The 124,574-nt window shown below is 45.3% G+C and overlaps 2 protein-coding genes across 2 annotated transcripts; both read left to right on the forward strand.

The window, feature by feature from the left end:
* The first annotated feature begins 9,864 nt into the window (after nt 1-9,864).
* Nucleotides 9,865-63,518, forward strand: LOC116943591 (transforming growth factor-beta-induced protein ig-h3-like). Its single transcript, XM_032956559.2, has 18 exons — nt 9,865-10,166; nt 14,422-14,520; nt 18,285-18,349; nt 19,098-19,255; nt 21,048-21,212; nt 26,423-26,569; nt 30,069-30,210; nt 31,701-31,913; nt 33,161-33,298; nt 35,624-35,772; nt 41,020-41,156; nt 42,927-43,057; nt 46,083-46,216; nt 47,699-47,801; nt 49,265-49,341; nt 50,634-50,667; nt 57,583-57,660; nt 60,190-63,518. The coding sequence occupies exons 1-18, from the start codon at nt 10,018-10,020 to the stop codon at nt 60,360-60,362; spliced, it is 2,292 nt and encodes a 763-aa protein (XP_032812450.2). The 5' UTR covers nt 9,865-10,017; the 3' UTR covers nt 60,363-63,518.
* A 14,121-nt stretch (nt 63,519-77,639) lies between these two features.
* On the forward strand, nt 77,640-114,952 carry LOC116943592 (transforming growth factor-beta-induced protein ig-h3-like). The gene is made up of 15 exons (XM_032956560.2): nt 77,640-77,896; nt 78,546-78,641; nt 81,401-81,465; nt 81,923-82,080; nt 85,459-85,617; nt 88,857-89,003; nt 91,567-91,708; nt 96,228-96,440; nt 98,426-98,563; nt 100,164-100,312; nt 103,522-103,658; nt 105,224-105,354; nt 107,203-107,333; nt 110,519-110,621; nt 111,030-114,952. Exons 1-15 carry the CDS (start codon nt 77,775-77,777, stop codon nt 111,224-111,226), a joined length of 2,088 nt encoding a protein of 695 aa, XP_032812451.2. The 5' UTR covers nt 77,640-77,774; the 3' UTR covers nt 111,227-114,952.
* The last annotated feature ends 9,622 nt before the right edge of the window (nt 114,953-124,574 follow it).

Here is a 124,574-nt window from a genome sequence, read left to right on the forward strand (position 1 = left end):
TTATAGTGACGACGCGCAACAGAGACATCCTAGATAAACCAGCAAATCGTCCCTTTACTGTCGCTCCATTGTAAGTCTCAACTGTGGGACTTCCTCCCTGTTAGTGTCATGGCCTGCTCCAAGCAAACACTCTTCACAGCAATCGACAGGGATGTCTTTTCCTCGCATTATATTCCCTAATCTATGCGTTCCTCCTTACGTCGCTCGTCCGGGGGGGGGGGGGGGGGAGCTATATTCAGCAGCTAACGCAATTAAAATCCCACGCAAAACTTACAGGAAATGGTCAAATCCAATTAAAGTTAGAGCTGGAAAGGACCGCCGCTTGACGTGCAATTATGACCGTAACCCACGAAGGCAATTTTTACTGCGGAATAATTAATGAATTCCTACACGGGGATCATTAGGGTGTCAAAATGAATTGCACGCTGTTTCAACGGGAAGGCCACATGCATAAGCTGTTATTATTGGATGCCATATTTCTCTCACATTCAGAGTTATTATGTACGTCTAATTATAAGGTCATACGGCTCGATGAACTAATCACAAATGAGCTGAAAGCAGACCAAAATGTCAACCGCAGTCGTTTGATGTTAAAGGACCTCTGAATAATTTTACACTTCTACCAGCTGCCAGCTTCCGAGATAAGTCTGTGCCAGCGTTGAAGAGTAGGCCAAGTTCCCGCCTGGAGGGGCTCTCTAGGCTTGCGACGAGCAGATGGCCTTCCACCAACAGTGGTGTGAGCAAGCAATTGCAGGGCAGCACCTTTATCGACGATTTCACCAGCTCCCATCGCCCACTTTGAAGACACGGAATGTACAGCAGTCGCGAATTCCAACCCACCCCGCACCTCACCCTCCCGTCCCCTCTACAAAAGCGAGTCGTGTTATGCGCATTAATCCCACAACCAAAATTGACTCTGAATGCACCAGATCTGTTCAGATCTCGGAAAGCTGGAGCAGTATTGAGCCTGGCTGTTACCTGGATGCGTCACCACCGGGTGGTGTTTTGCCAGGAGTTGTGGCCTTGGTCTGCGAGGTGGGCAGCAGATGGCGGTGCAAAGTGCGCTGGCTGAAAACATTCTCCTGCGGACACATTGGTATGGGCGGCCCTTCTTATGATCGCGTATCCAAAGTTAACTTCATCCTCTTATTCTCGTTGTTTTCCATCATTTGGATCCTGAATCATCCTCCAATGACTGCCCTAGGTGCACGCATTCTGCTGTGCCCCTTCGAAGGTCATTGTCTTTTCTTCGCTCAAACTTATTGGACCACACTTTTGTTTTGCTTTCGCAGTATTTACCGTGTGGCGATTACCATCATTATTATTATTATCTCAGGGATGTTGCCATGGCGTAATGGTTAACACACTGGAAGTCGCAACCTAGAGGTCACCGGCTCCATCGCCCGGTGTGGGAGATCAATGGCCTGGTGCGTGGTGAACCCTCCCCCGTCCACCTGGCGACACCACACGTGTGCGGCGGAGGGGGAGGGGGGAGTTAAACGTGGATAACTCCCACATCTTCCAAGACGTCTGGCCAGGGTGGAAGAGTCGGGGCTTTCCTGAGCTCTACGTCGAGCGGGAGCGCTCATCTGCCAGCAAGTGGCATGAGCAAAGCAATTGCGCCAAATTATACCTTTTCCCCCTTTTTTTCATAATCTCAGGAAAATGTTGGCTTGAACAACAATAACAACAACAAAACTCCTTCCAAAGAATCCACGTGGTGTCGCTCTCGGTCAACGCGGTATTTGAGATCACCACCACCCACCACCACCCACCAGGCTTTGCACGGGAGGGAAATTCCTTGGGTGACAGATGAAGTCCCCGCCACTGCGTTCTCTCACTTGGGTCCTGACGAGCCATCGCCGAGCACTCCAGGAGGAGAGGGGGGCGGTCGGGGGGGGGGGGCTGAGCGACCGCGGTGCACGCATTCCACACGTCAAGTGAGGCTAACTTTTACCAGCTATTGTCAAGGAGATGGATAGCAGAAACTCCTATGTGTGTGTGTGGAACATTTTGGGTTTATTTTTTTTTATATACGTATAAAATATATCATTATATATACACAACTCATAAATATGCAGACGAGTGTAATTCATTTGCAGGTCCCCGAGTGCTGTTATTCAACTGAAGGAAAAAATGACTTGAGAATTTGTAATTTAGCCCACACTAAAAATCAGTGACACAAGCGTAATTTAATCCACCCATTGTGCCCATAGGCATGTCATTAATAATTAACGGTGTTGATTAAATTGTGCCACACCACGAATTATGTGCAGCCCTTTACCACTGCTGCATGCAATACCGTGCATGCGATGGGTGGGGGGGGGGTTAACCGACCATACTTCACTACACTGGTCAGTGCGTAATAGTGTAGGTGGGATGCACAGACTTTGGAGCATAGGAGTACACCAACAATAAATATTGCTGCGCTGTCCTTAACTGATAACGTAGCCGAGCGGCAGCCTACAACTGCAGTCTTATGCATGGTGGTTACCCATCCAGCCGCAAATCCAGGCTCAACGCTGCTTGGCTTTCGAGATCTGGCAAAACCGGGTGCATTCCGGGTGATGTGGTCGCAAGAGAATGTGGAATTTCCGCCAACGACTCCAGGCTGTGAACAAAAGACGAGTGACGCCCAAGCGCTTGAGGAGGAGACCGCTCGACCTTTGACCTTGAATGATCATTCAAACGGTTTGTCAGTTCAGTTCATTAATTATGTGTAGCCCTGTGAGCCATGCGGCTCTTGAATCGGGTGCAACCGCAACAAACAAAAACACGAACAAGAAAACATCTTAAAGTGACTACGCGCAACAGAAAAATCCAGGTAACAGAAAAATCCAGGTATGTCGTTTCGTTTGTCGTCACGAACAAACTGAGCATATACAAACAACGAGAGAGCCATTAAAAATGGTTGGTTGTCAATTGGGCGCGATGGTGTGTTTGTGACTCGTAAGAAGTTGAATTAGATTTACCATCGCTGGCGACGCACTCTCGCACCGCAACAATAACATAACAGCTGTTGTTATCCTCCGCTGAGCCACATGTGGCTCAGGATATCAAGGCACCCTCATCCCTTTTGGCTGCTAGTCAAACCTCAGCCACTCCTGCGGCCGGCTACTGTGAAGCAGATGCAGCCAGAGCACTGCATAACACTCCTGCACTTGGGCCCAATTCTCCGCACTGCGTGGACAGAGTAAGATCGCGCGCGTACCCGCGTGCACACGGACGCACAATCGCACACACTCCTTCTCTCGTCGCGACAGCACGAGCGAGAGTTTCACTATTTAGTTACATCACCGGTGATTCAACATCACCGCAATCTTGGGGGGGGCGGAGGGGGGCGCATTGGCACAAGGTATGGCAGAGAGATTAAGGAGCTGAGAAATAGGGTGCTTTTGCACTGGGTTAATCGGCACCGTGGGCATATGTGCTTTTGTCGGGTGGAAAATTGACCTTTGATCTGATCATCATCATTCACTCTTCGCTGCTAGATGAAGGTGTTCCTCCGGATTTATTTGACAGCTTTGCCTTTGGTGTTGTGCAGCTGCGACCAATCACGTTTAACACACGGTGAACTTGATTCCGCTGCTTCATCTCCCCTTTGGAGGTTACCACCAAATTACTTTCCTTTTTTGGCCACCAGGCCATCATTGGTTTCCATATAATGAGCATGGTGCATTTGTTATCCCAAGTCCACTTGTATTTGTTTAGGTACTTTTTTTGTTATATATTATCACCAATTATATCCCATACCTCTTTAAATACATCTGGCCAACATGGCCAGATGCTCTCTGTAGAGGCTCTCTCGTGCTCCCTCGAGTTAAAGGCCCTGCCACGAGCAGTGGTGTGAGCAAGTTAACTAAACTGAACAATTTTTTTTTATTTTACCAGGAAACGCCCACTGAGCTACGTAGCTCTTTTTCAGAAGCGACCTGGCCACAAATGACAGCTCAACAAAGTGGCTTATCATCGCATGGACATTTATAGCAGCCAAATACTCTAAACGCTCGTTGATTCTAAACGTGGAGGGAAAAAACCGGAGGACCCATAGATAAAATCCACGTGGAAACTCCAAATATACAAGTGTAAGGGTCGGGATTTAACCCACGATCTCCTGTATACCAGGCGAGGTAGTTAACATCTCGCTACCGTGGCGCCCTGCAATGTCATGGCCGTACCTTTACCTCTGACCTGGCAGGGTGGCGTAGTGTCAGCACTTGTGGCTCACAGCGAGAAGGGCCTGAGGTTGATTCCTGATGCTGGCGCCTTTCTGCCTGGAATTTGTATGTTCTCCTGCTCTACATGGGGGTTTCCTCTGGGTTCTCTGGTTTCCTCCCAGAGCTAAAAAAATAATGTGATCATCCAAATGCTTAAAAATTGCCTGCAAATTACTCAATTGGGATCACACACAGCAGCAACATTGCCCCCCCCCCCCACCCCACCCCCGCTTCAAAAACTTGTCAGGACCCTCATTGAAAAGGAGTCTGAGACTCAGCGAGGCTTTCCTCACTAAAACCAGGTCTGATTATATGTACCGTAATCCTAGTCGCGCTATCGGAGCAAGGCCAAGAGGCAAAGAACCCTGAGAACCCCGCAGTCAGCAAATCATCACGTCATGTCGGAAAATAGCCTTGAGAAGGTGATGTCACGTAAAAGCCGCGGGAGGGCACATCAAAGGGTTCCTCTGAGCCAGTCTCACTCGACGAAGAACAGTTCGCGGCCACGTCAATCATCGGACGCGTTTATGAATCAGTCGAGACCCAGGATGAACCAATTTTTGTTTTTTTTTACGAAATCTTCCGTGACTGGGCCTAGACCAGAAAGCTGTCTACACTTGAGAAATGGGATTAAATTAACATGGTCGCCAGCATTTGAGGACGGAATTTAAGAGCCGTTGGCTCATTTACGATACCGCCGCGCCTCCTCCCCCCACGCCCCTCACTCACGCTCCCAGCCTCGTCCACTCAGCCACAGATTTCATAACGTTGAGCATAAACACGATGAAGGAAGTAAACTCTTTACGCCAAACGAGCGGCGTTGCGTGACAGCTACACGACGTGCCGTTGCATGCGGAGTCTTGTTTAAAATAACTTTCTTAGGCGCGTGCCGACTGCCGCGGGTTTCTTTCCGCTGCGGAAAAAAATGCTGCCAACTCCAACTTTTACCTTGGGATCGCATTCAGTCGCTTTTTACACTCAAGTTGTTAAACTCCAAAGAATGCTCTTTGGGCAGGAGTGTCTACCGTGGGACCTCATATCAACGCGGATTATCTAAAAACACTATCCCCTATCCCCTATGTGCAGCTCAGTTCACAAAGTATAGAAAATCAAGCTATCCAGAGGAAGGGATTATGAATGATTGCGCTGAAATAAAATACACAGCCAATGTTTTATTTTTTTACATTTTATTGCTTTTGATGCCATGTGTAACCGTGCCACAGACAACACATCAGTGTTTCGTTGTGACATCGACAGTAGACATAACAGTCTATGTTTAGTGAATCCCATTTAGTTTATCCAGTACGCTATGGACGGACAACCCGATTTCACGTAGAATGAATATTTAACAATGCCATTTATTTACCCAGGAAAAGCCTGGCTGAATCTCAGGATTCCTTTTGAGGACCCTGCTCTGAGACGTTTAGCCATTCCATGGATAACAGTTTGGCTTTGTGCATCAGAAGAAAACAGGCGTACCCGGAGAAATATCCACCGTGCGTACGTGGGAGTGACACTCGGTAATGCCCTCTGCTAGCCGCCTTGCAGCGCAGTGCCGACAAGAGCAGGCAAGCCATGGCATGGTCACCGACACAACAACTCACCGGGCTGATGTTTGCGAAGATTCCAAAAGCAAATGGCAGCGGACGTATTTAGGTAAATCCGAGCACTTAAGCCGCATCGATGTACAACCCCGCATGCAGTTATTTTGTAGTTCACACAATATGTGATTTTTGATTTAAAGCTTTCGTGACTGCAGTAATTCATATCCTTAGCTCTTTCGGTAAAGTCACGTTGAAGGGAAACCATAAAATAATAAAATATATAAAACAATAAAAATTCTCACGACGTTTCGACCATAACACAAACGGTCGTCATCAGGTGTGTCGGTTTGCATTATTTTAAAATAAATAAATTAATGCAAACCGACACACCTGATGACGACCGTTTGTGTTATGGTCGAAACGTCGTGAGAATTTTTATTGTTTTATATATATAATTATTTTATGGTTTCCCTTCAACGTGACTTTACCGAAAGAGCAAAGAATATGTGATTTGTTTGGATGCATTTATTTGCAGGCAGTGACCGCGTCGGAAATCCTATACCATTGATCGCACGCATCCCCCCCCCCCCCCCCCCGGGGGGAGGGACGTTACTCGCGTCTCAAAGTCTGGTTCGCGTTTAGCCAGGTCTGTTAAGTGCGTTTGCCGTTACTCATCCGGCGGTCAGTAGTTGACCTGTGACCTTCCCAAAAAAATATATATATACTCCTCTCTTCATGCACACCCCTCTACAACTCAAACCAGCGCCCGACACCTCACCCCACAACCCCCCTACCCCCCCCACCCATCCAGCGCCCAGAAACGTTAACTTAATTCACATGGTCAGCATGCGTTAGTGATAGCGTAATGCCTTAGCATAAAATATAGGCGGTCACTTCTGGATGACTGTAAATCGTGTCGTAAGTTGCTTGTGCAATCTTTTCTAGGGGCGCCTCGATGGCGAGATGTTAACGACCCCGCCTGCGGGTTCCATCCTGACCCCGACGCCTGTTTATTTGGAGTTTGCGTGTCTCTCTCTCCGTGGTCAAATTATGTTGTTTTTTTCTCCGGGTCCTCCCGTTTTCCATTTATAAATATTTAGAAATATACGTTTAGAGTAATTGTCTGCTAGAAATTACCACGTGATAAATCACTTCGTTGAGCTATCATTTGTGGCAAGGCTGCTTCTGAAAAAATAGTTTTAGAGCTCAGTGGGCCTTACCTGGTAAAAAAGGAAAAGAATAGTTTATTTTTTATTAAGTCAGGGACTATTCTTCTTTGGTCACGTGGCTCAGCGGTAGAGCGAGCTGCTTGCAATCAGGAGGTTGCGAGTTGGGGGTTGACTCAGCCCATCATCCCCTGGGGTTGATAAAATACGGAATCATTCTGTGAGGAAGCCAACAGTGGTTGTCCTTTGGATGAAATTCCAAGCTGCCATAGGATTGTTGATCTTCCACGGCTGGCTCAAAGAGATTAACAGGTGACCACTGCCTCAACGCTCATTTGAGCATCGGAAATTACTTTGACTTTTGACTGGCCAATAGGCAATCAATAAATACTTATTTTTAGTGGCAATTTCTCCCTCAATCAAGTAGGCATCGGTGCACATGGCATTATCAAATTATGGGTTTTACAAAGCAGGAGGGATGATTTTTTTTTATTCCAAGTACATGATGCAAGAATAATGTCAAAGCCTTTGCACTTAAAAAATAAGGGCTTTTGTATTTTTTTTTTATCTGTTACATACTTACAACAAAAACAACAACAACAAAAACCCTGCTTGTATCTCGAGAAAAACGTGTTTTTCACGCATTGCTTCGTTAGTTATCTCATTCAACAAAAGTTTGTGTCGCCTCTGCACTCAAGTAGGTTGGTAGACATTATCTCTCGAAGCCTTCCTGTCCCCCATCTCGGCGTTAACAGATGAGCACCACCTCAGTGATTATTTGAGAATTTAGGTGGTGTATTTTCTAAAACGCCTAATCGTTTTTTTTTTATAATAAAAAAGGCCTCTTCAAGCTTCCACCAACTTTCGTGGTCCTGCAATGCAATGGTCCATCTAGCTCCTGCACGTGACCCAAGTTCATTGCCCACTCTCCCTGGTGGATAAAACATGTGCGCATTGCGGTGGTGTTCAGAGTATTTGGCTGCTACAATATCAACATGATAAGCTAATCATTTCTGGTAGCCAGGTCGCTTCTGAAAAAGAGCTACATAGCTCAGTGGGCCTTTACCTGGTGAAATATTAAAAAAATATATATACAAATAGTTGAGGTTAAGTTTATTATAGTTGATGCTGGAGAGATAACTGCAAATATGGGCATCTGTAGAATTATTGAGATTTATTTCTTTTTAGCAGGGAAAAACAGGCAGACTGTTTCAGGACAGAGGTTGTTTTGATACAAAAGCAAATGACGACGCAACAGGGAGAGGCAGAACCTCATCAACAGAAAAGAAGAGGCAATTCTTGAGGCATCGTCATCATCAGCTTTGATCTCTCCACTGATGGATTGAACAAGGAGTGTGTGGGCAGCCAGAGGACGGCTCGATTTGCATGGTTGGCTACGTACAATGCGAAAGAAGTTCACCATACATACTGCATATAGACTAACACTACCCAAAGACTCAACACTGCGCCTCCGATTCGCATTGCTGGCTACGCACGGCGCGAAAGAAGCTCATCATACATACATACATACTGCACATAGACTAACACTACCCATAGACTCAACACTGCACCTCCGATTAGCACGGCTGGCTACGTACGGTGCGAAAGAAGTTCAACATATGCACTTGCTCTTCATCACCGTTCTCTTCTGCCCTCTCTTTTTGGCGAGGCCTCCAAGACACTCTTTGTCCAACCCCTGTCCTTGGCATTCTTCCCTCCGTCCCCAACTCAAGAGATGGGCTTGACGATCGCTTCCCTCTGCCTGCTTCACCGTTAACCCTGTCACTTGAGCCTTTCGTGTATCTGACCTGCCGAGCGATGTCTCCTTCTCTCGCTACGTCCCCGATGTGCATATTCCTCTTTGATTCCCATCTCTTTATCATCACCGTGCTCGCGATTAATTGCGTTTCAGCAGCTCTCGGTGTGGCAGTTTTAAAATGTGTGTAAAAAAAAGTGCCCATCTTTGCTCACTTATCTAGTGCGTCTTGATACATCTCCCACGGATTTACGTTTCAATATGAAACGATATCATCATTAGCTATGACCTATCCACTGCTGGACGAAGGTATCTCGACGCTGCCACCATCTGCCGAGGTTCTGCGATGCAATGGTCCATCTAGCTCCTCCGCATGAGCTCATTCTATTGCCCTATCTCCTTGGTGGACGAACGTATGTATCTATATCACTCTTCATGAATATATTTGGGTGTAAGTTTTTCAGAGTTTGCTCATTAATGAAGATGATTAATCAACTTACCATGTTAAACACATTAAATAATTGTTCACCAGTTTAAATGCAATGATTGCTTGCAAATTTCATAACGTGAAATAACAGGTGGCTTCATTTAGTTATTACCAAGAACGTACCATCAATGGGTGGCCTTTTTTTCCAAAATTGCACGCGTGCTGCCCGAAGTAATAACATAAAAATGCATTTCTTTATTTATTCCACCCCTGACCTCCAAAAATGAAAGCGTATCTCTTATCGCCACACATCTGCAATGGAAAACGGCTGCACGCATGGTGTCAGATTTTACAGCCTGTGTAATTGCAGCTATGCAGCGCTGAAATTGCGCTCATTAAAAGGAGGGGTGGGTGGGTGGGTGAGGGTAAAGTTCAAAACATTTCCTGGTGTCCCGAAAGAAACAAAAGTTGCGAGGCCTTTGGGTGGAGCGAAGGGGTCTCTAATAAGATCCCAAATATTTCCCTAAAATTTTACACACACACACCATCCCACCCATGCTCTCTTTCCTACCCTACCCCCCAACTCACAATCTCACCCACTCCCTACTAACACCCTCCCCCTCTCCCGCCTCACCATACATCCCTGGAGAAACTTCAAAACCCCTTCCCCTCCTCTTCCAACGCTGCAAACAACGCCCCCCCCCCCAACCTACTCACACCCCACCAACCCCCCCCCCTAACCAATCCCACCAGCGTTAACGCACACATAAAAGTGGAGGAGCCAGTGAGCCGTGCTGTTAATTTGGGTGAACGGGACCCAGGAGGTTCTTGGTACCACCACTTGGACTGAGGACAAAAAACATTGTTGTTGTTTTTTTTTTCTTCCACTAGCTCAGTAACATTAACGATGGGGTATGCAAGCGCACTTCGGAGTGTGTCTGTGGCCCAGCTTGGCACCTTACTGCTGCATCTCCTGCTGCTGCTGCCCAACGGGGATGCGAGCCCCTACTTCAACCGCCTGCTGCTACACAGCCGCATCCGAGGCAGGAGCGAGGGGTAAGCGTGATGAGCGAGTGAGGCATTGGGCTGCCCCGGGATTCTGGTGTTTGCCACCGTTTTGGCAACGAGGAAAGTGACTGCCATGGGTCTTACCACCTGTTCTCATTTTCCCAGGATCGTCCTCTTTTTGAGGAAGCTGTTTTCTTGGAAAATCTGTCAATCTTCGCAGGACAATAAAGGTCCAGATTTTTCTAAGTTGCATAATAAAAAAATGTTTATTTAAATACACCACTCAAGACAATGCACTTGCGTGTGGTTAGCCGCTATTCTGGTCTTGTAATATGTCCTGTTTTTTTTATACCTCCGAGTGTGGCACGAAAAGAATGACCGTGCACCATGGATATGCAGTGAGTTTCCAGAATGACCGTGCACTATGGATATGCAGTGAGTTTCCAGAATGACCGTGCACCATGGATATGCAATGAGTTTCCAGAATGACCGTGTACAATGGATATGCAGTGAGTTTCCAGAATGACCGTGTACAATGGATATGCAGTGAGTTTCCAGAATGACCGTGTACAATGGATATGCAGTGAGTTTGCATGGCAAATTGGATTAAATTTATTCTATTCACGTATTTTTTTCTTTTAAATTAAGTGTATTTTTAAAAATCCACAGAACAAATGAAAATGTAAAAGTTATTCGATAAATGTGATTCGATTCATGAACAGTATAAATAAATATATCACCTTCACATTTTGTTGAATGCATTTCGGATATTTTAAGTTGAAATGAAGTAAACAAAATTTGATGGATTCCATCCAATTACACACAGATGATTAGGAACACAGACTAAAACAATACATGACTCACTGTACACAATGCCAGTAGTGACCACCCCACGTGCTAGTGTCAGGCTAATGCCAGTTAAGCATAAATCATTTGTTTTTGGAAAATGGAAAGTTCGCAGTGTTTCTCTGTTGTGAAATCATGATTGATTTTCACGTTGTAATTTTCTCTGGATAGCTTGATATCGTGCCAGCCCGTTTCCCCAACAATACCTGGCACTATTCATTTTGTTAATTCTCTTTTCCCTGTTTCCTTCGGTATGGTTCTGGAAAAATGCTTTGGAATTTCTCAGCTTACTTGGAGCCCAGTTGGTAAGCGGGGTTTTGGGAAGTGGTCGATTGTGTTAAAATGGAAAATGTCATATTACTTGGTCACATTATTGGAGTGTATTTTATCTGGGTCACCATTATAAATGAACCGTGCTCTTTGATGGATCTCATTGCCCTGCTGCCTGGAGAGCTTGCCAGCGCTGATGCCATTATTGAATTTCCTTACTGCCTTGATTTTACTTGTTTATTTTGTTGCCATTTCCTCAAGTGTTATTCCAACTGTGCTATCAGGATCATGCTGGGTGACAAACTGGTCACGTCGAAATCCTCACGGAGCATTCCATCACGCCCGTGTGTTAAAGTAAAGGCTCCTTGAAGCAGATGTCACAGAACAGTTTCTCAGATCCCCTCTAGACCCTGTTAAACAAACACTAAAGGGCACATTTTCCCACTTAACCTGCTGCAGAGAAATGTCCATCGCCTGGCAGTCAAAGCAACATTTTTCTTAACTCAAAACAAGTGGGGAAAAAAAACACAAATTATAAAGTGATGGGGGATTTTTTGTTGTTGTGCAGTCATTGGTGACGTGGCTGAGACCATCACCTCGCTAGCCTTGAGAACCCAGTTAAACCAAGTGTAACTGAGACCCGGATTCAAACCCAGGATCTCATCGGTGCCAGCTCAGTGCTCTGACCCCAGGGTCACTCAGCCACCACTTGCTCCCATATCATCTGCATTGCTTTAAATTGGCCCTTTGTATTAGTGTTTTTTTGTCTCTTGTCCCGTTGTGTATATTTCATCATCAGTTATTCATGAATCAAGCCAATCCATTTGTTTTTGAGTGCAGATACAACATCTAACATGCTCGTTTTTTGTTTTCCAACGAGCAGCTCGCACGTCCTTTGGACTTGACTGTCTGTCCGTCCCTTCCTCCAGCCAGCTAGCCAGCCAGCAAAACTTGTTTGATGAGAGGCATTCAATGAAAAAAATATCTTAAAAAATAAACAGAAATATACGTGTTTTTTTATCTAAACTGCATTAACAGTAACTTGCATATACTATGATAAAGGGCTTCAAAATAAGCCATGCTGTAGATGAATGAAACTCTTAATTATTTCAGCTTAAAACTTTTAAACTACTCCTGGCATATATATATACGCAGGACACATATATCATTGCATATTTTATATAGCGTGTGTACATCTTCGTATACAAATACTAAATATGTACATACATTCATACAGATAATCCTTGAAAGGAAACCCCATGAAAACTACATTATGCAATTAATGTTTAACTGGCAACAAACGGTCAAAATCTTACGATGTCTGTAACATTAATCAACTGAAGGGTCACAGTTTTGAGTTCATTAATTATTCGGACGGCTCGTGCTATGTTAGCGAAAACGACGCTTTCAAAATGTTAATTTGAGGTTATTTTTATGGGGAGTGATTTACGAGAGCATCTGGAATTGTTATGGGCCCACAACCAAGGGGGCTTTGAAAATGTCTCCAGCTTCAAGTTCTCCCCTTCATGTGTAATCGCCTTATGCAATCGCACCCACAAGCCAAAGATCCCCCATAGAGCCTTCACAGACTGTCGGAGCAAGTGCTGCTCGCTAGCATACATGAAAGTCCGCACGTCACCCGCGGTGTCCACGTCGCCAGCACCACACCCGGCTGCCTTTGTGTTCCCCAGTGCTGATGGTTACGCACCACGGCCGGGTGCTCATTTAAGGTTGAGTCGGCCTAGGGGAGGCCCAGGACCGGTTCAAAGATTCACCGCCGTTATTGGCCATGAGCGGGAATCAAACTCGTGTTGACGGGTTCGTAGCGCCGCGTGCTAACCACCGCACTAGCGCTCCCCACAATTCCATCAGGACACGTGTACATACGCACCAAGTTTCCATTGTGGGATTTCAGTTTTGGCTCTGAGAAATAAGAGCTCAAATATGAAAACTATTCAAGGGTTCCTCGGTTAGGGTTATTATGGTCACATTCCCTATGGAAAACAAACTTCCAAGGTTCTGACTTTTAAAGTAAAAAAAAATCTTCGAATGACATTTGTGGAAAAGCGTTTTGCATTCCTATCAAACTCTGAAGCAACTTTTTTTTTATTTGGCTGACAAGGTGATGTACAGCTGTGATCCATGCACTCGAATGTAGGGTTCGTGGATCACGCCAAGCTAGAACCATTACAATATAACTCCTCTCATATGCACCTCGCAACTCCTATTGTCCACAATTATCGCCGTTTTCTTTTTGTCCCCATCCTGCATATCCCAAAAAACGGATTCCCATTAACATCACTGACAATTATGATCCGCAGTGTTGGTCCCCCTGCATAACTGAGTTGTTCTGTGCTGTGGGCATTAGAAACCCACCTTCATGGCAACGAGGTGCCGGCACAAGGTAGTACAGCAAGCGGCGTAGAGACAGGCGATCGATTTTAGTCTCCTCTCGTGCGTGGGATTATCTCCAGGGATTCCAGATTATTTCCACGTACAACAAAAACACTCAACTAAAATACAAAAAAAATACTCCTGAAGAATTCTTGATACTCAGTGAGGTGTTTCGAAGACAAAGATCCCCCGCAAAGCCTTTGCAGACTTTTTTGCGGCAAGTGCCGTTAGCGAGCACCTATGAAGGCCCGCACGGCACACGAGGGTGTGGCAAGGCCAACACCACGCCCGGCCGCCTTTGTGTACACAGTGGCGATGTTTACACACCGCACCAGGTACTCATTTGAGGCTGAGTCGACCTAGGGGAGGCCCAGGACCGGTTCAGATAATCGTGACTGGTGTTGGCCGTGAGCGGGAATCGGTAGGTGTCGCTAGGTACAGTGATGTACATACATCACTATTGACTGTTAATAGTGTCTATATTCTGGGGGAGTAGTGGCACAGCCGTTAGCAGTGACGCACGTTTCAATCCCCGGCCACGACTAACGTCAGGGGGCGAGTCACCTCTCTAAACCCGCGCTCTGGGCACTCCTCCGCCTTCATAAAACCACGCTTGCCCAGCGCGGTGAAGTATGGTCAGGCAACCCCCATGACTGACCACGGCGTGGGAAAGAAAGTCCTTCATTCAGCAGTGGATTGACGACGGGGTGTATAAATATAATTTTTGACAGCTTGGAAAGTTCCCGTCCTTGAGGTTGGAGGCCATCCGGCCCATCTGCGTGCGTCCCCACAGGGCCAACACGTGTGCCGTGCAGCAGATTGATGGCACGAGCAAGCGCTACTTCTCTTCGTGCAAGTCCTGGTATCAGAAGAAGATCTGCGGCAAGCCGACGTAAGGAGGGCTGGGGAGGCAGTCGGTTGGGGAGGGAGCAATTCACATGACACGAACAGCTTACGTGTGTGTGCACATTGCACGTAGTTGTATGCTGTTTTTGTTTAATGACTGGTATATTAACAAAAATGAAATTAATGAAGCAAAGAAATGGGCTGCATTGGCAGTCGTACACAAACTTGATTAAAACAAATCACCGTATTCTTCATTAACACTGCCTTATATTTAATCAGTGCTATATGTGCACACATTTGTTGGTAGCATCAATAGCTATTGTCATCTTAATATGTATTGTTGAGTTTATACGGTTTTTTGTTAATCAATGTATATTCACGGAAAATGTGCTTCGATATCGATTAAGCATTCATCACGTCAACTTTATTTTAAATGACCCGACTTTCTAATGGCTCCACGAACGAGCAAAGTGAGATTATCCAATTCTAAATCGATCAATTTATTTACCCGTGTCTCTCCGCTCCGAAGAATGGCTGTTGGCAAAAGAATGCCACCCAACCCATATGATGTTATATAAGAGTTCAAAACAAATGCGTCAGGTTGTTGTTGATTTGAATTTGTTTATATGCAACTCACATGCTAACAAGGTTGTACTGAGCCACTGAGTCACTGGGAATTTGCTCAGCGAGCTAGTTCTGGACTTGGGTCATCCTAAAATTGGCCAAACTTGAATCTCAACCGCCAGTTATTTATATTGGGCTAAGCCTGCTATGGCAAAACTCCAAGTCTGGCTTATGAGGCAAATGCCTGCTTGCCTGATTCCCCAGTCAAAAACCGTGGCCGTTAATTCATGCCACCGGCTTAACCTTTCAAAAGTTATCAGGATTTACACGCTACTGAAGTAAAAGCCAGCAGCAGCATATATATAACTACAGCACTGACCAACAAAGTTAACGTCTTCAACAACAGGAGCACGACTGAATTTCTCCAGAAGTATTTTCTGTGACTCCCCAATTCTCTGCACCCTATCACATCCACCCCGCTGGAGCGGGGGGGTGGGTGAGAGAAAAATGTTTTCCAGAGCTCAGCCCCAGATGAAATTAAAGACAATAATGACACATGCCGCGTGAGCCTCTGCGACAGTGGCTGTGGTGGTGAAGACTGGAAGCTAGCTGCACTCGCCATTTCGAACTAAGACACGTATTTCTGAAACGAGTAATTATTAAAATCAATCATTCCTTGGCATTGTCAGCTCGTGGCTTGACCTGGCTTTCCCTGAAGGATGGAGGTTGCTGAATGTTTTATACACACACATATATCATCAATGTGTTATGGGAGGGGTTGCAATGTGGGTGGAGGTGCAATGGTTAGCGTGCTGCACTGACAACCGAGCAACCAATGTTTGAATCCTGGCCATGGTTAACATCAATGGCAAATGATAGCTGAATCGGGCATGTGCTCCCCACATCACCAGCCTGCACTGAGCAGCGTGGCTCAACTTATGAGGCATGGAGGAGGCATTCAGCTATCAGTGGATGACAAATAATTGTGAATGTTCACTTTCATTATTAATTATGTCAATGTGTACAAGATTGCCTGCATTTTTTTGCCAGCGGACGTAACAAAGACATTTAATTCCACGCGTTACAATGCAGTTCTGTAGTGTCAAATGTTTATTTATTCGCAATACTTTGTTATACAGCGCCCTGGGATGCTCCGCATGAAGAGCGCTATACACACATACACACGCAGAATATATTGCATTGTACACAGGGCCGGATTAAGATTTTGTAGACACACCTGGGCTGCAGGTACCGTGAGGCCCCCAGTCATATTTTCAAAAGGAAAACAAAGTTATAGAAAAAAATATTTTTTACAAGGCTAACAACAAATACAATTCAGCATTCACAAACGAAATAACTTTTCACTTTATCTCTGGAGGCCCTCCAGCTAGCGGAGGCCCCTTGGGCTGCAGTCCCTAAAGCCCCGTGCCTTAATCCGGCCCTGATTGTACACCTGGGTTGCCCTGTACGATTTGGCCATCAACTCGCACCGAGACGAATCCAGCAGGTTGAAAACCCAGCACGTGATGGTCAGGACCCGAATACTGCGACCAGGGACGTGCTAACGGACGGGTTAGCGTCCGTGATAGGCAGTATCGCGTCTCACCATCACGGTTCAGAGGCCTGCCCTGGTTTGTAGCCTCCCCAAACACAGAGCTGAGGAGTCTCGACACGTTCCGCCTGGGGCGCGAGTGGGACTGGGAAGGGCTCTGGAGACAGACATGCAGCAGCAGCAGAGCGGAGAGCAAATAAAATGGTAACATGTGGCCCGCGTCTAGACATCAAAGGCGCGCGCCGCGTTGGGGAGAACCGCCTTTCCGATTTCTTTGCACCCGGGACACAGGGCGGATTGCAATCCACCGTTACCATGCCGACTGCATAAATGTAGGCTATGTAAACCTCGGGGGGTGGGGGGGGGGTATGAATCTTATTATTATAATCGTTAGAGTTCGACATTTTCGTACGAACCGAGCAAGCAAGATGAGCCCGACCCTCGTCCCATCTCTGCGCCCCCCCACGTAGTTCTGGTGGGGGGGGGGGGGGTTCATTCCGTCGGCGTGAGCGGCGGGTGATATTTTATTATATTTTACCGAGTGATATTTTATGATATTTTACCGCGTGGTGCTTTATCGAGTGAAATGGTTTCCCCCCCCCCCTTCGAGATTTCATAGCTTGAAATGGAATTCCACCGATGATGGTGCACATACGGCATGTTATGCTTTTTAATAATTGCGCCGAGCAGTGGCGACACGTTAAACGCACAATGTTAGAATTTTAACGTATAATGAGATGTGTTTTTTGTGCGGTGCTTAATTTTCTGCACGCCGCACACAACATCCAATCTACCCGTCGCTATGACTATGGTTACTAGTCACATGTCTACTCCTTTCTACCAGCGAGCATGGACACTATTCATTGATAAATTAAGCTGGTTTATGATGTTAAATTAGCCTTCTGTGGTCATTTGTAATGTATTGATATTTTTGTAACAAAAAAGTGATGTCTGGCCAGCTACAATTCATCAAAATGTCACAGGGGCGTTATCTGGAGAATTGCGAGCTAAGAGTGATATTTTATTTTTGTTCAGCAGGCTAGCTGCCGATATATGCAACAAATAAATGTGTTAATACAAATGACGAGTTTTCGGTTTGAACACGTATATGGCAAAACGAAATGTTGTACCATAAAAAAAATCTTAAAACCCAGCTGAAGAAATTGCTTCCACCATCAACAAACTTGCTGTAACGAGCAGAATCATTGCGCTGCGCATTCATCCTCACTACAGTCGGCAGGGGGGAGTGTTCCTCCTCTTTACAAGCTGAAGGAATAAACCCTGCTATTTTTTGTACTCAATAAGTGCATTTATCAGTCTTGCCACTGAAAGGAGCTCGAGTATTTCTCACTGCACAGCCTATGATCGAGTAGGGATAGCGTGACTGGCATGGGGCCCCTGGTGCAAGGGATGAAATGGGGGTACGGTGAGCTTGGGCTCGATCCAATTTCCCCTCTCTTCATAGCCCAGCTTCTGGACTCCTCCGTCCCGTGGACCACGGCCGCAGTTGCACCGCCTTCACACTCGTCAGCTAAGCCACTGGCAACATACTCTGCACGGAACTTTATTGTCATCTTTAATTTTACTAACAAATAATGTGACATCCCCTTGGCATTGGTGCACGTTGTATTTTTGTTTTTGTCGTGACATTTATTTATTTTATCAAAGCTGGATTGTCAATGTTTTATTCATAGAACTGTGAGCTATGAATGCTGCCCTGGATTCATTTCGATTGAGGGAGAGAAAGGATGCCCCGCAAGTGAGTTGAACAAGCTGCACCGCCCTTCACGAACATTGGGTTCTAACTGTGCGGGTGCTGTTTCACAAGCTACGTGTGCCTCTTGTATACAGCTGAGAGAACAGCGCGTTTCAAAGGGCCTTGGGAAGAACTTAGAAGCACTTAAGACATAAAAACGCTATACGAGGCTTCAAGTAATTGACGGGGTCTGCTTTGGCAACATTGGACTTTTGTGCCAAATATAAAAAAACACCAACCATGCACACAACTATTTTATTTACTTGAAACCATGGAGCAGTGGATTAGCATAGTTTGGGAATTGGATGCCTGTAATATAGCACGTTTGTGCTAACGATTGTTGGATCTCGTATGTTTCAGACTCTTAATCCCACAGCGCCCCAGGATGACCAAGAAATGGCAGTGCAGCAATTGGTCCATTAATTCCCTCGGCAATGAGCAATGACCTCTTGAGTGCTATTGCCACGTGCCACATGGATTATTTTCCTCCGAGGACTACGGTTTCTTCCCACATGGCAAAGGCGCTCTTTAAAAAAAAAACACACCTAATTATTCAACCAAGACAGCGGCTTTGGGCATGCTGGCTCCGTACGTTGCCATCATGACACAGTACGATGGCATCGTATCGTGCCATGATGGCAACGTACGGTTCCATGCTGGGATCGTACTGCGCCATGCTGACACGCATACAATCGCGGTTGATCTTGACCTGCACTCGTCTGTGTGCGCGTGTGCCTCGCGCGTTGCACAGTCGCGCCGCTGTCCAACGTGTTCAGGACCCTGGAGACCGTGGACGCCACCGCCACGCAGGAATACTCCCAGCGCGCCGAGCTACGCGGCGAGCTGGACGGGCACGCAACCGTCACCTACTTCGCCCCGCAAAACGAGGGGTGGACGGAGCTGCCCACGGTAAGCGAGCCTCACAACAAGCGCCACCACCACCGCCGCCACCACCACACACAAGACAAAGATCCCCCCCCGCCCGGTAGAGCCTTAACAGGCTGTTGGGTCAAGTGCTGTTAGCGAGCACCCTATGAAGGGCGGAACGGAACACGAGGTGGTTGGTGGCCTAGCACGATGTTTTCACACCGCACCAGGTACTCGCTTGAGGCTGAGTCGACCTAGGGGAGGCTCAGGACCGATTCAGATAATCGTCACTGGTGTTGGTGGCCGTGAGTGGGAATCGAACTCGGGTCGCCAGGTTCGTAGCGCAGCGAGCTAAACGCCACGCCACCGCTCCCCACCGCTCCCCACCACACAGCACTTCCCAAGCTGCTACCCCCACCCCATCCTCCCCGATGCTGCTTCTTTCTGGAGCCCAATCCACAGGGCATGGCACTCATGGCCGTGGCATTGCGGCCAGGTTACAAGTGGGAGCTATCAGCTGTAACAAATTTGTCACATACGATGTGGCGATAATAACAATGAGTAATAACAGTAATTACGGGGGTGGAGCGTAATTAGCACACTGGATTTGCAATCCAAAGGTCGCTCCATCGATCTCCCACCGTGGCAGTTGAAGCAATGGGCACGTTTCTTAAATCCTCAAGTCTCTGTCCACCCAGAAATGTAAGTGCGTACGAAGGCATAACGCTCAAAGCCTCACACGGATAGATTAGATTGCTGTCCAGAATATACCCGAGTCAGCTCGAACACTGAGCCTACAACACCCCTGGTATTCCACGGCAGTCTCCCATCCAAGTATTAACGAGACGCAAACTCTGCTCAGCTTCCAAGAGTTGACACGATGGGGCACATTCGAGGTGATTTGGCAGTAGGTGTATAACCCCCTTTGGAGTGCATCGCAACTCGCAATAATGAGATTCCAAGATCAAATCCCAGCCAGGGGTCAACCAACTCGGCCCACCTGCCATGGCATTTCCCCTGTTAATTCATTTCCAATCAGTTCTTAGTATCCTGGGATTTGCATGTCACCGTGCGTGATTAATGGGAAACATTCGTTTTCAATTCTCCGAGAAGGAAACATTGCTCCTTGGTGCGGTTATTGTGAGACGCCAGGCAAACTGCGTGTGCACCGCATGTGGCGTGATCTCTCTCTCTCTCTCTGCGTGTGGGTGCGTGCGTGCGTCCACGTGCAACGGTGTCTCGCTCCCCAACCAACCTCCCGGAGCGTGAGACCTCGTTGAATGTGGAGGCGTGCAACAAGTGACGGGGGTTGTTGGGTGGGTGGGTGGGTGGCACGACACCGCCAAATTTAAACAAACGCTGAACCAGATGAGTGACGGTTTCATCTGCTTTTGGCTACCACGTATTCTGCTCGAGCTCTCATTGCGACGCCCACCACTAAATTATCGTAATTCATGCGTGAATATTTTATTTTTGACTCGACTATAACGTATTTCACGAAGAGGGCTCATCTTTCAGGAGGAGGCGGGGGGGGGGGGGGGTCAGCCCCCTTCAGCCCCTCCCCTCCTTCCTCTCCAATGCTTCTGGGCTGTCAGTTTCTCTCCTGCTCTCTCTCTCACACTCACCTATCCCAAAAGACAAACATCCCCCGTGTAGCACCTTAACAAGACTGTTTGAGCAAGTGCTGTTAACGAGTAGCACCTATGAAGGTCGGCACGGCACGCGAAGAGGGTTGGAGTGACCAGCGCCACGCCCGGCCGCCTTTGTCTCCCTATAATGGCGATATTTTTTTACCTGTCCCCAACAAACGCACGCACGCGCACGATGTCTCCAGGAAGTCTTGGACGCGCTGGTCAGCAACGTGAACCGGGAGTTGCGGAACGCCCTCTACTACCACATGGTAAACCGCAGGCTCCTGGCCAGTGACCTCAAGCACGGCAGCACGCTGACCTCCATGTACGAGAAGCTCGGCGTCATGGTCCACCACTACCCCAACGGGGTGAGTGGCAAAACACCACAGCACACCGTGTCAACCCACACGGTTTACCCACCCGTATTCTTGTACAGGGAAATTGGGTTTCCAGATCCACACGGCGCACAGCCGTTTCAATACGGGCAAAAAATACATACAAGTGTGTGTGTATTTGTTTGTGTTTCTCCCTTGTGATGGAACTTTGTTGGATGAACGTTGATATTTATAAGGGCACGGAATGACCAATGAGGTCTGAATTGGTCTGTAATAAGATGGGGCACTGATAAGGAGTCGACAGCTATGGAACACGTCTCTGAGAGATGCGGTCACATTCCAAATTCGATTTGTAACTGTGATCGTCGCCTGTGTAGGATCGATGATTCGACGTCAATTTGCCATTTCATTGAGCGACTACTACTGTGTGGTGTTATTTTGGTGTCGTCTAGGACCGTTTTGTCGTTGTTTTGCTGCCTTGCATAATCTTGATAAATCTGACTTATGTAATGAATGTATTTACTATTGATGTGTAGAGACTTGATTACCTTTGTATCGATCTTGCACTTCTATCGAGTTCTTTCGATTGTTTGCTGTTGTAACTTGCTGACCCGCCCCTACTGTACATCTGTGAAAAAGAGCTTCATCGTCTAAATTCATTGTCCAAATAACAATTCTGATAGACAGTACTGTATTTGAAAAAAGTGGCGTTTTTTTTTACTTTTGCACCACGGAGAGCGATTTGGCAGTTATTCAGTTGAACGAGTCCATCTATGTTCGGAAAAGAGGAGGGGAGAGACGAAAATAATGGATGCGATCTGAAAGCCACCGTAAGCGTGAACAATCAATTAAGACCCGAAATGGTTTATCAAATCCTTCCAATGATTGCTAAGCCAGAATCTATCTTCTTGGTTGAAATTGTCTCTGTGTTTGTATATGTGGACAGCCTCATGAACGAATCTTTCACGGTAGCCAGATGGCTTGCAAAGAACCTCTGCCTTGGAGAAGTCAATGTCATGTGAGCCTACTGAATTTTAACAGTGATCTGCCACGGCCGAGGTGTTGGTCCTACCGTATTTTAGGTCTGCTTTGTGTTCATGAATGCGGTCCGAGACATGTCATTTGGTTTCTCCAATGTAACTACTACCACAGAGGCAACTTAGTTTGTAGACGCCAGGGTACTGTATGTCCGGAATCACATCTTTTACAGACGGAACCAGATCACGGATTTTATGTAATGTGTTGAATCGGACCTGGATCTTGTGTTTATTCAAGATTTTGGAGATCTTTTTTGTGATCCCCGCAATGTAGGGTAAAATGATGGTTTTGAAAGGCTCCTCAAGAGGGTCCTTCTTCATGGTTGGAGTGATAGCTTTGCGGATTGTGTAGGCGGACTACCCATTAGCCTTAAGAGCTTGGTGTACGTGCTTGAGTTCACTGGCTATGAGTTCCTGGCCGAATATGCATTGGGCTCTATGGTGCAGACTCTTGATGAGGGAATTCTTCTGGGATGGATGGTGGTGGGAATCCGGTTTCAGGTAAGCATTCGTATGGGTAGCTTTTCTGTAGACAGAGTGGCTCATTGAACCATCAGGTCTCTTTTTTATTAGAACATCCTAAAAAGGTAGCTTGCCATCTTTTTTGACTTCCATAATAAAAATATAAAACAATAAAATTCTCACGACGTTTTATTATTTTATTGTTTCCCTTCTACGTGACTTTACCGAAAGAACCAAGAATATGAATCCCTGCAGTCACAAAAGCTTTAAATCAAAATTTAACCACCTCTACGGGGAGGGTTTCCACATAACTTTGAGATCCTTCAACAAACTCCGGGATAAGAAGGCTCAACTGATCGAGTCTCTCACCTTTATGAAGAGATGCCGCAACTCTGGGGTAATACCAATCGCATTTACAATGACCGCTGCTGATGTAACTTCTTCTCATGTGAAACGAATTCTTTCCAGAACTAGCTTAGCTCTTATCTCAGAGAAAATCAGACTTATACGCACCGAACTAAATCAGTTAGACAAGACACTCTACAAATCACACTTATCATTGACGGCAGCAATGTCTACATCGGATTGGGAACATGTAGACAATATTACTGCCTCTTTAGCTACCACTATGTCGACCAAATGTAAGAACAACCTGATTTACAAATTTAACCTCCTCTCCAACAAAAGACCGGACCCACACACCAAAAAGATAGACGTTAACAAAGTCGTAATTAATCGCAGTAACAGTTCTATTTCCGATGGTTTGAAATCCGTTTTAGCTAAAGAGCTAAACTTTGCAGTCACACCTAAACACGTACCAGTTAATGATATCATTGCCCAAGTAGACGTGGTTCTCAAGGGCCTGGGTCACATCGCTGCAGACATAGCAAGATCTGAAATCGCTGCAACCCTCAAAAACGCTAAGATGCCAGCTAACAACCTCAGAAAAGATGAGCGTTTTGAATTATATAAATTAAAAAAGAGGGATGACATTGTCATCCTCTCAGCCGACAAGGGCAATGCCACTGTCATCATGGATAAAATTGAATATAACAACAAAATTCAAGAATTACTCAACGATGACAGCTATACAAAAATAAAAAGAGATCCCACCAACAGCCTCGTCATACAAACTAACAAAATCATTTCTGATTCAACCGCGTTAATTGATCAAACCAAACCGTTCTCATTGAAACCTTCTGCTGCCAGGCCACCAAGATTATACGATTTACCAAAAATACATAAAGTAGATACACCCCTTTGTCCCATCGTCTCTACTATCAATTCCCCCACCTACAAACTGGCTCGTTTTCTGTCTGAAATCCTGCGGCCTTTCACTGGAAAAACCACCTCTGCGGTACAAAATTCTACTCACCTGGTATCGACAATCACGGGTATTTCCCTGTCCCCAGACGACCTGTTTTGATGTAGTTTCCTTACTCACCAAAGTTCCTGTACCTGACACCATCGCAATCATTGAAGACTTGGTTCATCAAGGACTAAACACTGAGGTACCCCCCCTGGTGAGACACTGCTTAACCAATATATACTTCACTTGGAATGGAACTTTCTACAAACAAACTGAGGGCACCCCAATGGGCTCCCCCCTATCTCCGGTTGTAGCCAACATTTTCATGGAGAAATTTGAGACTGAAGCCATCCAGACTGCCACTCTGCGCCCAACCTTATGGAAGAGGTACGTGGATGACACTTTTATCATCTGGCCACATGGCCAGTCTGCTCTAGACCAATTCCTCGACCACATCAATTCCATACACCCAGCCATCAGATTTACCATGGAAGTCGAAAAAGATGGCAAGCTACCTTTTTTGGATGTCCTAATAAAAAAGAGACCTGATGGTTCAATGAGCCACTCTGTTTACAGGAAAGCTACCCATATGGATGCTTACCTGAAACCGGATTCCCACCACCATCCATCCCAGAATAATTCCCTCATAAAGACTCTGCACCATAGAGCCCAATGCATATCCGACCAGGAACACATAGCCAGTGAACTCAAGCACGTACACCAAGCTCTTAAGGCTAATGGTTACTCCACCTACACAATCCGCAAAGCTATCACTCCAACCATGAAGAAGGACCCTCTTGAGGAGCCTTTCAAAACCATCACTTTACCCTATATTGCGGGGATCACAAAAAAGATCTCCAAAATTTTGATTAAACACAAGATCCAGGTCCGATTCAACACATTACATAAAATCCGTGATCTGGTTCCGTCTGTAAAAGATGTGATTCCGGACATACAGTACCCTGGCGTCTACAAACTAAGTTGCCTCTGTGGTAGTAATTACATTGGAGAAACCAAACGACATATCTCGGACCGCATTCATGAACACAAAGCAGACCTAAAACACGGTAGGACCAACACCTCGGCCGTGGCAGATCACTATTATAATTCAGTAGGCTCACATGACATTGACTTCTCCAAGACAGAGGTTCTTTGCAAGCCATCTGGCTACCATGAAAGATTCGTTCATGAGGCTATCCACATATACAAACACAGAGACAATTTCAATCGAGAAGATGGATTCTGGCTTAGCAATCATTGGAAGGATTTGATAAACCATTTCGGGTCTTAATTGATTGTTCACGCTTATGGTGGCTTTCAGACCGCATCCATTATTTTCGTCTCCCCCCCTCTTTTCCGAACATAGATGGACTCGCCCATCTGAATAACTGCCAAATCGTTCTCCATGGTGCTAACGATAAAAAACCGCCACTTTTTTCAAATTGTCTTGCTGTGGTTTTCACACCTGATGATGACTGCTTGTGTTGCAGTCGAAACGTCGTGAGAATCATATTGTTTTATATTTTTATTATATTATTGTTTCCCTTCTACGTGACTTTACCGAAAGAACCAAGAATATGAATCCCTGCAGTCACGAAAGCTTTAAATCAAAATGTAGTACTTTATTTATGAATCTCCTCTTGGCCGCGTTCATATTATCCGCCACATCTGCTCTCTCCAGCCGATAGAGTCAATACAAGAAGCGGTTGATGGTAGCCAGCCCGATACCTTCACCATTACCTCTGGCTTCGCGGCAAGGGGGTCACATGTTTCGTCCGCGACATTATCTCGTACAGCTGTGAAGCACTTGACTCTCTCTGGCCGACAATGCGACCATCCGTTCCTGAACCAAACTGTTGTACGGTTCTAAGGCTGCGTCGTGATCACGGATGTTAACCTTCTGGACACGGGCCACATTGCTCCGAGTGGTTTTCACAAACGCTTGAGGTACAAGGCCAGATTTGGAATAAGGGACGATTTGCAGAATCGTGCAAAAGGGTTTTTTTTGCGTGCCCTCATCACGGCTTCTTAGCCCGCGAATTAATCATAAACATCCCAAGACAAACGTGTGTTGAAAAGTGTACACAGTACGTAGGCTTTCACGACCAATATTATATTTAACAATTGGGAGTTGTTATTTAACGCACGCTGATTCAAGACACCACCAGACCCCGTTGCCTTAAATCCAACGAGAACGCCCGCGCTGTCTCACAACCGCAACTTGCTTTTACTTTTTATATTTTAAACAACTGTAGGTAGTTCGTAAATATATATTTTCGTTATCATTGTTTAGAAGCTTTCTAATGTCGATGTTGCGTTTGAGTGTTGTAATGCGACGACGGCGCCTTTCCAGTGGCGCGTCCGTGCCAGAGAGGTGGCACGGTATGCGAACCAAAAAAAAAATAAGAATTCACTTGACTTGACCCGCGCTGCAGATCATCACGGTGAACTGTGCCCGCCTGCTCAAGCCCAACAACCTGGCCACAAACGGCGTGGTGCACGTGATCGACAGGGTCATCGCGCCGCCCTCCACAAACCTGCGCCAGATCCTCGAGTCGGACGATAACCTGGCCACGCTGCGGGTAAGGGACACCAGGATCCGGCTGGTGGTCACGGGGTTGAAGCGTTTGGAGTTCTAGAATGAAACACTCGAATACATGTCACGGGTGACTCGGGGGATCACGTGCACTGGTACCGCCACCGCTGAGACCCTGGGACCCTGGTCCACAATGCAATAAATATGGGTTTTTATTAAATTTGGAAACATTCTCGCTTTGAGAGCTTATACGCATCAGCTTGACAGCTGTATTATGAACATTCCTTCGCAATAGAGCATGCGGGAAGGGGTGCCCATAGTGTGGATGAAAATAATGTCATTAGCTCCTTCTGCGTCCTGTTCTATACCACAGCGTGATCCACTACTCTGTCAGGGTTCAAAATAGATTCATCTTGCAGCAAAATTGAAGAAAATACTTATTTGAAAATCTTGCAATAGCTCAGCGTGCCCATGAATGGTGCAGCAATGGACACGGTCCGCAGAAGACAAAAATTAAGCAATGTTTGAAGATGTGGAAACTGAATATTAAATGCGTTGCATTATGGGTTGCATGCTTATGGAAAAGGTGTGGCAGCTATACTTCTCGATACAGCCAGGCGCTGTATAACAGCCGAGACTATATACAATTGCAGAGTCTGATCGTTTCACCTCATTCAGGGGTATAAAAGGAAAAATTAAAAAACACAGAATTTTTTCCGGCACCCTAAAGTAGAACTCACCTGAAAACTACCCTTCAGACGCAGTTGGGCTTTCCTGAAGCAACAAAGCAATTGTTTATCGTTTTTATGCCAGTGATAAAACTTACGTGGCCTCAAGCCTGTGCTTCATGTGGCAGCGAGTTTACAAGAAGCAAAGTTCCACGACAAAAAAAATATGCTGCGTTCTGCTGCCAATCCCCTGCGTGTGGCACCCAAGGTCTGCCTCACAGGGCAAACTGACATGGGCCAGCGATTAGAAAGCATTTAAAGTTGTGTACAGATGTAGCCTCTCATAGATCCCACACTAAACCGTGTATACCTCTCCCAATGATACGATACTAAGAACTTCCCCACTCACGTGTATTGTAAGCCATGGTGATGCAAATCTATTACAATCTACCCATACCAGGGGTCGAGAAGTCGTCCATTGGTAAGCACACACTGTGCTCTGAAACGAACTACCTGAGTTCAATTCCCAGCCGTGGCTAGATCCAGTGGTTATTGTTTGGAATGTCTTTCAAACGAATCTTGGGTCAACTTCAACCGTTCAAAATCATTTTATCAACAGTCTTTGTCTACGCTTCTCCGCTTTTTTTAAATCTGATAAGTAAATAGTCTCATCAGGGCGGAGCAGTGGCAAGCTGGCGAGGGCGCTGCGCTATGAACCCGATGACCTGAACTCAAATCTGAGTGACATCTGAAGCAGTTTTGGGCCTCCCTTTATCAACCCACACTGACCCATGCCCGCGACTAACATGACCTTCTGATGCGTTGATTCAGCAACGGATTTATTAATGACTGTACATTGAAAAAAAAATTAACTCCTGAACCATGTTTTAATCATGAGTAAACAGTTTATCTGAACGCGTACTAATGAGAGCTGTTGCATGAGAAAAAAAATATTTAAATGTCAAAAAACGGCATGCCTTAAGAACATCTTGCTTTCCGGTAACTAATCGGGTTATCTGAAGGTCACCATCGGCTTGGAAGTTATTTTACTTCTAAAGCCCCGTCTGTTGTTGTGCCAACATTGCTCAAGTGACACGCGAACGCACGCGCACAAGCACCCACTAAGACGCGCGCACGCACGTACGAGCACTTACCACCTCCTCTGCGGTAATCTCAAATACGTAATGCAACGTAATAATATAATAATACATAATAAGCTGCATATCAATGCACTGCCGTAACAAGGCCTCCCCAAGTCTTTTGGTCACGAGGGGTTGCTTGACCATACCTTACCATGCCTGGCCAGTGTGGGATGGTGAAGCACAAAGAAGAATAGTCAATATAGTAAAATATTTACAAAAATATGTTTCACGCCATGGCCGCTTGTACATTAAAGTCAGGAAGGGTGCACATCACCATTGCCACTATGGGACTGCATCAATGCATGTAGATGTTAACAGCACGTTTTGTAATTATTCTTTAAACCCTAAATTAATAGCAATACACAGAAAAAATGCACGTATAGATTTTAAAACGGTCCCAAAAACACTTTAGCAAAAAAAAGAATAATAATAAGCCGTGATCTGTCCACTGCTGAACGAAGGGCTCGACAAGCCGTCGCCATCTCTCAAAGTTTCGCGACGCTTTCATCGCTCCATGCCCGATGTTTGTCGTTCTCGTGGGCGAGTTCCCTCCTTTGGCTGCCACTCCGTCATTATTCTCGACCACCAAAAATGTCGAAGTGACAAACCTTTGCCGAGCACAGCGATGTAACCACGAGACCACCGGCACTACGTTTAGATCTACACAGGCGCAGTAACACCTTCACTAATTCAATTTCGAACCTCCAGTTGGCACGGTTGGCTCGTACGTTGTGAAAGAAGTTCAACATACATACGGCGCATATCCGACCCGTCAAATATGTGTAATTTCTATTCACGACAGATCTTGCATATCTGACCTCTCCGTGTATCCGCCGATATACCTTAGTCCCCAGCATATCGGATGCGCGACGTGGCACCGCGGTGCAAGTTTATCAACGGCGCGTTCGGTTCTCGAGTGGCCGTCTCTCCCACACTCCCCTGCACACACACACTCCCCCGCACACACACACACTCCCGCACACACACACACACTCCCCCGCACACACACACACTCCCGCACACACACACACACACTCCCCCGCACACACACACACACACACACTCCCGCACACACACACACACACCCGCACACACACACTCCCGCACACACACACACACACACTCCCGCACACACACACACACACTCCCCCGCACACACACACACACACTCCCCCGCGCACACACACACACACCCGCACACACACACTCCCGCACACACCACACACACACACACACACTCCCCCGCACACACACACACACTCCCCCGCACACACACACACACACACCCGCACACACACACACACTCCCGCACACACACACACACACACTCCCCCGCACACACACACACTCCCCCGCACACACACACACTCCCGCACACACACACTCCCGCACACACACACACACACACACTCCCCCGCACACACACACACACTCCCCCGCGCACACACACACACACCCGCACACACACACACACTCCCGCACACACCACACACACACACACACACTCCCCCGCACACACACACACACTCCCCCGCACACACACACACACACACCCGCACACACACACACACACACTCCCGCACACACACACACACTCCCCCGCACACACACACACTCCCCCGCACACACACACACTCCCCCGCACACACACACACACTCCCGCACACACACACGCACTCCCCCGCACACACACACACACTCCCCCGCACACACACACCCGCTGTGCGTTCTCCAGGCTGCAGTGGCAGAGGCTGGCCTCCTGGACGACCTGGAGAAGGACGGCGCCGTCACTTTCTTCGCTCCGACCAACGAGGCCTTCGAGAAGCTCCCCACTGAAGTTCTGCAGAGGATCTTGTCCGATCCCATTGCACTGAAAGGTAGAGGAATCACTCCAGCGATGTCCTACCAGACAGTCTCGTCCCTTCACCTGATGAAGGCCACTTGTGTTGTGGCCGAAACGTCGTGAGAATATCATTGTGTTATTTTATTTTATCAATGTATTATTTTATTCTCATTCTACGTGACTTTACCGAAAGAACCAAAGAAGATAGAGGAATCTTGTTTAAATAAAAAAAGTCGCCGCCATCTACGCTTTCCTAATTAATATTACTTTAAAGGGTTTAGTTTGCAGGCCCTTGTCAATGCACTTCTGGGTGAAAACCTCTCCACACCGTTTTGGCCGTGATGGTTTTTTGACCATACTTCACCACGCTGGTCAGTGCAGGCTGGTGAAGAGGGTGGCCAGCATGGGCGGAGTTTGCGGGGGGGGGGCACGGGAAGTCAAGCCCCCCCCCCCCCCCCAATAAAGAAGTCAAACTCCAACTAAGGTGACCAGGACAGGTTCAGATATCGCTGGCCAACAATGTTAGCCGTGGCTGGGAATCGAACTCATGGCCAGGGTCCCATTGCTCCACTCCGAAGGTGATGGATGCCATTGTTAAAATGCCAAGTACCGCCATTTAGTCTCAGATATCGTCGGTACAAGCGTTGTTAGCGATCACCTGTTCAGGATGGCAACGATAAACGCGCGCCGTCTGTGTCGCGGCGGACGTCAAAAGTTCCCGTGACATTATTCGAAAATCAGAGAGAGCAGTCACTGTCCAAATTTGCCAGATTTTAAAAATGACCAGCAGATCACTTAACCGGCTAACAACCACACAGCAACAATGCCCCCCCTAGCTGTAGACGAAACCCGCCTGTGACAACAACGCATTCGTGATGGCCGTTCGCGATGACAAGGACGCGAATACCAAATGTGCAAAGAATTATTATCGTTAATTATTAAGTCTCACTTCTGGATGACATTTGAAGAGCGCTTGACATTAAGTTGCGACGAATAATCCAATCAACGTGGCATGAGGAGTTAAATACAATCCGAACGGTAACCTCCTGTGTGTAAGTGTGCATTGTCGGGAAGCCACTTGAGTGATGCACTTTTAAATCGAGATCTAAAACTGATTTCTTTAGAACAAAATATTTTGTGTTTAGTTTGTCCCCCCCCCCCCTCCCCACACCTCCAATTAGCACGGTTGGCTATGTACGGTGCGAAAAAAGTTCAAGGATTGGCGGCTGTGCGATGAGCAGATCGCACTTCGCCGCATTCGCAAAAGGGCCGACTCGTTCATTCTCCGTTCGTGAACAGCCGTGCCTGCCGTGTGCGCTGTTCTTCGGACACACAGTGTCTCCTAAATCCTCGAGCAATGTGAGCTTCTCTGGGCACCGCGCACAGCCAAACCGTGCGAATCGATGGACAGCGAGCCAAACGCAACGATCAGTGCAGCGCTCTGCTCAATCGCGCCTCTCGAATAACGCGTTCACGCGTCCGACCGCCCCCCCCACCCCCGACACCCCGCATCCACGCGCGCAGCCCTGCTCAACAACCACATGGTGGACAGCCTGCAGTGCTCCGAGGCCGTGCTGAGCAACTCGAACCTCGAGACTCTGGAGGGGACGCCGCTGACGGTCGGCTGCGACGGCGACAAGCTGACGCTCAACGGCAAGGCCATCGTCACGAAGAAGGACGTGCTCGCGCGCAACGGCGTGGTGCACCTCATTGACGATGTTCTCGTGCCCAACTCAGGTTCGGGGAAATTAAATCCTCCCCTCCCCCCCCACGCCCCCCCCCACCCCCCCGCTTCGAGCGCTCGTCCGTCAAATCGGGTGACTCGTTGCTTCAGAAGTTTTTTTTTGGGGGGGGGGGCGTTAAGTTTTGTTGTTCTTACCCCCCCCCCTCTCCCCCCGGGCGGTGGCTGGCTACGTACGGTGAGAAATAAGTGCAATATACATGTGTAATGGGTCAATAACTAGAGGAGAGTCGCTCTGAGGCAACACGGATTTTTGTTATTAACAAATAATCCCGAACACAAAGGGGCAAAGGCCCCTTACACCCGATACGCCTCTCACTGGCTACTCTAACCCTTCTTGAGTGAAGCTTGGTCTTCACTGGTCTATAAGCTGGAGCCGAACCTTGCCAGGGGTTCGACTCTGCCCGTGGGTTCTTCTCTTCAAGGGGCTCTTGATCTTCGGGTGGATGACGACTGCCTGGACCGTTCAGAGGTCCGGCTTTTATACAAGTCCGTGGCTTATACGGACGTTCCGTCCTTTGGCTACCAACAACAACACCGGTCTTATCCATCGGTCATCATCATCCCCTTTTCGTAATTTGAAGCAATTTTTTTTTGAAATTCGGAAGCCACTGGAGCTATGCACTTTTAAATCTCGATTGAAAACTCATTTCTTTAGAACTGCTTTTTGTCTGTAGTTGGTTGTCCTTCCCCCGCACCTCCTATTAGCACGGTTGGCTAGGTACGGTGCAAAATAAGTCCAACATATATACAGTACATGCATGTGTTTGGACCAAGCTCACTTACATTTCAGTAAGTTAGCCCACTGAAAAAAAACCCATCAATAATAATCAATCAAGCCTCTGACAATGTGCATGTTAATACAATTGTTAACAGTTGTTAGGTAAAATAAGTTCATTCAAACGCTTAACAAAGGCGGCCAAAGTGAAATCATCGACTACAGCACTGTTTCGCGACGAAATCCATCTTACTTAATATCGCGTTGCAACGCCGCACTAAAAGTGCTCCGTAAGAAAATAAATGCACGCGGCATGTTTTGCTTACGGTAGTCCGATTACTTTCGCACTTTGCCCTCGTGCTCAGAGGCAACAAAATATATATGTTTTTTTTTACGACCGCGAGATTAATTGTAATTATTTTTTGAGTTTTGTTCACACATATATATTGCTCACTGCACATGTGCGTGGGTTTGGCACACCTTGCCACCCCCCACCCCCACCTTCTACCGCCGCCATCCCCACAGCCAAGTCCGTGTTTGAGCTGGCCGATTCGGCCGGCGTCACGAGCTTCATCGACATGTTCGCCGAGGCTGGCCTCAAGGGCTCCCTGAAGCCGGGGGAGGCGTACACACTCCTCGCTCCGAAGAACGAGGCCTTCTCCGGTACGCGTGCCCGCGTTTGGCCCCCCTTCCTCCTCCTCCTCCTGCCTGCGCAGGCATTGGCAAGCAGCACAGGCAAAACAAAAGGAAAATCTCAAAACACATTCATCGACGGCACTGCCCTAAGATGAAACGTCTATAATCGATGACCTTTTCGGGAAATTGGCTCGTACGTGCTCATTATTATTTGATGTGCCTTGCGGAAGGGCCATTGCCTGAAACGTCGCCAATGATGTGTTTCCTTTTAAGGACGCGCGCAGTATTTGCGACCAATGTGTTGAGTTTTTTTTATCTGTGCAACACTTTGTTTTCATCACCAACATCACCGCTTTAAGGGATGCTGCTGTGTTGTAATGATTAGAACAGGTGAACTTGCAACACAGATGTCACCAGTTTGATTCCGTCTCCTGGCACGGCATGTGCAACAAGTTTATTCATTCTTCCCCCCCCTCCACCTCTGTCCACCCAGCAGTATGAGTACACCACAGTTACACCACAGTTTTACCACGGTTAGTCATTCGGCAGGGTAAAGTGTGGGTATTCCAACCTCTTCCAAGACGTCTGGCCAGCATTGTCAAGTAGGCCATACAAGTCTCGAAAGGGGATCTCTAAAGATCCATGTAATGGAGGCACTTTGGACAGCAGTGGCATGAGGAATTTGTTATAAAGGCTGTGCCTTTACCTATTATTATTTATATCGTATGTTGAACTTCTTTCGCACCTTACGTAGCCAACCGTGATGATCAGAGGTGCGGGGGGAAGGACAACAAACTAAACACAATATTCAGTTCTAAAGAAATAAGTTTTGGATCTCGATTTAAAAGGGACATTTCGTGATCATAGACAGAGCGAGATTGACATTGCCCTGGTGCAAGGAATCGAATTGGGCCCCATATTGATTTCATCCCTTCTGTAGCCCAGAACCCAGGCCCCTATACCCTAAGAGACTTGGTTGCAGTTGCACCGCTTACACACTCGATAAATACGCCATTAATACTGAGCGGCACACGGTTAAGAACTTGATCTGACAACCAGTTGAGTGAGCGATATAATCACCGATTACTAAACATTTGCATATGGACAAAATAGATCAAGCAATACATAATTGGTTGTAATAATGTAAAATACAAATAACTATAACAAGAACGGTTGCTCTCAAATTCAAGCAGAGCCATCTGCAATGCTGTAGTCTACAGAATCTTGGTGAAAATGTGAAACAAAAAGACTTCAGACTAAACTGATTGACCTTGGACAATGCAATGACCCTGTAAAGCTGTGTTGTTCACATTATACATAGATCGAGGAGACACATTGGCCCTCGTGTATATTTATTCGATGTTTCCATGGGCTACGTTTTGGCTGCTCGTTTTTAATTTGCTGCTGCCCACTGCACGATGCTGAATAACAGTGATGCAGAGATAATAAACACCATCTGGAGGGGCCATAATGAAACGTGTACTGTTGTAAATCCAAATAAATAAATATACATATTATAATGTGAAGCCCTTTTGTAAATGCAACGCTGGATGAAGGACCTCCCATACTGTGTGAGTCATTGGGGTTGTATGACCGGAATCTGAATATTTATTTCTACTGGAAGAATCCAATGAGCTATAAAGCTCTTTTTCACAGATGACCAGTAGGGGCACGGGGTAAGAACGTTACAACAACAAACAATACAATAGTAGTGCAAAGTACAGGAAAAGCAAGCAAATCACCCAAAAATATACAAATGTAAAACGAAACTATCCCCATCCTACCAGGCAAAACCCACTGAGGTATGAACTTATTTTTCGGAAGCAACCTGGCCACAAATAATAGCTCACCGAAGTGGCTTACCATGTGGAAATGTATATGATAAGCGTGGGCTGGTGGAGGTGAGGTGGCCCAGAACTGCTTCCCATGTCACTCACCACGGATGTTCGGCCATGGCTAAGAATGTTATTCACATGCCGGGTTATCCTAAGCACTCTACTCACCAGACAATGCAGAGAAGCATGGATAAAAGTAGTGATCGTAAGCACTCGGCATGGTCGTCATCGTCGTTGTTGTTGTTGTTGAGATAAAATCTAATGTTGCTCTATTGCAATTCGTAAACATCACAACTGATGATAAAATATAAATGTACACAATTCATTTTTGCGGAGGTAATGACACACACACACACACGCTGCATCTCGTTGACAAGATTTGATGTCACAGCCATTGTGGTTTGGCTCTTTATTTCACGTTGAGATCGAGCGTCGCCTTTCCAACGGTCGCCGTTCCTGCCGAGAGGGTGAACTGACGGGTTTGTTCTTTGTTTTTATTTGTGTTGACCGCGTCAAGACACCACGATCTTCGAGCTGTCCGACGACATCGCGGAGCTGCTCAAGAACCACGTGATCAAGGGGCAGGTCTCGCTGTACCAGCTCTACAACGGCCAGGAGCTCGAGACCCTGGGGGGGAAGAAGATCCGCATCTTCATCTACAGAAAGGTTCGGGGATCACACTGCACACCCCCCCCCCGCCAGCTTCATTTCTGCTGGAGTTGTTCGGGGCTGAGTTACAGAAAATATTTTCCTGCCCTCCCCCCTACTGTAAGGGGTGTGTGAGTGGGGATTGAATCCCTGAACAGCATGCTGACCCACAAGAGGCGCGTGAACATTCGACTCCGGACGAAATTGACTTTTAAGCGCTTGCCCATCAATAATATACACGACATTTTTGTTTTTTGTTCCAACAGCGTCGCATCGCAATTGTTTACAATTGCGATAATCTACGTAAACATCGTGAAGATGAGACTAGCTTCGGTAGGCGCTTTATTCTCCATAGAACCACCAATGTAGCTGTCCACGCAGGAAAGTGACCGTCTGCACAGGGGCTAATCCTTGTTCCGCTTTTTGTTCTTGAGTTTAAAGTGGAATTCTGTACAAGCATTAGAACACCTTACAGCGCATCAATCGTGGGTATGGCGATCATGAAAACAGCTACCTTTCAATAAGACAATAGCAGTAGCATTATTATTAAAACACTGTAATTCAGTTCTCCATCAACAGATGTCCCTAGCAACCAATCATAACTCGTCAATCACTCCTTTAAAAACCTTTGCCTGCTCTCCAGGTCAGGCCACTCGCTCTCCAAAACAAACTTCAGAATCAGAATATTTATTTATACTGGAGGAATTCGATGAGCTATGAAGCTCTTTTTCGCCGATGTCCAGTAACTGCATTTGAGAAAGAGGAACTGTGAGTGTGTGTCCAATGCTTATATTTATGTAGTGCCGTGAATTCACTCGGACGACAACCGTCTCTTTTTCCGCCGTCACTTTTATTCCATCGTTCCGTACACACAGTAATTCTCTCCGTGCTCCGCCAACTCGGACACTCCGATTTACTTCAGCATCGCCCGTGCTTCCCCTTCCACACACAGTGTTTCTTCGCCTATCTCTTCACACACAGTGTCTTCCCTTCCACACACAGTGGTCCGTCTTCTATCTCTTCCACACACAGTGATTCGTCTTCTATCTCCTCACACACAGTATCGCCGCTATCTCTTCACACGCAGTGACTTCCATCTATTCACACACAGTGACTCTATCTATCTCCGCTAACGCTGACTCTCCCTATCGCTATTTACTGTCTTTGGGGTCCGGCTCTCTATCTATTCTTCCCTAACATTTCCAGCTGTCCTCTTCGTATCTCTTCACCTCTCGCCAACAACTGCCCAGCAACAACTCTCCAGCAACAACTCTCCAACAGCAACTCTCCAACAGCAACCCCTCTTCGTTCAAACCACCTCGCGTTGTATCCCCTCTCGCATTAGCCTTAATTAATTGCCACGTGGCTCGCTGGCCGTTTCCCGCCAGCCCGCACCTGTCCCCTTCCTCAGACATCCAGACGCCACCAATTAATGCTAACAGCCTCTCGACCAATCACAGCCCTCGTGCCACGACTCCCTTAATTACTTGGGTTTGTTTACGCCACTCGCGACTCGACCACCTGTTCGACCTCGTGTGACCCGTTCTCCTTGTCTGTCCTGTATGTACTATATATGGCCAATTCCTATGCGCATTATCTACTCCACTACATTTCTACTACATTGCTAATATATTTACAGTGAGGGAAAAAGTATTTGATCCCCTGCTGATTTTGTACGTTTGACCACTGACAAAGAAATGATCAGTCCATAATTTTAATGGTAGGTTTATTTGAACAGTGAGAGACAGAATAACAACAAGAAAATCCAGAAAAACGCATGTCATAAATGTTATAAATGTATTTGCATTTTAATGAGGGAAATAAGTATTTGACCCCCTCTCAATCAGAAAGATTTCTGGCTCCAAGGTGTCTTTTATACAGGTAACGAGCTGAGATTAGGAGCAGACTCTTAAAGGGAATGCTCCGAATCTCAGCTTGTTACCTGCATAAAAGACACCTGTCCACAGAAGCAATCAATCAGATTGCAAACTCTCCACCATGGCCAAGACCAAATAGCTCTCCAAGGATGTCAGGGACAAGATTGTAGACCTACACAAGGCTGGAATGGGCTACAAGACCATTGCCAAGCAGCTTGGTGAGAAGGTGACAACAGTTGGTGCGATTATTCGCAAATGGAAGAAACACTAAAGAACTGTCAATCTCCCTCAGCCTGGGGCTCCATGCAAGATCTCACCTCGTGGAGTTGCAATGATCATGAGAACGGCGAGGAATTGGCCCAGAACTACACGGGAGGATCTTGTCAATGATCTCAAGGCAGCTGGGACCATAGTCACCAAGAAAACAATTGGTAACACACTACGCCGTGAAGGACTGAAATCCTGCAGCGCCCGCAAGGTCCCCCTGCTCAAGAAAGCACATATACATGCCCTTCTGAAATTTGCCAATGAACATCTGAATGATTCAGAGGACACCTGGGTGAAAGTGTTGTGGTCAGATGAGACCAAAATGGAGCTCTTTGGCATCAACTCAACTCGCCGTGTTTGGAGGAGGAGGAATGCTGCCTATGACCCCAAGAACACCATCCCCACCGTCAAACATGGAGGTGGAAACATTATGCTTTGGGGGTGTTTTTCTGCTAAGGGGACAGGACAACTTCAGCGCATCAAAGGGACGATGGACGGGGCCATGTACCATCAAATCTTGGGTGAGAACCTCCTTCCCTCAGCCAGGGCATTGAAAATGGGTCGTGGATGGGTATTCCAGCATGACAATGACCCAAAACACATGGCCCAGGCAACAAAGGAGTGGCTCAAGAAGAAGCACATTAAGGTCCTGGAGTGACCTAGCCAGTCTCCAGACCTTAATCCCATAGAAAATCTGTGGAAGGAGCTGAAGGTTCGAGTTGCCAAACGTCAGCCTCGAAACCTTAATGACTTGGAGAAGATCTGCAAAGAGGAGTGGGACAAAATCCCTCCTGACATGTGTGCAAACCTGGTGGCCAACTACAAGAAACGTCTGACCTCTGTGATTGCCAACAAGTGTTTTGCCACCAGGTACTAAGTCATGTTTTGCAGAGGGGTCAAATACTTATTTCCCTCATTAAAATGCAAATCAATTTATAACATTTTTGACATGCGTTTTTCTGGATTTTTTTGTTGTTATTCTGTCTCTCACTGTTCAAATAAACCTACCATTAAAATGATAGACTGATCATTTCTTTGTCAGTGGGCAAACGTACAAAATCAGCAGGAGATCAAATACTTTTTTCCCTCATTGTACTATTATAGAAGTATTGGACAAACTAATTTCCATAAACCAACAGTAGTGTAAGTAATGAAAAGGTGACACAAAAATGTATAATTAAAAAAATATATTAATATGGATATGTTTTGTTTCCCTTTAGAAATTAAAAATAATTAATATGCTGCTGTGCATCAATCCCAATTGTAACTGTGCTGAATGCAATTTTTCCCACCACATTCCTTCAATTCCTTACAGTGTTTTGCAGTTCAAACTATCAAATGTCGCACCCAGAAACATTACTTTTGAGCCATATTAGAATATACATCGCCACTTGGCACATGGTACAGCACTGGCACTTAAAAAAAAACCTTGTATCACAGCATTTGACAAAGTAAAATGTTCCTTTTGCAGTGTTTATTTTTAATGATTACCCTGGTAGGTGTATTCTGCATCCATGGCCCACTGAGAGCCTGTGGAATACAAGACAGAATGCAGAAGCAATGCTGAACATTAACACAAATGGGTATTTCCTGTGTTTCATAAAAGTTCGTCGGGGAAAAAATCCATCGGAATTTACGACGAGGATGAAAATCCACCTCTTTCAAACCTTTGTCAAATAGAGTCGAGGTTTTTTTGGGTTAGATCCTTTAAATATGTAAATGTGTCGTTAAACCCGCCACCACCCGACACAACCAACTAGTAATGTTTGTCACGTGAACAGAACGTACCAATTCGTTACTGGCACACCACGCCGGTGGTGTGTTGGAGAGTAAATCCACAATATTTACCATCTGAACACGACGTTTTGTCAGTAGTTACAACTAGCTTCATCAGGTGACAACCAGATTTGTGGAGAAATCCTCTTGTTGCGTTACTTAAATAGAGGGGTAGATATGATGTCATCACTTGTGAGCACTTCTTGAGCGATGTGGGTGGGTGGGGGATGGATGAATGAATGTGGTGTGCTGTACTAGTAACGAATTGGAACGTTCTGTTTACGTGACGAGTTTAACGACACATTCATATTTGTACGCGATCTAACCCCAAAAAAACTGTATTAAGGATGATATCGTTGTTGAAAGCCTACGTGTTCAACTTTGTCAAATACTTAGTATATGTTAAGCATACTACAGTGTCACAATACACGAGTTGGTCTGCATTGTGAGTTTACTATACCCCCCACTAATTTTGCGAATGGAAAAGTGAAAGTTTCAGTTTTCTTGGATCACCCTCCTCCCAATTCATTGCTTTAAGTGTAACGGCTGACAATCTCATTCGAAGCTGTTCATATTCACAGGTCGCTCGGTATCCTCTCCACGTCTTCTGTGCTTCTATGCCCAGACTATGACTCTATGCCCCGACTATGACTCTATGCCCCGACTATGACTCTATGCCTCCTCGACTATGACTCTATGCCTCGACTATGACTCTATGCCTCGACTATGACTCTATGCCCCGACTATGACTCTATGCCCCGACTATGACTATGCCCCGACTATGACTCTATGCCCCGACTATGACTATGCCCCGACTATGACTCTATGCCCCGACTATGACTATGCCCCGACTATGACTCTATGCCTCGACTATGACTCTATGCTTCAACTCCGTTGAGCGACTAGAAAGTGCTGAGCGATTGTCTTTAAACTCACAGTGCCTCGGTTTAACGGGCAATGGAATAAAACCAGCAGGCGTGACCTTAAAAAACAATAAATCCAGAATTTAGAGTTGCACGCTAGGCCCTGTGGATGCAAAGTTATTGGTTGTATTGGACACTTGTTGCGATCCTAAGCTCACGCATGCTACTGCCTACGTATGAATGTCTACCTCCGTATGTTGAGCTTCTTTGGCACCGTACGTAGCCAGCCGTGCTGATGGCAGGCACGGGGGAAGGACAACGAGCAAAACGCAAAAATCAGCGCAGCGCACTGCTCAGTCGTGCTTCTTAATTCCATCGGCACATCCGGCAAATGTTTGACACTTGTGTGAGGAATGACATGAAGCAGCAAATGTTGATTGATGGCCATTTAACATCGTCACACAAACGGGAATTTCTTGCAGGCAATCTGCATCGAAAACTCTTGCGTCTCCACCATGGGCAAGGAGGGCCGACTGGGAATCTTGCACGTGATCAACAAACTCATCCATGTCCCCGAACGCTCGTTTCTCGAGATTCTGCAGGCAGATCGTCGCTTCAGGTGAGCGTGCGATCGGGCAGCACTTCGTCTTTCCCTCAAAATTATCCCGGGCCGTTGGTTCGACTGGTGTGGTCGCCACGTGCCGAGTAGAAGCCACAGCCGCAAGCGGTGGCGAGATGTTAACTACCTCGCCCGGTGTACAGGAGACGGTCGGTTCGATCCCGACCCTGACGCCTGCTGTAGAATTAGAGTTTGCGTGTTCTCCCCGTGGGCGTGTGGATTTTTCTCCGGGTCCTCCAGATTTTCCCTCCGTGTTTATAATCAACACGCGTTTAGAGTATTTGGCTGCTGTCAATTCCCACATGATAAGCCACTTCGTTGAGCTATCGTTTGTGGCCAGGTCGCTTCTGAAAAAGATCTACATATCTCAGTGGACCTTACCTGGTGAAATATAAAATAGTTTATAGTTTAATAGTACGATGGATGTGGCGTTCTGGTTGTGCAACTATTTTCCGGGTCGCCGATTTGGACAGACCCGGCAGAAATGAAGCATGTGTCTCTCTCCGAGCTTGCATTCATTCACACCTGATGACGGTTGCTTGTGTTGCAATAGAAACGTCGTATTATATTATTTTATTTTATTTCTACGTGTCTTTACCGAAAGAACCAAAGAGTAATTCCTGCAGTCACAAAAGCTTAATATCAAAGTTTGGGACATTGGCACGTTCATCAGACAAAAATGAACACTCGCCAAAGCATGCCATTTCACCCCGTGTCTAACACGAATCATAGAGCAATTCCACACCATGAAGCCATACTCAATTACCACAATCCTTACTTCAACTAGTACAGCTACTAGATTTGATGTTTTTGTGACAGCAGGGATCCATACTCTTTGGTGGTTCTTTCGGTAAAATCACGTAGGTAGGAAATAAAATAAATAAACTCACGACGTTTCAGGCACAACACAAGCGTCTGTCATCAGGTGGGACAACCACAGCCCACTTCAGCAATTGTTTATTGCTGTGGTTATCCCACCTGATGACAGAGGCTTGTGTTGCGCCCAAAACGTCGTGATTAAATTAATTTTATTTTATACTAACGTGACTTTACCGAAAGAACCAAAGAGTATAGTAGAGCACCTCCCAAGCCTTCGAGCTCCACTCTTCAGAAAAACAACGGTAGTGGCAGCGTGATGGTGGTGGTGGGAATGCCATATGCATTTTATCCGAATGTGCTGTCTCTGTTAATATATGCTTTCTTTGTACAGCAGCTTGATACACTTAGGTATTTAGTTGCGAAATGTAATGAAAATGATTATTACTCAAGCTAAACCAATTATATTCTGTTATGCAAAGGGGCTATTTCCTAACACATTAACCTGTTGTATAATTGAATTATAAGGCGGTGTTTGTTATTGACAATGGTGGTACATATTTTTAGCTTCTGCTTATTATAATAAGTAATTGAAATTACACGAACCCTGCGCAACAATAATTACGACCGTCCATACGTTTGCAATAAAACCAAAAAAGGCCCAACCTCAACTTCTTCCTAAAGCGGCACAACCCCTCGACGCTGAGCCCCACAAACAAACGTGAACCTGCAGCCCACAGTCCAGCGCCATCATTAATCCTGACTGATATTCCAATTAAAACCCCAATGGGAGAGCCGGCTGATCTCCAACCTCCCCGAGCTGCACAAAACAATGCAGCTGCTGCACATTAACCCTCCGCTAAGTATTCCCAGCCGGCGAGAGGCACACAAATGGCTTTCACGTGGAGCGTGCGCGGCTCCCTTCGCTTTTATTTGTGGCTTTCACCCCCGCAGCACTCTGGTCGAGCTGATAAGGACCGCGGGGCTCACGGAGAAACTCCGAAGTGCCGGTCGCCTGACTCTCTTCGCTCCAACAAACGAGGCCTTTGCTGCTCTGCCGAAGGCTGAGCTGAACAGGCTAAAGGGTGCGTTTGCCTCGGGTGGGACGTTCGATGGGACGGGCACCTCCTCTTTCATCACGAAGCAACGTCGTTAGGATTTACAACCTCTCTCTCTCTCTTCCTTGCTCAGCTTTAATGACTTCAAGAACCTTACTCTTTGCCACCATGCTCTTGTGTCAGTAATGATAGAAAGACGCTACAAAGACTTCAACTTGTGCAGTAAAAGGCAAAGGTGGAGACCTGCAATTTCTCCACTCGTGCCCTTGCTGGCAGAAGAGTGTCTACTAGAGGCAGCTCTAGATCCCCCCCCCCCACCCAAGTCTAGAGGGTATTTTAGTAGACTCTTGCACGCTGGCCAACACATCTTGGAAGAGGTGAGTGAAAGTACAAACACTTTAACCCATCACACATATCCCGCCGAACGACTGTGGTCTACCCACTTATACTGCTGGGTAGACAGAGGCAGGATTGAGGACATTTGCAGCATGCTTTCAGCTGTCACGCCAGGGGACTGAACCGGCAACCCCTGGATTGCAGGTCCAGTGTGCCACTAACCATTACACCACTGTGGCAGACTTCTCTAAACACGAATCAGTGCTGAGTTTATATAACCCAATTGTTGTTGTTAAAGAACCATCCAGTCTTTGTTAATCACGCGTCTTGATATGAGGTCACATTTAGATACCACACATTGAAAACATTTATTTTGTGTTGTTACGTATTGTATTGTGAGCAAACATCACTTTAGAAATGAAAATAAAGTCTTGCACTCAGCAATGCATGCATTACTTATTGAGTGTATGCCCATTAACCAGCACGGTGAAGTATGGTCAAACAACCCCCCGTGACCCACACCGTGTGGGGAGGCCATCATTCAGCAGTGAACTCACAAAGTTACAGTACGAATACACACGCAACACAAACCAGACATAGTACAAAAATAATCCGCTGTGCGTAACGGTATTTATATTTCCATTGCGTTAAGTAAGGTTAAAGTGTATAACTTTTTGTGACCACAGCAATTTTTGGGGAGGGGGGGGTTTAATTGCTGTGGAGATTATCAGCAAGTGCCTGGACCCCCCGTCAAAGTGCAAGTAATGCCAACAGGGCGAGTTTCATGTTGCCCTGAAATCATATATATGGAGGAGAGACGCTGAGAAGCATTTGTTCCCGCTAAAGTTTTATTTTTGTGAGCAAATAGCGCCCCGTGCCCACGATTTCACAAACACCCTCTGCTTCTGTCTGGCGTGGGCTCGCGAAACTGCCAGAGTTTTACGACCCCCACCAACGTGCTTTGATTGCCAATTCAGACTGGCACTTAACTCGGCTGTGTCGAGTGTGTACCATTGGCATCGGGCCCGTTGCGCTCAGAACAGAATCCTCCCTCCGCCACTTCGTTCCCCCCACCCCCACCACCTTTCCCCTCTCGCCCTTAGGGCCCCAGCGCGGTTAGACCGCCTGCACACTGACTAGCCATGCCACTGGCGTCACCGCACGTGGCAGTCTCTTGCCACACCGATCTCCCGCAGCCAACCGTACTCGCTCTGCGCCAGGGGACCCTTGAAGAAGTAGCTTTGTGCAACACTTTACCACGTAAACCACACTTAAGGACAGTAAAAAAAAAACAACGAATAAAATCCCTCAATTTCCCTTTGCACTTAATAACACGATGAAATAAACAAAAACAATAATTTCCCGATTCCACGAAATCCTGAGTTTTCTTTAAAAGTGTTTTTTTTGTGCGTGGGTAGGGAATCGGAGCACCGGGAGGAAACACAGCATGCACGTGAAGGCAATGACGCTCAAAAGTTCCCCACAGATCGCTTCACACAGCCCACACTTTCTGCACTCCCATCTCCTGGATGAGTGGCAGCCCCAGCGGGTTTGATTCTCACAGATCTGGTCGAAGTCTCAGATTCATACTCTTTGGGTTTTTTTCGGTAAAGTCACGTAGGTTACGTTACTTACGTTACGGAAAAACCAAAGAGTATGAATCCTTGCAGTCACGAAAGCTTCAAATCTAGAATGAAGTCTCAGATCTAGGTTTTTATTTGAAGATAAAAATACTCACCTTGCGTGAAGGTCATTGTGCACGAAGGTAATTTTAGGGCAACCTTCTCCGGCAATGGTTGCCAAATTCTATGCCATTCATGTTCAAAAAACCAAAGAGTATGAATCCTTGCCTTCACGAAAACTTCAAATCTATTATTCATGTTAATGTTCCTAGAGAAAATTCATTGGCAGTAACAATTTCCAACGACACGCTATACAATTGCACGAGTGCATCAAGGCCTTTAGTGAAACTCGTAAGGCGTTCATTGTGACACCCTGAAGTCAAATTCCCTTAATGTGAAACATTTTAGTTCAGTGTTGCGCTTAAGTGAAATATCTAAGGTTTTTATACTGGCACCTTTAAATACATTGCCTAAGGTAAAAGAGTACATTTCCCCGAAGTGCGTTATACTTAAGGGTGACCCTTAAAGTGTTTTATGCAATCCTGTACACATTCCACCAGTCTGAGCAATGCGTTATGCAATCCAGAGTCCCCAGGGAATTAATTGTGCTGGAGTCAGAACTTGGGGTCAGCAGACACAAGTGACCCAGTCTGAGTTTTCCAAATTTGCCACTGCATATGCGGCTAAAGCAGGTAATTGAACAGTTTATTATTATGATTATGAACACTTACCAGCAAATTTCAACCACACTGAATAGCTCCGTGGAGTTTGATTTGCTTCATTCGCAATGCTGCCAAGGGCTCGTCGTAGGAGGGGGAGCATGCGATGATTCACTACTGCATATCCCGGACCGCACAATTTGACGAATTGTCACGGGTCAGCGACATTATTCATGTTTTTTTTTTTAAATAGATATTTGCTTCGTTTATACGATGTTGTTTCATGATGGCTCAAAGCTGAGAGCACTGAGCCAGCATCGCTGACATCCTGAGTTCGAATCTGGACAGCTGCTCATAATTATTAAACGAGCCTCGGCATCGGCCGCGGGTAGGCAAACTCTGAGACCCCGGGCGTCCGCGTGCGCGTCCCCACAGGCAACCCCAAGGAGCTGGAAGCCCTCCTTAACTTCCACCTGGCTAGCGAGGTGCTCGTGAGCGGAGGCATCGTCGGCGGGGCCAAAAACGTGCTGAGGACCCTGCACGGCGGCCTGCTCGAGATCGAAAGCAGCGTGAGTGCACGCGACCACACGGAGCACGTTTTGGAGGTGCACGCAGCAACAGGCGCGGAGAGTCGGAGTGCACCGCCTGCTTGGGGCTTACGCTGACGGGCGGCAAGATGAGCGCGTGAATTAGGGAGCGTCCACGAGTGAAATATATCGTCCGTAAGTAATAGAAGCGGGTTTTTTTTGGAGGGTTAGATCGCGTAAATATACAAATGTGTCGTTATACCAGCCACCACCCGACACAGCCACCAAGTAATGAGTTATCACGTAAACAGGACATGCCAATTCGTCATTAGTACGGCACACCGGTGTGTTGGAGAGCCTACGTGTTAAACTGAAATATATCGTATTGACTGTGAAGAAAAGCAAGAGGGCTTGGCTAGGACACGCCACGGAAAGGGTTGATGACCAGTGGTAAGATGTTAACTACCTTGGCTGGTATGCAGGAGGTTGTGGGTTCGATCCCGACCCTGGTGCCTGTTGTATATTTGAAGTTTGCATGTTCTCCCGGTGGTCGCATGGATTTTTGGCCGGGTCCTCCGGTTTTTCCCTGCGCATTTAGAAACACCCGTTCAGAGTAGTTCGCTGATCTAAATTTCCCCGCGACAAGCCACTTCGTTGAGCTATCATTTGTGATAGCCAGGTCGCTTTTGAACAAGAGCTGCATAGCTCACCTTACCTGGTGAAATAAAAAATTTAGTTTAGTTTTAGAGTGGCAGCTATGAGAGGAAACATGCCTGAGAGAGGACATCGACTGTGGAAGTGGAGTGACGGAATGGTATTGTTTACAAGAGCCAGGCAAATTGTGACATTCCACGTCTGTGAGAGATGGCGGTGGCTTGGGGCAGCCTTCATCCTACAGTGGCTAGATAATAGCTGATGATGACATTGAGGTGGCTGGCTGGCTTGTGAGTCAGAACGATAAGCTGGCAACTACTGAGGCCCTGGGTCAATCTGGGTGTCATCTGTCCACGTTGAAACCACACTCTCAAATGTAGCGAAGTGATGACCTCAGCTCCTGCCAAAGATGACTGCAATAATAGCCCATCAAGTTAAAATTGGCTTATCACTTAATTTGGCAAATTCTATATTTAGAAATAATTATATCAGTTTGACTACCAAAGTGAAATGCTGTACGGTACATTTGTACTCGATAGCAGAGTGTGTGCGGGTAAGTATCCCTAGTGTATGGATTTTTTTTTTAAAGGCCACTTAAATGGATCTCATGAGAAATTATGTGAAATCGACTTATGCGGGCCGCTCTTTAAGATACGCGATTACTCACCTTTGTAAGGGTACCCAATGGATACAACCCATTATGTGGTGCCGATAGCACAGTTGGAATACATTTTGGGGAAAGTTTAAACAAGCTAATAAAAAGCCCGACAACTGAACGCACATCACTATGCACGCCATGAATTACGGATGGAAGCCATTCTGTTTGATTTGTTTGTGAATGGTTAATATATTTTTTTCTTATATTTACAGAAAGATGGCTCGGTTCTGGTCAACGGCAAGAAGGTGGTTGAAAGCGATCTCATGGCGACCAGCGGTGCCATCCACATCATCAGTGGCGTCCTGACACCAACCTGTAAGCATTCTATTGTACTTGTACACATGTTAGTATCAGTGCACTGCTGGATGAGGGCTTCCGCATGCCTTGCAGGTGAATGTAAATAGCATGGCAATCGAGTACTTCGCCGTGCTGGACAGTCGCGGTTGGTGAACGTGCAGAGCGTAGACAGTGCAGCAATGTTTATTTTTTTTCCGCATACCGCCATCTGCTGCCTGCCCACAACATAGCCCCACAGCCTGACAACCGTAACTCATGGTGGTCACCCATGCAAGCACGATTAAGACGCAGCCCTGCTGAGCTACCAATCACAACCCAAGTCAGGTGCCGTCTGAGTGTAAACACTCATTAATCGGCTGATAACATCTCCATACATAGTGGGGCGCAGAGCTTGGGTGATTGCAAGTGCCAGCTCATGGTGTGGCCGCCTTTCAGCTTGTCTGTGGCTCCTTTGCGCCTCGAGTTGTTCTCTATCCCTAATGCTGTACGTGTTACGAGTTGAAATTATTGTCGTTTGGGCATAAGTAATCCGTTGGGTTCGATGTGTTACATTTTAAGCGGTCAGACAATTGGCGAGTAAGCACTTTGCTGAAAGAAGTTGGTTTTCGCGAGGTTGATGGGTCAATTCCCACCACATTGCCACCCAGGAAATTATGAAAGCATGTGATCAGCTGTGCAATGTGCATGAGAGACTCCCTGAGATCGTTCACAAAAGAAGCCCTCCCTCGGAGTCCTAGTGTCATAACTCAATGATTAAATCCCCAAACAAATAATGAAGGTGGTCAGTTGGTGGTGTTTCCGTGATCTCCCCTGCAAGTTAATGATTCAGGTCTATGCAGTTTTGTATAATAAGTCAATAATGCATCATATTTGTTTTGCTGCTTAAGTCACCGTGGCAGATACAGTATGTGCCTGAAATTAATGACCAAGAATATATCAAGTTTGTAATTAATACTGCTATATACACTCAAATGTAGTTTCAATGTAACCCATTTACATCAATCGCCTCAACTGACGCCAATTGTCTTTGGGAAGCCACTCTATGAGGTATAATTATTATCTCCATACGCAACGAGTGAATTGGTGAGACAGTAATTAGTGCAGTGGGAACCGAACCACTGCAGGCCCCCCCCTCCCCCCTGCGCTTCACCAACCCGCGCTAAACAGCGTGGTCAAATATGGTCAAACAACCCCAATAACCGGCACGCAGTGGGGAGTCCTTCATCCCGCGTTGGACTGGCAGGACAGTAAATTATTACTATTATTTCTTGATTAGACAAGGCATGCACAATTATTAACAGATGGCAAGGGCACTATCCGAACACTTGGCCAACGATGCGTTTTGTGATTAGACTTTAAGAGGTAAAGCAAAATATGATTTTTTAGCAATTTCACATGAACGAGAGAAAAAAAGCGAAGCCACAACGTTCAAAAATAAAAACTGAAAAAAAAACCACACTTCGTGTGTTTCTGTTGCTTAGCTGCGACCAGCAACAAGTTTGGACTCTCCAAGAGCTCGATTACCTCGGGGTCAACCCGCGTTGGTGGCAGGACCAAGGTGACGACGAGGACAACGACAAAGGACACCTCCCCGCCTTCACGCTGACACTCGCCGACCCAATCGCATCTCACGGTCCCGGCTAAGGCAACGCACGTCGAGTAAACCATCATTCCACATGGGTTGTTGAATGAATGCACGGTCGTAAGAAACAGCGAAGAAGCCCCCTCTCCCCGAGCTTTTAAAGCGACGCATATTCGTGACGAATGCGTCTGCGTAAGCGCGTCTGTCGAACTTATTTCGCGCCAGTAACTTAGCCAAGCGTGCCAATCGGCGGTGCGAACGAACGATGTCACTGCAGACTTCGCCTGCTGTGACACGGTGACCATGAATGTGGCCAGCGGCATCGACATTTAGAAAAGAAAAAAAAAGGGGGTGGGGTTTGAAAAGTGAATCACGGAGAGCAAGCGTGGGGGGGAAGGGCACGCTTAGAATGTCTCTATGCTGAGAGACGGGAAGAGGAGCACGTGGGCCAGAGGACTTGTTGTCCACAGTCGGGACAAGTAATTGTGCTTCGACAGGATATGTTGATAGACGGGATAACGGCCGGTGGCTCGGATTAACAACGGAGCGGCAGTCGAAGGAAGGAACACGCCCGAGAGGAGACGGCACAATGAGATAAATCATTGCTGATGATAATAATGGTGCTTAGACATTCTAGCACTGGTCACTGATTTAAGCTGAGATAAGCCTAGACCCCGACCCACTAACCGTATAACTAGTTTATGATTTAAGATCACGCCGAGGTGAAACATAGTCTTTTTTTTCCACGTATATACATATGAAGTGAACACAATAGTGTCAATAAGTTATTTTTGCTGGACAAAAAAAACACACGCACAGACGGTACTGCACCAATGCACTATCACGCTGTACACACAATGCTTGCATATGATGCTTGTGCGGCGCATTAGCTGACATTTCAGTTGGGTGAATGCCAGAGTTCGGTTTTCTGTGTTATTTTCTCTTCCTGTGGCCCAGGTGTTAGCCATTATTAATCACAAGTACATTCCTACGGCCTTGCCATTTGCTTTCTTTCCGAACAAAGTTTGTTTTAACATCTGGACCTAAGTTATGTACCACTTACGCACCGCCATATATTATGCGCTGTAACCGCTATATTGTGGTGAAAACATGGCGTAATTTATTTATTTATTGACGACTTTACGCCAAAGGGGTCAATGTCGATGTTTGAAAAACGAATTCAGACTCCTTTGATGTATTGCGCTCGTGTGTTGGAGTATGAAATCAACAAAAAACGGAATTTTCTCATCGCCGATGTTTCGTTTCAGATTATCGATGGAGGAAGCACGCTGTCAAAAACAGGTACCTACGAAATATCAGCAAGCATAATGCCACCACTTTATATTGAGGACAATAAGACTTAAATAGTATAATAATTGCATACTCTGTGCATGGCACGGTTGCACAAAGTGCCATGAAACACAATGATTCAAACTGAATGCCGAAACCGATTCAAAGCCATCTCCATAAAGTAGTGTTTCAAAACGATAGCCATACATATGATGAAAGCGTATACACCATGTGATAAACATTTTCCTGACATAAGATTTTTTTTCATTTGCTTAATGTTTTAAGTTAAATTGTGATTTGTTACAAAGAGGGTCCCGATGAGCCAGTTTCCCGGCTATTTGTGGCACCAAGGTGGCGAGATGCTACAGCGAGGAAAAAAAGTATTTGATCCCCTGCTGATTTTGTACGTTTGCCCACTGACAAAGAAATGATCAGTCTATAATTTTAATGGTTGGTTTATTTGAACAGTGAGAGACTGAACAACAATAACAAAATCCAGAAAAACGCTTGTCAAAAATGTTATAAATTGATTGGCATTTTAATGAGGGAAATAAGTATTTGACCCCTCTGCAAAACATGACTTAGTACTTGGTGGCAAAACACTTGTTGGCAATCACTGAGGTCAGACGTTTCTTGTAGTTGGCCACCAGGTTTGCACACATGTCAGGAAGGATTTTGTCCCACTCCTCTTTGCAGATCTTCTCCAAGTCATTAAGGTTTCGAGGCTGACGTTTAGCAACTCGAACCTTCAGCTCCCTCCACAGATTTTCTATGGGATTAAGGTCTGGAGACTGGCTAGGCCACTCCAGGACCTTAATGTGCTTCTTCTTGAGCCACTCCTTTGTTGCCTCGGCCGTATGTTTTGGGTTATTGTCATGCTGGAATACCCATCCACGACCCATTTTCAATGCCCTGGCTGAGGGAAGGAGGTTCTCACCCAAGATTTGACGGTACACGGCCCCGTCCATCGTCCCTTTGAGGCGGTGAAGTTGTCCTGTTCCCTTAGCAGAAAAACACCCCCAAAGCATAATGTTTCCACCTCCATGTTTGATGGTGGGAATGGTGTTCTTGGGGTCATAGGCAACATTCCTCCTCCAAACACGGCGAGTTGAGTTGATGCCAAAGAGCTCCATTTTGGTCTCATCTGACCACAACACTTTCACCCAGTTGTCCTCTGAATCATTCAGATGTTCATTGGCAAATTTCAGACGGGCATGTATATGTGCTTTCTTGAGCAGGGGGACCTTGCGGGCGCTGCAGGATTTCAGTCCTTCACAGCGTAGTGTGTTACCAATTGTTTTCTTGGTGACTATGGTCCCAGCTGCCTTGATATCATTGACAAGATCCTCCCGTGTAGTTCTGGGCTGATTCCTCACCGTTCTCATGATCATTGCAACTCCACGAGGTGAGATCTTGCATGGAGCCCCAGGCCGAGGGAGATTGACAGTTATTTTGTGTTTCTTCCATTTGCGAATAATCGCACCAACTGTTGTCATCTTCTCACCAAGCTGCTTGGCAATGGTCTTGTAGCCCATTCCAGCCTTGTGTAGGTCTACAATCTTGTCCCTGACATCCTTGGAGAGCTCTTTGGTCTTGGCCATGGTGGAGAGTTTGGAATCTGATTGATTGATTGCTTCTGTGGACAGGTGTCTTTTATACAGGTAACAAGCTGAGATTAGGAGCACTCCTTTTAAGAGTGTGCTCCTAAGCTCAGCTCGTTACCTGTATAAAAGACACCTGGGAGCCATAAATCTTTCTGATTGAGAGGGGGTCAAATACTTATTTCCCTCATTAAAATGCAAATCAATTTATACAATTTTTGACTAGCGTTTTTCTGGATTTGTTGTTGTTATTCTGTCTCTCACTGTTCAAATAAACCTACCATTAAAATTATAGACTGATCATTTCTTTGTCAGTGGGCAAACGTACAAAATCAGCAGGGGATCAAATACTTTTTTCTCTCACTGTATCCCCCTCGCCCGGTATGCAGGAGGTCGTGCGTTTGTTCCCGACCCTGACGCCTGCTGCTGTATATTTGGAGTTTGCATTTCTCTCACCCCGTGGTTGTGTGTTTTTTTTTCTCCGGGTCCTCCGGGTTTTCCCTCCACTTTCAGAATCAACGTGCGTTTAGAATATTTGGCTGCCATAAATGTCCACGTGACAAGCCACTTCGTTGAACTGTCATTTGTGGCCAGGTCGCTTCTAAAAAGAGATACGTAGCTCACTGGGCCTTACTTGGTGAAATAAAAAGTTTCGTTTCGTTTTGGAGGGGCAGCCATGGGAGGAAGCATGCCTAAGAGAGGACATCGACTGTGGAAATGGAGTGACTGAATTGGATTGTTTGCAAGCGCCAGGCAAATTGTTACATTCCAAGTCTCTGAGAGATGGTGGTTGCTTGAGGACACTTTAATCCAGCAGCGGCGAGATAATGGCTGATGACATTGAGGTGGCGCGTGAACACAGCGGCGACAACAATAACAAAACAGCAACAAAATACGTCAATACAGTATTGCAGAGAGTGAGTACAGGGTCATGGCCAGTTAGAGGTAGCGTTGTTGACAGGGGATGTGGTGCAACAAATGAAATGGGACCCCATCGTCCTCTACATCAGCGGTCCCCAACCTTTTTGGCACCAGGGACCGGTTTCGTGGAAGACAATTCTTTCACGGACCGGGAGGGGGGGGGCGGTTCATCATTGGGTCTTTTCTCCTTTTCAAAGAAGCTCTCTAGCGACGTTTGTTTTTTAACTCATGTTGGCTAGGGGGTTGGAGCTTGTGGGCTTTATACCAACACTGTGACTGAGACAAGAGCGCAGTGCGGGAAAGAGGTGCGGATGGAAGCGGTAAATAATAAAATATTGGGCGGGCCACGTGCCGACTCACCGCTCACCTCCTCCTGCTGTGCGGCCCGGTTCCTAACAGGCCACGGACCGATACCGGTCCACGGCCCGGGGGTTGGCGACCCCTGGTCTACATGGCCCAGCGCTTGGGCCCTCTCAAGCCCATAGGCCCTGGTGCCGTTTGCACTACCTGCACCACTGCTCATGGCTGGAGGCTTACCATCGTTTCGAACCATTCATTCACTTCTGTGGGGTTTCCCCCCCCCCCCCCCCCTATAACAAGCCAGATTCAGCACGTTATGACTTAACAACAATGCGTGGGGTTTTTTTCCCCCTCTTCCCCTGGTCGGGGAAAGAAAGCTAACTCTTAAAAACACGAGGATAACAAACAAATGATAAACGAATTTATCTTGGAATGTGTGCATTATGCGGTTAGTAAACCTCGTGGCCTTCCGCGCGTGACGTAGGTTTACTTTGCCGATGTGGTTTATTGTTTGTTCGCCTCTCTTGTGTGTGCGCGCGAACTCCCGCGCGAGGCCGTTCATTGAAACGCGCTAGCCGCGCTGTGGCGGCAGGCCGCTTCGTGAAAGGCAACGAGCGTGGAATTTTGCGGGGCCACTTTGGTGGCGAGCGCCGTCAACTGTCCTACGCTTCTTACGCCGCACGTCAACGTAACGCTCGGAGGAAGAGAACAAATCTACTCTTCTTTGGTTCTTTCGGTAAAGTCACGTAGAATGAGAATAAAATAATAAATTGATAAAATAAAATAACACAATAATATTCTCACGACGTTTCGGCCACAACACAAGCCGCGGCTTGTTGTGTTGTGGCCGAAACGTCGTGAGAATATTATGGTGTTATTTTATTTTATCAATTTATTATTTTATTCTCATTCTACGTGACTTTACCGAAAGAACCAAAGAAGATGAATCCTTGCAGTCACGAAAGCTTTAAATCGAAACAAATCTACTCTTGCACGCAGTGTTGGATTAAGCTAGTGCGGTGCCTGTAGCATATGTTATAAAGGGGCCCTAATTTTTTTTTTTAAACCACGCAAATATTGAAAACACAAATTTTTAACTTGCATAGTAAAGTAATTACATATTTTTATTTGCTATACGGACATAATACGACAAATCGCTAACCTTAAACACCCAGTCGTTCGTAAAAGTTGAAGGCGGTATAGTACTGTAGTAATAGAGCGAGTGCAGAATCAATGAACCAGGATTGATAGCTTGAAAGCATTTAGCGCGGGGCCCTTCAAAGTGCGGGGCCTGTAGCATACGTAGCTACTCTTGCTACTGGGATCATCCGGAACTGCTTAGACGACACAAAAAGACAAGTCAATGCGATCGACGGTGATTCGCCGATGTTGATATACCTGCTCGGGGTTACTCACGCGGGACGTTCGTCCAACTGTGAACGGCATCCTGATTCATCCAACTTGTCTCCTAGCTCTATACATTCTTCAGTAACACTACCCTAACAATAAAAACATTTTTAAAATATATATACAAGGCTACGTTTCAGGCAGTGGCCCCTTCTTCGTAGCAACAGAGATATATCTGCTGCGAAGAAGAACTATTGCCCAAAGTGACATCTGTTGCGTACGGTATTCCCTTGGTATTCACGAACTGGGCTGTCCTCGAATTTGGGCATCCGCTATTCGCATCTGGAAGTCTGCACGACGACTTTATCGAGAACGAGAGAGAGATAGTGATAAAATAAAATTATGAAAGAGAATTTGGTGTGAGATAAAGTGGTGAGAGATAAAGTGGTGAGAGATAATTTGGTGAGATAAAATAAAATAAAGTGAGATCATTTTCACGTATGTAATAGATTTTATTTATTTACGTATTTAAGGCAATTCGTAAAAAAAATAGGTTTCCGTATGCCAATATCATTATCCTGTGGAATTTACAATTCACGAGCATCTCCGGATCGTATCCGTCAAGAAGAACGAGGAAATACTGCATCCGTGTTGTTTTAGGGCAGCTTGACGAATGTGTTGAGTTTTGATTTAAAGCTTTCGTGACTGCAGGGATTCATATTCTTGGTTCTTTCGGTAAAGTCACGTAGAAGGGAAACAATAAAATAATAATTAAACTATATATATAAAACAATAAAATTGTATTGTTTTATATATATTTTAATTATGTTGTTTGACTTGCATCCCACTGGGATTTTTTGCACACAGCGTTGGTGTACGGTGCTTTTTTCAGGAATATTTTGCTGTTTCTTTTTTCATGGATTTTCTGTTTGCACAGTCACATAGTCACTTTAAGATGTTTTTCTTGTTCGTGTTTTTGTTTTTTTTGTTTGTTGTGGTTGCACCCGATTCAAGAACCGACTGGCTCACAGGGCTATACCAAAATAAATAAACTGAAACTGAAAACTTTCCCTGAATCCTTCTAAAACCACCGTGCTCTACTTCCCCGCCTCCCGCCCCCCACTCAGTCTAACTTGGATCCGCCCACTCATCACCGCTGACAAACTTCTTGTGCACTCCCCCTGAGCCTTCACTCGTCTGGATTGTTGCAACTCAGTCTCCCTAATAGAGTGTTTTTTTTTTGGGTTAGATCGCGTAAATATATACGTGTGTCGTTAAACCCGCCACCACCCGACACAGCCAACTAGTAAGGGTTGTCACGTGAACAGAACGTGGCCAATTCGTCACTAGTACAGCACACCGGTGTGTTGGAGAGCAAAGCCACAACATTTATAATCCGAGCACGACGTTTCGCCAGTAATTACAACCAGCTTTATCAGGCAACAGCCAGATTTGCGGTCTCCCTGCCTACGCCCTTGGCCCTCTACAACAAATCCAAAACTCAGCTGCACGCACGCTGCCGTCCTTAACTTCTCCTTCATCTCTCATTGCTCCCCTCTCCTTCAACAACTTCAACAACTTCACCGGCTTGCTATCTAGATATCACCGCTGCCTCTTTAAATTGCTCACCTTCGTTTCCAATGCTTTGCATGGACTGCCCCCCTCCCCTCCTTACCTCTCTTCTCTCGTTTCCTTATATGTCCCATCACGCCCGCTCCGGTCACAAGCTGCCTATCTTCTTGCTGTCCCTCCTCCACCCTGCGCTCAGCCTCACTTTCGCTCCTTCACTCTGCTTGCCCCCTTACACTGGAACTCTCTCTCCACATCGGACTCTCCCCCTCGCCTTCCTCTTCTCGCACTGCCCTCACGCCCTGTCTCTTTTCTCTGCTCCGCCGTTTCCCTTCCTCTTCTGTCACCCCTGCCAGCACCACCTAACGCCCCTAATGCCTCCACCGCCGCAGACTCCACCTCGCGCCCTCCACCCTCGTCACTACGCGATCCCCATCCCTATCTTGCCATTTTGTACCGTAGCCAGGAAGCATTGTCAAGCGCCCTGGTGAAAGAAGCTTTATAAATCCAAAATAGAATAGAATAAAATATTCAAAAAAATTGTCACGGTTCATACAAACAATGCACTGCACTTAATGCCCATTTCCTTAATGTATACACCCTGCAAGCCTTCTAAGTTAAACAGTGAGCAATTTGATGGGTGTAGGATAAACACGTTTTCTTTGCCTCTGATTAAGCAAGCATCAGTTTCCATCTAGAAATACATATTTGTGCTCAGCATAGTCCAAGTTTCATTATCCATTTTTACAGTTCTATTGAAATGTATTCTGTAAACTTGTGAGAGTGAAGAATAAAAGGCCATTCAATTTGGGAAATAATAATCTTTGTAAATGTTCAAAGTGACGATTTTGTAGTCAGCATCATTGACAATTTTGTCTAGAATAAGTCATTATTATTTTCCCCATGCGTGTCCATTCCTTCTTGGGCACAAAAAATAGACAAATGTGGACATTGCTAGGAGGTAAACGTGAAACTTGCAGTTATGATTCCTAAAAAAATGACAATAAACGGGGCTACAAATACCTTCCTACAATCATCACCCCGCCAATATGTTCCTCCCCATACCTCCTGAGTGTCTCGTGACCCCTGTGCCATGTGGCGGTCAACCGACGTTAGTCACATTGAATAGGCGGCGGTGCTCGCGTTAAACCACCCGCTTGCGTGGCTGTGATTGCGCCCCGTACGGCAGGAACGATGGTGAGCCGCACGACCGTGGTCGACGGAGACGGCGGGATCTCGGAGGACACATTCTCACAGCTCCAGTCCGGTGAGCAGTTCCGCACAGCGCGCGTGGCTACATGGGCAGGGCGGTCGGTCGATCGGTCAGTGGGACGGTCGGTGGGTTGAATGGTGGGTCAGTCGGTCAGTCAGTGGGACGGTCGGTGGGTTGAATGGTGGGTCAGTCGGTCAGTCAGTGGGACGGTCAGTCAGTGGCATGGTCGGTCAGTGGGTGGTCGGTCGTTCAGTGGGTCGGTCAATGGGTCGATCAGTCAGTGGGTTCAGAGGGTCGGAATGTTTGATCGGACAGCGAGTTCGGTCGGTCAGTCAGTAGGTCGATGGGTACGTGAGTTGGTCAGTGGATCAGAGGGTTAGTCGAACAATGGGGTCAGCTGGTGGGTCGGCGGGTCGGTCGGTCGGTGGCTTCAAAAGCCAACGTGCCAAGTGAAATCATGCAACGCATTAAACCCACGTTTAAAACGGTTCGAAAGAGGTGCTGGTAAGCACAGGAAAAATATGGCATTTAATAACGTGCACGTTATATACCACAATGTGTGTTCTAGTTCATAGAGAAGTACACTGCACGGATTTTTAACTCGTACAAAATCCGTGTTGTGAGTCGCTCGGACAATGGATTTTTGTAATGCACTACTTTAGTGCATTAAAAAAATACATTGTGTTCTCAAAAAAACAGTATTGTAGATGTTTCCAACATGTACTTCAAACATAGCGCTGACCTCACCTCTATCCGGGAATTATGCCTCAACCTGGCAGGAAGTTACGTGGAGCCCACACACACGCACAACCATGCCATCAACAGACACGTGGCTTCCCACACAGCGTCAGCGATGGTTGGCCAGTGCGCGTCGGGAAAGTGCTTGTACGCCGCACTGTGAACTCGTCGGCCAGAGTTCTATTCCATCATCAGTGTGTTTGATCTTCCACGAAGCTCGTGGTCCGCCCCAAACCGCATCGACTGCCCAAACCGTGGCAGATGCGGATACCTGATTGCTCAAATGGAAACATTTAAAAAACGCTCCGGTGTGCGACTGTGGTCATCCAGAACAGGCCGTAGAACATATAACAACGCAATGCCCGATCCACAAATGATGAAAGGAGACATCACAGCGATACACTACTCCGCCGCTGCTCCTGACGCGGTTATCTGCTGGCTTGACCACCTGAGTGTGAAATTGTAGTCGTTGCTCTGCATCTGCATCAGCTGCCATACGGAAGAGAGAGAGAGAAAGTGGCTTCGTGATATCCGTACTGCTCCTGCCCCCCACCACTACGCCAACTCGCTATGACTCACCTGGTGAAACTTGGTCAAACTACTCCCATGACCGACGCGGCATAGTGAGTCCTTTATCCAGCGATAGATTTGACAAAAAGCCGTAAATTATAACTTATTCGGTCGGCTACGAACGATTAACACGGTTGGCTACGTACGATGCGAAAGAAAAGTTCAACATACATACATGCTCGATGAATACCACAATTCTGAACTTAATGCACTCTTATAGGTGACTGCAAGTCACATTTGAAACCGGTACATCATATGCAATAGGAATTCCTAGAGGACCTTATAACAAACACAGAAATCCGAGATTGTTGGAAACATTGCAAAGTCAGTGTTAGAAACAGGATTTGGAAGGCCCATTCAATAGCAATAAACATTAAATTATATTTTGAATGTGCTTCAGGCAATACGTTTTATGTTAAGATAATGGCATTTTTATGATACAACATTTCTTGCAAGTAAATTATCGGACAGCTTAGCTCGTAAAGGCACGAGCCAAAAGAGCTGCATGACCTTTTACATATTCCAGAAAGTTTCCAATTTACTCAAATAAAACTTCCAATGTTTAAACAAAAGACCCCCATAGTAGTGCTATCAGCGTCATGTCATCAAACGAGAAACCCATTCGGATCTCTTTTTTTAAGAGTGGTGCAACCCTTTGTCCAAGGCAACATCCATGAAAGTTGATATCACAGAGCCACCTCTGAGAGCCCTGCCAAGTGACCGTTGGTGCACGACAATCGAGGGCCACGCCTTACCCATCGCCCGCTCTACACACGAGCGCAATTGTTGGCCACACAACGGCCGAAGCGACATTTTAATTCTCCAGCTGGAAATGTTTCGATTTAAAGCTTTCTTGACTGCAGGGATCCATCTTCATCTTCTCCAACTGGAAGTTGGCCAAATGAAATGTAGAAGACAGTTGTAATGTCATTGGGGTTTCTTTTTTTTCTCATGCAGTCATTGGTGAATGTGGGCTGAGACCTTCCATTGACCTTTGAAAAAAGTCCGTTTGTGGCAGCAAGCCCATTCCTCATCTTTCTATCCCCTGCTTTTCATTACCGGGTTGGCCTGTGTTGACGGTGTGTGTCCGTGCGTCACAACGCGATGTATCTGCCCCGCACATTGCTTCAATAAAAATGAAAACTCTAATTCCTATGTTATCTCTGCCCTATAAGAATGAAACACAGTGCCCACCAGCATGCTTAAATAAAGCAATTAAACTGTGTATTATTATTGTTGTTGTTTTCCTTTCACTTGGGCAATTTGTGCTGTAAGGTGGGACGAGGGTTTCCAAGGTCAACAAGGTGGTCAAGCCGTCCAGCCACAAGAAGACCACGGTGAAGAAGACCATCACGAACGCCGACGGCACCACGAGCACACAGACCTTCACGCTGGAGGGGGACGACATCGAGGGGCAGATCCGCAGGCTCTCACAGCCGAGCAAGTAAACCACGGGGCTCGCACGCGAACCCCGTGGCTCGCACGCGAACCCCGGGGCTCGCACGCGAACCCCGTGGCTCGCACGCGAACCCCGTGGCTCGCACGTGAACCCCGTGGCTCGCACGTGAACCCGTGGCTCGCACGCGAACCCCGTGGCTCGCTACGCGAACCCCGTGGCTCGCACGTGAACCCGTGGCTTGCACGTGAACCCCGTGGCTCGCACGTGAACCCATGGCTCGCACGTGAACCCGTGGCTCGCACGTGAACCCCGTGGCTCGCACGTGAACCCATGGCTCGCTACGTGAACCCCGTGGCTCGCACGTGAACCCGTGGCTCGCACGTGAACCCCGTGGCTCGCACGTGAACCCCGGGGCTCGCACGTGAACCCCGTGGCTCGCACATGAACCCCGTGGCTCGCACGTGAACCCCGTGGCTCGCACATGAACCCCGTGGCTCGCACGTGAACCCATGGCTCGCACGTGAACCCGTGGCTCGCACGTGAACCCCGTGGCTCGCACGTGAACCCCGTGGCTCGCACGTGATGCTGCCTTCCCAGGTGATCGTCTGATGGGAAATATTTGAAGAGCAGTTACTGGACAGCAATTAAACACATCTTTAAGTGTGTAAAAACAATAGTTTCCTCAAACCAGTGCCAACATTTTCAAATACAGTGGAAGCTGGCTATGAGCACACACCTTGAGAGCATGGCTATGTTGCTTATATCCAAAGTAGTTTTCTTGTGTCAGAAGGTGCCCTTTATTTACGTATGTACGTTGAACTTATTTCGCACCGTACGTAGCCAACAGTGCTAACTTACCCCCACCAGTGTAATGTAAGGATGTGTTGCTTATATCAGAACCGTGCTTATGTAAGGTGTGCTTATATGCAGCTTCGACTTTATTATGCCAACGTGCTCACAATTTGGCGTGTCATTGCAACAACCTGCAGCAGCGGGATTAGTTCAGACGAGCCTGGCACATGGTACCATTTTGAAGGCACAGGTCACAACGTAATATTATTCTTTTCTAAGTATTTGTGTTCTATGTTCGCATGTGGGAGTACATCAGCTTGTTTGGGCAGGAGGCTTTTTTATGTTTGGCTTAAAAGCAGCTGGAAAATGTTAATCGCAATGGCCGTGTCTGTGTGTAGAACAAAAAAATACTATGGCATTAAATTCACACTGAAACTCCAAAGCCCAAGTTGATGGGTTTTTTCTGGTCACCATCGTTTTACGTTTGGCCGTCATTAACTGTTGGGAGTTTTTGTTGTTAATGTTCAAAAATGCTTTGATTGGACTTTAATTTGAACTATAAGCAATGCCACATTAGGTATACTTCCCAACAAAGAATGCGGCTCCCCCCCCCCCCCCCACGCTGTAACATGAAATACCTTTGTGTGTGTTTTTTGTCTCGTTAAAAAAATCCTTGACACATTGTGTCTGCAACTTTTCATAAAGCCTTCGCAAAGAATACACTATTTAATAATGCGACGTCACGGCGGGGGATAACCGTGCCCAACGTGTTTGTCAACCTCTGCACTGGAATCTGCTCGTTCAAATTCACTTTTCAAAGGCTCACGATATTCTCGGTGAGCTACGCGATGAGTCTCGAACACACATTTTACAAAGTGAAACATTGTGCTTGGAAAACATCCGTACACATTTTCATCGTTGTGTGAGATTCTACAAAAGGTTATCTGTACTTGCAGAGCGATATTCAAATTGCAAAAGCTTCCCGGAACAAGCCGCTGTTATCGTGTATTACGCATGATGTCTTAACATCTTAGAATGTGAATGATTCACTCAAGACGGTTGTAATTGCTTTCCATTTTAGAATAACAGGTGTAAGCTTCTAACGGCGTGTATTGAAATCAAGTGTTTTTGTTTTTTTCGTCATGGAATGGAGAAAGCATTCAACACCAAACTGAAACATTTAATTTGTACGTACATTGAGCTTCTTTCGCACCGTGCGTGGCCAACCTTGCTCATCGGAGGTGCTGGGGAAGGGCAACAAAGGATGTTGCACATATGGAGATGTTTCAACAAAGGAGATATATCTGGTGGGCTGAACATCAGAATAATCATTTTGCAGTGAAAGTTTCCATTACAGAGTGGGAAACAGATCCTGAGCTCGAGCCAATGCAGACGTGGGCCGACATGCCGTGCTGTCGGACGAGTGTTCCTCCCCCTCCTTGTTAGCGTTAGAAATGTGCTTACCCTCGCTGCCTGCATATTGAAACGTGTGCCACTTGACGATTCAAAACACCTCCCCCACCTCCCCTACGCAAACGTCGCTCACATCTGCCTCCAATTCCACGCCGGCGATGCCTGCGACAAAGCGTGCACAAAGCTCAGCGAAGAAACGCGTTGCCGTGCCGCCGATCGCGACAGCGCCTTGCAACGCGTTGGCCACCCCCATTAAAAAGGTTTGCGAGCTGCACGGTGTAACACGGCGAGCGATAATATGGTAAGACGAAATTTCACGATGCAATTGAATTTGGATTATAGCGTCTGAATGCGACAGTATCTCAGGACACTCGACAAACTGAGTGGGCGTATTTCGCCGAGTCGGACACGTATGAATTAGGAGAGCAGGATTTGTGTTTTTTTTTTTTACCAGTCGCCAAAGTGCATGCATGCTAATCTCTTAAATATATGAGCAAAAAACTCTATTTGGAGAAAAGATATACACCACCGAAAGGATATTTCTTTTTTTTTAGGTAGTTTTCATATGATGGCCATCTCCTGTTTGCAGCCCCGGTGGAAGATCCAAATTCCTACGGTGGGTGAGAGTCTCATCCCTGGACCAAACAGCGAGTTGACTCGACCACAGTTGGTGGTGGATATTAACCAAAGTGTCTTGTCGACACCCCCACCCCCCCGACCCGGGAATTGAACTCACAAACATTATTTGTCGATTACGAGCCGCAAGTGCCCCAATCGCTGTGAGTATTGCGCGGGATACGAACATCCGGGCTTAAACATTTGTTGGGTATTCGTTAACAAAAAAGAGTGGTAGCCGCAGGTCAGCGCGTAGCAAGCAGCACCCCCTCCCCCGCCACCCCCCCTCGTGATCTTTCTGTCTCCGTAGCTAGTCAATGCATTTACCGACTATGTATCTGTTTAAAAAAAATAAAGAATTACAGCACGAACTTTCTTCACGTTACCATTTCGCTTGGTATTTATTTACTTCTTCGACGCGGTGTTTTGTTGCGGGGTTTTGTTTTGGTTTAGAAACGTGCGTCTATAGGGTTTGGCTGCTGCTACAAATTTCCACGCAATAAGCCACTTCCGTTGAGCCCTCATTTGTGGCCAGGTCGTAGGCCTTCATCTTGGTAAAATTAAATAGAAAGTAGTTTCGTTTGTTCCTCAGCTTTAACTGGACAAGGTTGCTCAGTACCTAAGGCTGATCGCATTCTTTTTCTTACAATAAAACCTGTAACATACATGACACACTTGTGTTGTATACGTCATGATGGACATGCGTGTGCATTAACACATCTTTAACTGCATGTTGAAGAGCAATAGTGGAATTCTTCGATTTGCAAATGTAATTAATGTGATACCATAGTCCCAAGCCCAATCGTATTTTTAAATGTAAACTTTCAAATGATATAGTCCTTGATACTGGTATTGCATAGTTGGCGATATCATCACGTTTTGCTCATTCAATTATAGTTCACCACAACGTGCATAAAGCTTGTCTCACGTATATACTGTGACGAGAAGAAGTTACGATGCATTTCGTAAAATGTACATCCTCCTCTCTCCTTGCAGTTTCTGTGGTTTATGTTTTAGTTTTGGCTTTCAAACAAGATACGGTGCCTTTCACAGCAACCCTGTGGGTCTCATCGGAACATCTGGAAATGCTTGGCATTGCTCCAGGCTTTGGGCTTTGCTACAGCTGAGCTGGGTATCCAATGGCCCAACCACTCCACACACGGCGATTACCCCAGACTGGCCCCATCACTAAGGGCAGAGGGACACGTTTGAGAAACTTTTACTTTTAAAAACCGTGCATATTTATTGACCAACTGTTGCTTCTTATTTTTTTTCCAGCCCAACTGCCCTCAGGCATTGCTCAGAATGTTTTCACAACGGAACGATTTTCATTCGCGTGCCGTATTCTCTGGATAATAAGATGCCCCCGGAAAGTAAGGCGCACCCCAAACTTGTGCTCGGTGTCAATATAATTATACAGATCTGCTCACACATGCACAAAGATCCCCCATATAGCCTGTAACAGAGTGTTGGGGCAAGTGCTGTTAGCGAGCACCTATGAAGGCCGGTACGGTACACGAGGGGGTGGGTGGCCAGCACCACGCCCGGCCTCCTTTGTCTCCCAAGTGGCGATGTTTACTACACACCGCACCAGGTACTCATTTCAGTCTGAGTAGACCTATGAGAGGCCCAGGTCCGGTTCAGATAATCGTCACCGGTGTTGGCCGTGAGTGGGAATCGAACTCGGATGGCCGGGTTCGTAGCGCAGCGCGCTTACCGCTACACCGCCGCTCCCCACACACAGACACCACACACACAGACAAACACACAGACACCACACACACAGACACCACACACACACAGCTGCACCGGTGTCTAAGACGCGTCCCCCAACTTTTGCTTCAAAATACAGGGGAGACAGCGTAACTTATGAACCAGAGAATACGGTCACAAATATATTAATATCCAACGAGACAACTTCATGGTGCAGTTTAAAACCGGCGTAACAGAGACGCCGCAATATGGTTTCCCTCCGTCTTCGCGAAAGAGGGAAAGCGCAGTTTGATGCTCGGGAGGAAGCGGAGCAATTTACTGGGGCAAGAGGAAAAAAAAAACCTCTGGGCGATTTGATAAATTGTCGCGATTCAATAGAACAAGGAATCAGTGTGTGTGTGTGTGTCTGTGTGTTTCGTGAGCCTTCGGAATCTATTCGAATCTACGCATTGATGCACTCTCATATATCTAGATATTACCCACTGCATTTGAAATGTCATTTAGGAGTGAGGATTTTAGTTTCGCGTGCTCATTTGGGCACATTTGCCAGAACAACCCCGTCGTAAATCATTTGCACAAAAAAAAGACTGCAAGACAAAATGTTTCTTGCAACCAAAAACTCACAAAAATGTCATTTGAGCTCATTTCAAAATTCTCCATTGCTTAACTTTAAAAAAAGGCACGTTATTAAGAGCAAATGTAACAAAGGCGGTGCAACAACAAGCTTAACAAGGACACTAATGGCGCAGTTGAATCGTACATCACGCGCGTCCTCGAGAAACAACGCACGAACGCCCCCGATGTCCACTCTCGCGTTTTGAGAAACTCCAGGACGGATTAATTTATTTTTGGAGTTCGGTCACTGTTGTGTTTTGTGTGTGTGTGTGAAATCCCGCAGAGCACGTGCGAGCGGTTAACACGGAATCACGTGCGTAATGTAACCCCGGTGGGTTACGTCGTTAAAGCGGTCTATGGCAGAAGACTAACGAACAACAACAACGAACAACAACAACGAACAACAACACAAATCAAATCACTTCGCACGCCGCACGGCGCCACCGTCAGCCTTGGCGCTCGTTTCGCGTTTGGAATCGTGGACGCGGCAGTGACCGGACGGCCGCGAACGATGGTTTCGTTTTTTCCTCGTCATGCTTTGCACCGCAACCCTTGGTCACGGAGAGGGTGGAATTAAAAAAAAAACCTGTTGACCCCCCTCCCCCTTCTTTTAAAAGTCCGGCCATCGTTTTAAGCAGCGCAGCTCGGAACAACAAACACAACAACAACAACAAATGCCCGCGCATTGCGGGTGATTTTACGGCGAGGCCGCGTTTCGCCCCATAAACAAAATCCAGTATAATAATAGGGTTTTTCCCCTTTTTTCTGGCAACAAAACTGAAACCTTTTTTTACAAGGATTCATGTCTGCATTAACCACAATACCTGCAGTCAAAATGCAAACAAAAAACATACTATGATCATATATGTGGCATTGTCCTTGAAACTGATTGGTCCACACCAAGGGACGGCTTTCTTTTGAGCCTCGACCCAATTGGTGCTCGAACAGATGACGCCAGTTTCTTGAATGTATCGAGGCTCTCGTCGTGTTTGGAGCAGCGTGGCCAAATGTACACCCCCCCTCCTCCTCCTCCCCACCTCTCCGCATAGATGTTGTAGAAAACGAACGAACAATGACACTGATTAAGTGGGTTAAGTTTGTTGTTTTCCTCCGGCACATTTTCAAACACGTTCGGTGTACACGATGAGTTCGAGCAACAAAGTTGACTTGCCAGGCTGACCTTAGCTATTTGAACAGAAAAATAATTGCCGTTCCGTGGATTTTAATTACGCAACTGTCAACTGGTCATCTGTTTTAAGTCTTTGTACTTTGCTTGTTCTTTAATCAGTTACAATGAGCAGTCAGCCCCGATGCCCTACAGCAGCTACTTTCTCGCCGTAATTGGGAGACACGCCGAATGGATCCATTCAAGCTGGTGCCTTCTGTCATCCTGCCCAGACATTCGATGCAGCAGCTGGGCCCCTGTATCATCTTGAAACATCGGCGCTTTGCATTCTCCGTAGCTCAGCGTTGAATGTTTCCTCGTTTATCAATTTGACATCAGTGCCGAAAAGCAAATTTACTGCCACTAAATAACGCATCATCTCTGATTACCAGGTAGGCATTCGCGACCAATATTATCCATGTTCTTTTTACGTGACAAACCTTACCAATTGGCCGTGTCGGGTGGTGGCGGGTTGAACGACACATTTGTATTTATGCGATCTAACCCAAAACAGTCCCTCTATTATGCATCAACTCTGTTCGCTTCGGTGAAATTCCCAAGGAGAGAGGCAAGGTATTCGTATTTCAGACGAGCAAAGTGTATTTGTTGAAAGCACGTTTACACTTGTCCAAAAAGTACCACAAATTGTGATGCAGACTGTAGAAGAGTAGGTTGAATACCCTTTAGAGTGGTTCTCTAGAGCAATAAATTGCGTGGATAAACTGCCTACAGAGATATTGCGTGAATAGACTGCCTACAGAAAAAGTGCGTGAATAGACAGCCTACAGAGATAGTGCGTGAATAGACTGCCTACAGAGATATTGCGTGAATAGACTGCCTACAGAAATAGTGCGTGGATAGACTGCCTACAGAGATAGTGCGTGAATAGACTGCCTACAGAGATAGTGCGTGAATAGACTGCCTACAGAGATAGTGCATGAATAGACTACCTACAGAGACAGTGTGTGAACAGACTGCCTACAGAGATAGTGCGTGGATAGACTACCTACAGAGATAGACAAGGGCATGATTACTTGGAGCAATTCAGGGTTGCGTGGACTAAATTGTCTATTTAACAGTGGTGAATGGAGCAGGCCACTTCGTGGCCGTACGAGTCACGTAAACCCATTTACCTTCGACATATATCAGTTGAAAACGCATCGCTTCTTACACTCACGGGTCCCTGCATGCATCGTTGTGTTCAAGAATAGACATTAATCTACGAATTGGTATAACCATGGGTAAAGCTAAAAGTGCAGCCCTGCAATTTCCTGCACATGCATTGCTAGAGACACCCCCCCCCTCCCTCCCAGTGTATTTTCATTACTCTCCCATGCTGGCCATACGTCTTGGTAACGTTCGCATACCCACATTTTACCCCACCAGACGCAACCTGCCGATCGACTCAATAGAAACCCATAGTAAGGCATCGAGTATTAGATAAACACATAGATTGTAAACCCGTACAAAATAGCGCACGTACTATTGTGCAATATTTACTGACGTAAACTTTCAGTTAAAGCTAGGTGCGAGTACACTGGGACAAAAGGGTCCCTTTTATAAGATTTGGACCTCGGAGAATTTTTTAATGGCCGTGTGAAATACTTTTGACATATTCTGACCATAATTTTTTCAAAGGGAAAAAAACCACGACAAAGGAATGCGAACCTTCACAAAGAGCCTCCTCAGACATTTATTGTTCCGCTCGCTCGCCCGAGACTGCAGCAATTACATCTGTAAACCTAGCATCTGTAAACCAATTTGAGATTTTTCTTGCAATCTGCAAAAGGGGAAGAAGGGAGAGAGAATGTAGATTATCCAAAGGGGCAATTATCATCGTGAGACGCTGCTCGGTTGCATACGGAAGATGTTAACCCATTCCGTTGTCGATTCCTGAAACGTTGGTAGAAGTAGATTTTGGGGACATTAATGAATGAATAAACTGCACGGTGTTGTTATTTACATGGTGTGCATGCTTGCACGCAGTCTTTCAATCATCACCGAAACAATTAAAACCTTTAAAAGTCATTTTTTTAAGTGATGATATGCAAACGCGAGCAATGGATATTGTTGATCTCCAGTTTACAGCACTGAGCCAGTGTGTCCACTGGTCAACTCCTGTAGAATTTTCAAAGTTGGTAGAATTTTATCGACTCTGGCAGGATGATGGGCTAAGTCCGTTTGCACCCCCCCTCCCCCAATACATTTAATTTCGCAACCTTCAAATTAAAATCTGTGACCACTGTCACCCAGCCAAATTGGGGGTTTCAAATGGGAATCTATGGACCCACAGTGGATCACAACCATCATTTTGTATCTACAAAGGTCTAAGATGTACCAGTATTAATGATACACTGCTCACCACCATGGGGCTCTATGAGATATTGAGGCAGCTGTGAGAGGTTATCAATCAAAGCAATTAAATAGCACTTATTCTTAGCTCTTTCAGTAAAGTCATGTTGAAGGGAAACAATAAAGTAATAATATATATAAAACAATAAAAATTCTCACGACGTTTCGACCATAACACAAACGGTCGTCATCAGGTGTGTCGGTTTGCATTAATTTATTTATTTTTAACGGTGTATTTATTTATTTTAAAAAAACGTCAGCGCCACGCGCAGCGATTTGGCAGTTTATTTAGAAGGACTAGTCCATCTATGTTCTGAAAAGAGGAGGGGGGAGACGAAAAATTAATGTATGCTGCCTGAAAGCCACTGTAAGCATGAACAATTAAATTAAGACCTGAAATGGTTAATGAAATATTTCCAATGATTGCTAAGCCAGAATCCATCTTCTCGGTTGAAATTGTATCTGTGCTTGTATATGTGGATAGCCTCATGAACGAATCTCTCATGGTAGCCAGATGGCTTACAAAGAACCTCTGTCTTGGAAAAGTCAATGTCATGTGAGCCTACTGAATTATAACAATGATCTGCCACGGCCGAGGTGTTGGTCCTACCGTGTTTAAGGTCTGCTTTGTGTTCACGAATGCGGTCCGAGACATGGCGTTTGGTTTCTCCAATGTAACTACTACCACAGAGGCAACTTAGTTTGTAGACACCAGGGTACTGTATGTCCGGAATCACATCTTTGACAGACGGAACCAGATCACGGATTTTATGTAATGTGTTGAAACGGACCTGGATCTTGTGTTTATTCAAGATTTTGGAGATCTTTTTTGTGATCCCCGCAATGTAGGGTAAAGTGATGGTTTTGAAAGGTTCCTCAAGAGGGTCCTTCTTCATGGTTTGAGTGATAGCTTTGCGGATTGTATAGTCGGAGCTAAGAATATGAATTACTGCAGTAACGAAAGCTATAAATCAAAATTTAAATAGCACTTCTTTCGATAATTCTGATATAATGTACTAATAGTAATGCTATCTATTTAAAACAGCAGAGCCTCATTGAGTCTCAGGACATTGTTTTCAGGAGGATCCTGCATTGAAATGCTTGGTCAAATTCATTATTGAATGTTTGCAATGTGGGAAGAAATTGCATTACCCATTAAAAACAAACTCATGCATACCAGGACATAATACTCAGTCTGCACAGGTATGATTCAAGGATCTGTTGGTGCCTACAACACATCCCAAGCCTGTAACACCTGGTATTCCCAGACAGTCTTCCATACCAGAACAAATCAGGCTCAACCCTGTACCATGTGCCTGGTCTGACAAGATAGGCGAGCATTCGGGGAAGTTTGGTCACCGGCAAAGAAATGCAAGGCGAGACATCTCGGACTTGGAAGATAAACCGACTTTCCCCAGAGGAGGGCAGATAAGTGGGATAATTTCCCCGCAAAGGCACAAACAGCTGTTAGTGCGGACACTTTGGTTTTATCCGCAAGGGACCCCAGGGAGTGCACCGTAGAGACGGAATCGGGAGGATGTTTAGTGCAGCTTTAATGGTGTTATAATTTCGCTGAAATTACATGGTGCACCGCGTTCCTCTTACCACTGACCCGAGTTAAAATGTCGAAGCTGAAGCCAACATTTTCATCATGATCCCCCCCCACCCCGCCTAGATCAGCTCAGCTGTGTGTGAGCACCCAGCTGCCAGGTTTCCAGTGTCCACCAAACCTGCGCTACACACACAGCCCCACTGCTGAATTTCTCACTGGAAAATTGTCCAGGGCCCTAGCATGCCGGGATGTGGCTGTGCTACTAGCAAGCCGCAGCCATAGCGAAATGTATTCTGGATGCGTTGTTTGGCTGTGTGGAAATATTTCCAGTGATGTTCAGCCTCGGACAGCTCCGGCCAAAATGAAGTCCTGAGGCGCGGGCGTGTTTGTCAATCGCTGCTGCATGAAGGCCTCTCCGCACCATGCGCATTGGGGGCGGGGGGTTATTTGACGTACTTCGCCACGCTGGTCAGTGCGAATTATTATTGAAGGTGGGCAACATGGAGGTACAGTGAAGTAGAGTGTGCTGTGCCTCCCCGTCGTGCCTGCCATGTAAGCCCCATGGCGCTTTGGCAACGTGTTTGTATGCGGTAGCCACCCAATAAAGCGCTATCCGGGCTCAATCCGGCTTAGCTTATAAGCTCTGGCGAGATCAGGCGCATTCCGAACGATTTGGTCAGGGAGCAGTGTTCGGTCACACAACATATCTCAGATCGCGGAAGTTACGTGGGATTGAGACCGGTTAGTTCTTCGATGGGTGACCACTCGGGGCTTGCCACTGGCGAGGAGATGACAGTGATGAATGTGATCAACTCGTATGTGCGGTGGGTTTTTTCTCTCCAGGTTCTCTGCTATGAAGTCAAACGTTCATGAATGGAATTAGCACCAAACATCTCAGTGCAGGACTCTCCAAAGAAACGTGTACTGAGACTCAGTGAGGCTTTCATGGGTATATAATTTAAATTTTAATGCATATATATTACTACATTTGGAAAAAAAGAATCTTAATTTTTTGGTCTTTGTTTTGAGAATATAAAAATCTGTTCCAATCGTCAAGTAAGTCGACGGGAATTATGTTTTTCATTTTCATACGCTGTGGGTAACACTGGGATTCGTGCGCAGGCAGTGTGATGTGGCACTAAGAGGCATCTGGTTCGTGTTATTGACGCTGAGCCAATAGCTTGCGATAAGCTGAAGGGGCCTTTTCACATGCCCCCAAAATTGGTGGCGCACTCAGAGACCAACACCCGGAACACTCTTTGGTCTGCAGGCAGGCTACGTTACAAATTACCCACTCGTAAAAAAAACTCTGAAAACGTCTATGGATTCTGAATCAGTATGACAAGCGCAGTTATAGTGATTAGGAAATGCAATCATTGCATTATGATGGTACTAATTAGTAATTAGCCCAACAGATTGTGTTTTAAAATCACATGAATAGGAATTAATTAACAAACGGGAATAACTTCAACGTGTATCGTAGGATGAAAACGTAGATTAAGTTTAAAAAAAGTGGAAACAATACTTTTGTAGATTATTTAAAATATGTATTGAAAAAGTACAAAAATATATAGAATTCCCCTGCGTAATGAACACAACACAATTTGGATTTTAAAAGCATCTGAAGCGCATCTCCAGATGGTCTACACTCGGGGTAAACACATGCTCACCCCCAGAGTCCAAACGAGAGGGGCAATGTAAGTTTTGTGTTTCTATTTTGGCAGGGAAGAGGGCTGAGTGCTATGAGTCAGAAAGGGACTTGAGACCTATGAAGACAATTCATAAGGGAAGGTGGTCTTTTGCAGTCGTGTATACAGAGGCAGCATGAGAAAATGACAGTGCCTACAGAAATTATATAAACAAGTCACACACACCCAAAAATATGTTACTTTACAAACTCACATTTAATGAACTCGGTAACGGATCACCCTGCATGAGTAATACTCTTGGGACATCATTCACATTTGTGAGTGGTCACGCACGGAGGATGAACACCACGCTGGGTGGGGGGAGGTTGATGAGCTTCATGGGCCATGTTGCGTTGAAGCTCCAAGTCTAGCTGCCTCCGGACTCTGTTCCACATTTTCCACCGGGAGATCCCAAGCTGCGCCAACACCGGGCCCCTTACAGCGTGGGATGGATTTCCACCGGATATTTGCCGAGCTGAGCCAGAACCAACCCGTAAAACTCCGGCCTCACAATGTATGTATGTTGAACGTTTTTCGCACCGTAGGTAGCCAACCGTGCTAACGAGACACTTTTAACTGACTCGGGAGCAAGCAGAGCCAGGTGCAGGGATAATAGTCATCATCCACATTTGTTTGTTTAGATTAAGCCCAGAGTGGCCGCACTTCTGTTTACAATCCACAAGTCGTAGCGAGCAATACGCAATGATTGAAAACGTGTCTCTTTGTCCATGTGGGTACGTTGCTTTTCACAGAGTCAGTTTATTTTTCCAAAGAACTCCAACCGTGGTTCTACTGAACTCTATATTTCATAATTGTAATGCTCGTCCGCCTTTAAAAAAAAAAATTAGCACGTATACTTTTTTCTTTTTTAATACAGCCATGGTGAAATGCTCGGCACATTAAACATTCGAATTCAGCTGGAGCAATGGCCAAGTTTATTCAAATTGCCCCACGGTTGTCGACTCAGTGGGATAAATGATCGATCGACAGGTTGTGTGTGGTGGGGTAAAGTCTGGGTACATCCCCATATTCCAATGATGTCTGCTCAATATGGACAAATAGCCAAAAATACTATTTCACTATTTTAATTTACTGTTTTTACCAGGTAAGGCCCACTGAGCCATATAGCTATTTTTTCAGAAGTGACCCGGCCACAAATGGTAGCTCAACGAAGTGACTTTTCGCGTGGAAATTTATAGCAGCCAAATACTCTAAACGCGTGATGTTGATTCTTAACGTGGAGGGGAAAACCGGGGGACCCGGAGAAAAATCCACGCGACCACGGGGAGAGAGGCATGCAAATTCCAAATATACAACAGGCGTCAGGGTCGGGATCGAACCCACAACCTCGTGCATACCAATCGAGGTAGTTAACATCTCGCAATGGTGGCGTCCCCAATTGCAAGCAATTGCAGGGGCTGCCCCTATACATTATTTAGGGGCTCTCCAGAGCTCCGTCGAGCGGAGGCCTTTCCACGGAAATATAGACAAAGACACGATATTTATTCTAGATTTAAAGCTTGCGTGACTGCTAGGATCCATACTCTTTGGTTCTATTGGGTAAAGTCACGTAGGTAAAAAATAAAATAACAAAAAATCACGACGTTTCGGCCACAACACAAGCGGCCTTCATCAGGTGAAGGGACGAGACTGTCTGGAGGACAGCGCTGGAGTGAAAAAAGCCACGCTCAGATCACGACCTTTAAGCTGTGTGAGAAGAAACAAAGCGCCTTGACAAAGGAATTAGCATATAATTTAGCATTGAAATGGCTCATTGAAATAGCTAAGTTAAAGTATACACATCCGCAGAGGCACCCCTTGACAAAGGAATTAGCATAGAATTTAGCATTGAAAGAGCTGAGTGATTAGCTTGTAACTGGTCACAGAAATAGCTATGTTAAAGGCAGAGCATATACATTCACCGAGGCACCTAGTACAAATCAAACAGGATAATTTAGCGAAACACAACCACGCTCAGACCGCGGACCATTAAACTGTGTGCGAGCAAACAAGGTGTCCTGACAAAGAAATTAGCATAAAAAATTAGCATTTGATTGGCCGATTTTAGAAAAGAGGTGGTGTACGTGCCGGTGGACTTGCCGTTTGGCGCGGGGGGGGGGGGTAGGGGGAGTTTACCTATTGATGGTGTGAAAAGGGAATTTATAAGAGCTGCGAAAGTTTGGGGTACCACTACTTGAAAAATATACTGTACCATTGAAATTAGTTTAATGTTTAGTTCGATTTAGAACATCTTTCCAATGGTTGCTTAATTTGAAACCATCTTCTCGGTTGAAATTGTGTCTGTGTTTTGTAGATCTGAATAGCCTCGTGAACAAATCTCTGTACAGTATATTTTTCAAGTAGTGGTACCCCAAACTTTCGCAGCTCTTATAAATTCCCTTTTCACACCATCAATAGGTAAACTCCCCCCCCCCCCCCCCCGCGCCAAACGGCAAGTCCACCGGCACGTACACCACCTCTTTTCTAAAATCGGCCAATCAAATGCAAATTTTTTATGCTAATTTCTTTGTCAGGACACCTTGTTTGCTCGCACACAGTTTAAAGGTCCGCGGTCTGAGCGTGGTTGTGTTTCGCTAAATTATCCTGTTTGATTTGTACTAGGTGCCTCGGTGAATGTATATGCTCTGCCTTTAACATAGCTATTTCTGTGACCAGTTACAAGCTAATCATTCAGCTATTTCAATGCTAAATTCTATGCTAATTCCTTTGTCAAGGGGTGCCTCTGCGGATGTGTATACTTTAATTTTACTATTTCAATGAGCCATTTCAATGCTAAATTCTATGCTAATTCCTTTGTCAAGGCGCTTTGTTTCTTCTCACACAGCTTAAAGGTCGTGATCTGAGCGTGGCTTTTTTCACTCCAGCGCTGTCCTCCAGACAGTCTCGTCCCCTTCACCTGATGAAGGCCGCTTGTGTTGTGGCCGAAACGTCGTGATTTTTTTGTTATTTTATTTTTTACCTACGTGACTTTACCCAATAGAACCAAAGAACACGATATTTAACCTGATGAGCTATGAAGTTATTCTTCACAGATGATGGCGGACAATGTGCAGAGAAGGTTACGTAGGTAGGTAGATAAATTAAACAACCGAATGTGAAGTAAAATTAAAGAAACGAATGTTAAGTCGAACCCGAAAAAAAGATCATTATATGGAAAACAAATAACAGCGATAGTTTAAAAAGTATATACAATGAGTGGATAAATCGCAGTTGTAATTTCACGATTGTCAAAAGACATTTGCAAGTAACGGTGGCACGTGCGGCTGCGGTTGACGTCGAGCGAGAGTTTTGAGAAGCACTTCACCATGAAGGAGAGAGGAGGACACAAGGGGACTTTACAATGTGGGTGCCGCAGCCGCGAAAGCATCGATACCAAGTCCAATTCTTGCTCTGGGGACGGTCAACGAGACATTTGAAGTTCAAATTAAATTCCTTGGGTTCGTCAGTGGTGTTAAAGTGCTGGCTATTTGCATAGGGATTTCTGCCATTAAGAATGTTATTGTGTGTATGTATGCATATTGAACTTATTTCGCAGCGTACGTAGCCAACTGTGCTAATCAAAGTTGCGGGGGAAGGACAGAAAACTAAACACAAAAAACTGTTCGAAAGAAATGAGTTTTAATTTAGATGATTTAAAAGTGGCTTTCCAATATCGGAAGGAAGAACGTTCCAGACGGCCAGGAGAAGCGCATCTGATGCAGTCGGCCGTCTTTGTTCGATGGCGAGCCAAAAGCCGCTGTAAGGATGATGATCCTTGCAGTGAGCAAGAAATTGCAGGGGCTGCCCCTTTAGCTTCAATTTGCATACTCCTTTTGCGTTTTCCACTTTCGTCACTCCAACAATTATTTCCCCTTGCTCAGTGAACCAGTTGTACTTGACCTTTGCTTTAACACAGTATTCTTATTCCAGTGTTTCATCACTTTGCCTGCTTCAGTTGACTGGATCAATACAATCTCTGTCAGCTACAGCAGGCAACTGTCAGACAAAGCGTACATTTATTTTAAGTGTTCACATGCTAAGCCGCGGGTTGCACAGAGCGCTGTGTGGCACACATAAGCTACGGGCGGCGATTTTTAACCGCAGCTTAGGATCACAAAGTACGAGTGTATGAGAGCGGACCGTTTGCCAACGGCCGTGCATTCAAGTAAAATCACACATTTGTCATTCTTGACTTGGCTGGAATAGGATATGTATCAACCACACCCCATTCCACAGTTGCTCCCATCAGAATACCAGCTTTGTTCATCAAAGAGGGTTTTTAGAACAATCGTGTGGACAGTTACACGCCCTAGCCAATGCTGGGTTACACATCCTGCCTGTAAGGGTGCGAAAAAAAACCAGAACTCCAAAAAATACAAATTAAAAGACCTACTCGATTATTTTACCGCTGTGCAATGCGACTATGAACCTATCCACCTGAATTCGATTTGCAGCTACATCTTACATCCGTGACAAGTGATATCTGAATTGGTCGTAGGCCTGCTCCCTCCACCAAGCTCCACGAGCCAGTGTGGTGAATAAAACAACAACCCCCGTGGCTTACACAGTACGGGGAAGGAAGCCTTCATCCACAAGTAGACTGACAACGTGCTGAAACATTTATTTCAATAATAATAATCGCAAGCCACTTCTTTTGGCATTATCCTTTCGTTCTGTGCTTTCTTTTACGGAGAGATGTTGTGCATTACAGCACAGCTGCTGCAGATTCACCCTTTGATTTCTGAACAACATTATTTATCCCAGGGCAGGACACGTTTGCTATTTTATGACGGCCGCTTGGTCGTTTTGTTCCGTGGTCAGTGGTGCTCCCATCCTGTCGAGCGTTGCTTCACCGTGAACCCCACTCATATTGTTTTACGACTACAGTTGAGCAGTTTTTTTTTTATTATCGCCACAAATGACGATCATTTTGAGCCCCTTTGTCAAACAACCGCTGGGCAAAGGCCCCCTCATGCCGCGTCGGACATGGTGATGTGTTTAACCATACTTCACCAAGCCGCTCGGTGCGGTTTGGCGAAATGGAGGGGGGGGGAGTGGGGATCCAGAACCGGTTCAGATATCAATCGATGTTATCCGTGGCCAAAGATGGAACACCGTCATGATTGTTGTACCGTAATCATGACAAACCTTGACGGCATTCAATCTGACTCGGACACATAAGGTGCGAGAAAAACTACACAATGACAGTAAAGAGGCTTCAGATGACATTTTTGTTTAATAATCAATACCCCCCTCCCCCAAATATTAGCAGTGAGGAAACGACTTACATTTACAAAATGCCATTCCCACGAATCGCCTTGGCAGTGGTCCAAACATTACTAAAAAGTGGGCGGCAGTGAAAGGGAGGGAGCGAGGGAGGTCTTTAGTGACTTCAGCCTTTATTTCCCGCAGCTGTTGACTGCTAATCGCAATGTAAACACGAGCCCTTATCTGGCGGGTGGCCATTGCTAAGCAGCTTGATATAAGGCCCTTTGCTGCGACTCGGCCACTTCCCACGAGAAGCAAATCCCCGGTCTTCGCTCAGAACTCTTCCGAATGGAGTGCAAGTGGAGCACTGGCTTTGCGGCTTTTCTGGTGTTGTGGTTAGTCCACAATGCCTCATCGTCCGCCATAGACCGGCTACTCACTCACAGCCGGATCCGTGCCATAAAAGAAGGGTAAGTTGTGCAACTTTCACCAAATATGATTATTCCGCGAGAAATGTTGCTTCGTGATTTCTGAGTGAAAAAATATTTTAATGCCGGCATTTTTTTTTTTATGAAATAAGATAATGTTGCATTGTGTACACTTGTTGAATCATCACTGCAAAGGCTTTTCGCTGATAGTTATGAAAACATTAGTAATGGGCTTTAAAATTCATGCAACTTGTCAAGGTTTATTTCAAACTTCTGGCAGTTAATATAAGAAACTGCTATGTACGTAATGGGCCCGGTTGATTGCACAAAAATATCTAAAATAAAATGCATTCATTTTACAGGGCGGTATATGTATAGATACTTATTTTTAATGACCCTATTACAATCTCATAAATATTGGGAAAGCGATGGCTATATTGATACACAGTATTTTGGGACAATATTACACTATTTCAAGAGGTGCTTTGAGATAGGTTTGGGTAAAAAATGAAAATTAAATCTCGATACATTTATTTTTCCAAAATATTTTAGTGGGTCACCTATACACATTGATCACCATGTGTATTACAAAAATATCGATGTATATATTTGCTAAGCGGTTGTGCATAAACTCACGTGAAATGTAAACGCTCATTTCTGGTTTCGCCGTGTGTGCGCGTGCATTGCGCAGACCCAACATGTGCGCTGTGCAGCAAATCGAGAATGGCAAGAAGTATTTCTCGTCTTGCCAACTGTGGTACAGAAAGAAGATTTGCAATCGTCCTGCGTAAGAACCGAAGCTCCCCCTCACACCGCATCCATCCGTTCTGCAAGGCCCTTCATTGCTGCCGTCTGCGGGCAATTTGTGACATTAACTTCAGTGGCAAGGGCTAAAGTTACATTTTTAAGTATTTCTCTTTTTTTTGCAAGCCACTTCAGTTGCATTGATTTTATACAACTGTGTGCGTCATCTCACCGCGCTTTGCTTCCAAATGCCATTGCCCATTTATTGTGTTAATTGTAAACGCCGTTTAATCGTGTACTTAATGACAGCTTTGAAGATCGCATTGATGTAAAGGACGGATGTGATAAAAGCTTACGTGAATACAACAAAAAGCAGAGCGCGTATCTCGATGAATTTTAGCAACAACAACAAAATGAGGAATTATGCATTGATTGCTCAATTACAGTTAAGATAGGCAATGAGCAAGGGGGGTAAATACGCCGAGTGTGCGTTTCCATTCCCCGCAATGTTTAGACACAGTCGGGGAAACGCCACAGGAATGCATTTACCATTGATGAAAGAAACAACACCTTTGTGTAGAATTCTTGCGAGCTCATTGAGCCTATAGACTCAACTCTGAATGGGGGCGTTTGAGGTGGAAAATATTTGTCTTGTAGTTAAAACAAGCTTCCAGAAGACATAAAACTAATTTACGGTTTTCACTGGCTTATTATTTTGTGAGTGCAATTTTTTTGTGAAGGTGAAGTTGAAACAATATGATATAATCGGAGGGTCAAATGACGGTATTTTAATGTTAATTTTGCCGTGAGCCAAAGCAATCGATCAGTGGGTATTTTGTGGCCGGGCAAAATGTGGGTCCTTTCCACCTGTTACAAGACGTTTAGACAGCATGGAAAAGTAGGCCAAATACCCTCTAGAGGGGATCGCTATAGCTACCTCTGGAGCAGGGTCCTTCTGCCAGCAGTGGGCGTGAGCAAGCAATTGCAGGCCTGCATCTTTAGCTTTAACTTTTACTGTTAATTATTAAGCACATGCTTTGACTATTTATGAACATTAAAAATGCATTTAACTACATCTGTGTAAAAAAAAAATCCCAATGTCCCGAAGATGAATTGTAAACGATAAAAAAAATTGTGATAGGAAAAAAATATTTATACATTTGTGCATTGTCCTTACATAGGACTTTGGGACACAATGGCAGCCGCTCCTCAGAGCGGTTAGCATGGAATGTGGGGGACTCAAATATAGGGGCGCTCCATTCATGGAACACGCAACCTCTTAGGGACGTGTAATCTTCTTTAGCTCTCGCACAATAGCGACCCGATAGCGATGGGGGAAAGAAAAAAAAACATGGCTAGCGAGGAGTACTTTTTTTGTCTTTCTATCTTTCCCCTCTTAATTCGCCACTCGGGTCCAGTTTTCCTTACCTTGCTTAAAATCAACTGCTACGCAAACATTTGCAAGACCTGCCCTGTTGTGTTTATTATGTTTGGAACTGGTCTTGGGAACATTTTATTTTATCTGATTGCTCTGTGAAAATCCACCAAACCTCACCCAGTATGACCTGGACACATGGGATTTTTCCCTGAAACTTGATAATTTATAATAATCCCCGTGCCGAATGTGTAAGCCAAAGAGTAAGATCTGAAGGCATGGCCACGATTGTCAAGAATACTTAAGGGCTATGAAGTCTCAATTCATGTAGACGTTTACAATGGTTCGTGGCACAATAGATGGGTTTTTTGGTCTAATTCACAGCACAGGATTAATGTCAACATAAAATCATGGTAGACAATTCCAGGGATGGAGGGGCAATTGCTAGCAATGATATAGTGTTAAACTCACGTTTCGACTGCAGAAGAACACCAAATGTTGACAAACCCACACTAGCATGTTGGCAGTAAAAAAATGTGTCGGTGTCGAAAATTGGCGTGAAGTCGGCATATGGTTGAAAAGTACAAAAACGTGAATATTCCAAAAATCTTTAATTGTTTATACAGACATTCCTCATTATATGGAGGCAGTCTGAAATACGTCATGAAGCTGACCTAACTATGCTGATGCTGCTGTGGTGAAATGGTTAGCACACCGGACTTGCAATCCAAAGGTCGCTGGTTTGATTCGATCTCCCAGCACAGCAGGTTGACGTCTGTGAGAAAGAGCTTCAGAGCTCATTGGATTTCTCCAGGATGAATACATATTCTGACCAAGATTCAATTTTTTAAAATGGGGCAAGTTTCTTAAATCTCCACGATTCTGTCCACCCAGAAATGTAAATGGATGCATCACAATCGACTGTCAGTTGGCTTCTGGTGGGAAAAAGTGTGGATTACTCTCTCGTCTTTTGAGACATCTGGTCAACGTGGAAGAATAGGTCAACATACCCTCAATGAGGGCCCTCTAAGGCTCCCAATAGTGGTGACCTTTTTGCGGTAGCATGAGCAAGTATTTGCAGAGCCGCGCCTTTACCGTGTCGCCTCATGATGCTGCGGTCTATCACCAGTGAATCATTTGGAGGCATAAGTTGACTCTGAAATCGCAAATTTTTCATCAATTTGTAAAACTTTTTTGTTGTTGTTCTCCCTGTGGTCGCATGGATTTTCTCCGGGTCCTCCGGTTTTTCCGTACACATTTAGAAACGTGCATTTAGAGTATTTGGCTGCTATAAAATTTCACGTGCGAAACCACTTCGTTCAGCTATCATTTGTGACCAGGTCGCTTCTGAAAACGAGCTACATAGCTCAGTGGGCCTTACCTGTCCTTCATGTGGTTTGCACCTGTGCATATATTTTTTTTTGCAGGACTGTCTCGTACGAATGCTGTCCTGGTTACGTATCTTTGTCCGGACAAACAGGCTGCCCAGCAAGTAAGTGGGGTCACTCTGTTCTCATTTCTCATACCGTGGATATTGTCACCTGCCACTGGAATCTGATATTTTCACCACCGTCTTTGGGCCACGGAACGGAGATATGCACCAGGCCACGGTCATTTCAGCAGTGCAAGATTGACTTTGAGTACGTCAAGTCGAATAATAGCGACGAAATTTTTTTTATATTCGGAGCTTTGTCAATCCACCGCTGGATAAAAACCTCCCCAGATCGTGTTGGTCGTGGGGGTTGTTTGACCATACGTCAGCATGCAAGTCAGGACGGATTGGTGCAGGGGAGATCCAGGATGGGTTCATATATTACTCACCACTGATGTTATCCGTGGTCTGAAATCAAACTCGTGTCTCAACGGGTACATATTACAGTGGAACAACCAGTGTGCCACCAACTGAACTGGCTGAGCGTAATTTGTTGCTCTCTCCTTCCGCTTTGCAGTTGTCCCACTAAACAGCATTTACAAGACAGTCGACGGCCTCGGGATCAAGGTCACCAAAGCGCGGGTGGACAAGGCAGACCTGGGAAGCGACCTGGATGGGCCGGGCGCCTACACCTTCTTCATGCCCACCAACGAGGCGTGGGAGAGAATTCCCGCAGTGCGTACGACCCACCGCACCGTTCACGAGCGCAGTGACCGCTCATCGACGATAACTCACGGCCAGAGCTCGCCTGTCCGATTTATTTAAGTAGGCCTACGACTCGACCGACTGATCAGGCCTACGACTCGACCGACTAAACGGACAACACGAAAATATCTTCTTTGGTTCTTTCGGTAAAGTCACGTAGAATGAGAATAAAAAAATAAATTGATAAAATAAAATAACAATTTATTATTTTATTCTCATTCTACGTGACTTTACCGAAAGAACCAAAGAAGATGAATCCTTGCAGTCACGCAAAGCTTTAAATCGAAATTTAACACGAAAATAGTTGGGGGGGGGGGGGGGGAAAGTTCCCATGTGCGACGCTGGACTCGATGTGATAGGTAGGGGCTTGTTGGCTTCATTGAAGGCATCATCCGCATCACGCTGACCGAAGTTCTTAGGGGGTTTCCCACTTTCTGGAGGCAGGATGTGGGGCCGGCCACCAGTTTTAAAACGGCCCCAAATAATCGACCGCAAAAAGCGTTGATTATTTTTTGTGTTATATTTAAGTATGTATGTTGGACTTCTTTCGCACCGTACGTATCCAACTGTGCTGATCCCAGGTGCGGGGGGGGGGGACAACAAACTGGACACAAAAATAAGTTCTAAAGAAATTGGTTTTAAACTCGATTTTAGTCGATCAGTTGACCTAATCGACTACTCGTCCCGGTTCTCCTCGCAAGAGCAGGGTCAGGACCGTGGACACGTTACGCCTGTTGATTGAACCGCAATATCAAATGTGAAAGTTTCCATAGATAGGCAGAAGGCCCTTCCTTTGTAGGATAAGTTTGTGGCCAAAAATGCCACAGTCACAACTCACAGGCCCCCAGCCTCCGATCGCAGCCAGTGTCCCTGAAAGTGCTGTGCTCTTCTTTTGCCCAAAATTGGGCCACAGATGGTCTTGGAGCCAAAAAATATTGAGAGAACAAGTGTTTATTTCCCCGAGGAAGCAGTATTATTATTACCAGAATTGACAATAACTCGTAAATTATTCCCAAATTCCACTCAAAAAAGAATGAGGAAAATATATTTAATTTTGCTCTTTGATCAATACCAGTCATGGTTATATTAACTACAGTGGTTGCAACAACAAAAAACAGTCACGCTTTAAATCGCAGGCGTAGTTCAAGTCCTCGTTTAAACATCTCCAATGATTAGCACGATGTAGTCTCAAAGTGCGCCCCGCTCAATCTCAATAATTCTTCAAACCTTTTTTTTTAGTTTTACCAAAACCAGCGGCCATAAAGTTATGTAAGGGTTCCCGAGACAACACGTGACACTTCTCGGTTGAGGTTATCCGTCCTTTCTGTAATGGACAAACGTGTGGTAGTGCGGGTAAATCAATTATAAATGACACACGCTTCGATATTTTAAGTTATCTCCATTGCACAGGGCAAAGTATTGTTACTGCAGCATAATATTATTTCAGCGATATATATTTTTTTAAGTGTGTCGTGCTCTTGAATACAATTCAAATGTACACCTTCATTCTTTGCAATGTAAGAAAAAGAATGGACAAGTTACTTAAATCCTTCCCGCCACCCCCACGACACCACAGCTGAGTCGATCGGCAGGTCGCGCGTGGTGGGGTGAAGCGTCAAGACGTAAAGTATCGAGACGTCTTTCCAGCGTGGAAGAGTAGACCAAAATACCCTCCATAAAGCCTCTCCAGCGCTCCCTCTAGTGGAGACCTTTGAGTCAGCAGTGGTGTGAGCGAGTACTTGCAGGGCTGCGCCTTATATAAAAACAAACATTGAAATGGAAATTGTGTTATTAAGCATTATTACCGATATAAATATTTTAAGAAATACCTAAACAGCAAAAGTTTCTACTCGCGTTACTTATTTTTTTTGTACTTTATTTGCTTGGATGGAAACTGTTACTAATTTGGAAAAATACATGTTTAGATGTGGGCCCAGTGGAAACAGCCGAATTCGTGGAATAAATTCGCCGGAATTGTGTATGCTTCTTTCAAAAAACGAGCTCGTATATATTTAAAAAAGTTACGCAAACAACATTTACGTTACACTTTCTATAAAACCCTGAAAAATGTGCTCCTTGCCAATAAGATGAAATAACATTTATAGTTCCGCTTTAATATGCTTGAGTCGTGCGTAGCATGTTGTTTAGTCTTCGCAGCAATTCCAAATTGTGTAATAATTGGTTGTCCAATAGATAAACTTGCCCCGCCATAGGAACGTAGAATTTCCTCTACACTCAATGGCTTCGAACAAACAGGACATGATAACTCCCCCACACGTCCTTTGAACGAGTCACCAACGTTGACGTTGCGAAAATAGTTTTTAACTATTTTCACAACGTTAAATGTAATCACTGAAATTGGCAAAAACAAAAAAATTGTACACCTTGTATATTTGCACTTGATTATACAAACACATGCCAGGTCTCTCACGTAATAGCGATGGCTATATTTCTTTTGCACGGTCGACGTGGAAAAGTCCAGGCTAAAGATTATCCTCCTCTCTTCTTCAAATTACCACTCTACGGAGTATCTTCATAAATGCCATCGCAATGACCTCCATGGTTTATAGAATTCTACCCATCCTTCCCTGCTGTCAAAAACATTATTAAACACTCTGGATGGACCATTCCTATATTTGATATAATCTTGATATATGGTCACATTTGAACTCTTTACAGCTCTAAACGTCATTGCATTTTTTATCTCAATTGGCTCTGACAAGGCTAAAGAGCCCACCCATTAAGACAGGCTCGGTTTTCGCGGTCGTGCAGTAAAAAAAATTCAGGTTCTGGCACGGCACGCTCTCCGACATATCGCTGCATCTACTGGGAGCCTCAGTTCAGTGCCAGAACAAACCTCCTAAGCGGAGTAATGTCAGACATCAAGCCAAACAGCACGCGGCACAAACCATAAACTCATCGGAGAGTCGGTCCACCCATCACCTGCGTTCAGTGGCGAAACTAAATGATCATCTCAGGGGGTGCGGGCAATCAGTCAGGTGAGGCCCCAATATTTGATCTGTCTCGCACGGTCGCACCGAGGCTATTCGATATCGTGGCTTCTCTTTGCCTAATCACAATCGTGACGCTCACGGTCTCGAACATTTAACGCTGTAGGGGGGAGGCGCTCCGTCTGCGCGAAATAAGCGTTTTGTTCTTTGACACCGTTGTTGAAAACATATCTCGTGGTGGTTGTCAAGGGGGACCCAACTCGTAGCTTTGGCCACGGGGGGAGGGGGGGGGGGGCAAGGCACCCCCTGCCCCCCACGCTCGTTACGTCACTGGGTGCTGGGCTGCCGCTGCCCTCGCTGCTACGTTGTTGCCGTGTGCGCGGGGGTCACGGGACAGGCGCTGGCAGCGGAGCTGGAGGACCCGGCGGTGCTCAAGTCGCTGCTGCTGTCGCACGCCGTCAACAAAAGGCTGCTCTCCCGACACCTCAAGTCCGGCTCTGCGCTCGCCTCCATGCAGTCCGGCCGCTCCATCTACGTGCAGCAGTCGCCCAACGGCGTGAGTCGGCCCGCCCGCTTTTCTCTGTTCTCCTACAACGCGGTCGTTCGCTGCGTTCCCGCGAGAACACCGCGTTGTGGAGAAATCGCGTTATAATGAGCAATACTGTTATAAGCTTGCACGCTGCTGCGATGGTGGCGAACGGTGTGCTGCTCGTAAGCGTTTCTCTTCCCCGCCATACCGGGCTCCGGGCTTGCACCGGTCGGAAATCCAACAAGATCCCGCTGATTATCCCTTCAGGGAACCTCAAACAAGCAATCCGCCTGTTCGGTCGCGTTGACATTGTGCGCTTTTAAATCCACGAGATTGTCCACAAGTGGGGCAACATCCCCCGCACCGCGATGTTCCAGTTTCATGGGCAGGTTGTAAAATCAGCAGCGATTAAGGTAAAGTGTCGGATTGTTCTTCGCCAAACACTTGCTGTGGCCAATCTTCTGAAAAGTCCTCGATTCAGAAGCATAATCCCAAGGCATGCACGGCGTTGCAAGCGTTTCTGTGCGCCGTATATTCTCTGCATTATGAGACGCACTTTTTTCTTTTCGCTGTAATTCAAAGCGAAAGTTAACAGGGTGGCGTCTTATACTCCGGTAGGTGTGTGTGTGTGCGATAAGAATTGTGGAACTCTAAAGCACCGGACAGTTTTGAATATCAGGCGTAAGTTTGGAGTGCTTCTTACTTTTCGGGGAAACTTTATAATCCAAGGAATACGGTAACTGGTATCAAAGATGTGCCACGCGCCTTTCTCATACATGGTATAAATATAGCGCTGGCGTTTGTTTGTGGAAGATGGCAATCACTCGACGGCCTGCAAATGATGTTCAGCACATGTACACTGGTGCCTTCCTGCACGCCTGGTCATTGTAACACTCTCCCCGCTCCACGTCTCAGAGGGGTACAACCTTGAGTCAATGTGTTTGGATGAGGTGGGTGGTGGTGGTGTTGGTGGTGGTGATGGTGGTGGTTGTTGTTGTAGGTAGCAGGTAGGCAAGGCCACAGTGGGGCTATACACACGCGTGGGTTTCGCGTCGATGCGGGGGTTGAGGCTCCGTCGCCGTAAACGAGTCGACATCAGTTGTCTTCCTGCGCCGTGGGCGAGTTGGGGGGGTGAGGGAGGAGGCGGATTTACCACGGACACCGCCCCACCGTCGACCTTAGGGCTCGCGCGAAGAGGCTTCGACTAGTTGCTGAACGTTTTGGCTGAAAATATCTAATTGCTTTTTTTTTTCTGACAGATATTGCGATTTGATTTGCGATTTAAAAAAAAACAAGTCAAGCTTCAGTTCAATATTCATTGTGTAATAGATTTAAAACACGTGATGGAGCATTACTATCATGATACCATCAAATATATGAACTGCTCTATATATTCTGATGCAAGGATGATAACTTAAAAGATATGAATTGCTTCCAACATGTGTTTATTGAAATGTTTTAATTGAAATAGAGCAATCAAACATAGAACAATTGTTAAGTTAAATCAATGAAATTTCAAAAAATAAGAAATTCAAACATTTCCAATAAGAAATTAATAGGACTTTTCAAATCGCAAAGAAATCGCAGCCTTTGCGATTTGCTAATCGCATTGTTCAAAATTGCGATTTCGATTTGAAATCGATTAATCGTGGCGCCCTAGCTTCAACGTCCCGAACGAACGATGGTACAAAAAAAATGTTGGCAACCCGCGCCAAATCAGACAGGATTCACGGCGCCTAAGGACTACCGTCTACAGCTGTCGGCTACAGACACCATGGCGACGTTATAGACAAACACTGACGCGAGATTTACCCCCGCATGTTGCGAAACGCGCCTTCGGGGAGTTGTTTCGATATTACCACAATGTTTTTGTCGGCACGGGATGGCCCCGGCCAACGGGGGAGGGGAGGGGGACGGCCAAATGTACGTATGTGCAAAATATATATGTGTTGAATTTCTTTCGCACCATACGTAGCCAATCATGCTAAGAAAGGTGAACGCAGCCTCGCTTCTCTGCGTGTGAAACGCAACAGAGTTGAGTTTAAATTTTGATTTAAAGCTTTTGTGACCGCAGGGATTCATATTCTTGGTTCTTTCGGTAAAGGCACGTAGAAGGGAAACGATTACATAATAAAAATATAAAACAATACAATTCTCACGACGTTTCGACTGCAACACAAACAAGCAATCAAGCTTGTGTTGCAGTCGAAACGTCGTGAGAATTGTATTTTTTATATTTTTATTATTTAATTGTTTCCATTCTACGTGACTTTACCGAAAGAAACAAGAATAAGGGCTGAGTTTGTTGATTATTTTTGTCAAAGCTGTAAAAGACGATAAAAACCCCGTCCTAATGGGATAATGGTGCAGGCTGGAAACCCAGAAGTTTCAAACGAGGCAAAAACATGCGTAAAAAACACAGAGCCTTGCGTGCATTGTGCAAAAAAAATAGAATCAACATTTCCTGAAGAAGTGCATTGTGGTCCTCTTCAATCCCCATCTTCAATCCCCATCAAAAGAAAAAAAAAATACAATAACGTCAAATGTCGGTTACATTTGCTCAAATGGGTTTTGACGGTGACCCCTGCAACGCAGCTTCTTCAGGAAGAAGAACGCACCGAGGCAATGCGCTTTTGACAACTTTGTGATGTCTTGTTGAGCTGCGTGTTGCCTCAGCAATGTCGACCTGCGCGGAATCAGACGTGCTTCTGCAGCCGTCTGAAATGCGCCTCCGATTAGCGTGGTTGGCTGCTCACGGTGCGAAAGAAGTTCAACATACATACAGGCAATGTACGGTCGACCCGCATTGAGTGGACGCAAAGAATGTACACGCGAAAGGCCGCCGTCACACGCACCCCATGACGGACACGACACCCGCGACCGTCAGTTCGCTCACGACTTGCGCGACCCGGTTCATCTGCAACGCGATGTTTCATTTCAAGATAATGGGGTTACGTTGTAGTTAACATTCGCCTTGTGGCACGACACAACTCAGGGCAATCATCTGTAATAACTACGCAATTATTTTTTTCTCTCCCCAACTGCGGACTGTGTCTGTAATTACACGCCATGCCGTGTAATTACACGGTAACTCCATTTGCTTTCTTTTTACTTACGTGAGCCAGTTGTTCCGTGACCCGTTCTTATGCAAAGTCACGCAGCACGTGGCCGTATCCGAGCGCAATTTGTCAAATGGCGAGTGGCTGCTTAGAACCACAACACACGCACCCAGGCAAGCAAATTGCTTTTTTTGCCCGAGAGCGCAGATCCTGACGGTGAACTGCGTTCGCGTGATCAAGCCGAATATCCTGGCCACCAACGGGGTCCTGCACATGGTCGACGGGATCATCCCAAGGGTCTCCAACAACATCCGCAAAATCCTGGAAGAGGACAGCGAGCTGTCAACGCTGAAGGTCACGAACTCGTGGCACGCGCTCTCTCACCAACACCTTCCTCACCAACGCCCTCTCACCAACACCTTCTTCACCAATGCCATCCTCACCAACGCCCTCTCACCAACACCTTCTTCACCAATGCCATCCTCACCAACGCCCTCTCACCAACGCCTTCTCACCAACGCCCTCTAAACCAACACCTTCCTCACCAATGCCATCCTCACCAACGCCCTCTCACCAACGCCCTCTCACCAACACCTTCCTCACCAATGCCATCCTCACCAACGCCTTCTCACCAACGCCCTCTCACCAACACCTTCCTCACCAATGCCATCCTCACCAACGCCCTCTCACCAACGCCCTCTCACCAACACCTTCCTCACCAATGCCATCCTCACCAACGCCCTCTCACCAACGTGCACGTGTGCCCAACTTTAAGAATGAACACAAGTAGCCCCGAGCGCGCCCGACTTTGTCGGATCTCGGAAGCTAAAGCAGACCGCGCCTGGTTCCTGGCGAATGTGAACTTGCCTGGGAATGTCAGATGTCGTAGGCTTGGGCTGAGAGGTAGGTGCACAAGAGATGGTAGTACAGCAATGGATGTTTGAATCTACATATGTGGTGCTTAGTCCCTCTCATGCGTGTCTTGCCACGTGCAGCAATAAAACGAATTCATGGGAATTGGCCAAACGTCCCAATGTTGGTCGCGCCTGAAAAAAAGTGTTCAGGTTCGGTGAGGCTTTTGTGCGTAAAGGTCGTCGTTATTTTTAATGTAAGAAACCCAACCACACGTCAGCTGCATTACAGCTTTACTTTTGAATTAAATTAGACATGATTGTTGGGTTCTTTGTAGGGGTGGGATGATGCATCGATGCGTAGCTTAAGCTCAGTTCTTTGTATAAGAATCGATGGGTTAATTTTTTTGTATTCATATATGTATCTAGAATGTATTTGGTTCGTCACCCCGGCAGCCACTCGAGACTCGACAAAATTACTGAAATGTATGAAAAAAAATAGAATCGAATTGCTTTAGTTGAAACGCCAGCGAAAATGGAAAGGTTGCAGGCAAAGTGGTAAAAATATACCATCTCTCGTGCTTTGCATTGGGGCAAGCGCGGGAGTAGAGGTCACTTTAGGCACGTGTGTTTCGTCAGAACCATGCCAACCCAGCAAACACCAGAGAGCACTGGGACTGTTCGGTTGCAAATCCAATTCGAGTCGGGGGGGGGGGGGGGGTATTGATGCAAAACGTGATGTCAGCATAGCGAAAGTCAAACTGAGATTTGTAATAATACAGTCAGAAGATTTGATTACGTTTTCCTTTCGGTACACGAACCAAAACACGTGCCTGTAATGCAAGAGGAGCGGTTCTATGAAATCCCGATGTGGATGGCAACGTTTGAGACTTCACCAGAACATGGTCCAAGTCACTCCAAGGAGCTGATTATCAACAACAGCAGCTCATGGAGCAATTGCATGCAGTGTGGACTGCTGCTCGGGACTTAATGTGACTCCAACATTCAGTAACTGTTTCCCGTGGATGAAATATGAATAACATACACTCCTGGAACATGAATTGGTTGTTGTCAGAATGTAACTGTTGTGTTGTGGAAAACTTTCCCACGTGTTTTGCTTGCCATGGAGCGAAAGGAATGCATTTAACTATTGAATGGAATGGAAACGTAATAGAACACAGAATGAGATAATTTATACTTTTTGGATACTTCTCTCCTTTATTTTCACGCGAGATTCTGCCTTGGGGGTTGACGGAGATTGCCAGGATTTATAGCCAAGTAAAGAGCCCATTGCGAGCAGACAGTGTCAAAGCAAACGGCAAAGAAACCCAGCTTCCAGAGTGCAAACATTAAAAACACAGAGATTCAACAAATGATGCAGGTCTCACTAAAATATCATTGAGCACACGGAAAAAGTGTAAGCGCATAAACGCTAAGTTCAGACCAAACTAAATGCAGAGCCAAACAAAAAAGAAAATAGCATTGTGTCCTGTTTTTTTTTACTTTTTAAAATTACGATAATAAAATTGAAACACAGATTGAAACTTTAAATCAGATATCGATTTAAGAGATTCTATTGTTTTGTTTTTAATGGGAGTGAATCAGTGGCAAAATAGCGCACTGTGCTGTTAATCTGGTAACCTGAGTTTGATGACTCATCCTGGCCAGTGCCGTCTGAACCGGTCCACACTGGCCAGTGTGGTGAAGTATGGTTAAACAATCCACATGATCGACACGGCGTGGGGAGGCCTTCATCCAGCAGTAGATTTACATACGGTTGTAATTTATTTTATTCTTTTCAATCGCCAAATGAGACCAGAAGTTGGGTAAAGAATAAATAGATGATTCTTGCAAACAGGTTTGAGACTGCAAACAACGAAAAACAACTGAAATCAAATGGTTCATGGAAATTAAATAGAATACAGAGTATTACAATAACAAAATACATTAATATGCAGTGGATTATTACAAATGTTTCAAACAAAAATCCAAGAATAGAATTTAAATAATATCAACATTTAAATGGCATGATTAAAGAGGCCCTTTGTTGATTGGAACGCGTGCAGTTGGCGATCCAGAAGGCTGGGCTGATGGACATGGTGACCAAGGAAGGCCCCATCACTCTATTAGCTCCAACCAACGCGGCATTTGAGAAGGTTCCTGTGGACGTTATGGAGCGCATCCTGAAGGATCCAACCTCCCTCAAAGGTAAGGCCGTACTAGGAGAATGTATTCCACTACAGTCTCCAAAACTCATACAACACTCCCCCCACCCACGCTAAAAATGTGCCGCGAAGCTGCAGTGGCCAAGAAGCTGGACAAGGTGCAACAGGTTCCACCGGAGTTGCCCCTTCACGTCGGCATCTTTTAGCCTCCACCCAGTTCGTTACCGTACACGAGGGGTCCCCAACCCCCGGGCCACGGACCGCTACCGGTCCGTGGCCTGTTAGGAACCGGGCCGCACATCAGCAGGAGGTGAGAGCGGTGAGCCCGCGCGTGGCCCGCGCCGCATTATTTTATTATTTACCACTTCCGTCCGCGCCTCTTTCCCGCACTGCGCAATCGTCTCTGTCACAATTTGAGTATAAAGCCCACAAGCTCTAACCCCTAGTAGCCACGATGAGTAAACAACAAACTTCGCTGGAGAGATTCTTTGAAAAGGGGGAGAGACCCAATGATGAACCCCTCCCCCAGTCCGTGAAAAAATTGTTTTCCACGAAACCGGTCCCTGGTGCCAAAAAGGTTGGGGACCGCTACGCTGCGAAGGAAGTTCTAACATACGTACGTACAACTCCAGTCTCTATACCCGACCACAAACCACCCGTCCCTCTGTTATCATCATGTAGCACGGTTGGCTACGTACGGCGCGAAAGAAGTTCAACAAACATGCGTGCGTATTACTGTTTATTCTGCGCATTCCAAGAAGCCACGACGGTTGCCATCATTGGACCTAAACTCGGGAGTTGTTGTTCATCCAGCCACACGCTGAAACAGAAGACGAAAACCTCGAAATTAAATCACATACGGACAAAGATCACGCATAACAGCTGTAGCACCCCAAAGTCGTATATCCTGGGACGATGGTTTCGAATCAGACAAGTCATTTAAATAGTTAAAATTGGGTGTTTAAGAGACCCTTCTGAAATTTGTAATGTACATATTACTTATATTCTTTGGGTCTTTCGGTAAAGTCAGATAGAACAAAAAAACTAACAACAAATTATGACGTTTCAATCGCAACACAAGCCAAGAAAAAAGGACCCCCCCCCCTTCCCTCCTCCCCCGCCCCTCCCCCCTTTTCTCCTTCTTTCATCCTGATGACGATTGCTTGTGTTGCGATCGAAACGTCGTAGTTTTTTGTTCGTTTTTTTGTTCTACGTGACTTTACCGAAAGACCCAAAGAATATGAACTCCTACAGTCACGAAAGTCAAGATTTTACATTTTAATTACTCTGTGTACGAGTGGCAACCCTAATGTTGACCAATTATTTCCATTCGATCGGCTGTAGGAGCCAGTTGATGGCAGTCCACACAAGGTTTGAGCCACTCGCTTGTAAGTAAATAATTGGAAAAATAAATTGTGCAATTGAAAAACACATTCCTGCGGAGGGAGGAGCTGGTAGGAACGTTGGGTTGCTCGGCCAATGGCCAGGGTCAACGGCGGCACGTGGTGTATTCCGCAAATATGCCCGACTGTGAGGGTGGGTACAAGCTGGCGTGAGTAGGTTAAACGTTGAGTTTTATAAGGGCACCACGGGGTGACCAGCCCATCCCTACCTAGCCCCTCCCCACCCTCCATCTCCCTACCCAGCCCCTCCCCACCCTCCCCTTTCCACCCAGCCCCACCCCTCCCATTTCTGGATGCACGACGGACGGACGGACATAATAATCCCCTGTGGGCTGGTGGAACCAGGAGGTTCCTACCAGTATTATTGTTTCACTGTGTACGTACATAATTGGTAAAAATGTAAAACGTGTACTATACCAGGCATCATGGGTGTACGTAAATTTATAAACGTGCAACTCGTATAACCTATGTTATCACGAAGTTTGTGACTACGAATAAATGGCAATCAATTATCTTTTAGTCAGTGCTATCCTGTATCTCACCAGGAGATAAAATTCATGCCTGCTGAGGCACAAAATGCATTGCCTCATATAAGGGAATTCTGTATAATGCAACAATATCTAAATACACTTTAAATTTCACAAATTTAGACGATATTTAACAATAATCTTATACAAATTCAAACATAGCTAAGTAAGGGAGGTAAACTGCACTTTAAAATGTGCAAGATATAGAAGGCTGACTAGATAAGGCAAGGGAATTGAGAAATCTGCACAATTACCCTCTGAAAATGAAAACAAATACGTTAAAAATGTCTTTATGAACCAGGAAAACCATGTTAAAGGTTTGTTTTTAAGTACACTTAACCACATCTAAAGAGCATAATGACCGTTTCGAGTTCATATTTATTTTTTTTAAATTGTGGTGACTGCCGTTGCTGAATATGGTTTTATTTACAGGATACCCATACTTGGCTACAGATCACAATGTAAAATTACAGTTCATGTGCAGATGACATTTGAAAAATTGAAAGTTTTGGCCCAGCTTGTATTGTTATGACATTTGAAATGTATTCTTGCTATTAAAACTTAAGCATTTTGTTAAATATTTCAAGGCCAGTTTTTTTTACTTTGCACTGCACTGTCTGTGTGTTTTAATGTAGAGTAAACTTCGGTAGAATTTAAAAGCGGTTCATTCTTCCATCAACATCTGTGCCGCTTGCCTGCAGTCAGGAGCTGCCTAAACACTCCCGAGGGGAAACTTCGCGATGCATTTTGGGTAGCTTAACACGTGCTCTGGGCTTATTCGCAGGCCATTAGCAGACAACGGAGAACCCAGATAACAAACCCCCATACAAACAAGAACAGACGCAATTCACCGCTGTTACTTTCCTGATATCCCACATTGTTTGCAGGCAAATGCCACAGTTGTTAAGTCGTGCCAAATTTTGTTATAATAGCTGGAAGTCTGTGGTTTTCTTCATGACTGCTTAAAACGTTTCCTCCTACCAGAGGTTGAAATATTTTATCGGTTCACATGTTTTGAGCCACACAGGGATCGGAATACCACATTTCATGCCGCCAAATAAATTCAAAATCGGAACACAATCTGCATTATTATTGTGTTACGTAATTTCTTGCAGCTCACATTAACTCCAGTTTTTTTATATATATAAATAGCCATGCAGCGTATCTTACGTGGCAGACTGCTTTCTCTGTGTTATTGAGATAAAATGATGAACGACTCTTGATTATTCCCAATGAATAGGCTATGACCCAAGAAGGTTTATCGGTACCACCTGGGGTGTAAAATGGTAAAGTAACCACCATGGGCCGTATCTCGCCATGGATTATGATTTACACCACTTTCTAAAATTATATTCTCTTATTAAACATACTACCAGTGCCCACTCTTTGGTTCTTTCGGTAAAGTCCTGTAGAAAGAAAATAAATTAAATAATTTTTATTCAAAATTAAATAAATATTTCCATTTCTACGTGACTTTACCGAAAGAACCAAAGAGTAATTCATGCAGTCACGAAAGCTTCAATTACCAGTGCCCAATTTAAGACGCGTTTTCATTATCGGCTCCGACTGAATTTGCTATCATACAAATGGATGATCTCGTGATAGAATTCCTAAAGAATATAATTGTTAGCATTTGTCACCTGAGGCCGTACCAATAACCATTTTCAAGCCAGTGTGCCGAGAATGAGATAAGATCTATAATGGAGCTCAGATGCTTAATCTTTTTTTAAATGCACTTTCAAAAACAGCAACTACAGCCAGAATGCCGATAATCAAATTCAAATCCCATGACTCTGGGACTGATAAAAACATGAGTACCACTTTGTGGGAAGTTTCCCTAGGCGCGATAGACAAACTCTGATTTCCTCCCACTTGTAATAATATTCCAAAAAAAGTTACTGGCCAAACAACTCAAACAAAACTCTCCTGGAATGAATATTAAGAATTTTACAGCGATTTCCAGGGTAAATTCAGAAACGGTAAATCAGTCCATACAAATAAAACACCTCGTGTGTGCTTGTAAATGTAATACAATGTCATTTTTATTAATATCTTATCTAAATGTGACCCCATGTCAAAAGGATTTTGAGAAAATGTGCGCACTAAGTGATTTTGTAGAAGGAGACGGCCGATCGGGAACTGAGGAAAATAGGAAGATCTTGATCTGGAATTTTAAGGGGGGCTAGGGGAATCGATAGCATGGGTGGCTGAGGGAAGAGAATCCCCAGGCTGTGGGGGATACAACAGAGGAGAGTGAATTAACTCACTGAGCAGAGGTTGATCGGGAGGGGGCTTCGAAAGGGAATTGCGGTTGAGATGGGAAGACGTAACTAATTTTGATGTCGCAAACATTTTCATTCATAACTTGTGTTCCACCGAAGACAATGTTGACTAATGTTGACGAATGTCGATGAGCATTAATGAATGTCGATTTTAAAAAAAAAACTCAATCAATGGCTTTCAATTAGAACCAAGTGATAGTTAATCGATACATCGCCTTCCTGTTGATCGGGAGGCCCGAAACACAAAGCGAAACAAACCCACAGCTAATGTGACCTCACGTTCACTACTCACCCCGCCATCACCACCCGCCCGCCTGTCCGCCCGCCCTCTGACCCCTCCCTCCCGGCAGCGCTCGTCACGCACCACATCATCCGCACGGTGCACTGCTCCGAGGCCATCCTGAGCGGCTCCAGCGTGGACACGGTCGAGGGCTCCTCGCTGGTCATCGGCTGCGACGGGGACCGCTTGACCATCAACGCGGAGGCGGTGATCGAGCAGAAGGACATTGTGGCCACCAACGGTGTGGTGCACAAGGTCAGCGAGGTCTTCATCCCCGACTTGGGTGAGACGGACGCCGAATCCCGCGAACTTTCGCTTCGACTCACATCATTAGGATTCGTTTTGCCGCCATCTATGGAGTTTGAGTGTCTCTTTCTTTCTCCCCCGTGGTCGCGTGGATTTTCTCGGGGACCTCCGGTTTTTTTCCATCTCCACATTTAGAATCGACGTCACGCGTTTAGAGTGTTTGGTTGCTCTAAATTTCCACTTTGGTGAGATATCTATTTGTGGCCACGTGGCTTCTGAAAATAAAGTGAACACCTCAGTGGGCTTTACCTGGGAAGATAAAAAAAACATGTTTCGTTTTATTTGTTTATTTTTTTAAGTGATTTGTTTTCCTTTCCTACACGTTGCATTCCTTTGGTGTTTTTGTATTGTTTGTTGTTGTAACGATCGGACCCACCACATCGGATTCTTCGAGTCTAAATAAAGATTCTGATTCAACTTTACTTCAAAGCGGCACCCATTACTCAGGGGTTCGTTTCTCCCTCCATATATTCCAGAAAGCTGATAGGTTGCCTTCGAGATGTCGGGATTATTAGCTTAAGGCGCTGCCACCAGAGTACAAGTTACACCTATCCATAACAATTATTATTGTACCCAATATCCCTATAAGCCTACGATGAGGTTTGTAAAATGAATGAGGACAAAGTAAGATGAGATGAATATTGTGCGCCAAAATTGTTATTTATGCAAGTGTTCCGGACTGTTCCAGCCAAAATTAGTCACTGCAGCTACGAAAAGCAAAGGTTGTGGTCGAAAGGCCATGTATGTACAGTCGGGTAGCAAATTTGAGGTATAATATTCTTTTTAAACGAGGGGACAAAGCCTGGGAAAAACAAGACGTGTGGCAGCCCTAGCCACATCCCCATGAGCTCCACTTGAACTGCACTTTAAGCTGCGCCCGTTTCTGAAAGCAAAGGCTGTGGTCATAAGTAACCACCACATACGGTATAAATATACACATACACAGGGTCACCCATGTATAGATGCACCACTGGATCTAGTGACCCCCCCCCCCTCTCTAACTTTCTTCGCAACGAGCGAATGAAAAGCTGTCAAAGCAAAAGCCTCCTCGAGTGACAGACGAGAGTGATTAATTGCTACTCTGTGGGTGCATTTCTACCGCGTAGGTATTCGCCATGGTGCTGTGGAGCACTCCGATGTTTGTGTTCGGCTTGTCCCTCACGTGCTTCGGTTTGGTTGGGAGAAATGTGCAACCTGTGCTCTCCATAGGAACACTTTTGGAAAAGTTTTGGCTTGTAAGCTTCTTGATTGGAATGGCGTTGTGTAGAGCAAACGCACAGTAATTAATTTGTCGGTCACAAAGCCATTGTTTTGTCTTGACAGTTGGTGAACTGCGGATAAATGCCACCTTCAAATATCTATTTTGGGCAGCGCAAAGTTATACAGTACATGGTTTGGAGTTCGTAACCCCAGGTCGCACACAGGAGATATGGTTTGTAATTTATTTGGAGAGTATAGCGAAGGATATTTAACTTTCAATTTCCAAAAATTGGTAAACTTTTGGTAATTTCTTGGAGAAATTACCCTGGGCGGGTTAAGAGAGTGAACTGTCAATTCCCACACAAAATTGCCTCGGAGTAAAACGCTGCCAAATCAGTCTCCTATATACGCACCCTATAATTAGTGTATAAATAGTGACTTAAGACTAAACAGTTTCAAATCTAATTTCTTAACGTTTTTTTCCGCCTCTTGCTAAATTGTTTATCTTTCAACTTCCAAATCAATTCCAGAAGTTTTCTGCACTTTTCAAAATCTTTCTAAAACTGCGCTTGATAATACGTAGCACAGACTGAAATAATACCGGGGGGATAAACGCCTACACAGGCTGTTTTTGCAAAGCATGCGGGACTTTATTTTTCAACGTGCTTTTGTTTTGTCCCCCGAGGATGACGATAATGCACACGCAGTACGACGTACGAGTAAAATGTGTTTACAATCAAGTTTGTGCGATTACTCTTTCAGCCAAGACCGCCATAGAGCTCACACAGACCGAGGATCTATCCAAGTTCTCCAACATGTTTTCTGAAGAGGGTCTCCAGGCTTCCCTGAGGCCCAATGTGGCCTACACGCTCCTCGCGCCCAACAACGAGGCCTTCACCGGTAAACAGGGCCTTCAACTGCATCCTCCCCTACTAAGAACAATAATAATCATAAATGCACTGTTTTACATGCCAATATTTCAGGAATTGGACGCAATGTTCGATTGAGTATGGAGCCAGAGCTCAAAGTCCCTCGTAAGCCAGCTGAATATGTTAGAGTCTGAATGAGTGAGAGCCTGTATGAGTGGGGGCCTGAGCGTGAACTAGGTGAGAAACAGAACAGGTGAGGGCCTGGACAGGTGAGGGCCTGAGCCAGGTGTGAGTGTGAACGGGTAAGGGCCTAGACAGGCAAGACTCTGAACAGCTGAAAGCCTGAACCAGGTGAGAGACTGAACAAGTGAGGGCCTGGACAGGTGAGGGCCTGGACGGGTAAGGGCCTGAACCAGGTGTGAGCCTGAATGAATAAGGGCCTAGACAGGCGAGATTCCGAACAGCTGAAAGCCTGAACAGGTGAGGGCCTGAACCAGGTGTGAGCCTGAACGGGTAAGGGCCTAGACAGGCGAGATTCTGAACAGCTGAAAGCCTGAACAGGTGAGGGCCTGAACAGGTGAGAGCCTGGACAGGTGAGGGCCTAGACAGATGGCAGCCTGAATAATTGAGCCTTGAGCTGCTACTTCCAGGTGGCTACTGCTTCGAGGCTGTGTTTGTGCAGTGGGAGAGAGTTCCAGATGGCCTCGCTCACTGCGTTCCGTAACCCCATTGAATGACTGATTAGTCTCTATTGCACAAAATAAAACAAACAGCTTTAACGAGACTGCTTCACCTGAAATGTTTTGGCAAAATAAACTGAGTGTATGTAAAATTAGCTCATTTATAAACAATAATTAAATAATTGAATTTATAATAATCAGCTGATCAGTCATTTAAACAGAACACAAAGCCATGTTGTAAGGGACACATGGTAATTACATAAGGACTGGCCTGTTGCTATTATTTCTCTCAGTTTATTTGCTGGCATATTTATCATTATTTTTAAGGTGATGCGCGATGCTGCCATGGTGTGACAGCGCACTGGTCTTTAAATCCAGATGTCACAGGTTCAATCTCCCAGTGCGGTACTCGAAACAACGGTACAGGAATCTTAAATTCACCCCCTTACCTCTGTCTACCCAGCAGTATAAATGAGCGCACCACGGCTAGTCTGTCGCATGTGATGGGGGTAATGGCCTGTTCTAAAACTCCTGGCCAGCATGGAAGGGTATGCTAAATACCCTCTAGAGAAGTGTTCTTCACACATTTTCAGTGCGGGGCCACTTTCACCCACAAGACATCATCAGTGCGAGGGCCCCCACACATTTGAAACCACCGTGGTTTAACAGCACGACGATGATGTGGGATTGTTTCACACTTGTGCATTGTCGGGGGCCGCAAGTCAGGGGCCGCACTAAAGGCCACCAGAGCCTGTCAGTGGCCCGCAGGCCTTGCAATGAAGAACACTGCAGTAGGGGGGTTACCTCTATATCTCAGGGCTGCACCTTTACCGTCTAGACTTATTAGGGCCATGAGAGCAACCACACAGTGGACGACGCTTGCAGCTCTTATTGGTCGCGACACGACGACCTCCCCCCCCCCCCCCCTTTTTGAAACGGTTTTGCCCACAGACAACACCATGCAGGAGATGTCCACGAACACCCGCGACATTCTGCTCAACCACATCATCAAGAACCAGCACTCGCTCTACCAGCTGTACGGTGGGCAGACGCTGGACACCCTGGGTGGGCGGAAACTGCGCGTGTTCGTCTACCCGACCGTAAGTGGGCGAGCACGTGGTAGGGAGGCCACCATATTAACCCGTACTTCATGAGCTGCATGTCTTAGGGTTCAACGTACAGGACATTAAAACGGAGGGCAAATCTCCTATGCTGGTTTCGTGTTTGGTACTTGCAAGATTGGACTTAGAATGTAGCAAGACAGCAATGGAGATTAGAGCTGGGCTATTTCGATTATTTACGTGATCGGTTACTGTACTCGATCGATTATAAGTTTGATTGCTGGACTAAGCCGAAAACTAAAATCACAACTGGAAAAATGATCAGGCGTGTCACACTGGGCGTGGCTTATAGGGGGTTTCCTGCCTTCGGAAGGCAGGGTGTAGGGGCGGGTTCGAGTAATTTAATGCAAAAAAAATGGTTCGAGTAAAATTTGGAGTAGATCAATCGACGCATTCGGCTAATTATCCCAGCTCTGAATGACGGTGTCGACTGGAAGGGGAGGTTGCGATGGGTGGGTCCGATGGACGGGGCACATTGGCAGAGCAGAGGAAGGCAGATTACTGAGACCAGGCACTGAAGTATTACCCAGAGGTCAGTAACCGAGGGGGTGGCCCGTAGCCAGATCGTGGGACACTTTGAGAGCATCGCTTGCGGGAGGTCGGGTGCCGACTGCGTAGCACGTGTGGATTCTGGCAGAGGGAATAAATTGGCAGCGGCATCAAGAGCATTGGCCACGATGACCCCTCCAAATGTACCTTCAACTACCAGCATTGCTGTTATGCATCCATAGTTTCAATTTGAAAAAAAATACTTAAGTATACTGACCGGTTATCTCTAGTCAGTTACGTTTTCTAACCCAGCTGATCAGTGTGTGTCAGTGAGTCATAAATACACGTTTACCTGATGGTAAAAGCTCAATTTAGTTTCTATTAATATTAAGTGTTTGTGTTTTCGCTCAGTGTCTCTTCTACTCAATTATAAAATATATAATTCCATGAGAAAAAATATATGCGGACAATCTGTTATTAGTTCTGTGTTGGTACTTCTTTAAGAGGCACTGTAAGCTCAAGTAGCAGATTTGCTCGATTTGCTTTCCATGGTCTGGAATTCCCTTTCCCCAGCCATCCCTGCTGTCAACTTTCCTGTGCGTGTGTAAGTCAGAGACTTTTTTGTGTCCCCTGTGACTCATTGCCTCTTCCTATCTGTAATACGAATACGCCCACTGTTCTGTACATCACCTTGACGCACGTTTGCATTTAGACGCTTTATAGACCCACATCGTCTTCTTTGGTTCTTTCGGTAAAGTCACGTAGAATGAGAATAAAATAATAAATTGATAAAATAAAATAACACAATATTCTCACGACGTTTCGGCCACAACACAAGCGGCCTTCATCAGGTGAAGGGACGAGACTGTCTGGTAGGACAGCGCTGGAGTGAAAAAAAAGCCACGTTCAGATCACGACCTTTAAGCTGTGTGAGAAGAAACAAAGTGCCTTGACAAAGGAATTAGCATATAATTTAGCATTGAAATGGCCGAGTGATTAGCTTGTGACTGGTCACAGAAATGGCTATGTTAAAGTTAAAGCATACACATCCGCAGAGGCACCCCTTGACAAAGGAATTAGCATAGAATTTAGCATTGAAATAGCTAAGTTAAAGCATACATTCTACGTGACTTTACCGAAAGAACCAAAGAAGATTAATCCTTGCAGTCACGAAAGCTTTAAATCGAGACCCACATCGTGTTGAATAGTTTAATCAGCGCTGTGCTGTAGGAGTGGCGTCCATTGTGTTGAGGTACTGTCCATGGGAACACTAAACAGTACACGGGCGTTTTCGCGTCAAGAGCCAGTGCGTTAACTCTTAACGTCTTTGCTATAATCTCAACAGGAGATTAACTTCCCGTCGACGGGCAATCCTCATAAATGTAAAATAATCTTCCCTGTAGGCATTTGCAACTGAGATGTATGTGCCTCAGTGGGTCAATTCATAAAAGAGAAAACAAATCCTCAAATAAATTATCTGAAAAATAGAGCCTGTCTCAGAACTACGCTGTTTTACAGAAAAAAATAATTAAACCAACACTCGAGTTGTCTGACTTCCTCCACCAAACTGGAACTTTTCCAGACATTGTTCTGTGCCGAACAGATGCTGGGTCTATAGCTCCAGCCTCCGCATGCAGCGAGCTCACAACCCCCACGCAGGGCTGGATTAAGTTTGATGGGGGTCGGGGGCTATTTGATTTTTTGGTGCTCCTCTTCGTATATTCGATGCCTTCCCTTCACTCTTTTAACCACCACCCTCACCCTGTGCCAAACACTGCACTGTTATTCACCTCTATTATTTTTAATGGGTTATTCGAATTGAAAAATGTATTAAAATGTTAAACAAACAATACGTGTTTTTTTTCATATCGGCACTTAACTGGTAATAATACATTATGAGACCTCCTTTGCCAGTAACAAGACATAGTAATAGGTTTTTACCCTTTTATCAAACATGATTCCTTGTATAAAGGTATCAGTTGTTGTGCCAGATAAAAGGGTAAAAACCTGTTCCTATACTGGTAATAATACACTTAGCGATGCTATGGCTTTCATGATCAAATTACCTTTAGGATTTATCACAGTGCCACGGCACTGCGTTTTGACCAGGGCTTACATTTTCGGGGACACCCCAACCCCTCCCTCTCCCTTCCCCCTCTCCCAACAGCTCAGTCCCAGACAGCTCCAGCAGAAATTAAGCCATTGTTTTGAAAAAAATTTTTTAAAGCAGTTTATTCGCACATCCATTTTGGCGAAGGATGGGGCCCTCGAAATCCGGTGGCCACATCCTGCGGCTCCTGAAGAGCCCGCGACCAAGCCGGCTCCACGCCGGAGCGATCAGCCGCGCAGTCGAACGGTGCTCAAAATCACGCGGCTTAAGCGGTGCTCCTGCAACTGCCCTGTCTCCCCTACATCCGATCGAGCAGTTCCACAGCGACGTATTCAGGATTGTAACGACAGCTCGCAAAATGTGCACGCCACGCGGTGACACGCAAATTGCCGAGCGGATCGACGGTTGAAAGCAGAGCCTGTCTCCGCTGTCACCAACCAGCAGCAGAGACGTCCACGCGTGCAAGCGATTCGGTTGCACGCGACCAAATTGCGCGACCGACCGATCGCTCGCTCGGGTGTGGGCCCCGGCTTTGACCTGGACACCACCTCCCCCCCCCTCCCGCCCGCCCGCCGCCATCTCTCCCCAGGCGATCTGCATTGAGAACGCGTGCCTGGAGTCGCAGGAGCGCACCGGGCGGCGCGGGGCCGTGCTCGTCATCAGAAATGTCCTGCGCACGCCGAGCAAGAGCATCATGGACAGCCTGGAGAGCAGCCAGCACTTCAGGTCGCAGAGCGCAAAAGAGCCACGAAGCGGAATCAGGGATTGCGGGGAGGGGAGCCGAGGGTCGGTCGGTCTGTCGGGAGGGCCGTACCTGGCCCCTCGACTTTACACGTCACGCCTCTACGGCCCATCATTGCATTTCACGTGGCCCGCTCCCACGTGGGGGCGACCACTTCAGATGGACCGCACATAGGGTTTCTTGCTCCGGTGAGGTTCACGAGACCCGGGGACGTTTGATGGGAACAAGAACACCTCACAATAAAGTCAATGGGACGAACTACATATAAAGCCGTTGTCTCAAGTGGTGCAACGTCACGCAAACGATGAAACCATTTATAGATTTCCCAGGACGGCTACCTCAAAAAGAGGACGATGCTGGGGAAATCAGGGCAGGAGGCGACCCTCTCCGCAAACGATATGTATTTGTCACTGAAAAGATTTTAGCGGCACTGATTGGGTACTGGACGTGAATATTTTCAACCTAGAAACCCTGTTTCTCAGTCGACACACATGTTACTTTGTGCATTGTTATTGCATAACGCTAAAGTGTGTGTTAATGGTAATGCGTAGCCCCGCCAAAGGTATTTGAAAGTCCTTTTCAGCCCCCATTGAGGAAAAGGTTCCCCACCGGTACGATAAATTAATGCGAAACCCAATGAAACAAATGTCTCATATCGTGTAGAAAACTACTTGGGCTATATTGCGATTTAAAGCTTTCGTGACTGCAGGGAATCATCTTCTTTGGTTCTTATTATTTTATTCTCATTCTACTTGGGCTATGTCTCAGGGCTCTCCGACATGAGTTTCAAAGTTTGCAACTGAAAGTCTTTGAAATCGTGGTCCATCACTCCATCATAGCAGTCCCATAACAATTACACCCCACCCGTCGTCATTCAATACATTGTCATGAGTCAGAGTTGGTCTTCGGCCTGAAGATTTATCAATAAAGTTATTTTATTCTAGTTTTCATTTTAGTTTTTCTTGATGACGTACACGCACGTCGTCGGAACGTGAAAGGGTTAAATAATATTAGACCTCTGCGCTACCCAGCTATCTCTTCAAAGAGATTCTTAGTGCACGGTCACATGTAGCTGCTTCCGGTGATGGTGTCGTCAAGGGGAAATCCCTGCAACTATCCTTCCCTAGTTACGGCACAAGGAATCCTCGTTCTGAGTACTGCAAGTTGAGCAGCAGGGAGCTCGATTGGGGTCGGACGGAGAGAGCTGGAGCCACGGACCTGCCCTTGCACGGAGAAACTGGAGAATGTGTACAATAATCTTGATTTGAAGCTTTCGTGACTGCAGGAATCCATACTCTTTGGTTCTTTCGGTAAAGTCACGTAGTTAGAAATAAAATAAATATAACCTCTTGCCACGGCAGCTCTCTCGCCCACTTCAGTAATTTTTTCTTGCTGTGGTTGTCCCACCTGATGAAGATTGCTTGTGTTGCAATCGAAACGTCGTGATTTGTTTTATTTTATTTCTAACTGCGTGACTTTACCGAAAGATCTAAAGAGTAATGTGTACAATAATTAAAATGAGTACAACAACGATGTTTGGTGGGTGCAGCATTTTGGTGGAGCTCATAAAGGCGGCCGGCCTGAAACAGCAGCTTTCCCGATCGGGGACTTTCACGATCTTCGCCCCGACGAACGAAGCGTTCGCATCGATGACCGAGCTCGAGATCAACGCGCTGAAGGGTAAGGCAGCCCCGCGCACCTCACTTGTGGGCAGGGCTGGATTAACGCAGCGGCTTCCGGGGCCACAGCCCAGGGTGGTTGAAACGAATTCTACGGTGGCGCATGATAAATCCCACAGTGGTGTATTTTTTTAATGAAAGCCACAGCATCACTTTGTGTAATACTACCAGTTATGAGCAGAAATAAAAATAGCTTTCTTCATTGTAAATTTTATATAGTTTTACTTTTCGTAAATACAGAGCTGAAATAACCAAGGAAAATAACAGCATTGTGGTGGTGAATGAGTAAAGAAGAGGATTGAATTTACAGAGGGGCTCCTTAAAACCACAACAGCCCCCGTCAATTAAATCGGGCTCTGCTAGTACAGTAATCAGCCTTCATTAACCGGGTACACACTCCTCTGCATAAGTCATAAGAAGTTGTTTGCTGTAATGTAAAGCCATGGCACTTGCAAACTCTTGCTATGATAACTTTCCGTTACAGAGATGTCCAGGAAAACGGGATGGGAGTTGGCTACATGTTTGGAGTTTTTTTTCTCAAGACCATTGAGAGGCTTGTAATGGTTAAAATCAATTGCCTTGTTTTCCCCCTACAGCTGTTCCTTGGCAAGAGGGATTCGTAAATAAGTGTTCTGGCTTGCAAAGGCATACACATTGTGGTTCATATTGCAGAATGAAAACCAACACCACAAGCTACGTATGGCCGATGAGAATTCTGGGCTGTCGACCAAAAAAACCTCACTTTGCTAAAAACAGATCAAAACAATTTTGTTTTTAATCCTAAATTATCAATACTACCGAACCCCCAATTGCCAAGTATATGACTACATTCTCTGTCTTGTGTTAGGTCTGATTATGGAGGCGATTATTTTCCAATGTACATTCTGAAGGGAGGCCACAAGCTTCATGTGTGGTCTCGGTACTGGCTGTTTTAAAGGTGGCCAAGAGTACAGAGCAAGCCTCATTCATGCTCGGAAACATCAAATGCAATTGTTTCCACAGGCTGATTGGTTAGATTAAATGTTGGTGTGTGTCACAGTTGGGGTTAACAAGTTGCAATCGTTAAAATATAAATATATTTGTTTCGTTTCTTGAAACGATGCTTCATGAAAACTGCCATTGTTAAAGTCGTAACTAAAACATACAACCGCTTAGCAAGGGTTGCTCCCGCAAATTGCCTCAATATACAGCCATATCGCTCCGTGTGTTCTCTGTGTTTAGCGCACGACTCAATGCATCAGCGAGTTCCCCTGCCGCTTATTAAATTGTCCTGAGAGACGCAGCAGGAGAATTGCCCACAGTTTCTCCCATTTGCAGAGCTTGCAGCTGGGCATCACCCAAAAAAAAACCCAAATCCATTGCAAAGCTGGATCTACACAAACATCATAGGAGCACCGTTCCAACACAAGCGACACATCCTTGCCATTGCTCTGGTAGGGGAAAGAAAAAGAGCAACTTCTGATAGAAGCACACTTTGATATAAGCACAAACTTGAACTTGCTCCCCAGGGAGTGTGCGAAATGACCAGCCTTATCCTGTGCCCCCCCCCCCCCCCTTGGCTCACATCATCACTGGCAGAAGTGACGGATGCTCCAACCGTCCGTCACTTCACTGTGCATTCCGGATATGAAACTGCCTCCCCTAAACACATTATCGGCGATATCACCGATCCTGGTCTTCAAGTCCTTCAAATGTCGAGTACACACATGGACATCTCCTAACTTCACCGCACGCCTTGAACCAATGATTCTGCCGATTAGATGTACTAATGTGTGATACGGCTATTGTTCACAATTGCACCAAATTAATAAATGAACGCCTCATTGTCCACTTTCCTCCCCGATCGCAGCTGACCCAGACCTCCTGGAGAACATCCTCAAGTTCCACATGCTCAATGAGGTCGTCGTGAGCGGCGGCATCGCCAACAGGGTGACCAACTTCCTGACGACACGTCTCGGAGGATCCTTAGAGGCCACGACGGTCAGAATGTGCACCTCCACCGCCACCACGCAATCATGCAAACTCCGGTCATCCTCGCAAGCAGCGGCTTCTTGATAACTATCGGACAAAGACGGCCACTGCATCGCTCGCTCTCAGATGCCCCTTCTGCGGCCGTCTGGAACGCTCTTCATTCCGATAATAGGAAGCCGCTGGAGCTATGCACTTGAAACCCGCGGGGAGAACATGCAAACTTGATAAATACAGACGTCAGGATTGGGATCGAACCCATGGGCTCCTTTATACCAGGGGAGGTAGTTAACATCTCACCACCGTGCCACCTTTCTCGGAGCATATCACAGTAGAACAAAGGATGTTGCCGCAGTGTTCTGTGTACATGACGTAGCGCGGCAGCAGCCTACAACAGCTGCTTTATGCATGGTGGGTCCAAGTGCGATGCAGGCTCAAACCAGCTTAGCTTCTCTGGAGATTTGACGAGATCCGGTGCAACGGGGTGATTAAGCCACCTCCGATAATAATGTTGTATATTACGATGTTATTTTGAATTGGTGATTGCCTTATCTTGTGCGGTGTAAACATTGTGGCCGTTTTTGTGTCATCGGGCATGCGCTTACATCGGCGCTATTCTCCCGTCTGCCCAAATCACACAAAAAAAACATTCTGCCTTGCCGTATATCTCAGGGCGTGCGATGCAAAGTGGCTAAATTAACCGCCGTAACGATCCTGTGCTGCACGAGCTGCTTCCCGCTGCAGCTGTTTCGAAATGTCCAGCGGAGTATCCGGAGCCTGTTTTCCTTGGAAACCCAGCACAAGTGCCCGACATGAACTCCAAACTCAAGCTGCCGCTGTCGGGGGTCTCTTGGGGGGTGTTTTTCAGCTGTGGCTTAATCGTCCTTTGAGCAACAGTGACAAAAATGGTTCACGCCAGCGCCGTGCCATGAAACTGGCAACATACGATGATTTTGTTATTGTTGTTATTTTTAATATTTGTTTTTCCCGGTGTTTTTTCGAATTTTATTAATTTTCGTTCACATACGTGTAAATATTTGGTTTGGCCATTTCATTCCGTAAATGTGTTTATTTTCACTGCTGTTATTGCATACCTTTAACATTTTACAGATATTAGCCCCGGCAAATTTGCATTATAGACCTGGGTGAAGTACTCTTCTGGAATTTATGACGACATTAAAAAAAACTTCCAAGGCAAGCAAATAAAAAATCCACAGGGCTATTAAATCAGTAGGCGCAAGGAGGGCCACTGGTGATTCAGAGGGTACGTAAAGTTACAGCCCTTTGAAATTCCACCGCTGCCCGAAGGCTTCCCCATGCTTACGTCAGTCACGGAGATGTATTGGTCAGTGAGGGCCGAGTTGGTGAAGGAGAGCCGCCAGTGATAATCGTACTCTTTGGTTCTTTCGGTAAAGTCACGTGGGTATAAAATAAATCACGACGTTTCGGGCGCAAGAGACAAGCGTCCGGCATTTTTTTCCACCTGATGACGGACGCTTGTGTGTTGCGCCCAAAACGTCGTGATTTATTTTATTTTTCTACCTTACGTGACTTTACCGAAAGAACCAAAGAGTGTGGACCCCTGCAGTCACGAAAGCTTCAAATCAATATTGAGTTCGAATCGTCTTTGGCTTCTCCAGTATCATTCAGGAGTGGCTACCACTCCCGCCAGCGCCAGTCGAAACAACATCGCGAGTTTGTTTTTCTTTCTATTCCCGCTTCTCTGCCCACCCAGCGGTGTAAACGGGGACCCCGCGGTCGGTCAGGCGGTCGCGTGTAGTGAGGTAAAGCGTGGGCACTGCCACCTCGTTTAAGATGTCTGCCCCGGCATAGTGGGCCAAATGCCCTCCAAAGGTGTTCTCTTGAACTCCCTCTGGTGGGGGGCCCTTCTCCCAGCGGTGGCGTTAGCAAGCAAGTGCAGGGCTGCGCCTGTTTTCCCTTCACGAATGCTGTCCACAACGGTGATGCACTCTTGAGCAAACCACTGCGCCCCAGGGGGTGGGGGAGGGTTACGCGGCAAAGCCCAAACTCCCCAACGGTACACAGCACAGCTCCGCAGCTAATGACAAACACGTGATGACCGTCCCCTGAACCACGTGTGGAATGCAAGCAGTGAATTGGAACCGGTTCAATTGCACCGGCTGCGTTCCTTACATTTGGAATCGCTGATGCTTGGGAAGATTCGGGCTCTGAGTAGTGGAAATTGTTGCTCCCCGTTGTGTGGTGTGTGGGGATGCAGAAAGCAATGTTTTCAGTCGCGCGATTGCACTGCAGATCCCAGCATCCTGTACGCACAGCATTGACTAATGTATTCAGTTTGTTGACGCATTGTATAATATGCAATGTAATATACTATATTGTACAGCGTATTACGTGATAGACTTTGTAACATACTCGGGTTTGTAATATACTATTTCCTGCACCTCCGATTTGCACGGTTGGCTACATATGGTGCGAAAGAAGTTCGACATGCAATCGTTTAAACAATCTGAGGGAGGAATTAAATCGCTCCGTGTGCAGGCACGAGTCGGATTATTACATCCCAGGATTACGAGAGGTGGCGACGGCCTGGGCAGTCATCCATCAGTGGATTGACCATGGCCGATGGTGATGTTGAACAATTTTTCCCCCTCCACACCACTGTGGAAATCATATCACGATCCAGGGCTATAATTCAAATGAAAGCATTAGCTATTTTACCTGATGTTGGGGTAGTGACCGAAAGCACCTCCAGTGGCCACATTTGTTGGCACGAGCCAATCACATTCAGCCTGTAGGGATCGTATAATGTCAATTCTTACACACGATTTGATAAATATATCATGAGCTTCATGATCAATATGAATGTATTGATTGATGTATCGTTCCACCATTACAGATCAGGTGGACCATGTTGATACAAATTTTCTTGCATAGAGACCGGGACAATTACATTTATTACATACTCATAAAACACACAGGTGAGTTCGGGGTAGTCATCACTGTTTTTAATTCAGTTAATGCCACCGACAACAATTGCCAAAAAAAAAACTGTTGCGAATGTTTCACGTTGAATCGTGATTACCGTGAATCTGTTTAACGACTGAATGTTTCGAACCATTTGTTTGTATACACGCCTGGAGTGGACTGGGTTCCTCTGATCGTTGACCATGCATCAAATGCGAATTTACATTGACTCTGTTTTGCACATTCCACAGAAAAACGGCCACTGCATGATCAACGGGAAAGAGCTGGATGAAACGGATCAGATGGCGACAAACGGAGTGATCCATTCTATCAACACCTTCTTCAGGCCCAAAGGTGAAGTCGTTAACCCTTCTTATACCCAAAGTGCTTCCGAGTGCCAAGCCCATGCTGTTTAACGGCTCTAGAAAGCGACGGAGGGTAAAGTTGCAGCCCTGAGATGCCCTACACCCACCTCTTACAAAGATGTCAGGCCGGCATGACAGAGGTGACCAAATGCGTTCTCAAAGGGCTGTCTATAGTTCCCTCGTGCGAAGGTGCTTCCACTGAGCGGTTACAGGGGCCGTGCGTTCGCCTTCTGCTGATTGTTTTTTTTTTAAAGCTCGGCGCAGTTTTGCTCAATGAGCACACTCGAAGTGCCCGACAGCGGGTTTGGCGAGACCTTCACGGGGAAACTAAGACCGCGGCCTTTGTCCGCCCGGGTCTGGTGCAACGTTCTGCTGCGCTTCCGTTTATCGTTCGCAGAGGTCAGTGGCGTGTCCTTCAACTACGTGCACGGCATGGTGAAGGTGACGAAAATCACGAGGACCTTCCAGAGTTACACCGTCACGACGAGCAAGAGCAAGAGCAACTCGAAGCGCTCGGCTCTGCGGCCGGCCAAGGCTCCCAAGAAGAAGCCAGTGGAGAAGAGCTCCCGCGCCAAGTCAAACAGCAAGCAATAGAGAACACACTCCGCCGTATTTGGCCGGTCTTGTCAAGTATAAATGTCTCTTTTGGGGGGGGGGGTTATTGTGTGGGTACGCGAGCATGTTTGTGTGCGTGCGCAAGATATGGTCATTTGTTGCAACGGAACCGTTTGGTCGGGTTCAGCTTGCGTTCACATTGTCGCCAAGGGTCGTCGTCGTCATCATCTCGTGCCAGTTTTGCTCAAAGGGACCTGCCTCTGATGAATCTGACGTGTGAAAGGTAGGTGGGTAAAGGTGCAGCCCTGCACATTCTTACCCGTGCAACTGCTCGTAGAAGGACCTCCGCTAGAGAGAGCTGTAGAGATCCCCTCACCCCGGATATGTGGCCTACGTTCCCACGCTACACTTAACGCTAACATAAACCTGATCAAACGTTCACTCTCAAATCTAAGCACTCAGCCCCATGGTAAGTGTTTATATAAATACCAAAACAATTATTGACTCAGAGGAAGATTATTTGGAACAAAAAAGCATACGGCAACACACTTTTAAATCTTTTTTTTTCAAACTCGTAAAATGACACACGGTTCTGAGGGATGGACTTTTCAGTGCCAACGTGGATAGATAACCAGCATCGGGGGCAGCGGCCGGGAAGGCGAGCAGGACCGCAGGACCACCTCACTTTCTCTTGAAATAAATAAACAAGCTTCGGTGCTCTGCATGGCCAAGACGAGTGAATTAACGATGCTACCGCAGGCGCAATGGCCCACCGCCCATACCCTGCAGCACAAAGCGTCACGTCGAAGGCAGCATGCGGGAGTGCAGACTGACCACCAGTGGCACTCCGACGGTCGTCAAAAGAATCTGAATCGGCGATTTCCGGCTCAAACGAGCATCGATGCGGTGCTCATCTCCCGTTTACAGCCCTGAGCTGGTGGTGTAAATTCCACGTTCATGTGCCGGGGACAAGTATGTCCGTACGACAACCACTGTTGACTAACTCCACAGCGTGGTACTCGCGTAGTGTTGTGGACCCTGGAGGGATGGTCGGCTGACTCAACCCCCCCTGCATCTACCACTGAGCTACCTGGCCAGTTCGTTGCCTCGGGGTCTCCAAAGCACGACACTTTATTGTAACCTTAAATCCTGATTCGCCGTACACAGACACGATAGCCACTTATATCACTCGTTTCCCAGGCAAAAGAATATGCATGTTAGTGTGTGTTAGGTTCTTGGCTTTACGCTATCAGATTTTCAAACTGACCTCGACCTATCTACTTGATGCCGACTCCATTTCATGCAATCCGTGCATTAGCACGGTTAGCTACGTACGGTGCGAAAGAAATGCAACGTACATACGTTGTTGCCAATCTGTCTCAGACCGGCAGCTTCTCCCAAAGTTCCTGGGAGGGGTCATCGATCCACTGTTGGATGAGGGCCTCAAGCTGTGTGGGTCATCGGCGTGATTTGACCGTGCCTCGCCACGCGAGTCAGTGCAGATTGGTGTAGGCAGGCGGCATTAGACGTTGGTGCATATCAGGTAGATAAGTCCATTTGATTTTGTCTGCACTGCCCGCTGCTGCCCACCACGTATATCCTCACAGCGCAATGCCGACCTGGTTCTCCGTGGCAGTCACCCACCCAAAGCAATGCTCTCAAGCCGACTCGTGAGAGATGACAACAACACAACAACACGCTAGGTGGTGCTTTTTTGGCAGTTTCTACTTTGAATGTGACAATTGTTCCATTCGTGGAAATGCGCCTTTGTCAATTTCCCGGTCTGGTCAAGTTTTACGAGATTTAATGCGTTGCTCTTGGCCTTTAGAAATTGTATAAAATTAAACCGTATACGTATCTTAAATGATAAATGGGTGGTCTGATTACAGCTGGTTTTGATTAGTTATCTGTATTCAGAGTGAATTAACTGCCGTACGTAAATTCAAAGAGTGCCGTTAGCTAATATATTTAGATCTAAAAGTATGAGTTAAACAAGGAAAATAAAATGTGCAAATAAAATAACAGTACCTATCTTGGTATTGCAAGGTGTAAATGGGAAACGGTTGTTATGATGGCAGTCAATGTCTCAGGACTTGGGTAATATTGTAAGATAACTATTATGCATAAAATGGAAAATTTAGTGGGAAGTTGGTAAGCCAGACAGTGCCATGACTAACGCCGCATAATCTCTTAATGTTCTACATAAAATCGCGGTGTAATTCATTCTAATGGTCAAAAGTAACAGTTTGACTGTCGCCTGATGAAGCTAGTTGTAATTACTGGCGAAACGTCGTACTCGGATTATAAATGTTGTGGCTTTGCTCTCCAACACACCGGCGTGCTGTACTAGTGACGAATTGGCCACGTTCTGTTTACTCAACAAACCTTACTAATTAGCTGTGTCGGGTGGTGGCGGGTTTAACGACACATTTATATTTTTACACGAGCTAACCCAAAAAAAACTTTATTATGAATAGTAACAGTCTTTGGTAGACCAAATGTATTTAACTCTTGTGTATGCAACAACTACACCTGAACGTGTTAATAGGTACACTATATATGACTCTTCTGAGATATGTATCATTGGCATTTTTTTCGTGTGTTGAAATTGCTTCTTTACATATTAATTACCGTAGTTTCGTGGGGTTTTTTTGTAGAAAACATCTTAGAAGCCTCTTGTGTGTCTTTAAAAATTGTGTTGAGCAGATATAATACAAATTATATATGCACATACATATGCAGTAAAATAAGGTTAGTAACCATAGTGAAGTAAGACATTCAAATTGGTATGGTTCATAATCATAGCTGTTTAGGCATTGGATGTAATAGGCGGTATGCTCATACAATTGTAGAGTGAAGATAATTCCACATATTTCTTCACATGCAGTAGCATTACCTGTTCAGCTAATAATGTGGGACAATCAGAATGCCACCAATACTTGAAAGCAACATGAACATGCTAACGGTGTCACATCAAGGTGGTATCAACTGGGACCGATTTAACTGATCATAGTGAGGTTCTCGTGAACAATGAGTTCCATCGTGTTGGTATTATCGATCTCTTGAACGGCTATGCACTTCAATCAAGTAAAATAAGTAGAACTCCACTTATACGCGGTGATGTGGGGTACACACGTCACGGATTCTATTGTGGGTTATTCACAAATTTACTCCAGTTTATCCGTACGAAAACAAAGCGCACAATTGCGGATAACCAGATGCATTTTCCGTTGAGCTTCTCTTAAACATGAAAATGTGGTCATTCCACAAATCAGGACGGGAATAACTACAGATCATAGGAACGATAGGGCCGCAGATTATATGAGTTTTGGTAGACCCTACAGCGCCAATTTATAATAGGAGTTGTGGGTAATAGGGTCGCAGATAAGAGTTAAACTGTACAGCATAATAATGGCATGTAATCTACTAACTCGTAAAGAACATTGTTTTACGCAGCTATTGCAGTTAATAACAATGTCTTGTTTTTCACAGCATGTTGGTATGTTTCATATTCCCTGCCAAACACGTCAATCTTTTTCTTTTTTACATTGTTTCCACAATTAATGTGTTGTTAAAATTTCCAGTGAGCACATATATACACAGCACAGATGTTTTGCAATACCATTTTAAAACGATGCTTGAACCTATCACATAAAGTGTGTTCACGTACAGTTTAATTTACACCGTGCACAAATATAATCTCTCATCGCACTATTATCTGCCACATTGTCTCTGCTCCAGCAATAAAGGTCTCCTTCTTACAAAGCCTGCAGTCAAACTTGTCTATATGGAATGTTGAACTTGTTTCCTACCGTACGTAGCCAACTGTGCTAATCGGAGGCGCAGGGGGAATGACAACAAACTAAACACACGCAAAAAAAAGTAATTCCATAGGAGGTCGCTCCTTCTCGGCTTCTGCTCCTGTTGTCTGGAATTGTCTGCCTGATGAATTTCGTGGCGTTGAGACTCTGCCCTTGTTCAAGTCAAGACTTGAGACCCATTTCTTTTCATGTGCATAGAACATTTATTCCACAAAATGTACCCCCTGGAAAGCATCTAGGAGATACGGTTCCATTTAAATGTAAATTCTACAGGAGTGTATTGTATACCGTACACTGCATATCGACTTAGCGCAATAGATTAATGGTTCGTACACTCAAATTTGAATAGACCAGAGCAAATTTTTTATTGCCAGCCACAGATAGCATCAGTGGCGAGTGATATGTGAACCAATCCTGGTTGACCCACTTCACCAGCCCGCACTGACCAGCGTGGTGAAGTATAGTCAAACAAACCCCCATAGCTAACATGGTGTGAGGTGGCTTTCATTCAGCAGTAGGTTGATGGACATATAAATTCAAGATGTACAAATATAATCTATACTATTAGTACATGTGCTGCCAGTTTTTACCAAGTCAAATTGCGATCCGTGCAATTGTTCTGATTGGATCAGATTTGATATCAAACTGATTCTGCACAGCATACGAAGTACAGTAAGTAGTGACGATATCACATGTATCCTTCTATTCAAGACCGAAACAGGAGGATTTATCCAAAACGCTAGCTGTTGCCTGATGATACTGGTTGTAATTACCGGCGAAACGTCGTACTCGAATCGTAAATGTTGTGGGTTTACTCTCCAACACACCAGTGTGCTGAACTAGTAACGAATTGGCACGTTTTGTTTACGTGACAAACCTTACTAATTGGTGGTGTCGGGTGGTGGCGGGTGTAACGACATTTATATTTACGCGATCTAACCCAAAAACCTCTCTTATGGATAATATTGGTCGCGAAAGCCTACATGTTAAGCTACAGTACTGTATTTGTGTAGAACAAATGTGATGGGCGTATTTACGTGATTTTGTGTTTAAGTATCAACAATGGGCCTTTATACGATAAATCTGCAGTTTGTCTATGAATTATTATTTTTTCGGAACATCAGCTGCAAAAACATATGAACGTAAAGCGTACACTTCCCAAACGCACTGTCATCTCAGACATTTATTTCTTAAATTCCCACAAAGGATGCTGCTGTTATGTGACTGTTCCCTAAGGAAAGGCCTTGTCAGATGAAAACAAATCAAGCTTATTTATGACAGTAAGGTTCCATGATTTTCCTTTCCAGTGTTTATATTCCAGACATAAAAAAATAAATTACAATGTTACTCTTGCCTAGATTGTCACAGTTGTGCTGTACTTCTCTCCGGTGTATTTTTTGGTTGTACCACGTATACTTAGTCATGATGTCCGACGTTCTGCTACACATTGCAGGGAGCTCCTCCAGGACTGTCGCTGAAGAAGCTCTCGGCACGTGGAGAGAATCGTCAGCGGTCATACCGAACAACACTCGCTACAACACAAACGCACATCGGAGAGCAATTTTTAGTATTGCGATGAAGCCCACTGAACACTATTGCCATGACAAATCAAAAGCTAATATGAATGATCAAAATGTACTTTGAAACAAGCTGGGCTAAACTATCCTCAGTGTACATCATCATCATTATCATCATCCAAAAAAATGCGTGGCCACAGTGGTCTTTCCCTTCGCTCAATGGACAAAAGACCTTTCATTGTCTCTGCCTTATCCCATGTATTGTGTCAGTGATCCGGCACAGCTGTATTGTTTCCATACAGGATGCTGATCGTCATGATGATGATGAGATAAAAACAGTTTTAAATCCAAGGACAAAAATATTCTTCACATTTGCATGGAGCTGACCTGGGCTGGGGGTGTGTGGTCCGGTAGAACGCATTGGTGCTCACTTAAACATCTGAGAGTCCGACTTATAAGAGTGTAAGAGTGTAAATATCTTCTGGGAATTATCGCCAAAACAGGGCTTCTGGGTGGACAAGCATAACATTATATTTGCTCAAATGAATAAAAATAAATATCCAGCGCTTACAAACGTGCGTAGCACCATCCACATGCATGGGCAAAAAAACCACAGGAATCTACCTACTAAACAGAAGACGATATATTGTTATGCGGATCATATTTGCCCAACGCTGAAGCAGAAATTCTAACTGTAGTACCAGGTGGGTCCTGGTATGTCATGGTACCCGCGCAATTATTACAAACACTAGAAAAACAACAATAGCAAAAGCAACAATAGCGAGGGAGATCCTTATGGAAAGAAGCAGAGGCATTTCATTATCGAGGTGCCTAATATTGCGTTCAAATCAATGTTACTGCAACCTCCTTTTGTCCTCCACATCGACTCGGCTTAAGGTGCCTCTTCAGGGCAGCAAAGGGAAACACAAAGCTGTGAATGATATCCTTTTAAAACAGAGGCCCTCGAAAAGAAATATCACGACCGGTTATTTAATGAGCCAGTGCAAAACCACAATGCTGCCCAACGTGACTGTGGCTACAGCACATGCTCGGCATAACTTCACGAAACATTCCCCATTGACGAGGTTCACAGACGAAGCATACATTTGCCTTCTCCATTTTTTGTCGTGTTTTTTTTTTAAACACCAATTAACCGCGGCGGTATTGTTGAATACTCATCGTACTTGTGTTGAAATGACAATAAATAGCTCTTTGTCAATCGAATTCTGGATGAAGGCCTCCCAATTGTGCAAGTAACCGCAATGTGGTCGGAGCCCAAAATCAATTAGATATCACAACTAATGTTATCCATTAATGGGAATCAAACTCAGGTTTCCAGGTTAATTGCACAATGCGCTATACACTTTGGAACTGTTCCCCCGCCTGTGGTAATGGGGTTAAATACTGTAACTGGATTCCCGGGGCTATGAGATGGAGTCAATAAAGTCATACAAATTTGGTTTTAAAAAAACGCACACCTACCAGATTATAAAATGCACCTTCAACTTTTGCTTTAATTCGCTAGACAGTGGGAAAATGTGCATCTAATAATCGGGAAAAAGGAAATTCTTGAATTGTCTATTATTTTAGCCATCTTTCATGGTTTTATTATTCGAGCTGCAGCGATAGTGCCATGAAACCAGACTGCAGTGTTATTACAAGAGGGTCTGCATCCTGTCACTATAATACAAGACTCCCATTCTACGGATACAGAAATTAGAAACAACACTTTTTACACCACACACGTTGTTTCTATTGCCATTGTAAAAACAAAAACGCAGGAGACACGTTGTATGAGAATCGCTACCGACAAGTTGGGAAAAACGAAGTAAAAAAGATCAGTTAATGGTCACATTATCCGTCTGTGACTCATAATAAATTTTCTGCCAAATCTTATTTTGTTAAAAAAAAATTATTTGAAAGAATAATTTATTGTGAACAGAATGCCAAACAATTCCTTTACTGAATTAACGACTGTGACATAGCACATTCGCAACCTTGCTACACAACGTCGTGTTGTCGTAAACACCACAACAAAGTTCACCGAGATTATTTGTGTTGCAAACAAAGGACAGAATATCCAGTTACACTGGGACCATTGTTACACGTGTATATATTTTTTTATAAGCGGTGTTGCACATGCTGCTTTTGTGTATCACTGTATTTACGTAAAATCGTGGAATTATAAATATGAATCAGAATATTTATTTATACTGGAGAAATCCGATGAGCTATAATTCTGTTTTTCACATGTCCAGTCGGGGCGGGTAAGAACGTTACAACAACACAGCACAAACCCACGATAGCAGTGCAAAGTACAAGAAAGGTCAAAAAACCACCCAAACACATACAAAACACTAAACCATCCACATCCTACCAGGCAAAGCTCACTGAAGTATTAACTTATTTTTGCAGAAACGACCTGGCTGCCACAAATGATAGCTCAACAAAGTGGCTTATCATTTGGAAATCATGCTACAGGTATTTACACACGGCGTAGAGTGGTAGCTCAGCAGTTAACGTACTAAACTTACGAGTATTACTCCAACGAAACCTTGTTTGATTCCTTGCCACGGCTAACATCAGCATGCACCGTTGAAGTATGACCCAAACAACCCCTTGACCTGGTATAGGGAGACACTGGATTGATAACGGTATGTACATTATTATTACTATTTAAGTGTACACTTGTGGACACTAAACTGTTTATTTTTAAGTCACTATATGGGTGTTAACTCAAAAACACGCGACATGCATTTTTCATGAAAAGTTGTTCTGAGTTGCTGGAGTGAAACCTTGAACGCCAGTGTGAAAAGCTGCCATCTGCTGGCCACAGAGGTGTAACTTCCAACTTGCATTCTTACTTAAATTAATAATCGAGGCTTAAGCGTGGAGCTATGTGACAACTGAAGTACAGTAATGGGCCATTTTGGTTCGAATCTCATTTACGAATTCCCCACCGTAATAGTATTGAAAATATTGAAAATGAATGATATCACCAATCAGACAGTGAACGTCTTTCTGTCTAAAACAACATTCAAGTTAAGAAATCATGTAATAGCATCTGCAGTACACAGATGCTATCATTACCAGGTTCACCTAAAATATAAATGGCAACAGGATTGTAAATAAAAACTTCTGAGAGATGGAAAAAAAATCAACTGCAGAGCGGATACCGAGAGAAGGCATGAGAGGGAGAGCAAGCCAGCGGAAGAGATGGAGAGATGCAATAAAAGAGTTTGGAGGCCACTTCTGGACAAAAACAACTCAGGAAATGGAACGAATGGAATAAAACGGGGTGGACCTTTGCCCAGACTGACAACAACAATGGCAACTTACAGTGAAAATAATATACAATGTAAAAATCTATAAGGCAAAACACATTTACATTCAACAAAAAAATAAAAATATGTATCCAGCCACATGGGCTTTGAATGTAATTTGCACCCTGCGAGAAATACAGTAAATACCTGCGGGGCTGTTTGAAGGGAAACCAGATGGTGAATTAAGGAAAGCTCTACTCGCATATTCCTCGGGTATGTTCTTGATGGGCCCAAAGCAGTTTTTTCTTCAGCCTAGGTGACATTTTATATGACATATTGATTTTCATACGGAGGAAAAAATTATGATAAGGACTATGCTTGTGGGTCGTGAACCATGCACATTTAATAGATATTTAGTGGTAACGTGGCAAAGGACGACACTTAACACAACGCTTGTGCTAAATACATGGGCAACTTTCCCCTTGTGAGAGGAATTTCATCATAGTCACTAAGAGTTGACCATCGTATAACATTGTGAATTATATAATAGTCAATAATAATGTACAGCCCTTTATAATTTCACACTTGGATGAAGGCCTCCCCATGCCGCGTTGGTTATGGGTGTTGTTTAATCATACTTAACCATGGATTTGTCAATCAGGGGCTCACGACACCTCAGATAAAATATCACTCGCCACTGATGTTCGCCGTGGCCATGAATCGCAGTTCGTGAACCACTGCTGCTCCGCACCAATCTTTTCATCTACTGTACAGTTTTATATTTGTAATCCTATGCTAAGATATGGGAATTAATCAAATATATGCATGACTTTTCCCTTACACGATTAAATTAATTTACAATTCCATTACCTCTTGATATTCCATTAGACACAATATTTTGTTTATAACTGCAATAAATTATTCTACAGTTTATTGGGTCAATTATTCAACTAATCGGATATGACTAAAATACTGTGTGCTACTGAACGGGAGGTGCTGGTGGGGCTTAGTGACATCAGTGGCATCATCAACCGTGTCACAACGCTCATGGGTTGTCGGGGGTTTTCCGCATTCAGGAGGGCAGGATGTGGGAGCGACCAAAAATTTTTAACGGGTCAGAGTAATCGACCAAAAAAATTAGTGGGTTACAATATGTAGTTAATTAATCAACTTAATAAACCCATCATCCCAACTCTAAATACTTTTATATATGTAATGCAATATATACTTTCGTGTCACTTTCTAGCAGGCAACTACTGTATTACTATACACCAAGGTTATTTTATGAAAACCTTATATCAAGGTACATAGTTGTATATTGTGGCTATAAATCTTAGTGCTAAAACGGCTATCAATCTCGTGCTAAAACGCACGGGTTTTTTTTTCTTGAAACAACGGAATGCCACCACATGCGGTGTGTTTTCAACGCCGTGGTGCTAAAGAATCTGTTTCCAAGTAGGTGCCCAAAACACAGACGTCCTGAGACCTCGAGCCACTTGGTTCAGAATTAATCAAACCTACCAACCTGCCAACTGAGGATAAAACAATGTATTAATGAAAAACAGCTCACTTGACACTATTGAACCCTCGCGTGATTAATCTTGCGTCTGCGGTCTCTGTACAATAGCGAGGATGGCAGTCTACTTCACTGGAACAACGGCATTGTCAGGGAATTGTGTCACTTGCAATGTTCAAAGGCGTCTGCTTAATTTTCGCAATGTATTTGCTGGCGTCTTACTTTAGTGCCAAGTAATTTTTTTGGTACGGGGGAACATGTTGATTGAACATTTCTTGCTATTTAAAATGTTTGTGTGAAAGTGCAGCCCTTTATCAATGCACTGCTGGGTGAGGGCCTCCGCATGTCTTGCGAGTTGTGGGGGCAGCACAACCTCGCAACAGCCTAGAGCAACCCTGGCTTTTTTCACACATATTACTCACCCATCCAAGTACTATCCAGGCTCAAAGTTGCTTAGCTACCGAGATTGGGCACATTCAGGGTGATTCGGTTGGAGGCGGTCATGACTGAATTGAAAAAATTCGTACAACGCAATTACAGTACATGACTATGCATACATACTATTACTGATGAATGTGATTCTAACATTGATTTGTAGCTTTCGTGACTGCAGGAATCCATTCTCTTTGTTCCTTTCGGTAAAGTCATGTAGGTATAAAATAAAATAAATCACGACGTTTTGGGCACAACACAAGCGTCCGTCATCAGGTGGGAAAGCATGGTCTGCTGCTGAGGCAGTCTGCTTCAGCAGCAGACTATTTTATACCTACGTGACTTCACCGAAAGAACCAAAAGAGAATGATTCTAACATGTTTCTCTGCATACATTAAAATGCATGCTCGTGTTCAAAAACTTCCTCTTCTGTCCTGCCAATGACTGTCACCAATCTATAACAATGTAATCGATTGAGTGTTTTAAATCAAAATCTAATAGAAACACCTCCCCTTTGTCACTGTGATGTACGTCTCCTATTTTTGTTTACACATCGTCCAGAGATGCATTGTTTTACAATGGTAAATAAATACAACACGTATTGTACAGTGTTGCATATGTGTACCAAATGTTTTTGCAGATAACATAAAGCAGTGTATACTATCTTTAGAAAAATAAAAAAGAGAAAATTATCAACAAACATTACAGCGGAACTCCTGGCTTTAGTCACCTTTTAAAGCTGTTAACATATGTAAGGCAGAAAGCGAGCCTCTGGGGAGTTCACAAGCAATCTTTAAAAGCCAGGTTCTGTGGCCATGGCCTTATTAGAAACAGATTTGCTTAAGCCAACGATAGCAGTGACGTGCACGCATGATGCATTCTAGCGTTGGATCGTTTTTAATTCCCGACACGTGTGAGCTCCAACCATCAAACCTGTCCGTGTTGTATGTATTATTATGCAATGGAGAGCTTTATAGCATGCAGAAATGATGGCTTCTTTATCGCAAGCTGATAATTTAATTGCACACCTGCATACATGGTATCCGTCATTTTTTTGGGATGCAGATGCTATGCAGAGCCAAAAGAAGGTTATTTTAGTGTGACAATAGCTTCCTTGATTATATATAAATATTATCCAACTGGGAGATGGTCTGATTCCTGGGTTATATGCATGCTTTTGTTCTCGGGATCTGCATAACATTACTCTATTAACTTTACGATTATATCTCTATGAGTTATGGTACCATATTTCTCCCGTTTCTCTCTCATTTGTCAATTTACAAATGCATTTTCATATTAAACGTTTTTAATATGAGCACACGACTAATTTGTTCAGCATTATGCACAACATAATTTGTCTAACTGTGCACACCGTTTAAAGACCAAAATGGTGTGATGCAATCACTTCACACATGCTTGATCCTATATGAAAAGTTAATATTTTAACCTTTTTTAGATGGTTACTCCTCATGTTAACAATCCACACGAATGGACCAACATTTACTCGCACGTGTTATCCCAAAATATTTAGAATTCCATCTTATGCAATACAGAACCGTATGCCTTAACTCAATACACCTATGCATCTGTATTACGTTTATTTTCGGTGGGAACATCTGTGGTTTGAGATACGGCATGCCCCTAACTTTTTCCTGCCCTGTGGACTCACCGCTAAATAGTATTGCACACTGCGCCATCTGCTGCTTCCACATGTAATCTCTGCGTTGCGTCACAATTAAAAATCAAACATTTCTTTAATACACGTATAACCCTTAATAACCTGATTTCATGATTTGTCATGATTTAGGATTGGAATCCATTTCAATAAATGACAATCTTTTTTAGTCTGTTTACCGTCTCGTTTACATTGTTTCACAATTATATTTGCTATTGTTTATACCAAATCACATGCAACATAATACAGCATTACAGCACTTATATTAACTTTGTTTTCATGGATGAGGGGAATTTGTTGGCAAATTGATACCATATCTCAATCGAGCTGCACTTTTTATCATTTAATGTTTAAACTTGCAGAATTTAAATACAGTAATCAATTCTCACACGTGCAATTCAATGCATGTCCGTGTGTTTTAACATACATAATATAAATTTCGATTGAAAGCTGTCGTGACTGCAGGGATTCATATTCTTGGTTCTTTCGGTAAAGTCACGTAGAAGGGAAACAAAATAAAAAAATATTTAAAAAATATAAAACCATAAAATTAACACGACGTTTCGACTGCAACACAAGCAATCATCATTAGGTGTGAAACCACACCTGATGACTTTACCGAAAGAACCAAGAATATACATAATATATTTTAATCGCTGAAAATATATATTTAATTGTCTAATTGTAAAGCTCATGCTGTTTGAAAATAACGTAAAATGTACAGTGTAAACTCAAGACAAAGCGACCAATATTATTCATAACAACTTTTTTTTGGGTTAGATCGCGTTATTTATAACAATTAAAAAAACCTTTATAATACATTTTATATTTTTTTTAAATACGGAGAGTGAGGGAAAAAGTATTTGATCCCCTGCTGATTTTGTACGTTTGCCAACTGACAAAGAAATGATCAGTCTTTAATTTTAATGTTAGGTTTATTTGAACAGTGAGAGACAGAATAACAACAACAACAAAATCCAGAAAAAAGCATGTCAAAAATGTTATAAATTGATTTGCATTTTAATGAGGGAAATAAGTATTTGACCCCCTCTCAATCAGAAAGATTTCTGGCTCCCAGGTGTCTTTTATACAGGTAGCGAGCTGAGATTAGGAGCACACTCTTAAAGGGAGTGCTCCTAATCTCAGCTTGTTACCTAAATAAA

Source organism: Petromyzon marinus, chromosome 18 (assembly GCF_048934315.1).
Source record: "Petromyzon marinus isolate PM22_M1 ecotype Great Lakes invasive population chromosome 18, UKy_Petmar_22M1.pri1.0, whole genome shotgun sequence".
In the NCBI taxonomy this organism is placed as follows: Eukaryota; Metazoa; Chordata; class Hyperoartia; order Petromyzontiformes; family Petromyzontidae; genus Petromyzon; species Petromyzon marinus.

Excerpts from the sequence above, each read along its gene's own strand:
- LOC116943591 (XM_032956559.2), top strand. The coding sequence starts at position 10,018 with ATGGGGTATGCAAGCGCACTTCGGAGTGTGTCTGTGGCCCAGCTTGGC. Across the intron at positions 30,211-31,700 it reads CGATCCCATTGCACTGAAAG|CCCTGCTCAACAACCACATG; the intron begins GTAGAGGAATCA and ends CCACGCGCGCAG. Across the intron at positions 57,661-60,189 it reads ATTCTCACAGCTCCAGTCCG|GTGGGACGAGGGTTTCCAAG; the intron begins GTGAGCAGTTCC and ends TTGTGCTGTAAG.
- LOC116943592 (XM_032956560.2), top strand. The coding sequence starts at position 77,775 with ATGGAGTGCAAGTGGAGCACTGGCTTTGCGGCTTTTCTGGTGTTGTGG. Across the intron at positions 78,642-81,400 it reads AAGATTTGCAATCGTCCTGC|GACTGTCTCGTACGAATGCT; the intron begins GTAAGAACCGAA and ends TTTTTTTTGCAG. Across the intron at positions 91,709-96,227 it reads GGATCCAACCTCCCTCAAAG|CGCTCGTCACGCACCACATC; the intron begins GTAAGGCCGTAC and ends CCCTCCCGGCAG.